The sequence below is a fragment of the Leucopleurus acutus genome (genome assembly GCF_964270905.1).
Source record: "Leucopleurus acutus genome assembly, chromosome: 11".
Taxonomy (NCBI): Eukaryota; Metazoa; Chordata; class Mammalia; order Artiodactyla; family Delphinidae; genus Leucopleurus; species Leucopleurus acutus.
Genome location: NC_139152.1, coordinates 4,570,939 through 4,714,215, shown reverse-complemented (window position 1 = coordinate 4,714,215; position 143,277 = coordinate 4,570,939). Strand labels below are relative to the sequence as shown.

The following is a 143,277-nucleotide window of genomic DNA, read 5'->3' as shown; positions in this document are numbered from 1 at the left end:
AAGAGAATTCGAAAATACTTTGAACTGAATGAAAATGAAAACACACATGCTAAAATTTGTGAGATGCAGCTAAAACAGTGCTTAGGGAAAGATTTATCACGTTGAATGATCACATTAGAGAATTTAAAAGGTCTTATATTAATAATCGTATCTTCTATCTTCAAAACTACAAAAAGAAGAGCAAGTTAAGCCTGAAGTAAGCAGAAGGAAGGAAATAATAAAAATAAAAGGATAAACTAATGATACAAAAAAGAAGGAAATAATAAAAATAGAAGGATAAACTAATGATACAAAAAAGAAGTAGAAAAATCAATGAAACCAAGACCAGGTTCATTTGAAGAAATCAATAAAACTGATAAACCTCTAGCCAACCTGATCAGTAAAAGGAGAGAACACACAAATTACCAGTATCAGCAATGAAAAAAGGATGTCACTACAGATTCTACAGACGTTAAAAGAATAACCAGGGAATATTATGAACATCTTTATGCCAATATATTCAACAACTTCAATGAAATGAAAAATTCCTTGAAAAACTCTAACAAAGCCCATTCAAGAAGAAAGCGATGGACTGGAAATTCACATATCTATTTATATTTTAAATCTGTAACTTAAAACTTGTCCACAAACTCCAGATCCAAATGGTTTCCCTGGTGAATTCTATCAAATATTTAAGGAAGAAATAATACCAATCCTACAAAAATGCTATTATAAAGCAAAAGAGAAAAGGTGTTCCCTAACTCGTTTGATGAGTTCAGCATCATTCTCATACCCAAACCAGACAAAGTTATTACAGGTGTCCTCTGTTTTTTGAAAGTTCGCTTTGTGCCACTTGACTTTTATGAAAGACCTATATTAGTACCTGTTTCTGCTAACCGAAAGAAATCCGAAGAGGATTTTTGCTGTTATGGAAAAAGGCAAACAGCTTTCAACACTTGTTTTGTAGTGAGCCATTAGAGAGGCAGTGTGCACCCCAGAGCAGCAGCAAGAGTGGCCCGGCCAAGCTCCTTCCCCAGGAGCAACACTCAGCATCTCCGCATCTCAGCCTCAAGCCTCCACCGCTTTGAACTGTGTCTGTGAGCATCCGTGCTTTATCTCGATTTATTTTGTGCATCCATTAGCAAGATGTGTCCTAAGGTCATTGCTTCTTTGCTTTATGCCATTTCGGCTTACAGAAGGTTTCACAGAATGCTCTACTTTCGGAGAGTGGAGAAAACCGGTACTAGAAAGCTACAGACCAGTACTCCTCAAGAACATAAATGCAAAAAACCCTTAACAAAATATTAGCAAATTAAATCCAGCAACATATAAAGAGAATAAACACCCTGGCAAAGTGGAGTTTGTCCCAGGAATGAAATATTCATTTAATCTTTAAAAATCAAGCAATGTATCAATAATTCATCACATCGGTAGACAAAAAGAAAAACCACATGATCGACTCAATAGATGCAGGAAAAGGATTTGAGAACATTCAAAACTCATTCATGATAAAAAACACACAGCAAACTGGAAATAGACTGAAACGTCCTCAGACTAATGAATGGAATCTAGGAGAAGCCAACAGCTAACATCATATTTATTGGCGAACAATTATAGGCTCCCTCCCTAAAATTAGAAAGAAGACAAGGATGTTTGCTTTCCTCACTTCTACTCAACGTTATACCAAAGCTCTTTGGAAATGAAGTCAAGTAGAAAAAGAATAAAGGAAGGAAAAGGAGGAAGTGAATTGGAAAGGAAGAGATAAAACAATATTTACAGTTGACATACTCTTAATATGTACAAAAAAGTAAATCTATGAAAAGTGAATAGAACTACAAAAATGAACCTACAAAAAAATGAATAGAACTAACTAGAGTTTAGCAAGATTGCACATACAAGGACAATACACAACATATCAATTGTGTTTCTATATACTAGCAACTAATAATTGGAAATTGGGATAAAGATAATACTGTTTACAATAGTGTCAAAGAACACGAAATACTTAAAGTTTACCAAGATGTATGCAAGAGCTTTACACTAAAAACTATATGCTTTGGGGCTTCCCTGGTGGCCCAGTGGTTGAGTCCGCCTGCCGATGCAGGGGACGTGGGTTCGTGGCCCGGTCCGGGGATATCCCACATGCCGCGGAGTGGCTGGGCCCATGAGCCGTGGCCGCTGGGTCTGCGCGTCTGGAGCCTGTGCTCCGCGGTGGGAGAGGCCACAGCAGCGAGAGGCCCGCGTACAGCAACAAAACAAAACAAAACAAAACAAAACTATATGCTTATGGATGAAAAGACTGAATATTGTTAAGATGTCAGTTGTCCTCAAGTTATTCTATAAATTAGACACACTATCGAGCTGATTCTTAAATTTATATGGAAACTCAAAGACCTTAGCGTAGTCAAGACAATTTTGAAAAAGGAGAAGATTTGCACCAGCTTGCATTACCCAATTTCCAGATATATTAGAAGCTACAGTAATCAAGACAGTATCATATTGGAATAAAGACGGACAAGAAAGTCCAGAAATAGACCCACACATATATCATCGATTGATTTTTGTTAAGGCCACCAATTCTATGGGAGAAAAGGTAAACTTTTTAACAAATAGCAGTGGAACAATTAGATAGCTATGTGGGAAAAAATAAACATTGACTCATGTCACACCATACATTAAAAAATAACTCACAATATTCTAAATTTAAACATAGAGCTAACATTTTTTAAACTTTAGAAGAAACTATAGGAGAAAAATTTTGTTACATTGGGTAGGCATAGGTAGGACACAAAAAGTACAAACCAAAAGCACTGATGAATTAAACTTCATCAAAATTTAAAAGTTTGCTCTTGAAAGACAATTTCAAGAAAATAAAAAGGCAAGTCACAGACTAGGTAAAAATATTTGCAAAACATGTATCTGATAAAGGACTTTTATCCAAAACAAGAACCCTTACAATTAAGTTGTAAAAAGAAAAATGATTCATTATTTTTTAAGTGTAAAAGATTTAAACAGACACTTCACCAGAGAAAATATATGATTGGCAAATAAGCTCATGAATAGATGCTTAACACTATTTAGTCATTGGAGAAATGCAAATTAAAGCCACATTGAGATAGCATTACACATCCACTGGAATGGCCAAAATTAAAGAGACTAGCAATAGGAAGTGGTGACAAGGTCCTTGAGCTATGGGACCTTTCATACATTGCTGATGGGAAAGCAAAAATGATACAGCCACTTTGGAAAAACAAAGTGGTAGCTTTGGTAGCTTCTTATAAAGTTACTAAATGCCTCAGCAATCCCACTTTTACGTAATTATCCAACAGAAACGAGAACATACATCTATACAAAGACTTACTGGTACACGGATTTTCCTAGCAGCTTTATTAATAATAGCCCCAAACTAGATACATCCAAAGTGTCCATCAGTTAGTTAAGGGATAAACAAATAGTGATACATTCATTCATTAGAAGACTACTGATCACATGCAACAATGTGGATAAATTCAGAAACAGCATGGTAAGTAAAAGCAGACACGCAAGTCTACACAGTGTATAAGTGCATTTATATGAAGTTCTAGAAAAGGCACAACTATAGTGATAAAAAGCAGAATAGTAGTGCCTGGGGCCATGGTGTGAGAAAGGTTGGGTGGTAAAAGGGGCACAAGGGAGCTTTTGGAGGTAATGGAAATGTTCTGTCTTGTCATGATGGTTACAGGGTATATACATTTGCCAAAGCGCATCCAATTGCACTCAAAATGGAGAATGGATAAATAATGGCATATTATTCAATAATAAATAGTTATAAACTACTGATGTATAACAATGTGGATAAATCTCACAGACATTATACTGGGGAAAAACGCCAGACACACAAGAATACATATTGTATTATTCTGTTAATCTGAAGTTCTAGAATAGACAAAAAAATATAAAATAAAAATTAAAAGAAAAAATATATATATTATCTACAGTGAAGAAAAAGAGAGATGTGTTTGGATCTGAAGCAGGGCCCAGGAATATTGGCTGGGAAGAGGTAACTTTCTGGGGTGGTAGTGATGTCTGCATTTTGATTGAAGTGTAGGTTACACAGGTGTGTACATGTGTTAAAAAAAACTCATTGAACTGTATACTTAAGCTCTATGAACTTCATTGCGTACAAATTATTCCTCAATAAAATTTTCTTAACAATTAAAAAATGTTTTCATACACATTATTTTGTTTGTTCTCCACAACAGACTGACAGAGGAATGCCGCGAAAATTCTCCCCATTTCACATTTCAGAAATCCAATGTTCAGGTAAAAAGTTCTATGAGTTTCCTGAGATCACATAACTGCGACAAGATTCAGCCTTTTACTCCTATTCCATTCTTCTTTCTATTACTTGTGGTATTTAGTGGGTTTAGCCGAACCATGAAACAGGGTGTAAGTTGGGTCTTTTATAAATACGTGAATGGGGTATAGCATTCCAGAGCCAAACCAGCCCTGCATATTTCCTGAAACAATTGACTCAGATAAAAACTAGAACATAAAAATATTCTCTACAGTGATATTTCACATAGGCATGCACAAGGTTAATTTTAAAAATTTAAAAATTGAAATATAGTTGATGTATAATATTATGTTATTTTCAGGTGTACTGGGTAGTGATTTAATATTTGCATACATTGTGAAATGATCACCATGATAAACCTAGTAACCATCCGTCCCCATACAAAATTATTACAATATTTTATTTATATTCCTTATGCTATATGTTACATCCCTGTGGCTTATTTATTTTATGACTGGAGATTTGTACCTCTTAATTCCCTTCACCTTATTCACCTGTCCCCCCATCTCCCTCCTCTCTGGCAGCCACTCATTTGTTCTCTGTTATCTATGAGTCTGTTTCCATTTTGTTTTCTTTGTTTGTTTTGTTTTTAAAATCCACACAAAGTGAGATCATACGGTATTTGTCTTTCTCTATCTGACTTATTTCACTTAGCATAATACCCTCTAGATCCATCCATGTTGTCACAAATAACAAGATCTCATTTTTTAATGGCTGAGTAATATTTCATCGGTAATATACATTGCATGTATATATATGTGAATATGTATGTGTATGTATGTATATGTATATATATATATATATGTGTGTGTGTGTGTGTGTGTGTGTTTGTGTGTTGTCTTTTTTGATAGTAACTGTTCTGACAGGTGTGAGATGATACCGCATTGTGGTTTTAATTTCCCTGATGATTAGTGTTGTTGAACATCTTTTCATGTGCCTGTTGGCCATCTGTATATCTTCTTTGGAAAAATGTCTATTCAGGTCCTCTGCCCACATCTTAATCGAGTTGTTTGTCTTTTTGATGTTGAGTTGCGTGAGTTCTCTGTAAATTTTGGATATTAGTCCCTTATCAGGTATATCATTTGCAAATATCCTTGCCCATTCAGTAGGCTGCCTTATGTTTTGTTGATAGTTTCCTTCACTGTGCAGAAGCCTTTTAGTTTGACATAGTCCTATTTATTTTTGCTTTTGTTTTCCTTGCCTGAGGAGACATATCCAAAAAATATTGCCAAGACCAATGTCCAAGGATGTACTGCCTATGTTTTTTTCTGGAAGTTTTATGGTTTCAGTTCTTACATTTAAATCTTTAATACATTTGAGCTTATTTTTGTATATAGTGTGAGAAAGTAGTCCAGTTTTATTCTTTTGCATGTAGCTGTCCAGTTTTCCCAGCACCATTTATTGAAGAGGCTGTCTTTTCCCCATTGTGTATTCTTCCCTTCTTTGTCTTAGATTAATTGACCATAAGTGTGTGGGTTTTTTTTCTGGGCTCTCTATCCTGTTCCACTGATCTGTATGTTTTTGTGCCAGTACCATGCTGTTTTGATTACTATAGCTTTGTAGTATAGTCTGAAGTCTGGGCTCCTGATTCCTCCAGCTCAAGATTGTTTTGGCTATTGGGGGTCTTTTGTGTTTCCATAAAAATTTTAGAATTATTTGTTCTAGTTCTGTGAAAAATGCCATTGGTATTTTAATAGGAATTGCACTGAATATGTAGATTGCCTTGGTAGTGTGGTCACTTAACAATATTAATTTGTCCCATCCAAGAACACAGCACATCTTTCCGTCTGTTTGTGTTGTCTTCAGTTTCTTTCATCAGTGTCTTAATAGCTTTCCAAGTACAGGTCTTTTACCTCCTTAGTTAGATTTATTCCTAGGTATTTTATTCTCATCGATGTGATTATAAATGGGATTGTTTTCTTAATTTCTCTTTCTGATAGTTTGTTATTAGCATATAGACATGCCACATATTTCTGTATATTAATTTTGTATGCTGCAACTCTACTGAATTCATTTACTAGTTCTAATAGTTTTGGGGTAGTGTCTCGAGGATTTTCTATATATAGTACCACGTCACTGCAAACATTGCTATTATTAATTGGCTTCTTACAAAGGTTACTTTGGTGTAAGTTCCAGCTTTGCCTGCTCAGTGGTTTACATTTCTGGGAAAACTTCAGAAAGGGTCCATTCCTGCATCTCTCTACCTCTGGATGGCAGTCTTCTCATCCCAACCCAGATTTCAAGGTTTCCAAAAACGCCAGGGAAGAAGATGGCACAGACGTTGCCATGTATTCTTCTTTGGTTCTCACACAAAGAATCTCCCTCCCTCCCTCCCTCCTTCCCTTCCTTCCTTCCTTCCTTCTTTCCCCTTGTTCAGCAAATGTCATTGAGCACCTACTATATGCCAGGCATTGCAAATGCAAATGACACAATCCTTTTCCTTAAACTACATCTAGTAACAGAGACAGATGTGTGCCCAGATAATCAACATGATTTTAAAGTGTGTGATAAAAGCAGGGAGGAAGAGGACCCCGGAAGGGAAGTTTAGGTCTAGATTGTGAAGGGACTTGCATACTATCTAAGGGGCTAGATTTACTCGGGGGAGGGGGGACATCAGAGAACTGGGGATAGCCTTAGCAGGCAGGAGTCAGGACCACATCTGAGTTTGGAGAGGTCACCCTGGCCTCAGCATGAAGGGTGGATTAAGCTCTGAGAAGATCAGAGCCTCCTTTGCTGGCTGTCCCTCCTTTTCCTGACCTCCAGATACTGGGGGGTCTCAAGGCTCCATCCTGGGCATTCTCATACCTCCCTTTCTCACGTCTTGTCTTCTCTAGCTGCACCCCCTCCACTGCTGCCAGGTGATCTCACCTCGTCCCTGATTTAAATAGGATCTATTGAGTGATGACTCCCAGTTTTATATCTCCAGCCTCTCTCCTGACCCACAGCATCCTGTATCTAAAAGCCTTCTTGGCCTCCACTTGACTGTCTAAAACCTGCTTTCCCCCTCATTTTCCCCAGCATAATAAATACCACCACCATCCACCAGTGAGTTCCCATCAGACATGCTCTTCCTCTTTCATGACCCCACACCAACACATCAAGACTGGTCCTTCCCCAGAACACATAGTGGATCCCTCCCCTTCTCCCCACTTTCTCTACTATCCGGCTCGGCGAAGCCACAGTGACCTCTCAGTAGTTTCCTAACTGCCCTCTCTTCAGTCATTTCACCCCTCCAGTCCACTGGCCAAATGCTAATCGAGTGATTTCCAAAAAACATAAGTCAGATTACATTACACCCCCCAACCCCTGATTAAAACCTATCATTAGTATCCACTGCACTTAGAAAAATATCCCAGCTCCAACCTGAGGACAGCAAGGCTTTCTATCCTTCGGTCTCCGAGCATCGCCCTGCACTAGCCTCTCCTGCTTGCTGCCTCCAGCCTCCTGTCTTTGGGTCCCCAGAACGCTCTACACCTCCTCCTCCTGGGAAGCTCTGGGTGAGGCCGGCCTCTCCTCCTCCAGGCCTCAGCTCCCCATGTCCTCCTAGAGCTGCACTGTCTGTGTAGCCTCTCGGCCCTCGGCTACCTCTCCCTCTGCTTTCTTCCTAGAGCTTACCCTGATTTCCAATGATCTTACTTAGAGGTTTCATTAATTAATAAAACTTAGAGGTTGTATTGTCCAGAAGCGTGTGAGTGAGGCTCTCTTACTCATCATGGTGTCCCGGGCCTAAGAGCCTGATGCAGGGTGCACACCCTGAATAAGGAGACATGGCTCGTTTCCAGGGCCATGGCAATAGTTCAGGTGAGCGATGATGAGGCCTTGACCTTGCCAGTCAGTGTCAGGATGGGAAGCAGGGGAGCTGTCAGTCAGCATACATGCAGAAGATTGAATCTGCAGGACTTGCTGACGGAGGGTGTCAGGGTGAGGAAAAGGAGTGAAAGACTTTTCTTGTCCGGGTGGATGTGATGCCATCGATTTGTGCTGCACAGTCCAGATCAAGGGGTAGGAATGAGCATGGAGACGTGTGGAAGCTCGAGGCTGGAGAGGAATGAGGAGAACTGATGCCTGATTTGTAAAATTGGCTTCCGTTCTAGAAAAATTTTACAAGTTTAATTAGACTTGAAGATATTTTCAATTAAAATCCAGGGTTTTGCAGGTTAGGCATGTACTAAAATATCGTATCTGAGTCTACTTCTTTCTCTACTTCTAATTCTTTGTCTTCTCTTCTGCCTTTAGAAATGGTGTTTTGTGTGTGTGTGTGTGATACACTCAAAGAAAATGCCAGAAAGTGAGTAGCCTGATTTAACTGTCCGATCAGGACTCTGCTATTTTTTCTTTAAATATAAAGTTTTTTGGCTTCAAAACATTTAAAATCTCCAGAACCGCGTGACTTTTTCAGATCCTTCGTATACTTTGAGCCCAGGTAGTGAAATTTACTGTGGTAAAGGAGTGGAGAGTTTTAGGGGTGGGTGGCACGTCGGAGGTCATCAGTCCAGCAGAGGAAAACATGCCCACGTTCAACAGAGCTTGCCAATGGCTGAAGTGGGAAGAGAGCCCAGGGGAGGTCCAGCTAACTCAACCCACTGAGCAGCCCGAATCTCGACCTGGCTTCTGACGGCAGCTTCTCTGGAATGCTGGTGGCCTGTGTTTTGCTGGCTTGTCGCGGTCTCTGTATTAACTCAGTTTAATTTTCCAGCTGTCACAGCCAGCGCCCACCCTCATCCTTTTCCATTTCAGGGCCGATCCACGGTATTTAAGCAGAAGCTACTGTCTTGTAAATGAACTTACTTACAAAACAGAAATAGAGTCACAGATGAAAAAAACAAACTTATGGTTACCAGGAAGGAAAGCGGGGGGGGGGGGGGTATAAATTGGGAGAGTGGGATTGACATATACGCACTGCTATATATAAAATAGATAACTAATAAGGATCTACTGTGTAGCACAGGGAACTCTACTCAATACTCTGTAATGACCTATATGGGAAAAGAATCTAAAAAAGAGTGGATATATGTATATGTATAACTCATTCACTTTGCTGTACACCTGAAAGTAACACAACATTGTAAATCAACTCTACTCCAATAAAATGTTTTTTTAAAGTCAGTCGTCTGACTTAGTACATCCCTGACCCCTCCATCCCTCTCTCTGAGATAGGAACGCTCGCTTGTGCCCTTCCCTTCTGCTTCCATTGCAGGGCTTTGGGCCCCAGCAGGTGTTTTGTATTCCTGGAACCAGCAGCCAAGTCGTCTAGGAAATGATCCCCGGAGGAGAGCTGGGAGAGATTCTGCATACTTGTCACCTTCTAAACTCTTCCGACAGCCTACCTGAGCCTGCCTGGTTCCTCCACTTAAGAACCTTTGTCTGTACAGTGGAATTAATACCAATTTATCTGACAGATCCTGAAACAGCATGGGCGCACGCGCCGTATTGGCTGACCATCGTGCTAGCGGTAGGGACCAGCCCACCTGGTCCCTGAAACACGAGAGACCATGCATGCAGGAAGGCCATCCTCGCTTTCTAAGCTTCAGAAGAGACTGACTTGTGAGCAGACCGCGCCCGGGGCACATCCCCCAGTGGCCAAGCTCTTATCCCCAAGATCCACACTTGGCCGTGGCCACACAGGGCCTCAGAAGATGAGAGTTCATTTTCCATTCATGGCCTCCCAGGGCCCCCCGAGCTTCAGTCTCGGGCTGGATGGGAATTAAAGGTCACCCAGGAGAACATCCACACTTTGTGACCATATGGGGACCTTCTCCAGGTGTGACTTACGGATCTGGTCAGGATGGAGCCCGAGTCTGCATCTCCATCATTTACGTGCCTTTTGAGTCAGAGGAGGTTCACGTTGCCTGCCCAGAAGTGAATCAACATCTGGCCTGGGAGTCGATGTCCCACGTGATTGGACTTCAACTGATATTTATAGACTCGTGCTACTGCTCCCTGGCACAATTCTGTATTTTAGCAAAACGATATGGTTTTTCTCCCAAATACATCATGTGCTTTCCCATTTCTAAAAGCCTCTACTTCCACGTACGTATCTTTGCTTCTGTCACTCACAGTTACATCCACCCTGAAGGTCTGATTTCAGCAATACTTTCTCCATAAAGACTTTCCTGACTCTTCCCCTCAAAGGCTTCTCGCCTCCTCAAAACTCCGACGGCTCAGTTTGTATCAGTGTTACCACGTTAGCTACCAGTTTAGGTATTTGTGTGCACCTTGTCTACCTCCTGCTGGGACTGGATTGTAAACTCTCCGAAGACGGGCCATTCTCTGCCATCTCTGTATGCCCCACAGCATCTAAGACAGCCTTTTGCACGAACTAGGAGCTCCATAAACATCTGTTGTGAAATGAATGAGAATCAAGAAATGAGTAGTTAAGGAATTTTGGAAAACTCAGCTGGCGACGGAGTCCAGAGTAAAAGAGAAAGTCAAGAGCAGGAAATGTGCTGGTTTGATCCCTCTTTGGAGGAAGCCAGCTGCAGCCCTAACAAAATTCTTTCCTTAAAAAAAAAGTCCCAAAGCAGCAAAGTTGGCAGAGGAAGTGATGACGTCAGCCTTTCATTCCTTCCCAGATGTGTCCCTCAAAGAACACTCAAGACACCAAATGACATCTCCAGGCCTCATCTACCACGTAGGTCTCCTGGAGCGTGCGCGCGTGCACACACACACACACACACACACACGCGCATACACTCATTCCTGGGGGACAAACAACAAGTATGTTTTAGATGCTTGATAAGTATTCTTGTTGGGGCAGAAAGTGTCACCCAGGTTATGCAAGTACAAAGCATTAAAGTACATTTAGTTCTTTTTGTGTGTGAAAGCCAAGATTGTAGGTGAGAATCTAGTTTTGTTAGATTTATAATAAATCCACATGGAGTATCACAGGTATCAGAATTATCTCTATATCGTGATGCTAAAAAGTATTGAGCAGGCGGCTGAAACCTGACACCATGTCCCAGAGCTCGTGACAGTGAAATCCAAGGGCCCACAGGGGCAATGGACCACTGGAAAGGTGTGACCTGACCAGGTCTGGCTTTGGCTGGGGCTACCGTTCAGTCAGCCCGGTGGGTCATGGGGAGGGAGAGGGAATTTATGTCACAGCAGGATGTCCTTGTCTGTACTTGTCTCTCTGGGCTTACGTCTTCCAGAGGGCACGTCTCCCTTGCTGAATCAGTCCTGGGCATCAGACTTTGTTTTTACAGATTTATTGAGGTATAATTGACATACCTTAAAATTCACCCCTTGCAAGTATATGATTTAATTATTTTTAATAAATGTATAGAGTTGTGCAACCATCACTACAAGCCAGTTTGAGGACATTGCTATCATCCTAAACATGTTATTAAGTTCATTTGCAGTCAACATTGACTCCCATCTCCCGACCCAGGTAGTCACAGATCTGCTTTCTGTCTCTGTAATTTGCCTTTTCTGGGCATTTAATATACATGAATCATATCATATATATAGGCTTTGCAACTGGCTTCTTGAAGCATGATTTGTTTAGGTTCATCCATGCACAGGTATTTCACTCCTTTCTAGCACCAAACAGCATTCCGTTGAGTGCATATACCCCATTGGGTTTATCCATTCAGCAGCTGGGAGACATTTGGGTTATTTCCAGCTTAGAGCTGTTATGAATAATACTGCCGTGAACATTCACTTACAAGTCTTTGTGTGAACACATCTTCATTTCTCTTGGATAGATTCCTTAGAGTGAATTTGCTGGGTTTGGGGTAGGTTTATATCCAAAGTAGATGTACCATTTTCATTCCTGCCAGGAATGTGTAAGTGTTCCCATTTCTCCAGATCTTCGTCAATACTGTCCTTCTAAATAGAGCACACTAGTGAGTGTGTGGTGGTATCCCACTGTGATTTTCATCTGCATTTTGTAATGACTAATGACGTTGAGCCCCTTTCCATGTGCTTATTAGCTGTTCATATGTCTTTCTTGGTGAAATGTTTATTCAAGTCTTTTATCCATTCTTCAGTGGGGTGGTTTGTCTTCTTATTGAGTTGTAAAAGTTCTTTTCATATTCTGGATACAAGTCCTTTATCAAATACATGTTTTGCAAATATTTTATCCCAGTCTGTGGCTGGATTTTTCCATTTGTTAAGGTTGTTTCTTGAAGCATGAAGGTTTTTTAGTTTTAATAAAGTGCAATTTATCCATTTTTTATGGCTCTTGTGTTGGAGCCATAAAGATTTTCACAAGGTTTCTCAAAGATTTTTCTCCTATGTTTTCTTCTAAAAGTTTTATAGTTTTAGCTCTTACACATAAGACTATGTTCCATTTTGAGTTAATTTTTATGTGTGATGTGAAAGAAGGATCTAGATTATGGATATCCCCCATCCCAGTCCCTCTTGCTGCAAAGATTATCATATCTCCATTGAATTGTCTTGTTACGTTAGTTGAAAATCAAATGACCATAAATGTACAGTTTTATTTCTAGACTTTCAATTCTGTTCCAATAATCTATATGCCCATCTTGATGCCAGTACCACATTGCCTTGATCACTGAAGGTTTTTAATAAGTTTTGTAATCACGTGGTGTAAATCCTCCAACTTTTTTTTCTTTTACAAAATTGTCTTGGCTACCCTAGGTCTTTCCATTTTTCATATAAAATTTTAGGATCAACTTGTCATTTCTACCAAAAATCAAATTAGGGAGAAATGACATCTTAACAACATTGAGTCTTCCCATCCATGACCATTTCACCTTTGTTTATTAAGATCTTACTTTAGATTTAATTTGTTCTTCTTTTTCTAGTTTCCTAAGATGGAAACTTAGGTTATTGATTTTAGATCTTTCTTCTTTTCTAATATATGCATTCAATCCTATAATTTCCCTTGAAGCACTGCTTTCACTGAATCCGACAAATTTTGATAAGTTGTATTCATTTTCATTTAGTTCAAAATATTTTAAAATTTCTCTTGAGACAGGAAAGTAGGTAATGGTTGGAGAGGTAGGTAGACTGGCTTGAGACTTCTTTCACCATGAGTTATTTAGAAACGTGTGATTCAATCTCCAAATATTTTGGGATTTCCCATCTATCTTTCTGTTATTGATTTCTACTTTAATTTTGTTGTGGTGAGAACACACTTTGTATTATTTTTATTCTTTTAAATTGTGTATAAATGTTGTTTAGTGGTCCAGAATGTGTCTATCTTGCTGCATATTCTATGTGAGTTTGAGAAGACTGTGTATTCTCCTTTGTTGAAGTGTTGATTAGATCCAGTTGATTAATTGTGCTATTCAGTTCAACTATATCCTTACTGATTTTCTGCCTACTGAATCCATCAGTTACTGAAAGAGGGGTCTGAAGTCTCCAACTATAATAGTGGATTTGTCTCTTTCTCCACGCTTTCTGTTTTGCCACTCTGCTGTCAGGTGCATGCATGTTAAAGATTGCGTCTTCCTGGGGAATTGACTCCTGTATCACTAGGTAATGTCCTTCTTTATCCATGATAACCTACCTTGTTCTGCAGTCTGATGTGCCAAATTAACGTAGCTCCTGCAGCTTTCCTTTAGTGTAGCGTGGTGCACTCCTTTCATTTAATCTATCTGTGTCTTTATATTTAAATTAGGTTTCTTATGGACAACATATAGTTGGGTCTTGTGTTTTTACTCATTGTGACAATCTCGGTCTTTTGATTTCTCTATTTGACATTCATATTTTAAGTGATATTTTATAACATTGGATTAGTATCTACTGCATTTATAACCATCTTATATTTGTTACACTTGTCCTTTGTTTCTTTTTTTATTTTCCCCTCTTTCTTTTCCTTCTCAATTTCTTCCTGCTGTCCCTTATAATATTGCTGTCACTCACTTATCTATATGGTATAATCACCCCAAATATTGTTATTACTATTACTCTAAACAAATATTTATCAATTAGATCAATTAAGAATAAGGTAAGTAAAAATGTTTATTTTACTTCACTTATTCCTTTCCTGATGTTCTCCCTTTGATTATACAGATCCAAGTTCCTGACCTATGTCATTTTCCTCCTGCCTTTTTCTTTGTCTTTGTTTCCGTTTATTTTTTAATTGAAGTATACGTGATTTACAATGTTGTTTTAGTTTCGGGTATATAGCAAAGTGATTCAGTTATACATACACACATTATATATATACATTTATATTCTTTTTCAGAGTCTTTTCCATTATAGCTTATTACAAGATATTGAGTAGAGTTCTCTGTAGTATACAGTAGTTGGTTATCTATTTTGGTTGGTTATCTATTTTATATATAATAGTGTGTAATACCTTCAGGTGAGACAGGAAGGCTCTAGGGAACTGGAGCTGGTTAATTGCCCTTCCGCCCCCCCCCCCCCCCCCCCCCCCCCGCCAGTGGATAAGGCTCTGGTAAAGTTGGTCCCTTGGAGAGCAGAACTTCATTATGGAGAATGTTCTGGGCATATATAAAAATGGTCACTTCCCCCAACCTCTGCCTGAAACATGAAGGAATTTGTGTCGGGTCCTGACCTTAAGAATCCAGTGGGTTCCTGAAAGTAGAACTAGTAAAAATGGGGGGGGGCTCCCTAAAACTGCACCTCCAGGAGATTCTCACTCCTAGCAAATCCACACTCAGCCTCCAGCAGTTCATCAAAATTATCATTTAAGTGTTCCTACCCTTTTATGGCCACAGCAACTTCTTCCCCAGATGAGCTGATCAAGGCTGAGGTTCTCCATATTCACCTGTTCCCCCAGGGTGGTGCCTTGCCTGTGACATCCATTTTCTTATATTCATTTTCTAAGATATTCATTTATTTTCAGTTGGTTCAGCTTTTATCTCATCACAAGTATAGAAGTGATGAGTTCCAAGCTCTTTACTGTTACAGCTGGAACTGGAATTCCTCCATTCTTTTACTTTTTTTTTTTTTTTTTCGCGGTACTCGGGCCTCTCACTGTTGTGGCCTCTGCCGTTGCGGAGCACAGGCTCCGGACGCGCAGGCTCAGCGGCCATGGCTCACGGGCCCAGCCGCTCCGCAGCATGTGGGATCTTCCCGGACCGGGGCACGAACCCGCGTCCCCTGCATCGGCAGGCGGACTCCCAACCACTGCGCCGCCAGGGAAGCCCCATTCTTTTACTTTTAATCTCCTTGTTTCTTTGACTCCAAGCCACTTCTCTTGTAGACAGGATATAGTTGGGTCTTGCTCTTTTTTATTCAGTCTGATAATCTGTGCTTTTTAAGTGGAGTGTTTAGTGACAATTCTGTACCCAGTTCCACGCATGGGTCTTTTTTCCCACACCACCAAGCAATTCTCCAACATCATCCGGGTTTTCAGTTCAATTTTGACACTACCTGGAAATAGCATCTGATTCCACAGGTTGAGTGTTCAGTCGCACAAGCCTGTTCCCCACTTCAGATGCCAATTGCAAGTCCAGGTTGTTACCTGTGCTTCTGACCAACCAGCTATAAACTGGAGGCTCCCACGACCCCCTCCTCTGGTTTGATTACTTTGCTAGAGTTGCTCACAGAACTCAGGAAACAAAGGATATCAAAAGATACAAATCAACAGCCAGATCAAGAGATACACAGCACAAGGTCCCAAACAAAAGCGCTTCTGTCCCGGTGGAGTTTGGCGCCCAGCATGGTGGCACATGGAAGTGTTCTGGTTCACCAACCTGGAAGGTCTCCAAACCCCATCCTTTGGGGGTTTTATGGAGGCCCCATTACATAGGCATGATTGTTTAAATCGTGGGCTATTGTAATTGACTCAACCTTCAGCCCCTCTCCCTTGCCCAGAAATCAGGGGGTGGGACTGAAAGTTCCAACTCTCAGTTCATGGTTGGTTCCCCTGCCAACTAGCTCCCCCATCTTTAGGGGATTTCCAAAAGTCATCTCATTAATATAAACTCAGTTGTGGTGGAAACGGGCTTGTTATAAATAACACGACACCCTTTTTACCTTTATTGACTCTGAAGCTATTTGGGGAACTGAGGACAGGAGACCAAATATTATAACAAAAGATGCCCCTATGGCTCTAATCACTTAGGAAGTCCCAAGGGTTTTGGGAGCTGTGAGTCAGAAACCATGGGCAAAGACCAAATATATATTTCTTATCATAAGTCACAATATCGCAGTAGCCCATTTACATTTAGTGTAATTACTGATATGGTTGGTATATGGTCTGCTATTTTGGTGTTTGTTTTCTATTTTTCTCATGTCTTTTTTAATTCCTCTCCTCCTCCCTTCCTTCCTTCTTTTGTGTTAAATAACTATTTTTAGTGTATCATTTTAATTCCTCCGTTGATTTTTTTGCTATATTTTTAGTACTTTCTTGATGGTTGCTCTAAGTATTATAATATGCATCTCAACTTGCTACAATCTAATTGAGAACAACACTAAATTAATTCTAGAAACTTTGTTTTGATATATTTTCCTCTCCTCTCCCTCCTTTGTTCCATTATTATCATATCTATTTCTACATAGCTGTTTCTACCCAATAATACAGTGTTATAATGTTTGCTTTATACAACTTCTTTTAAAGAAGTTAGGAGAAGAAATGAGAAAATATATTTATAGAGTCTTTTGTATTTACGCACATCTTTATCATTTCTGGAACTCTTCATTTCTTACTGTAGTTTTGAGTATTATCTGGTGTTACTTTCTTTCAGCCTAAAGGACTTCCTTTAGTATTTCTTGTAAGGTGTGTCTGCTAGTAAAACATTATACTGGTCTTTGGTTATCTGGGAATATCTCTATTTTGCTCTCATTTGTGAAGGATGGTTTTGCTGGATATAGATTTCTTGGTGGACAGATATTTTTCAGCACTGTAAATATGCCAGTCCATTCCTCTGTGGCCTCCATTGTTTCAGAATGGATTCATTTGTATAATTTCTACCTTTTTATTGAGGTTTTTAAAATTCATTGAATCATTGTTGTCATACTTTCCTTAAATTTTTAAACATAGTTTCTTTTACTTACTTAAACATATTTATAGTAGCTGCTGTAAAGATTTTGTCTGATAAACCCAACATCTTAGGGACACGCAGAGACAGTTTCTCCTGATTGCAATTTTTTTTCTGAATATGATCACACTTTCCTGTTACTTTGCCTGCCTTGTAATTTCTTTGGTGAAAACTGGGTATTTTACATAGTATATTTAGCGACGATGTCTTCTAATTTTCCGCTAATGGTGTTGGTTTTTGGTATGTGTGTGTTTGTTTAATAACTTGCCCACACTAAATCTGCTAAGTTTACCACCTCTGCAGGGTGCAGCCTTGAAGGCCTCTGCTGTTTTGTTTTTCTTGTGTTTTATCCTTGAGCCTAGCTTTCTGTAGTCATCCTTTGTCTTCTTAGATCAGTGTTCAACCAAAGATTGGTCACAGGTTGGGCCCAAGTACCGCGAGCCAGTAAGACCTCCACTCTCTGCTGATAAATCTGTGAGTGAGCTGGGCAGCACACTCCAATGTACAGTTTTTTTTTTTTTTTTCAAGTCTGCGCAGGCTTCTGTTTTCCATCAAGCCCTTGCATCGCCACCGTACATGTGGGCAGGTTCCACTGGCCAGCATTGTGTGGGTGACGTGGGCTGTTCCTGTCTGTGCAGTGTTTGCAACCTGGGTCAACCCGTGATACGTGGAGAGTTTATCCATCTCCCCATGGCTGCTTCACCTCCCTCAATTTCCTGTTAAATTTCCAGGTAATCACCAGTCCATTGCTCACCAGTTTCAAGCTAGCAGAGCTGCCGGCCCTCCCTGTCCGCTTGCTTCTGAGGTCACTGTTTAAACTGACACCTCTCCAAATACAAAGAGGCCAATCTGGCAATGAGAAAACGCTGCTCATTTTTCCAGTCTGCCCTGGTTGAACCGTCAAACAACAGAGCTTCTGGGGATGCGAACAGCTTCAGTCGTTTTCGTGGACAAACATTTCTCAGTTTGTGGCATGTTTTCGGTCAATTTCTGGAGGGCTGAAATGGTTGTTTGTGACAGTTTTGACCAAGCTTTATAGTTGCTTTTTGGAGAACTGGTTTATCCAACTCTTTACGTACTCATGCTGGAAGTTACCCTCTGAGCAGGAGATTTTTACTGTGTCTTTCCCAAGCCTGGAGAAGTGATGTACAAGGAAGGTAAGAGCTCTGGGCTGAAAGCTTTTCAGTCTAAACTCTGCCTCTTAACCAGCTCTTGCCCTTTGCCATTTCCTTAGCAGGAAAGCATGGGGGTGGATGGGTGATTGCCACCATTTTCCCCATTTTGAAAATGTTAAGTTTCTAATAGAATTCAGCTCATAAATGTGCACAGTGGACCTAAAAATATTACTTGATTTCACCCTTTCCCTGATCCTGATGTCATTTTTATGTCAAACTTTGTCTCCAAGGAAGGTGATGTGTGTGTGTTTCATCTAAGAAGAGGCAAGTCCTTTGACTCCGGTAGAAAAAGGAGGTAATTGATTTCTTTTTCTCCCTTCTTTTTCCTTCCATTCCCTCCTCTCTTCTGTCCCCCCGCCCTGCCTTCCCCCCACCCTGTCTCTCTCCTCGTTTCTTCCATTCTATCACTGTGAGCCCTGACATAGTCCCACGCTCTGGGCTAAGTGCTGCCTACGTGAGTTATCCCCTCTGCTCCCCACGACACCCTCATCGGGTCGGTCCTGCGTCAACGACATATGATACATGAGGATACTGAAGATGGGAGAAGCTTCCCGGTTTGCTCAAAGCCAGAGTTAGTTTGTGTCTCCCACTCTATCCCCTTCCCCTCAGGGACGCCAACTCCAGAAGTAAATTGGGTGCGAGGCGGCCGTGCGACGGTGTCTCTGGGAGACATGGTTGGGAGTTGGGGGTGGGGTGTAGGCTGCTCCTCCCGCTGTGAGCTGAGGGCAAAGGCTTCCTGCGCAGGGGCAGCGTGGGAGCTGGATCTGGCCCTGGACTTTGGATGGAGACAGCCGGGAAGGGCCCTTTGGGCAGGAGAACAAAGTTAGCACAACACTGATGCTGGAGTGCAAACGAGGGGCTCTTAAAGGCCTGTCGTCAGTGAGTCAGAAAGAGCAAACCCACAGGTGCCGAGGGCTTTGAGGCCAGCCTAAAGATTTTGGATATCATTCAGAAAACACAGAAAGGGTGTTCATGGAAAGTTTTTTTGTGCAGAGAGGGGACAGGTCTAGACCGTGCTTTGCATTTGTCATCATCTGGCCGTCCTGTGTAGGGAGCATTGGGTGCAGGAGAGAATAAAAGTATACAGTCAAGGGCTTCCCTGGTGGCGCAGTGGTTGAGAGCCCGCCTGCCGATGCAGGGGACACGGGTTCGTGCCCTGGTCCGGGAAGATCCCACATGCCGCGGAGCGGCTGGGCCCGTGAGCCATGGCCGCTGAGCCTGCGCGTCCGGAGCCTGTGCTCCGCAACGGGAGAGGCCGCAACAGTGAGAGGCCCGCTTACCGCAAAAAAAAAAAAAAAAAAAAAAAAAGTATACAGTCCAGGTCATTGTGCAGAAAGAGGCGAGGAAACCTGAGCCCAGGTGACAAACTGCGAAAGGAGACAGGGGCAGGCCAAAGGCGTCACCAAGGAGATTCCATGGGACTTAGGAGGACTTACAACCTCTTGAATCGGCAGCAAAATCCTACTACAAATCTCATCTTTTATTGCTGTCTAGTGAGCTGTTTTATACCCTCTGTATTGTTTTTCCTGAAATAACGTTAAGCAGTTGTAGTTTTGATTCTTTTTTCTTTCCCAATGGGTCAGGAGACAACTGTAGCTTTAAAAAAAAGGTCATTTACATTTTCTCTGGGAGGCAAGACAGATGCGGTCCTTCTGCGCGGTGCCCGGGAGAGTCAACATTGAAAGGTCTGTTTGTTCTTTTGCCTTCCACCTGTTGGAAATTCTGTCATCGTAGCCGCTCATAATAAGGAAGAAGGGCCAAGAGGAAATTCCTGCACTGGGACAGGGAATGTTTCCACGGTTCCCCTGGGGGACCACACACGAGCAACTGGCCTCCCATTATAGTTGAGAGCAGCACATTAGCAAGAAAACACAGAGACGCGGGGGGGGCGGGGGTGAGAGGAGAGCGCATCTCCCTGAAGCGTGCCCTGCAAGCCCACGGACTGCTCTACGTGCGCCCCCCGCCGGGGCGGGTGGGCAGCAGCTCCCTCACAAAGAATACGTGGAGTCTGGTGAGAAAAACAGCCCCTTGGAAGCAGCGATTCCTTAGCTGAGTCTCAGCCTTTCCAACCCTCAGTTACTCCACCTATAAAATAATACAATGAACAGTAGCAAAGAATCAGTAAGAGCCAACGCACGTGGCGTTTTTTATGTACCAGCTACTATTCTAAACCCTTTAAAGACACACTCTTATTTAGATCCTTAGAGCAACCCTGTGATACAGGAACTGTCACTGCCTACATGCTAGCAATGGAGGAAAGTTCAGGAACTCGTCAAGGTCACAGCAGACAGGTTGGAGCACCGAGGTCCAAACCCAGGTCTCTGGCTCTAGACGTGTACTTCACCGCTAATATCTTAAGACCTCGTGGGACCCAGAAGGGCAAACAAGCATCAGTACGTGGAATGGCTTTAGGACTCGAAAGGCAATCTCAACCCGCAACGTAACAGTATTAATACTACCTTTTAACAACAACGACAGCAGTGGTAGGTACCTCTGATGCCCCTGATCTCTCTGCCCTCGGGGATGGGTAGGCTTCACATCAGATGAGCTACACGAGCTCTTGCAATCCTCGGGTGCTCATAATAAAGGTCCTCCTTTCCCCTCAAGGGGCTGGGAGAAGGGCAGGCCATCTGTGCAGCTGGCTCTGCTACCTGGAAGGACAGCTCTCGCATGTGTATGACGGGACAGCACAAGACTCAGAGATGGACACAGTCATCTTTGACCTTGGGGCTGACGCAAGCAGGCATACCCCAGAGCAGGGACAGAGAAACCTAGTGCGTGGCGCAGGGGTGCGAGTAGAAGGGCGGGCGAGGCCTGACAGCCTTCTGAACCTCTGATGGGGACGGCTCTGGTGCATCCCTGCCGCTGGGGTATGGGGCGGGGCGGGGCGAGGGGAGGCTGTGAGCCTGTGGTACCTGGGCTTCATGGAGAGGCACGTCCACAGCATATAGCAATTTATAACAGCATACCGCGTGTTTCTATCCCTCCTGGAACGGGGCTTGGTGTGGAGGGGAGGGGAGCAGAACCGGGGAGAGAAAGGAGATGCTAGTCTATAAACCGGCAAGGGAACCGTGGGTTCACCAAAAAGGGGCTGAGAGTTCTTTTGGAGCCGGCGTCTGGGGAAGGATTCCCTGAGAAGCGGGCATTTCAGTGGGGCCTGGATGGATGAGTAGGATTTCGTGCGCAGGCAGAGAAGAATGGGAAAGCGCATTCCAGGCAAAGCAAGAGCCCCCGGCAGCTGGTGTGTGGCCGCCAGAGCGTGGCTGCATGTGTGTGTTTGGGGGAGAAGCTGTGAGTCTGGAAAGTTAGCTCGTGTCCAGAGAGTGTGCGTGGAGGGCCCTGTGTGCCAGGCTCAGGGTCATCCTTCAGCCTGACTGCCTCGGGAGGCCTTTAAAGATTTATTTAATGCTTTATTAATTGGATGCTTTTTATCACACAAGCCCTCGTGGCCGCGGTAGAATGTACAGAAGAGGCAGAAATGTACAAAGGACAAAACTCCAGAGATACCAGCTGGAGGGGGCCTGGGTGTTGCAGGTGTTCAGGGCGACTCACCTAGTCTGTAACTTTTTCTAGCGGGCGGCTAAGGCCGGGGACTGATGTCCACCTTTAGAGAAATGCCTGGAAACATCCTGGAATGGGGGCAAGAGGCCTCAGGGACTCCGGAACAGAGGGGCCCAGGAAGCCCGACCAGTCAGGCAGGCTGTCACCAGCAGCCCCGCCCTCGACACCCAGGCTCCCCCGCAGGGCAGTCAGAGGTCGCCGCCGGCCCGGTCCCCACGCGGCGGGCGCGCGCAGATCCCGGAGGGCGCCCGGGAGGCGGCGGCTCCCGGCGCCGCTTCCGCTGGGGGCCGGTTCATTAGCGCGGGGTCGCGCGGAGCGGCGGGAGGGCGGGCGGTGCCTGACAGCTGTGGGCCGGCGGCGCACGGTGGCTGCGGAGTCGAGGCGGCTGGTGCAAGGTGGGTCCGGAGGAGGGAGGGAGTGGGAGGGAGAGAGTGGGAGGTGCGGGTGGGCGCCCCCGCTTCCCTGCCGGGCTGCCGGCCTGGGTGGCGCTTCCTGCTCTCTGGCCCGCCGCGGGGGCCAGCGAGTGTGTGCAGCACATGGAGTTCCGAGGTGTGCGCCCCAGGGAGCAGCTGGACTCCCCACCCCTGTCCCCAGGCCCCGCCTGGCCCTGGCCCCCCGTTACGCTCTGAACCCTGTGCAGACTAGAGGAGGGCCAGAAGCCCCCGGTCTGAGATCAGAAGGGACCTCAGGGACCCTGTCGCCACACCCAGCCTCTTCATTTCACAGTAGAAGAAACCAAGGTTCAGAGTGGTGAAGTGACTTGTCCAGGATGGCAGGTCTGGAAGCCAGAAGTCCTCACCTGGAGGTCAGCGCTGCTGGGAGCCCTTGCGACGGGGCCAGGACAGCAGGCTGTGGCCCTGAGTAGAAACAAAGCGCTGGGAGAGACGGAGTCAGAAAGACAAAGAGACAGAAAGAGAACCTCCCAGAGCAAAGGAGGGTCAGGAAATGGGGCGGCACTTCCTCCCTGGCCCCGCTTGAGCTGTGGTCTGGCTGCGTGACTCAGCCAGCCTTGCTGACTCTGGCCTAGGTGTGTGTGTGCATGTATGTATACGTGGGTGCGTGCACGGGAAAGCCCTCTGACTACATACGTCTGTCCACATACACACAGTGACCTTGCTGGGAGTCTGCCCTGGGTTTGGTATCTGAAGAGGATACCAAGGACCCCAGATGACTTAGTTCTGAGTGGCTGCAGACAGCAGGAAAGGCCTGGAGGGCGGGGGTCCCCGGAAGGGGGAGCCGATCACAGTCCAGGAGAAGAGCCTGACTCCTGAGGCGGTGAGTTCCCTGTGTCTCTGGAAGAAACGAGCATGTACCAAAGAATCCTTTTATCAAGGCCGTGGGCCTAGGAACATGACACTTGCTAGGGCAGCATACTCCGTATAGAATTGGAATTATTTTATCTTGAGGGTCCAGGGTTCGTGTCCTTTTTTGGGTGACATTACCATGCACGGGCATGTTGGGTAGTGTTTGCCCATCAGAGCTGCTCTGTGCACAGTTTTGGGGGATAGGTGAGAGGCTGGTGTCTGCCCTCTGAGGTCCCCTCGCCTCTTAGTACTGACTGGAAAGGGTGATGAACAACGTGAGTCTAGGGTGAGTTTGCAGGAGGGGGTGGTCACCTCTGCAAGGAATGGGTCAGTGGCCCTCTGGAGGTGGCGCTTCGGCTGGGCCTTGAGGAGAAGGCTGGGTCAGGGCATTGGGGGGCAGGGACGTCTCAGCAGAGGCAGGGAGGTGGCGGTGTCTGGGGACCAGGGAAAACGCAGTGGACAGTGTGGTGCAGAACGTTGCTTGGGACGAGGTCGGGGAAGACCTGGTGTGTCAGGCCAGGAAACTTTCACTTCTTATTCGGCCTGGGCATTTTTGGATGGGTTCTGAGAAGGGCAGTGAGGTCACTGGGGTTCAGAAGAACTTATCATTTGGCAGCGATATTTGGGAAGCAAAGGATGCTGTGGGAGGAGAACCCGGGAAGGAGAGGCGGTGAGCAGGGCTGCAGGGCGTGCAGAGAAGGGCAGGACCAGGGCTGCTGCTAAAAGGGGCCAGGGTAGGAGGAGAAACCATCTGTTATAGGCCAGCACCTGTGGTAGGGCATTTCTACCCAGGATCCCATTTACTCCTCCCAACGTCCTTACGAAGAGATTGTTACTACTGTCTCCACTCTGTAAAGGAGGAAACTGAGACTCAGAGAGGTCAACAACTTGTCCAAGGTCACACAGCACATGAGTGGTGGGGCAGGGACTGAACCAGAGAAAGCTGGAATAGATCCAATCTGGCAGCTAAATAAAGGTTAGAGGCCTGAGCAGAGGAAGAGACCATGGTGATGGAGACTGGGGTTCCAGTGCTGCACAGAGAAGCCCGGGTTTGGAGCAGAGTCGGGTTCGATGGTGATTGGAGATGTGTGAGCCTGTGATGGTCCCAAGCGCCGGGATCGGGGCTGCAGTAGCTATGGCTCTGCACCCCTGCCTTGAGGCTCCCTGTCATGGGTTTGCTGAGCCCACAGGCAGCTGGGGGGTGGCCAGGCTGAGGGAGTCTGGTGAGGGATCCCCCAGGGATCTGGTAAGTCAGTCGCTGAGTTCATGCCCACACGGAACATGCGTGCGTGCTGTGCCCGTGCTCGGGGCCCTCAGGCATTTGCCATTAACTCCTTGGGCGAGAATTCGTTCAGGTTGTCACACTGTCCCAGGCCTTGGTTCCTTCCTGTGTTTCACCCATGAAAAGGGCTGGACAGACCCTGAAGATGTGTTTGCAGAATATTGTGGAATTCCACAAGTGCCTTTTCAGGATCCTAAGAACAGGGCCAGGCCTCTTACAGTGTCAGAGCATCTGGGTGACCTAGGGCCAAGTGTGCTCAGTTTTACAGATGGGGAAACTGAGGCTTCAGAAATCACGGTCCTTCACCAGTGGTGAGTGAGTGGCAGAGAGGGTGCCGACCCCTGAGCTCCTGGCCCTCTCCACTGCCATGCGGGGGGCAGCCTCCAGCCTCTCCCTTTATAAAATCGCCCTGGGGGGTTGTTTTCACAGACAGACCCCCGCATCGGATGGACCCTTTCCAACTGTTATTCTCTTTTTCCCCGTTAAACAATACACACTCACACCCATACACAAAATGGAAAATGATTTCCATTCACCCGTCTGGTGGTCAAGTCATGCTTGACGTCTCAGAGGGTTTCCATTTCTCTAAGGGAAATGTGGTGAGACCTACCTAGTCTAGTCAGTGAGCCAGAAAGCATCCCATCCCCGTGTGCAGAGCCAGGGCAGTCCCCACTAAAGTCGGCCTGTAAATAAGGGGGCACCCATAGGGAAGCAGCGGAGAGAACAGGCGGGAGACCGGGAGACAAAGGGAAGAGAAAAGGAGGAAGGAAAACTGAGCGAGTTGCCAGCACAGGGCGGAGCTACCTTTGGGGACACACCCTCTGGGGACCCGGTTGTCCGATGCTCAGACAGTGTGGAGCAGGGAGGTAACCAGGGGGACCTAAAAAAAGACAAGAGCTACTCAGCCTGACCATCCATCCTGCAACCCGTTCCCGTTCCCGTTTGAGGGTGAAAGGCAGAGTGTTGGCAGTGATGCTGGGACAACGGGCAGAAGCTAGGCTGTCCTGGACGAATTGTCCTGGTGGCAGCCAGCACACATCGAGCGCCAGACGTGGATCTGCTTGTTACAGCCTCACGAGAACCCAGTGGCGTAGGCGCTGCTATCAATCCCGCTTTATAGGAAGAGTACATGCGGAACAGAGAGGCAGAGCACCATGCCCAGGGTCACACAGCCAGTAACTGGCAGAGGCAGGATTTGCAGCAGGCTGCCCCCGAGCCGGGGCCCGCACCTCACTGGCCCTGGAGGCTCGGACGCACCAACAGCTTTGGCACAGACAAGACTCCCTGTCCCTTTCCACGACTCAGCTCGTGACCTTTTGGTTCTTGTCATCCCTTCCCCGCTGTTCTCAAAGGCCGATTTAGCCTGACTTCATCTGTGGTTGAGCCCGAGGTGATGGGGAGGAAGCGCCCTGCAGGTTCTGTCCTCTGTGGCCTCTGCACCTGCTTCAGGCTGGTCTCTCCCTTCTTTCTTGCCTTGTAACCGCTCTGCCCGTTCAGACAAGGTCACGGGGACGGATGGACTGGGTCAGACACGGGAAGACCCTCTTTTTTTTTTTTTTTTTTACATCTTCATTGGAGTATAATCGCTTTGTGATGGTGTGTTAGTTTCTGCTCCATAGCAAAGCGAATCAGCCATGCATACACACATGTTCCCATATCTGGGAAGACCCTCTTGAAGGCCAGCGTGGGGAGTGGGTTGTCTGCCTGAGGGGACTCTCAGGGGCCACCGTCTGGGGGACTAAGCGACATGCAGGGGCCTCTCCCAGCTTGAGGAATATGAGCTTTTCTTTTGCGACAGATTCTTCCCTTGTCAGTTTGTTTTGGCTCCCAGCCCTGGTTTCTCAGAACGTCAGCGGGTCAGCGGTACTTTCTCCCCTGCCCGTTTGTTGACACATCCTGGTCGGGCAGCAGAGCCTGACTCTGGTGACACTCCAGCAGTTCTGGAAGACGCAGGGAAGAGGGAGCAGACAGGTGTCCCAGGAGGCTCAGATTCCAAGGGCCTCCGAACCCACTGAGCCTGTGCTGAAGGCCCCTTATCTGCATAGTAGAGCAGCCCTGTGGCTGGCTGGCTTGGCCGGGCCCTCTGCTCCCGGGACCCCTGGGTCTGTGCAGCTCCCTGTCCTGCTGGGCCGAGAGGAAAGGTGAGAAGGGCAAGACATAGTGCACACACTGTGGGTGTGCTGAGACCTGCCGCATCCAGGATCCAGCGGTGTGGACGCCCGCCTCCCAGACCTGCATTGGCATCTCTGGCCAGGCAGCTTCCTGAACTCCCTTTTTAACTCAGGGGAATAGGAGGCTGGCTCCAATGGCTGAATTACCAGGGCAGACAAGAGGAAAATCTCTTATTACGGTCGATTGGCTTATTCTCACTTTATGTACTTTCGAGATCACTCTGTGTTGAGCTCCGGGATTCGGTGAATGGGTGGAGCTCTGCCATGTTGAAGCTGGGTAAACACAAACCCTTGCCCGCTGGTTTGGAAGATTACATTGGTGCCGAGGTGGGGGAATGAGACCAGCTTCCCGCAGCGCTACCCTGATCCAACACAGAATGTCAGGAACCCCCTTCCCACCTGTGCCTTGAGGCTGGATGCACAGAAATGCACCAGGCATGGCTAAGAGCTTGGCTCCAGTGGACTCGTTGGTCCTTACTACAGCCTTGCAAGATAAGTGACTGTTAGTATTATTCTCCCCATGTTATGGATGAGAAAACCAAGGCTGTGAGAGCTGGAGTAACTTGCTTGAGGTCATACGGCTCCTAAGAGGCTGAGCTGGGATTTGAACCCAGACAACCTGGCCCCAGGGTCACGGGCTCAACCCAGCCTGCCCCTCGGGATGCTGAGCGCCGGGAACAGTTCTGACGCGAACCAGCCATGCGTCCTCGGGATTCACTTTTCTGGCCGGCAGGGGCTGGGTCACCACACCAGCTCTTGTTCTTGATTGTGATCAGTTGTGCTTTTCTGTCCCCTCTTTGTGTCTTGCTGTCGCCTGATCCTGCGTCTGCCCAGGGCAAGGTACTTTATTTCTGGGGTGTGGCTGTCCTGCTACAAACGTGGCTAAGTGTGTTTCCTAGCTCTCCAGCAGGCATTCTTTCAGCATTTTTATCTTCTGTGCTGTGTCTCTCTGGCACATTTCTTTTTCTGTTCGGGGGAGGGGTTCAGCAAGGCATTTAATTAATTAATTAATGAACTTTTAATATTTTAATTTTATTGGAGTCTAGTTGATTTACAATGTTGTGTTAGTTTCAGGTGTACAGCAAAGTGATTCAGTTATACATATATATATATATTTATATATGTATATTCATTCTTTTTTAGATTCTTTTCTCATATAGGTTATCACAGAATATTGAGTAGAGTTCCCTGTGCTATGCACTAGGCTCTTCTATATAGTAGTGTGTATATGTTAATCCAAGCTCCTGATTCATCCATCCCACCATGTTTCCCCTTTGGTAACCATAAGTTTGGTTCCGATATCTGTAATTCTGTTTCTGTTTTGTAAATAAGTTCATTTCTATCTCTATTTTTTAATTAGATTCCACATATGAGTGATATCATATGATATCTGTCTCTGTCTGACTTACTTCACGTCGTGTGATGATCTCTAGGTCCAGCCATGTTGCTGCAAATGGCATTATTTCATCCTTTTCTATGGCTGAGTAGCATTCCACTGTATATATGCACCACATCTTCTTTATCCGTTCATCTGTCAGTGGACATTTACGTTGCTTCTATATCTTGCCTATTGTGAATAGTGCTGCTATGAATATTGGGGTGCACGTATCTTTTCAGATTATGGTTTTCTCCAGATATACGCCCAGCTGTCTGGCACGTTTCTTGTTGCTTGTCATTACCATCTCCGTGAACTATACTAGCCCCTGCTGTGTTGCCCTGTACTCAGATTTTGGGGGTTCATCTTTGCTCGGGGCTAGGGCTTCTGGCTCCAGTAGATGTGGTGTAATTCTGGGGGTGAAGGCAGCTGGAGAAGCAGCAAGGCCCCCAACAGACTCCCACAGGGACCCCTGCAAATAAGAGAACGTATTGAGTGCCTGCCATGTGCCAGGCACTTTTTCTCATCTAGGACTTAGCATCCCCATTTTACAGATGAGAAAACCGAGGCTCAGAGAGGTAAATAGGTCGTCTGAGTTCACACACCTAGCTCTGGTATAGACACCTCCCTCGGGGACACCCCACCGCTGGCTGCCTGCAGAGAGCTGCCCTGGTGAGTGGAGGGCTCTGCTTGATACCAGAGCTCTGTTAACACACCTGTAAGATCCCCTGACTCCACACCAGCTGAGCTGCCCCAGGCACAGGCCAGTCAGAAATACAGGGGTGGGGAGGACCAGTTAAAAAGTCTGCTCTGGAACTTCTTTTTAAGGAATGCAATTTTAATACATTGAACCACAGCTCAAATCAGAAACAAAGACACAGAAAGGAACTGCTAAGGGAGATGAATGTTAATGAAAAAAAAAAAAAGACTAGGCCTCCATTATGTAATCACACATTGCAAACTAAAAATATTTTTTTAAACGCACAAGCCCTATTTACTGGAATTAGAAATAGAATCAAAAGCTCTAATTTGTACTGAATAGTGATCATGTTACTCCACACACCACATCTGAATCTCCTGACACTGGAGGGACTAAATCAATGCGGTTTTATTGAATGTTAATGCATCCTCCCCCAATAAAAACCCTCCAGAACAAAAGCAAAATGGTTGAACACCTACTGTGTGCAGTGCATTGTACTGGGAGAAAGAACAAAGGCCACAGTACTTCTTCTGACAGCATAGGAGACCCCTGCCGAGGGAGCAGGACAGACTGTATGTTCTCTAGAAGGACATGGGCTTTGGAGAGGCTTAACTCGTTAGACGAGAACAGAGCAGGGCCTGCCAGGATGGTGGAATTCAGCAAATGGGAGTGGTGGGGTCCTGGAAGAATGTTCCATGGGGGCTCTTCAGTCCATCTTAGTAGACAGCGTCTGAGGACCAGTCTGCATGGAAATTAGACCGATGAAGTTCTGCCCAGGCCGTGAGATGTGCCTTGACCCTCCCCGTATTTCTAAGGGTCACCTCCTCCTCTGGCTGGCCTCCACTGACTCAGTTTACCATCTAAAAGCTGTGAGGACCCAGGATGCGGCCTGGACCCTCCGAACCTTCCTGTTTCCTGTGGATAGAGGTTGCGTATAGAATCAAGTACAGCTGGCCCTGCCTGGTACACGAGTGTCTGCTCTGGAGGGGGGAATCTCTAGAACCTGCATGGATGTGGGTGTGTGTTACATGGACCACGCTCCGTTAGGAAGGAGATGGTGATCGGAACCCCACGGAAGGTGCTGTGGGGCTGAGGGGGAAGCAGGTAGGCCCACCCTCAGAGACTGACTCCCTTCGTACACACTTATCCACCAGGAAAGCCAAACAAAACGGACGGCAAGGAGAAGCCAGATACCCTTCTAACAATAGGCCACTGTTGATTTCTTTCCTGTCTGCTGCCTTGTCAGCCGTGTTGGTTATAGGGCCAAAGGCAGCTTTTCACAGTTGGCCCCATCCGAGGTCTGGTCACAATGGTTGGGGGAGACCTCTCTGCCCCTGCCTGCCCGGGGCTGTGGTGTGCCCCTCACCGGGCAGGGGTGCCAACGCTCCCGTCTGTGGCCGGCGGAGTCTCTGGGCTGGGCTGTCCAGAGTCACTTTAGAAAGAGATGCTAACTAGCACAGTGGTGGTCCTGGCTGGCCATCTTGCTGTCACCCAGGGGACACGTGTGCCCACCCCACTGCCAACGGCACTTAGCTTGACCTCCAGGCCAACCGAGCGTGTGTTTTCTCTCCTGGGACTAAGACACAAGCTGAGTGCCCAGCTCCCGTCCTCTGGCCCTGCCCCATCTGCTGGGGTCCTGATGCGGCCCTCCTAGGATGCAGTTCTAGAACTCGGTGCTGGGGGCCAGAGCCGGCAGATGGGTGAGCAGCTGTGCTTGGTGGCAGGTTCGTGTCGGGAGGAGCTTTTCCGCGTGCCGCTTGTGGGCCCCGGCTGCCTCACTGATGAACTAGCTGTCCTTCCCATCTCGTAGGCCGGTCACGACAGTGGGATGAAGAGGTGAAAGTGCTTTGAAGTGGGGCTGCTCGTATTTTCTGCAGCCCAGTGGTTTCCATCCATTCATCAAGTTGGGCTTAATTAATCGTTTGCTTCGTAGGTCATCTAACAGGTCCACGTGGTGTCGGCTCAGGCCTGGGTGCCTTTTAACAGGGTGGCCGCACGGTCCAGTTAGGGGACTGAGGCTTAGCCGGCGACCTATATTCCGGAACTCTCTGGCCCGCCGAAGCAAGACCCTCAGCTGGCAGTGGGAAGAGTCGGGCTGCCTGGGACCTCAGGGAGCCTGGACTCTGCTTCCATGCAGAGCAGCCTGGAGACACCCACAAATCTAGCGAGAATCTGAAGGCTGGTCGTCTTCAGGAAGACGTCCACAGTGGGTCCTGTTGTTCAGAGCTTCTGCCCTCCCTTTGCAAATATTTGCCCAGGCGTGGGGAGAGTGGATGTAACCACGGATAGGAAAGGATGGAGGATGCTGGGAGTCAGGGAGTGCGGAGGTGTGTGGTCAGACACCCGTGGGCTTCAGCTGGTGTCGATACAGTCAGTTCTCATTCCCAGAGAGCCTCCCATGTACGGAGCCCTGAGCTGTGAGATGGGGCTAATGTCACCATCCTTCACTTAGAAGTGAGGAACTGAGAAGCTAAGCAACTCGCTCAAGGTCACACAGCCGGTCAGCGTAGAATCAATCCAAGCACGGGCGCTGGGACAGCAGAGCCCCCGCTCCTAAGAGGGTCAGCCATGTGGCACTGGTGATGGTCCTTCATACGGATGGAGCTCTTTGCCGTGTACACAGCCGTCCGCGCTCTGCTTTTCAATCTTTACGGCAGTGAGGTGAGCGTTATATACCTGACGGTGCACAGTAAATGAAATTACGACTGAGGAGACAGTTGGGAAGTTGTACAATGCTCTACAAATATGGAATAGTTGTCGACTCCAATTTACAGGTGAGGAAAATAAAGTCAGAGAGGTTCACTGGCTTGCCTGGGGACACATAGGTGACAAAGGGCAGAGTAGGGATGCCAGCGCGGGTCCTAGGACCTCCTAACTGGTGCTATTTGTTTCCTTGACATCATCAGGGAGACTGGTTCTGAGTTTATCTGTCCCTTCTCCGTCCCCGTCTCCCCTTCCTGCCCGCCACCACCAAATTGGCACCATATGAAAATTAGGCAGAGAATCTAAAGGAGACTAAGCTCGCTTTCCTTAGCTGGCTTCCTTGTCCTAAGTGAAAAGGAGAGTGAAGTTAGGGGTGGAGCTGGGGAGGGTATCTGTCAGCAGGGGGGCGGGGGGCGGGGTGCAGGAGCTGCACGGAGGGATCCTGTGTGTGCTGCTACCTCCTAGTTGGCGGAAGAGCCCTGGGAAGGGGTGGGCAGGACAGGCCATTTTGCCCCCGTGGATGGGCCAGCACGTATTTTATGATCTCATGAAACTGTGAACACAAATTTATTTTAAAATTGTGAGTTAAGCTGGAATCCAGGTTCTATCCCTGGGGCTTGTGTGTTCACATGCAGTATTTATAAAATAAAGAAATCATAAATATTTTGTCTGAAAGATCTTAGGCTTGCTACTGAAAAGATGAAAAGAAAATTTCTAAAGCATCAGCTCTCCAGTGCAGCCTTTTACGACGTGGAAAACTGCTAGAGTTCTATCTCACACTTGAAGCAGAGGGAGGGATTCCTTCTTGCTAACAACATCTTATTTACTTGCTGGTTTATTAATTTTTGAAAAGATAAGAAATGAACATTTATTTCACACCTTCTAAATGCAGAATCTATGTTCTGAGCATTTATATGTGGTGGCTCATTTATTCCTCACAAAGACCTTGCTTATGTTTTTTTGTTTGTTTGTTTGTTTTTTTGCGGTACGCAGACCTATCACTGTTGCGGCCTCTCCCGTTGCGGAGCACAGGCTCCGGACGCGCAGGCTCAGCGGCCATGGCTCACAGGCACAGCCACTCCGCAGCATGTGGGATCTTCCCGGACCGGGGCACGAACCCGTGTCCCCCGCATTGGCAGGCAGACTCTCAACCACTGCACCACCAGGGAAGCCCAACTTATGTATTTTTAAAATGAGGCTATCAAGATTCTGAGAGATTAACGTGATTCAAACTTCCCAGATAGTAAGAAATGACAGCAAGATGCGAGATAAATATGTCTGACTCCCAATTGATGTTATTTCCTCAACAACAGACTGAGAAAATCTATTTTCATTTTCTTTGTTTTTCATTCCTTCTTTAATCTCAGATCTTCCATCTAGAATCTTTCCTCCCATCTGGAATACCCCTTTAAAAAATGTCATTTAATGAGGGTCTGTTTGTGACAAACTAGACTTTTATTTGTTGGAGAATGTCTTCATTTCTCTTATTCTTAGAGGACATATTCTTTAAGGCTAGAATTCTCAGATGACAGTTATTTCGGCTTAGCGGGTGGAAGGTAATCTACGTTGTAACCATCGAAAGGGAACGCTTTCTCCTTGGCTGCTTTTAAGAATATGTTAGCCTCTGTCTTTCATGTCTCTTAAGCTCCCATATTTTTCTGAGTCTTTGTCTTTTTGGGCTGCCTTTGGTTAATTTACTTTGACGTAGCTTCTAGTTCACTGCTTCTTTCTCAAGCTGTATCTGCTATGCTATTAAGTCTGTCCGTGGTTTGTGATTTCAGTTATTTAATTTTTATTTCTAAAAATTCTCTTGGGTCCATTTTTCTTGAAATCTTCTTGATTATTTCTCATGTTTTTTTTGGTTGTTGTTCCCTGTTCACATTTACTAGCTCGTCTTTAATTTCTTTAATTACATTATAGTCATTATTATAGTCAGAACCTGAATATCCCATTATCTGAAGACATGCCTGGCCAGTGAGTTCCTTCCTTTCTTGCCAGCTCATCAATGCTTTCAGAAATATTGTTTTTCATCATTTATACAAGATTTTCAGTGGGAGGTTCAGTCTAAGTACTTAGCCTGCCGCAATGCGGGAAATAGAAGTCCAGCATATTTATTCAGTATTGACAAAATTAGGAGAGGGAAAAGCAATCCAATGGAGGTCAGCCCTCTGCACCTAGAAGCCCACGCTGTACCTAGAGGCTTCTGGGAGCGCCCCGAACAGCTCGTGAGATACCTCATTGAGGAGCAGTCCTGGCGCGGCTCACCCAGCGGAGACTTGTTCTGTCCAGCACCCACCCACCGAGGACGTGATGCCAGAAGGGGCATTGACCAAACAGGAGGAGGAGATTCTCAGGAGCCATTTTATCTCTGAGAGTTTCCAGGCCGGATGTAGAGAGGACCACTGAGCCCAAGGCAGCCTCCACCTCTCCTCCGCCTTTGCCGCCTCGAACCCCTCCATCCTCTTGATCCCACTTCTGAATAACTTAGCATCCACTCACCTGTCCCTGCTCACCTGCTCCGCCCTGGCCAGGACACACCAGCGTTCGTCTGGACTGTGACATTCCCCTAACGGGTCTCAGTGTGTCCACGCCCCCTCCTCCCCCTCCCAAGTTCATTCCCACAAGAAGCCCAAGTCGCCTTTTAAATGCACGTCAGATCCTGTCTCTTGCAGCCTTTAGGTGTAGCTTCAGTGATCTCTCACGGCTGTGTGGGTGGAGTCCCAGGTCAGCATTAAAGTCAGAGACCTCATCCCAGGGAACAAAGCTTAATCCTGCCGCTTCCCTGATACCAGAGGAAGGTGGGCCTGCATCTCCCTCAGGGGCCAGGAAAACATTTCCAGGGTCCCTCCCACGAAGCCCGTCTCCTATCTCAGTGGCCAGCGGGGGATCAGAAACCCACCCCCACCACCCTCTGGCAAGGGCCCGCACTTGCTTTGACTGGATGGGGCCCTGAGCTGAGCAGGTCGCTTATTACCCTGAGTGATGACCAAAATTGGAATCTTTTTGGAAAGGAGGAAGGGAAAAATGAGTGATATTAGGCAGGCAACCGGGGTCTGTTGCAAAACCTGACCCAGACCACAGCTGGTAGCTGATTTCAGAAGTGCCAGGAGGAAAGTTAAGAGGCTTCCAGGGCGTCCTCTGTCCTGAGATCTATAATGAGTTACTTGAAGCCAAACTGAGGACACCTTCCCTCTGTGTGTTCTGCCGGCAGGTCCCGCCCTGACCACAGCTGCCCTTCAGGAGACTGGCCTGGAGCCACGGTCGGGCCACTGGGCTGCTTGTCAAGGGTGGGGCAGTGGCGACCTGCCGCCTTGCCTCGTCAGCCCGGCCTGGGGCTCCACCTGGCACTCGGTGCGGCCACGGAGAGAGCTCCAGGAGGAGCCCCGGTGCAGCAGGACCCCGGAGACCGGGATCCAGAAGAAACCGCAGGAGAGACCAGTCAAGGTGAGCTGTCCCCACCCCTGCCCACCCCGGGCGTGTAGCTGGACACGAGGCTTCTTATGGTGAGAATCAGACGTTCCTGGAGGCAGGTATGGTGCGAGCAGCCACCTGCAGGGAGGCTGGGCCGAACGAGCAGAGGTTCTGAACGATGCCACAGGAAACAGTATCTCTCGTCTTCTGTAGCCCCTCTTCAAAACTGTTCGTCAGCTTACCAAAGTGGACTCCCAGACCATGTGGCCCTTGTGTTTGCTGCGCGCCGGGTTTGTGGAGGGCTGCAGAAGAGGCTCACTGTCCCTCCAGGGCCTGCCTCTCTGAACAGAAAAAGGAAGTGCGTGAGCAACCAGCGTGAGAGCCTTCGCTCAAGGGTGGCAGATGAGTGCCCCAGACAACAGTGGGCCTCCGCGGCGGGCTGGAAGTTTGAGTTCCAGGCCAGGAGCAGGGGTGACAGCTTCTAGAAGTTGTCTGCTAGCCTGACATTCTAGTTTCCCCAGTTCTTCGGCCAAAAGGAAATACAGTAGAACATGGAGTCCGGATGGCAGCACAGTGGGGCTGAGTTACGGGTGACCTATGTAGCGTCCGCTGGGGGCTGAAGTCATGCTTGTTTGGCCCCTGTGATGTGTGTTGTTACGTTCTATGTGTCTGTCTCAAATCTTCAGATTGTCGACTCCTTGAGGGCAGTCACAGAATACTCTACTTCTCTTATATTCTTCACGGGGTCGGCACTCAGTAATTGCGTACTGTTTGATTGTTCGCCGTATACCTGTGCGATAAAACGTGATCGGTCAGGGCGTAGAATTTTCATTCATTGGGCAGAGTCGCCATCAGCATCTCCTGAGCACCTCCTGAGGTGGGAGAACATCAGATGCCTTGGCCACTAGCGCTGGCCTGAGTGTATTTATTCCTTAGGGCTGCCCTAATGAGTGCCGCACACCGGGTGATTTAAAACAGCAGAAATGTGTCGTCTCACGGTTCTGGAGGATGGAAGTCCAAAGCCAAGGTGTCGGCAGGGCCCTGCTCCCTCTCCGACCTGCAGGGGAAGTCCTTCCTGGCTTCCTCCTTGTTCTGGCAGTCGGTCGGCAATCTTGAGTGTTTCTCGCGAGGCTTGCAGCCGCGTAATCCACGCCGTGCCAGCGTTGTCAAACGGGTCATCCCCGTGTGTCTCTGTCTTCACGTGACTGTCTTCTTCTGAGGACCCCGGTCACATCGGGCTACCTTCTGAGGTCCTGGGATTTAGGACTGCACTGTGCCTTTTCTTGGATCGTATTTCAACCTGGAACACTAAGCGAGCGATTTTCAGTGACAAGACTAGGACGTACCCGGGGCCGGGGTGAATAGTTACTGTGTCCCTTCGTGCAGGTGGGAGGAACAGGGAGATGAATCAGTGGGCCGTGTCCTCTGTTCTCTCGGCGTCCTTCAGGGAACGTGGCTGGGCCCAGTGGAACACACATGACGCTCTGGCCAGTGGAGGGACACCACGCTCCTATCGCTGCACCTTTTTTATAGGACAAGTCAGGGAGAGGCCTCAGCAGAAGGGAGCAAACAGACCGTCTGGGTTCCGGTCAGCCTTAACTTTGGAGGAAGGTGGAGAAACCCAAGCTCAGAAGGGGGTGGAGAGCGGCACAGCCTTCTCCTGGGAGAACAGGAGCTCCTGGGCCCAACCAGCTCATTGCCAGGCAACCCAGAGGGTGTTCCAGATGCCAGATTTGAACAACCTGCTGGTCTTCAAACCCAATACAACTTGGACCCCTTGCTGCCAACTTTCTGCCTCCCGGTCGGGACCCCTTAGTGCAGAGGTTGTAAAGCTGAGGCCAACAGGCCATGTGTAGCCTGTAGATGTGTGGTGTTCACAGTGGCTGGTGTTCACATTGTTTTTATATTATTTTTGGAGTGAGTGCTATATTCACATAGCTCAAAAATGAAATCATTATAGAAAGATATCTAGTGACCTCTTATACCAGCCTCCATATGCCCATCCTGCCCCCTCCCCAGTAACCATTTTTATTTGTTTCTTATACACCCTTCTAGACTTTCTTATTGCAAAGAAGAAGCAGTACAAACATACATTCTCCCTCCATCCCATTCTTTCGTACATAATTATAGTATACACACTCTACGCGCTGTTTCACCTCGCTTTTTTCGCTTCATTGATCTTGGCGACCTTTCCCTATCAGTGAACCAAGAGCTTTCTCCTTCTTCTTCACAGGGGTGTAGTATTCCGTTACATGTATCGCTATGAACTTCCCTCTAAAAGCTGCTGCATCCCATAGATGCAGCAGTTTTTTGTATGGTTGTGAGTGTTCTGTGGTAGGGATGCACCGTCATTGATTCAACCAATCCTTGCTGATGGACACAAGCTGTTTATAGCTGTCTGGTGTGTATTACAAGTAACGTTGCAGTGAATAAAACTGGATTTCGTCCTGTACCTGAACATGTACAACATTTTAAAATTCGGAAATACCTTTGAATGATCCAAAGGGCTGGAAACACTGGGTTCTAATGACTGTATGTTGACAGCTGGTTGGAGCGAGTGGCAGCTGTCTCTAAGGGTCCCTAACTGGGGACCAGCCTGCCCACATCCAGCGTTTTCTCCACCCCCTCTCTGTCTCTTCCACTAAGGCTAAGTGTTGACTTTCACGGAGCACATGAGGGTGCTGCTTTTCTCATAGTAGATTAAGAAGGCAGGGAAATGGCTCTCGTCCTAATGTCTCTTCAAAATGGAAAATGAAAGCCAGGGAGGCTGTCTTTTTCCAGAAGAAAGGGAAGGGCAGACGTCTGCGTGGATGTGATTCTGCTTCATTTGCACCTGATGGGTCGGCCCCTGTGTGTTATCGTCTGAGCGCTTGAGTGCACCCCTGCCTTGCCAGGCCCCGGCCTTCTTCTCATCTCAGAGTAGGAGGGAAGGAGCTCTGCTCACTGGTTGCTTTTGCTCTGCTTGGAGAACTTCAGCTGCTCAGAGACCAGCAGTAAAAACGAACACGACAGTCAAGAGTACTGTTCGATGACATATATCGTCTCACCAGAACCCCACGAGGACACGGTATTCCTACTCCTGTTTTATAGACAAGAAAACAGTAACGGAGTGAAGTCGCTCGGCCAAGGTTCATAACTTGTACACGGCAGACCTAGGACCTGACCCAAGAATTTTAGGCTCTAGAACCTGTTGTTTTAGCCGATATATTATGCTGCCTCCAAAGTCTTAAAAAAGAGGTGTGGTTTACGGTTACACCTCTCACCTCTGTGACTGTTGTCAGTGGTGGCATGGTGAGGACGGTCACGACGAAGAGAACATCTCTGAAAATGGGTGAGATGGCGACGTGCCCCAAAGAAGGCACATAAGGAGGACGCCATTTCGTTCTCCTGACAAAGGCGATGGCTCCTCCTTTGTGGTCTGTCCCATTGTGTAGAGAGGAATTGGCTTCGTTGCCCCCGAGGGTCTTTTATACCCAAACATCTGTGGAGCGCCTTGTGCGCAGGCCCTGTGCCTGGCGTGAGAGACGAGACGGAAGAGCCACGTCCTGCTCGGAGGGGCCGAGTGAGGACATGTGGACCGAAAGCTGCAGTGCCACCTGGTACACGGACGTGTCAGGCTGTGTCCTGAATTTCTTGACAAAAGAAACAAATTCAGTGTGGAGCAAGGAGGTGGGTGGTTTCCTGTCTTGGGTCCACCGTTGCCTGATGAAGGAAGGAAGCAGGGCCCGGAAGTGGAGGCTGTGAGTTCAGGTGTTGAGCCACCCTTCTACCCGCAGCCTTCGGGGAGGCTGTCGGTCCTCCTCTCCGGAGGCCGTGGGCTCCTTGAGATGGCCTCGGCCGGGGTTGAGAGGCGGCCGGAAGGAAGCCTCCTTTCCCCTCGCTGTCCCCCAGCTCAGCTTTTCTCCTTCCTGGTCATCTGTTGAGCAGCTGAGCTGGGCTTACCTCCCTGTGAGGCACTGACTCTCTTCCCCAGTGAAGGACCGGCCCGGCCAGCCTGGGGGCGGGGATGGGGCCGGGAGGGCACAGTTCGCAGGCGCCATCTGGGACTTGTGAAATCACACCCCAGCAGAAGGATCTGCAGGCCGGAGCTTCTTGTCGCTGGGACGCGCCTTCCTTGGTTTTTTATTGTCACTGTCTGTCTTTCATCTCCTGCAGGTTTGCAGCATCTGTCATCTCTGTGGTTATCTTAGAACAACGGGCTGGGGGTTGCTTTCTATTTATTCTTTCTCGAGTGTGACGCTAACCACAAGGGCCTACAGGCAGGGGGAGGGGGAGGGAGCCAGTGCCTCTTCAAACCCTGTGGTCCTCCGTGCAGCTGGGGCTGGTGGTGAAACTGACAAGACCGAGCTGGTAGATGTGCCCCAGTGACCGTGAGGGCGGGGGGGATGTGGCCTGTGTTTCTGTGGACGAGCAAAGGGCGCGAGTTGCTTTCTGGGTACAAAGGAGAATTTGGAGTCCAGAGGGAATACAGACAGCAGGCATTTCTAGGGCCACAGCTGTGTGGGCTTCTCCGTGCTGGCAGTCGGGTGGACATTCAAGAGAAGAGTCTTGTGTCCTTCTTGTCCTCAAGGAACTTAGTGACAAGGAGAGGAGATAAATAACAAGGATTTACCGTAGAGCCCAGGGAACTATATTCAATATCTTGTAATGGAAAAGAATCGAAGAAAAAAGAACATAGATATATACATATATACGTGTATATGTATAACTGAATCCCTTTGCTATACACCTGAAACTAACACAATACTGTAAATCAAGTAATACTTCAATTGGAAAAAAACAAAAAGAGGAGCAGGATGTACAGCTGACGTGCGCTCTTGGGCCCGTTTTCTCATTGGAGAAATGAATGAGGTTGACGTTGGTGAGGATCCCTAATGGGGTCGGTGGAGTAGTGCCTCGCTGGGTTCCGTGAGTGGATGAATCACCTGGGGGTCTCCTTATAAAAGGAACATTCTGATGCGGTAGGTCTAGTCCAAGGCTGAAGATCCTGCATGGCCAACAGACTCCCAGGTGCTACTGCTTGTCCCAGGACCACAGTGCTTTGAGTGTTGAAGCCCCGCAGGGCATTCTGGAAGTCTGTGGGGTGGCTTTGAACTGCCATGAGACTAAGAGATGCCCTTGGCATTGACTGGGTGCGGGTTAAGGTTAGGGTTAGGGTTAGGGTTAGGGTACAGGTTAGGGTTTAGGGTTAGGGTACAGGTTAGGGTTTGGGTTAGTGTACGGGTACGGGTTAGGGTACGGGTACGGGTTAGGGTGCAGGTTAGGGTTAGGGTACGGGTTAGGGTTAGATTTAGGGTTAGGGTTAGGGTACGAGTTAGGGTTAGGGTATGGTTTAGGGTACAGGTTAGGGTTAGGGTACGGGTTAGGGTACGGGTATGGGTTAGGGTTAGGGTACAGGTTAGGGTTTGGGTTAGGGTACGGGTACGAGTTAGGGTTAGGGTATGGGTTAGGGTGCACGTTAGGGTTAGGGTACAGGTTAGGATTAGGGTTAGGGTTAGATTTAGGGTTAGGGTACGGGTTAGGGTATGAGTTAGGGTTAGGGTACGGTTTAGGGTACAGGTTAGGGTTAGGGTACGGGTTAGGGTACGGGTACGGGTACGGGTTAGGGTATGGGTTAGGGTTAGGGTTAGGGTTAGGGATACTCCTTGTGGTTCCACGTGCAAATCGACCCCATCAGTGAAGAATTGTTACCTGCCCTGCCAAACTCAATCCAACACAAAGAGAAATCAGTTAGTACCTTTGACATAGTACTGTGAAACATTTTCAAAGAAGTTATGCCCAAAGCCCAGTGATTTAGGAGCTGGTTGTTTTGGGACGAGAAGCCTAAATGGAATAAAGGCAGAGTCCCGAGGTTATTGTATAATTTCCCCACTCCACGCGTTCTGTCTAGTTTAGAGCATTTCCAAACATACATTTAACTGAAAAGGGTTTCAGTGCAATGTGGAGTTACTGCAAAGGCAAGGAAGCCTTTGTAACAGGAGATTCGAGACTCCGTCTTACAGACACAGACATAGGGCAGCACATTATTAAATTAGCAGGCACCTGAGATGCCACCATCTCAGTGAACTTCTTTATAGAAGCTGTTTTTGAAATAGTTTATAGTCTACTGTATGTATATGTATAATCTATCTATCTGTATACATATATATAGGGAGTTCAATGATAAGAAACCTCTTGCAAAATTTATACATTACAGTGATTTTCTTTGGGGTTGCCTGTGTGTTTCACTCTGACTCTGATGTTCTCATTAGAGATCTACCAAACAACTTTTTCCAATCCATCTTCCTCTCCCCTCTCCCTAAAGGAAAAGGATAATGTTTCCAAGGCTTTTTTAATGCTAAAGACTGAACAATGGGATTGACATATATACAGTAATATGTATAAGATGGATAACTAATAAGAACCTGCTGTATAAAAAATAATAATAATAAAAAAAGACTGAATATGTGTGCCTATCCCCCTCCATGGGTGGAGTTCCCAGGTTAGAGACTTGCTCTCCATGATACTTTGTTCCATGTCTCAGCACGCTAAAGTATATTACATCATACTTGTATATAAGGCTTAGCTCAGTCACAAGAATGATTTACTTCTTTGTTTTCTCTATTTCCACACTTGTAATTTAATTTCACAGTGAGGTGCTTTCCTTCCTGTTATCAGATGCAGACAGGTAAACGGGTTTGTTACTTCTCATCCTGACCTGTCTTATGCTGTCGTCCTCTGCTCTTTTATTTCCTTGTGGTCCTTATATGGGTGGTTCAGCCTAACCTTGCCCGTCACGAGCAGGTATAAGCCTTGTCTGCCTCATTCTGGGCTCCAGGGCAGTCACGCACGAGTACTTCCTTACTGGAAAAGTTATCATTTTGTTACGAATGGCATTCCCTCTTCTCCTTCAGATTACAGTTAGAGCTCAGTGATGCATGTGGGTCAACTGATTATCTAGGAGTTTCATTTCCGGTGGCGAAGGGGGCGTTTCCAAATATTTGTTATAAAAATGGGGTGTAGATTGGAGGGGGCGGGGCACCATGGACGAAATGATCTCGGAGGTCTCTGACCTTCTTTGTGCAGCATTGAATAAACAATAGATGACAGGCAGTGTGACTTGTGAGTAAACTGAAAGCCATCCTCTCAGTGAAAGCTGGTGTCACCCATGATGTCTGCATGGATGAGAGGCTGTGAGTCCTCGAGCCTGGGACACTCTAAGGCCTTGTTCCCCTCCCCGACCCCGCTCACCACACTTTGACCCCACTCAGGACCATGTGAAACTGTCCCCAGATGATTCTAATGTACTGAGAGGTTCTGGTTGTCCCAACTGCCAGAACCTATGAATGTGAGCCTATCAGAAAAAGGTTTTTGCAGATGTCATTCAGCTACAGATCTCCAGGTGAGACCATCCCGATTATCCAGATGGGCCCTAAATTCAATGACAGGTGTCCTTAGAAGAGGCACACGGAGGAGAGACCCAGAGAGGACAAGGCCGTGTGAAGACAGAGGCAGAGCCTCTCGTGATGGAACCACAAGCCAAGGGACACCGGGAGGTGCCAGAAGCCAGAAGAAGTAAGGAAAGGACTCTCCCTAGAGCCTTCGGAGGGAGCATGGCCCTGCGGACACCTTGATTTAGGACTTCCGGCTTCTAGAACTATGAGAGAATACATTCCTGTTGTTTTAAGATACCTAGTTGTTTCTTTTTTAACATCTTTATTGGAGTATAATTGCTTTACAATGGTGTGTTAGTTTCTGCTTTATAACAAAGTGAATCAGCTATACATATACGTATATCCCTATATCTCTTCCCTCTTGCGTCTCCCTCCCACCCTCCCTTTCCCTCCCTCTAGGTGGTCACAAAGCACCGAGCTGATCTCCCTGTGCTATGCGGCTGCTTCCCACTAGCTATCTGTTTTACATTTGGTAGTGCATATATGATACCGAGTTTTTGATCATTTGTTTCGACAGCCCCAGCAAACGAATGCTCTGCCTACAGGGTGGATAAAATTTGGCGAGATGGGGACTTCCCTGGTGGCACAGTGGTTAAGAATCCTCCTGTCAATGCAGGGGACATGGGTTCAATCCCTGGTCCGGGAAGATCCCATATGCTGAGGAGCAACTAAGCCTATGCGCCACAACTACTGAGCCTGTGCTCTAGAGCCTGCGAGCCACAACTACTCAGCCCGCACGCTACAACTACTGAAGCCCGCATGCCTAGAGCCCATGCTCCACAACAAGAGAAGCCACCGCAATGAGAAGCCCGCGCATTGCAACAAAGACCCAACGCAGCCAAAATTAAAGTAAATTAAATAAATAATTTTTTTAAAAAAAGAACCATTTAAAAAAATTTTGGTGAGATGGAGGGAGTAAAGGAGTTTTTCAGAAATGGAAGCAAAATGAATGAAATTGAGAAGGCATGGCTAGAGGTAGAATAGAGGCAGAGTGGCTACCACAGAGGGCTGTTCGTAAGACGAGTGGGAACTCCTTCTGTACAGAGCCCCCCCCCCAGAGCACCCCAGAAGTTGACGATGCCTTTCCTCTCCACCTCTCCTGGCATATTTCAGGGAATTGGCTTTGCCACACCTCCTTGGAGCACAAAAGGCCCAGGAACCTGGGAAGTGAGTTTGAACTTCCTTCCACAAGCATGGGGGCTACCGAGGGAGGCTGAGGAGGGAGCAATGTGGTGATGTTTGGAGGCCTGCCTGCCTGGCCTGGGGTTGCACGTCTCAACACTGGGTCCCTTCTGCTCTCCGCCCCTCCCTGCTTTGGGGGTGGGGGGGACCTCTTTCCATGGCGGCTTCGTGAGTTTGAGTGAAGCATTTGTTTCCCAGCCCGGGAGGTCTGGGTGACTTCACCAACATCAGTGGGTGGATCTGCCGACGTCTTAGAAGTTGATCCCTTCTGCAGACCCCTAGATAAAGCTCCGTCCCTTCTGATGAGCCCCAGAGGGACCGTCCTCAGCCCACCGCATTGCAATGAGAGCAGCCGGCTTCCAAGCGCACACAGTGCCAGCTGTACTTTGTTAATAACCAGCCAGTTACCTTTTGGAGGCATCTCGTGGGCACTGCGTTGAAACCCAGACCCAAACCCTACTTTCTGCCAACACAAGCAAGGGAAACGTTCTTTACGGAGCCTGGGAAACCAGAGTCCTCCCTGACTCTTTGGCCAGCCCAGCGGGAGCTGACGGGTGAGAGTGTTTGTACTGGAACTCACTAATCATGTGACTGGATCGCGGGTGTGCATTTCCCAGGCATTGTTTTGAATAGCAGACTCAGAAAGGACCAGTAGCACGGGAGCAGAGAGGTCACCCTAAGAATGATTGCCTTAGGGGTGGAGAAGCGATTAAATGCTGCCTGGCAGGAGCTGTCTAGGGACTACAGTGCCCTGAACTGGGGGTGGGCAAGGGGGCCTGGATGGGATGCAGAGAGAAGCAGAAACAAGGGAGCAGCCATCCATCAGCCGTGTTGGGGATTTAACGTCACCTGGTGTCCCAGATATGAAGGAAGGACACAGGAACACCTTCATTTGATTTTGTGGGGATGAATGTCTTTAAAGAAAGCAGGTCGGGCTTCCCTGGTGACGCAGTGGTTGGGAGTCCGCCTGCCGATGCAGGGGGCGCGGGTTCGTGCCCTGGTCTGGGAAGATCCCACATGCCGCGGAGTGGCTGGGCCTGTGAGCCATGGCCGCTGAACCTGCGCGTCTGGAGCCTGTGCTCCGCAACGGGAGAGGCCACAACAGTGAGAGGCCCGCGTACCGCAAAAAAGAAAGCAGGTCACTTCCTCCATGGACACCCCCCTTTGACACTGTGAGGTCAGTGGCTTCTGTTTTAATGCCAAGGGCAAGGCTGCAGAATGCTGGGTGAAGGTCAGAAGGCAGCTGCTGACCCGAGGTGCAATGTTGGGGTCCCCTGGATAGGATGCCCTGGTAGAGGTCATTCTGGGCATCCTCCCGCTTCCAGGACCCCCTGCCCATTATGGGTTGTGAAAAAGAAGGGCATCTTCAAGGGAGCGTGATGCTGAAGCTGGGGACGGAGGACCACTGCTGCCGCTAAGCCTCCCGGGCGCTGAGCTGCCCCCTCTCAGCCTTCCTCTCACTCTGATCCTGAGAGAGGGCACCAGTGAAGATGCTTTCAGTCAAGCAGCAGAGTATTCTGAACGCAGACATACAGGCTGTTTCAAAACCTCCACCTCCGATGTCGTCCTATTGGCAAGAGAACTGGAGGGATTTTCCCGGGGTGGGTGGAGATCACCCACCGATCTGACGCTCACTGGCCCCCTGAGCTGTGGGGAGAAACTGGACCCCAGGGAGTCATGCCTCCCGGAGAATCCCTGCTGTGATGGGATGTCTAGGCCTGGCTGCCTTCCCACAGGGGGGGACAACCCAGAGAAGGGCGGCCCCAAGACCAGCCACAGGTCGGTTCAGTGGACAGACACGGGGTGCGGCCTCGTGCTCAGCACTCAGGACAGGGCCGAGGGTGCTGCTGGGAACAGGCCACACTGCCCTCGGGGAGCTTAGGTCCAGCAGGAGAGAGAGAGGTTAACTGACGCTACACATTGTTACGATGGGCATACACGCTAGAGAGGGGTCGAGGTCCCTGAGAACCTACAACAGTAAACCTAGTCTGAGGGTCTTAAAGGGCATCTGCCCCTTTAAGATCTGCCCTATTTACAAATGGACCCTCCCCATTACAGATGAGGAAACTGGCTCCCAATTCTGTGTCCACCTCGGCCGGGGGAGTTCATGTCTGCTGTGGTCGGGGCCAGTTTGACGGACATTGTCGGGACAGTGTCGAGGTCCAGGAAGTCGTAAAGCCCAGCGGTGGATGGGGGAGTGGCAGGGGTGCCTGAAGCCCGGGCTGGCGTGGGGCTCTTTCCACAGGCCCTATTTCTGAGAGGCGGGAGCTCTTCCAAGGGATGGGTGAGTCCCTGTGGAGCTGTTTGTCCCTGAGTTGACATCAGAAATAACAGCATGCTTGGGAGGCAGCCAAGACAGGGTCTGTGCTCAGGTGTCAGCACTGCCTCCAGGCTCCCTCCAGCCTCTCCCTCCCCTCCCCTCCCCTCCCCAACCCCTCTCCTCCCCACGCTGAGCCACTGGGCCGGCCCAGGTCACCACAGCCCCTCGCTGCTCTAGTCTCCTTGTTTCTACGAGGTTTCTGTCTACTCCATCCTCCACACTGTCTTCAAACTGTCCTGGTTCTCTTACCCTTGGCTGTATGACCTCAGACAGGTGACTTGACCTTTCTGAGCCTCGTGTGTAAACGAGGGCGGTCGACATCACACACGGTTGTAAGTGGGATCAGTTAGGACAATGTCCTTGCACCCAGCACAGCGCCTGGCATGTGCGTAAGTTTCTGCAACCCATGATAAGTCCTTACCACCGACGAAATAAAGAATGACCCCCTTAGCATTCAACTCATCCAAGAAGCTTCTGTGGACTCCTGTTCTGTGCTAGTAATTGTGCTAGTGGCTAGTGTGCTATGGCTACAGAATGAGTGAGCCAGGATCCCTGACCTCCAGGAGCTAAAAATGTAGTGGGGGGATAGATTTGAATAGAACCAAGCGTAACGCAGTGTGATGAGTGATGTACTAACAGCAAACACCAAGGGCGATAGGAGCACAGAATAAGCAACTGAGTCCGTTTGGCCTGGCCTCCCAGGCTCCCAGGCCCCAGTCCTACCTCTCTCGACGTGAGTGCCCAGGCATAGTCTCCTTGTGCTCATTACCCCAAATCGGCCTCCCCCTGCTGCAGCCTGGTGGGCCATTTCATGCTGGCCCCTTTGCCTGGAATCTCCTCCCCTCGTTTCCTCCCTGCCCAATTCTCCCTGTCCTGTAGGGCCCATGTAGGTACCCCATCCTCTGCAAAGTCTTCACTTCTCACCAGATCACACATATGTTTATCCTAAGAAGAAAGATCTGAGAATGTAGCAACCAGTAAAGAAGAGAAAAAAATCACCCATAAACCTAATAAACAGAGATAATCACTAGTAACATTGGGGTGTATTTCCTTCCCATCTTTCTTTTTTCAGTACACACTCACACACACACACGCACACACACTTATTACCTTGCCCCATTCTACCTCACGTTTTAGGTTGTCACATGCATCTGTCTGCATTTGACGGTGAGCTTTCTGCGGGCCCAGCTGACGTGTCACTCACTTTTTATCCCTGTTCCCTAACCCAGCATCTTGCACTAGGGGCCTCTGTAAATGTTAGCCCACGAGAACTGCCGGGTGAATTTATTTGGCCTTGGGATGCAGCACGTGATTATTCTGAGGAGGCAGATGTGCTGTCCTGGGCTCTGCTGGTTGGTTAACACTCACGTGCATTCCTCAAGCACCGGCCACTGCTGGCCCGTCAGGCGCTCTGCTGGGTGGCCGGGAAAGGGGGTGAGAATCCGTAACGATTCAGCGGCTGCAGCACGGGTGGGTGATTAAGTGCGGTCTGCGTCGCACATCGGGTTGAGTTGAGAGCAGCTCTGCCCCTGCTATTTGATGGAGGTCCTTTTCTTGCGTTAGAATGACACGGTTGATTCTGGCCAATCCTTTATTCTCTCTGATGAAAAATAGTGTCGGCGCGTCACCCGGGAAGGTGGGAGTGAGATTTTTCTTCTCTGAGATATCAGTTTTGGCTCTAAAATACCTTTGCTCAGATAAAACTCAAGAGACTCTTGACCTGGGGTTGGAAGTGGAAATGACAGATGCTTCTGAGAAGCTCGGTTTTGAGGGAGGTGGGTGGCGTCAAGCCAGGAGGAGACCAGAGGGGAAAGCGGAGCAGAGCAGAGCACGCCGGAGGGTTTCATGGGGACAGAGGCAGCAGAAAATGTTCACAGAACATCAGGACCCCTTCAAGGCGTACATGGAGACCATGGGCGGCTGGAGGCGTATTGGCTACCTTCCTTCTGGGGAATAAAATGTAGGCCCTTCATCGGTAAAAATGGCAACCGAACAGGAAGAACAGCTATAAGGGCGACAGACCCACTTGCCTTCTGAGACTTGTATGTGAATACGGCAGGATGCTTGTTATTTAGATGTCCTTTTTCTTTCAAGGAGATGTGGCAGAGCAGAGGCTATTTCTAGAGTCAAATACCTCTGAGGGAATTTCATGACAAGATGGAGGAAAAAGTCTACGAGGTTTTGGCTTCTGATGGAAAGTATTGAAACCCAAGTAAAATGAAAGGGAACCTTAAGCTAACACATTACGGATATGGGTGACGTGAAGGCATCTCAGCCAGAGAGGCTGTTTGGGAGCCAAAGCGTGGAGAGGAGAGCATGGAAATATTTAGGGCTCAGGCTAAACGCCAGGATGAGACGTGAAATTGAGGGGCCCTGGTGGCTGCAAAAGGGGCGCTCAGGAGCCCGAGGCCCAAAGCCAGGACACTGGTGGTGCTGGAAGGGAATGTGCTTTGTGAGGAAGTCCAAACTCTAGTTTTCTTTCTCTACTCTGCATTGCTATGGGTGGTAAAGGGATTTAGTAGAAAGGACGTAGGTTTGGGGTGCACTGGATTTTGCCGTTTGGGGATACGGATACGTTCTTAATATTTTCCTCAGACTCAGCGTACTCCTGTGTATGACTCCCAAACTGCCCCCGCCTCCTCCAGCTGACCTCCAGCTCTGAAAGCTCTCCTCCAGGCCTCACACCTCCCTGTGCTCATGCATTCAGGGCCTGTCCCGGGGGGCTGGGGACGCAGCAGTGGACCAGAGCGACAGAGCCTCGGCTTCATGGAGCTCGTGTTCCAGATCAGGACCGTGCAGCCGAAGTATATGTGAGCACACGAACTTTCTAATATTCTAGTTGCCACTGACGAAGCAGGAAAGGAAGCAGGCGAAATTAACTGTATTAACATTTTCTTTAACCTAATATACTCCAAGGTTATCACTGCAGCATGTAGTCAACCTAAAACTTTATTAATTAGACATCGCACATTCCTTTTTTGGGAACTAGTTATTCTTACAGCGCATCTCGTTTTGGACCGGCCACATTTCCAGTGCTGGACAGCCTGGTGTGCCTCGTGGTGACTGTGCCGAGCAGTGTGGCTCTGGGGCTCAGGGGTGACAGTCCACCATCCCCACCAGCCATGGAAACAGAGGGAAGCGTTTCACTGCAGGCCCCGCTGCTCGCAGGAGGACGCTGCCAGCCGGGAAAGGGGACCCCTTCCCTGGGTGCTCTGCCCCTCCCCCCCGCTGCTGATTTCATCCAGAGAGAGGAAGATGCCATGCCCCAGGGTGCTGCCCTAGTCTGTGGGTTCAGGTGAGGGAATGACACTGAGCTCTCCTCTCTATAATAATAATAATAGTAATAATATAACTAGTACTTAATGAGTACTAAGCATAGGCCAGGCCCTGGGCTAAGCACTGTATCTTTTTTTTTTTTTTTTTTTTTGCGGTACGCGGGCCTCTCACTGTTGTGGCCTCTCCCGTTGCGGAGCACAGGCTCCGGACGCGCAGGCTCAGCGGCCATGGCTCATGGACCCAGCCACTCCGCAGCATGTGGGATCTTCCCGGACCGGGGCACGAACCTGTGTCCCCTGCATCGGCAGGCGGACTCCCAACCGCTGCGCCACCAGGGAAGCCCTGTTATCCGCGTTTAACAGAGGAAAGTGGCTCAGAGAAGCTAGGAGCTTGCTGAGGGTCACACATGTTGCAAGTAACAGACCCGGGGCTTGAACCCAGGGCTTCCTAAAGCCAAAGCCTGATGCTCTTAACACAGAGAGAGCGCAGAATGAGACCCCGGATGAACCCAGCTTCTCCGGCCTCCGCTGAAGGCTCTCTTCCTCTGCTCGCAGGCCTTGGAGATGAAGGTTTCTCCACGGGTGACTCAGTGTCCCAAGGAGAGGTAGACGGGAGACGTCCAGCACCCCGGGCCTGGCCCTCCACCAGCTGTTGTCCAGAAGCCGTAACCGCTGGCATGTTCTTATGACAAATAAGACAGCACGAGCTTCAGGTGCTATACAGTCATGTCTGTGTTACAAATACGATGTTGGCCGTTAGGCTTAGATGACAGACATCTTTGTTGACTCTGAAGCGCCGTACGAAGCTTGCTGTCATGCTGTGTGGTTATCACCGTTGTTAGGGGTGAGTCTGTGTGGCTGGCTCACTTACCGTAGCCCCGATCACCGCAGCAGTGCCTGTAATGTCAAATGGCAACCAACACGCCTTGAGTTGTCTGCTCCGGTGGGTCCCAGCACCTGGCGGTCCGGTAGTTCGCTCATGCGTGTATTGCAGTAGAATCCGCTGTGCAGGTGACCTAGTTAGCCAGGTGTTCCCAGCATTTGCCAGCTCGCCCTGTGCTGAAATCTTCTTTACGTTCAGCCTGGGATGGCTAGCAGCATGTCTGGCTCTTCAGAGCAGAGCGGGAGAGACACTTAAAAACCCTCTGACGTGCTGGAGCGGCCGGGAAGCCAGCCATGAACGTCTGGAGGAGGAAGGGCCCACAGGCTGTGCTGTGGGATTTCCGGGCCTTGCTGAATGGGATGACCTTGAGGAACATCCAGATCCCATCCACTCTCTGAGGCCCACTTTAAATGTCCCCTCCTACCCTGAAGACTTTCTTCCTTGTCAGCCCCTCCCATCCTGTCCCATCTCTAGTGTCCTGTAGTGCTGAAGGCCTGGACCCTCACTTAGAACTTGCATTGTTAGCTACACGTTTTCTGTATGGCCGTGCCCCTTCTTTCTGTGGCTTCTCCCAGTGACAATCACGAATTGACTTGTGACATCCCTGGTGATCTGGTTGGTAAATTCTGCTTTGCTCCAGAGAGGGTTCCAGGGCCTGTCCCATCGCTGTGAGTGCCCGTGCTGGCCCCCCCCCTTTTTTTAACTTTTCGGCCGTGCCACACAGCACACGGGATTTTAGCTCCCTGACCAGGGGTCGAACCCACTCCACCTGCAGTGAAAGCGCGAAGTCTCAACCACTGGACCGCCAGGGAGGTTTCCCCACGCTGCCCGTCATTAAGTTTTCATCCGGCTTTGTGCGCTGCCTCTCCACCCAGAATACACATCCTTTGAGAACTGTGACCTTGGCCTCCAGTTAGGATGTCTGCCTGGCCTAGGCTCAGTGACAATGTATTGCTCCCTATGGAGGAAGGGCGAGTGCCCCGATCCAAACAGCTTCCTCTGATGCTGATCATTTGCGTAATACCCTTTACTTTTATTTCACTGCAATGACCATGATTTGTGGTATATATTCACTAATTTGGTAAAACCTCTCTCCTGCACTGGAGACCTTTTCGGCTCTGCACTGTATCCCAAGACCCAGTTCAATACCCCTAGAACCTGGCAGGAGCTTGGGGAAGACTATAGTTTAATAATGTGTGGATGAGTCAATCAGCTTGGTCACTGCAGGAGAGGCAAAGGCGGTGGCGGGGAGAGGGGCCGGAGCTGGGGTGCTCAGCGGCTTTTGGAGGGCTTCAACTGTAAAGAGAAGTGAGGTCAGTTACAGAAGGACAGGTGGAATAACAGAAAACACATTGGCCTTGAAGTCAGGGCCCTGAGGGTCAGGCATTTTCCTGTACTGAAGTTTATTTTCTATGTAACCTTGGGAAAGTCTTGTGAGGGTCGAAGGAGGTATTTATTGTGAAATTGCTTTGTAAACCGTAAAGTGGCCTGGAAGGATATTACTCATCACCCTAAGATCTGGTCCGTGCCTACCTGTCCAAACATATTTCTTATTCATTTGCTTTAGCTAGAATAATCTTCTCATTTAAAAAAAATATATGTTTTTTCCTTTATTGCAAAAATAACACATTGAAATTACAAAAATATTAGAAAATTCAGTGAGGTACCACCTCACACCGGTCAGAATGGCCATCATGAAAAAATCTACAAATAACAAATGCTGGAGAGGGTGTGGAAAAAAGGGAACCCTCCTGCACTGTTGGTGGGAATGTAAATCGGTGGAGCAACTATGGAAAACAGTATGGAGGTTCCTTAAAAAACTAAAAATAGAGTTGCCATGTGATCCAGCAATCCCACTCCTGGGCAGCATATATCTGGAGAAAACCATAATTCAAAAAGATACATGCACCCAAATGTTCATAGCAGCACTATTCACAATAGCCAAGACATGGAAGCAACCTAAATGTCCATCAACAGAGGAATGGATGAAGAAGATGTCGTATATATATATACAGTGGAATACTACTCAGCCATAAAAAAGAATGCCATTTGCAGCAATATGGATGGACCTAGAGATTATCATACTAAGTGAAGTAAGTCAGACAGAGAAAGACAAATACCATATATCACTTATATGTGGAATCTAACATATGACACAAATGAACTTACTTACAAACAGAAACAGACTCACAGGCATAGAAAACAAACTTATGATTACCGAAGGGGAAAGGGAAGGGGAGGGATAAATTAGGAGTTTGGGATTAGCAGATACAAACTACTATATATAACCTAGAAACTGTCATACAGTGAAGTAAGTCAGAAAGAGAAAAACAAATATCGTATAATATCACTTATATGTGGAATCTAGAAAAATGGTACAGATGAACTTATTTGCAAAGCAGAAAGAGAGACACAGATGTAAAGAACAAACTTATGGCTACCAAGGGGGGAACGGAGGGTGGGATGAATTGGGAGATTGGGATTGACAAGTATACGCTACTATGAATAAAATAGATAACTAATGAGAACCTACTGTATAGCACAGGGAACTCAACTCAGTGCTCTGTGGTGACCTAAATGGGAAGGAAATCCAAAAAAGAGGGGATATATGTATATGTACATAGCTGATTCACTTTACTGTACAGCAGAAACTAACACTGTAAAGCAACCATACTCCAATAAAAATGTTAAAAACAAAATAAAATAGGTAATCAACAAGGTCTTACTGTACGGCACAGGAAACTATATTCAGTATCCTGTGCTAAACCATAATGGAAAAGAATATGAAAAAGAATGTGTGTGTGTGTGTGTGTGTGTGTGTGTGTGTGTGTGTGTGTGTATATAAAATGGAATCACTTTGCTATACACCTGAAACTAATACAACATTGTAAGTCAACTACACTTCAATTTAAAAAAAAGAAAATTCAGAAGAAAATCAAACATCTCTTAAGGTTATCATCTAGATCTAACACTATTAACATCTTATATACAGCCTCAATGAGTCTTTTTCGGAATACATGTGACCGAAGTTTGCCAGGTGTCAGCAGCTGGGAGCAGACACGGCGACACTCCTGTGTCCTCCCAGTGCCCTGACTTTGCTGACGGCTCTGCCTGGGAAACCACTAGAAGGAGGAACCTCCCCAGTCTGCTTTCTTCCAGCATCCCGGGGGGCAGAGCTGGCAGCAGTGCCAGTGAGGGTTGTAGAGGGGTGCTCTAGGGATAGGCTTATCTTCCTCCAGCACTTTCTATCATCTGAAAATGCTGACTGGGTTTAGAGATTTACTGTTTGCCACTCTCCACTGGAATATAAGCTCCACGAGGTCCAGAGCTTGCTGGGTTTGCCTGTTGCTGCCTCTTTGGCACCTAAAACAGTGCCTGCCCAGAGTAAATATTCATTGAATGAATGAATGAGTGAGCACCCACATGCTGTACAGAATAAGAAGGATATGCTTCGGATGAATTGTGCATATTTTGAGCTGAGCAGAGGCCACAGTCACTGGGGACACCCATCTGGTCTGCAGTTGCGGCTGTGGCTGGAGCTTCGGCCGGGTGTCGCAGACCATCCTCGCCCCCTTGGCCATCACCACTGCCTAACACTGTAAGCAGCCATCCTCCAATAAAAATTGTAAAGTCAGTCACTCCAAGCATGCACACAGACCCTGTGACTTAGCACGTGGCCAAAGCATTCTGCCAAGTCCCTCTCCAGGTTCACGGTCTTAGCATCCCCAAGCTGCCCCAGGCCAGGAGCCCCATCCTCTCCCTGTCCCAAAGCCTGGTCCTCCCCCAGCATCCTCAGCTGGCTCTCCTCCTGGGGCCATTATGCTCCTCTGACAAATACTCTGCACGTCTCGCTTAGGTAGGGATGCCACAGTTCTGCATCTCAGTCTTCAAGGCTGAGCTTCGGTGATGCAGACGACATTTGTGGGTTGTATGCACAGAGCTTCACAGCTGAGAGCTGGGGCTTCTGGAGGGGATGTCTAGTTTGCCCTGAGGCCACCCCCTTCTCACGCACAAGGGTCTGCCCTCACTGGGCTGGGGACAGTCTCCAGACTCCCGTGGCTAAGCAGACAGCCCACTGCTACCCTCGTCCTCACCTCCTCGTCCCCCAAACCTGGAAGAGGATAGGACTGAGTCCGTTTTCTTCTGAGACATTGCAGCCCTATTAGGAGGGGCTTTTTCTGCCAGTTTTCTCTAAATCGTCATAAAATTGCGGCCTCAGTGGAAAGTAAGGCGTTCTCATCTCTGTGTGTTTCCTAGGTGGGATTTGAGTCACCGGTAGCAAAATTGTCCCCCAGATGTGAGGGTTTACCCATCCTCTGAAGAGCCAGGACCTTCATCCACATCCCACAGCCCTCAACACCAGGCCTGTGCTCGTGCCTCTGATGCTGTGTTTAATATTCATGAGGATCGTCTGTGGACGCTTAGACTGGAGAAACCAAGTTCATCAGAGTAGCCATTTCTTCCAAGCTTTCTTGAGCACAGCTTCTCTCTCTCTTTCCCCAGCTTTGTTAAGGTGTAATTGACACATATAACATTATAGAAGTGTAGGGCGTACAACATAATGGTTTGGTGTATGTTTGTGAATATATGTGAAATGAATCCCACACTTACTTAACATCCATCACCTCACGTAGTTATAATTTTTTCTTGTGATGAGAACTTTTAAGATCTGTTCTCTTAGCAACTTTTAAATATGCAATAGAGTGTGATTACCTAGTCACGCTGCTGTACATTACATCCTCAGGACTTATTTATCTTATGAGGGGAAGTCTGTACCATTTGACCCCCTGCACCCATCTCCCCACCTCCTACTGTTGGCAACCACCAATCTGTTCTCTATATCCACGAGTTAATTTTTTCTTAGATTCCACATATAAGTGAGATCATACAGTATTTCTTTCTCTGTCTGACTTATTTCACTAAGCACAATGCCCTCAAGGTTTATGTTGTCACAAATGGCAAGAATTCCTTCTTTTTTATGGCTGAATAATATGTGACTATCTAATTTCCCAGCACCATTTATTTAAAAGACTGTCTTTTCTCCATTGAATATTCTTGGCTCCCTTGTTGACTATATATGTGTGGATTTATTTCTGGACCTTCAATTCTGTTCCATTGGTCTATATGTCTGTTTTTTATGCTGGTACCATACTTGTTTGATTACTATAACTTTATAATATAGTTTGAAATCAGGAAGTTCAATGCTTCCAGCTTTGTTCTTATTCCTCAGGATCGCTTTGGCTATGAGGGGTCTTTGTGGTTCCAAACAAATTTTAGGATTTTTTTTTTTTAATTTCTGCAAGTAAATGTCATTGGAACCTTGATACGGATTGCATTAAATCTGCAGATGGCTTTGGGTAGCATGGACGTTTTAACAATACTAATTCTTCTGATCCATGAACATGAGCTATCTTTCCATTTATTTGTATCTTCTTAGCATCTTTCATCAGTGTCTTATAGTTTTCAGTGTACAGATGTTTCACCTCCTTGGTTGAATTTATTCCTTAGTTTATTGTTTTTAATGCTATTGTAATTGAGATTGTTTGTTTCTTTTTCAGATAATTCACTGTTAGTATATTGAAACGCCGCTGAGTTTTGTATGTTGATTTTGAATCCTACAACTTTGCTGAATTTATTGATTAGATCTAACAGGTTTTTGGTGAAATCTTTAGGATTTTCTATATATAAATTTATGCCATCAGCACATAGACAATTTTATGTCTTCCTTTCTGAGTTGCCTGCCTCTTATTTCTTTTTCTTGCGTGATTGCTCTGGCTAGGACTTCTAGTACTATGTTGAGTAGGAGTGGTGAGAGTGGGCACCCTTGTCTTGTTCCCGATCTTAGAAGAAATTCTTTCAACCTTTGACCATTGAGTATGATGTTAACTGTGAGCTTGTCACATATGGCTTTCCTTATGCTGAGGTATGTTCCTTCCATACCCAGTTTGTTGAGAGTTTTTGTCATGAATGGATGTTGAATTTTGTCAAGTGCTTTTTTGGCATCTCTTGAGTCGATTGTACGATTTTTGTCTTTCATTCTCTTAAGGTGGTGTATCACACTGATTGATTTGTATATGTTGAACTGTCTTTATAACCCAGGCATGAATCCCACTTGATCATGGTGCACGATCCATTCAATGGTGCTGTTGAATTTAGTTTGCTAGTATTTTGTTGAGAATTTTTGCATCTGTGTTCATCAGGGATATGAGGGCACAGTTGCTTAAGTATTAGACGACAGAGGTCTGTCCTTCCCCATTGGGGAAGTTGGTGAAACAAGTGGATATCACTTAAGTTTGTTTAAAGGAGGCCTCTGGAAGAGGAAGCTTGTCACTTTTCCTAGATCTTTTTGCCCTGCAGTTACAGGTGGGCAGAAGAGCCTGGAGCCTTTGCTGGCCCCTCTTCACGAGGATCTGGTGCCAGGCACTCGCTTCTCGTAGGAGTCGATTTCCCGTGGAGCATGCCCGTCTCTCTGCCCTTCTTCCTCTGCTCTCCGCCCTTCCCCATAGCAATGGTGAGGATGCGTCTGCGTTTGTGTACAATATCACTTTTTACTTTCATACTGTGTTCCATCTGACCCTTGTCCCATGGAACAGGTGGGAAACAGTTCTGTGTCCACCCTAATGCCCCTAGCTCTTAGCTCTTTACTCTCAAAGCCCCTGTTTTCCCTTCGATCATGACGTTCCATCTGCTTTGGAGACTTGGCAGGGGAGGATTGGAACTAAGGGGAACTGGGAGCACGTATTTAATAGAAAACACGCAAAACATTATCATTCATGCTGAGTCGAGAGAGCTGACTTAGGTTGGGTTCCCTGGAAGCAGACCCCAGAGAGGGCTGACCAGGCAAGTGGTTTATTAAGGAGGTGCTCCAGGAAGACCTAGTAAGGGAGTGGAACACAGGACAGGAGAGGGGAGGAAGCCAGAGTGTGATGTGGGGCAGAGTTCCAGCTTCAGCCTGGCCTGACAAAAGTGTAAATCCCAGCTGAGAGTCCTCCCCACTGAAGCAGGGAAGAACGGGCTTCCCTGCTTCTGCACCAGGCAGGTATTGGCCAAGGGCTGTTTAGGGGTGACTGGAAAACTTCAGACACTTCCGGCTCTGTCCATGAGACAGAGCAACTCCAGAAGCCCAAGGATGTGCCTTCTAAGAGTCACAGGCGCAGGGAGCTAGAACAAAGGCGGGGACGGTGGAGGGGGTGGGTAGTGCACAAATATTGGAGGGGATGTGGGTGGGGCATCCATAGTGTCGCCTTGGTAACTGCATCCATAACTGTGTCCAGCTGTACCACTTTGCAGCTTCCTCATCTGTCAAACAGGGATCGTGTTAATTTTACTTGCCCATATCATAGAATGATTGTGAAAACAAAGTAAAATGAGAACAGGGGGCCCAGAACCATGCTGACAATAATCAAGACATCTTACAAAGCCAGGTGCCATTATGGAATCATTCTCTTCCAGGCCCAGAGGATATATTAGCTCTTGGTCTTCGCTCGTCTGTCAGACATCAGCGCTGACAGTCTTGGGAAAGAGCTTGTTCTGTTGGGAAGAAAGGAGGCACTTTTTTAATGTTGATAAATTTTGCAGCAGTGTCTTTAATATATACCAGCCGCCTTGAAATACATCTGATTAACCACCAGATCTCACGCTGAGCCTGTGTTTGGCTTTGAGGTACTCATCCGCAAGGACATATTGGAAAGCTAATCATGATAGGACTTAGCGCTTATAAAACGCCTTTTATCTTCAAAGTGGTTTACAACCACTAATTAAGAGACGAATTGGTGTGAACAGCAGCCACGTCACGGAGACCTCCAAACCATTATCAAGGCCTTTAACGTATCTTATAATATAGCAAGAGAAGTGTGAATGGTGCCGCTGAATATTAGTGGAAGAGTTATTTTATAGCGGTAGAGACAGCTGTTCCCTGTCTCCCTTGAGGCCAGACAAGGAAATTGGACCTAATTCGAGGAAAAAGGAGGCAGAACATAGTGGTTGCGTAAGCCACAGCAGGCAGAGTGGTGAGCTGCCCTCTCAAAGGTGCTTCTGTACAGCTGCCCCTTTAAATGGGCTGGTGGGGCATGTGGCCCCACCATATATGTGGGGCCACATGTGTGTCCTAGGATACAATTCAATTCTAACACTAACACAGACCCCACAGGGTAAAGGCTGTCCCCAAGACAGGGTAAAGGCTGTCCCACAAGACTGTCCCCATTCAGATGCCAGCTGCACGTCCCAAGTTGTTACCCTGTTGTGCTCCACCCTGCAGACCTGCAAGCCCTGTACTCGCCCAGCCTCAAAACCGAAAAAAGAGCCTGGAGACAGCAACAAGACATCAGTGGTTTATTGAATAGCGGATTTTACATGTCGGAAGCAAAAGGGTCCTGGAGTAACACCCCGCCATGCACGGCAGACAGCAGGCAGGACCTGGCAGCGGTGTTGACTCCCAGGGCAAGAGGAAGGTTACCAGTTATAGAGGGGATTGCCATAGGTTGGCCCATCAGTTGGTTACCAGGAAAACCAGCAGAGGGACACACCCCTCACCACCCCTTTGATCAACTATCATAGTGGAGACGTTCTGATCTAAAGATGAGAACAGTCACTAGCTGGGGCTAGGGGCAAGTACTAGGCATTTATTGATTAGGCTGTATGATCAAGAGGGAAGGTCAGTCATGTGAGTAGGTGTGGGTGCAGCAGGGACTGGTCGAGCAGGGGATGTACAGAGAGCAAGAGAGCAGACACCTTGGGGGGGCCTCATCATACACCCCCATAAGTCTGACCGACTAGCTGTAAATTCTGAATTTCCCACCACCCCTCCTCAGGTTCAAAAACTCTCTAGCGCACGGAACTCAGGAAGGTGCCTTACTTATTATTACCATTTGTTATAAAGGATACAACTGGGGACCAGCCAGAAGGAAGAAATGCCCAAGGCAAGGGAAGATAGGGTATGGCATGGGTGTGGCAACCCCTAGATCTTCCACGGGTTACCAACCCGGAAGCTCCCCAAGCCGCATCCTTTGGGCTTCTTATGTAGGCAGAATCGATTAAATCATTGGCCATGGGTGATTAACTCAAGCTCCGGCCTCTCTCTCCTTCCTGGAGGTTGCCGGTGGGGCTGAAAGTTCCAACCTACTGTGGAAAAAAATGTCACCATTTCAGTAACCAACAATGTTGAGACCATCAAGCTATCGGCCACTGCAGCCACCCCCAGCCGTGCACCCTGAGGTGATGCAGCATGGTGAAAAACAAGATACTGGCCCTAGATATTTACGATGCATATGAAAGGAATAATTTCAATGAGCCCAGACTCTTGCATCTTCCCAAACATAGAAAAGTCCTAAAATCATTAACTTGAGATGTCTGTTGTTTGTGATTAGCAGTAATCTTTTGATCTTCGACTACAAGTTTTATTTTTCAGCAAAAACTCCTATGTGTCCTGGCTCCTTCCTTTCCTCTTTGGAACAGAGCGATCTGAGAGGCTGCCTTCCCATGCTAGGGTCCTCAACAGTGTCCTCAAACAAAACATAATTCTGAACTTTTAGGCCGTGCATTTTTTTCAGTCGCCACTTCTAATCACACGGTTGGTTCCTCTGGCCACCAGCCCCCATTCCTGAAACCCACCCAGAGTCACTCCTTAGCATGAACTCAGGTGTAGTTGAAAACGGGCTCATTGTAAATGACAAAAGGCCCTTCTTTCATTCAGGAAATTCTGAGGGTTTTAGGAGCTCTGCACCAGGAACAAAGACCAGATAGATATTTTTCCTTGTACCACCAATATGTTTCCTTCTCAGCCCTCACTCTCAGTGGCCAGTTAGGAAGCCAGCACACACTTACTGAGCACCTGCTCTATGCAAAGTACCAGGCTGGGAATTTGTTCATTTAAATGATCAAATATCAATTTCACACTTACTAAGATTTACTGATAGGACTTCTGCTTTTGCAGAAGAAATAAGACACATCATGTGCACTTGAAAATCTAGCCAACTGGATCAAGCCAGGTGTTCTAATGCATAAAGCATGAAAGAGTAAGTACTCAGAGGGACAGAGGCCAAAGCAGTCCAGACCAGGGAGTCAGGGAAGACTTCTTGGAGGAGGCGGACTTAGAGCTGGGCCCTGAAGGCACATACAAGGCTGAGAGTTGGCGCAGACTGTGGAGTGTTCTTACAGGGAGGGAGGACGAACTGAAAACTGCCCTTCATTGAGTCCTAGAAAACAAACGCAGCCCCAGTATGCCTCTGATCTTCTCATGTACTCTCAGGGGTGGTAAGTTCGAGTCCCAGCTCTTCTTGATGACCCTGGACAGGTCACGTAACCTCTCGGAGACTGAGATGTTCGTTACTAAAAGAGGGAAAAGACAGCCAGTCCTGACAGCTTCACAGGATCACTATGGAAATGGGATGATACAAGTGAAAGTTCTTTTTCAACTGTGAAATATAATTAGCATCATTATGAGTTTATATGTCTTTCATTATTTTATCACCTCCCAAGGAGTCATCCCACTATCAGAATTTCGAACTAAAAAGAATAATACTGAAAATGCCCTAGAAATTATTGTAAGAGCTCACACTTACCAACTGCTTTCTGTGTGCCAGGCATCGTTTCCAAGTGTTTTACCTGTTTATACGTTGCCCGGTCCTCACAGGAAGTAGGTACTATCACCTGCTTTTTTACAGATGGGGCGATTGAGGGTTAGGGCCTGTGTGGATGGCATGTGGGTGGCCCAGAGCCTCTCCTTCCCCCACGTCCTATGTACCAGATGCTTTTGGTGGCCTGCCCTCATCACGGTGGGAGGACTGACCATTTCCTTGTCCTGTGGCCACTTCCAGCTGCTGGCCTCTGTCCCTTTGCCTGGGGGCTTTCTCCAAAGCCATCACCCGTGGCCCACTGGAGCGCTGGGGTTTAACACCCTCAGGGGCAGCCTCCCCATGACTGAGGGGTTGACATACAAGTAGCCTGACCCTTTCCCCTGGGGTTGGATCCCTGAGACCTGTGATCTACCCTCGAGTTCCTGGGAGGCCCCAAGCCCCAGCAGCTGCTCGCCCGTTGTTGGCTGGAGAAGGTGCCTCTCACAGGCTGCTTCCCTTCCCACTCCCCGGACAGTGTTTCCCACATCCCTTCCAAACAAGCCACTTTCACCCAAATCCCTGTCTCAGTGTCTTCTAAGACACCACCGATTAGAAGCTGAATTGTGTCCCTGAAAGGTATGTTGAAGCCTTAACCCCCAGGACCTCGGAATGTGACCAGATTTGGAAGTAGGGTGATTATGAATGTAATTAGTCAAGTTGAGATGAGGTCATCGAGTGGGCCCTTAATCCATATGACTGGTGATAAGACAGGAGGAGGATGGGGGCAGACACGGGAGGGGAGAGGCCACGTGATGAAGGAGGCAGAGCTCACAGGAGAGATGCAGCCGAAAGCCAAGGACTCCAGGGTGGCCGCCACCTCCAGACGCTGGGAAGAGGCAGTCAGGATCCTCCCTGGAGTCTCAGGGAGCACAGCCTGCTCTGAGACACCTGGATTTGGGACTTGTAGCCCCAGAAGTGTGAGAGACTAAGTTTCTGTTGTTTAAGCCACCCAGCGTTTGGTTCTCTGTTGCAGCGGCCCTAGGAGACTAACACACCTCCTGTCTGAGACCTTGATTCTTCCTTAACTTGTCCCCTCCCAGGGCTCCGGTAAGACCTGTGAGCATCTCACATCCTTTGCTGGTGCAGCTCCCTTTCAGATCCTTTGCTCAGCAACCCTCCTGTGTCCTCACAGCTCGACATGACTGGCCCGTCCGCCTCTCTTTGACACGGCCAACGCGGAGTTAGTGGTGGACATGTGGGGCACTGCCACGTAGAGAATATTCCTCCATTGGAGCCTGGGTAATTCATGGGATTTGAATGGATCCTGAAGATGCTTTGGGGCTCTTGACTTCCTAACTGTCTGCTGCAGGAGAGATTCAAGGGAGATCAGGGTGACTTTCCAGTCGGTCTCGGGCGTGGTGTGCCGCAAGGTATCAGCCATTCTCCAGCTCCGTGGAGCCCAGAGTGACGGGGAAGGGAGCTTAGGGCCTTCAGAAGGGATATGGGCTTGGTCCGTGAACGTTCTGATTACAGCAGTTACTAAGCTGTGAATTACTTTGGAGGTCTGGGAAATGTTCCTGGAAATATCTGAGGGCTGGATAATTTCCATCTGTGTATAAAGACTTTCATGGAACCATTCTGGAGGGAGAGTGGCAGTTTCCCGGCTCTGATAGAGACGGGCAGATAAAAGTGGGCTCTTTTTTCCCTTTGTGATGGTGATGGCCTTTGCCCTTTGCCTCTGGAACGCATCACACCCTTTTCCCTTTTATGGGTGTACTGTCTGGTGGCCAAAAAATCTTGGAGACAGAAAGCTGTGTCCAGCCGGGGCCCAGGACATCACAGGGCTTCATCCAAGTGTGAGGCAGCCAAGCCCAGCACAGGGCTTCCATTTTATTTTGAAATGAAAGTAGAAGCACTTCTGCTGTTTTGTCTTCCCTTCTACTTGGAAACCCCACAGATGCTGTGGGAAGATTGCAGGTCAAAGCCAGAGGAGAGAGGAGGCGAACTCATAAAGGGAAATTGTCTGCAGGAGGGACTCTGCCCTGCTCCCTTACTTTCCAAGTTCATTTAGCTCCCTACACTAAGGGACTGAGCATTTTCACAGGGAAATTACTTAATTTTCAGCCATTTCCGGCTTGCCAGAGTTGACGGTAAGAGGAAGAAACAGGATCCTGGGAATAAACACAGTAGGCAGGCCTAGATTTGCAAGTCCCGGGGAATATGAGAAGGGTCTGGCTAACCTTTTTTTAAAAAAATAGATCTAGTCAACTATTGACATACAACAAACTACACATATTTAAAACGTATAATTTGATGTTTTGATATATATTTGTATCTACATGTATGTACGTTTGAGTATGTGTGTCTGTCTGTATGTATATGTATATCTCCATGAAACCATCACCACAATTAAGATTTCGAACATATCCACACTCCCAAAAGTTTGCTCTTGCCCATTTGTCATCCCTCCTTTTCCCCCTTCCCCACCTCCCTTATCTCTTTCCTGTCACTATAGGCGAGTCTTCATTGTTTATAGTTTTATAGAAGTAGAATCAAATAGGATGCACTCTTTTAGTCCAGCTTCTTTCACTCACAGGATTATTTTGAGATTCATATGGTTTGTTGCTTGGATCAACAGTCCCTTCCTTTCAAAGCTGAATAGCATCCCTTTGTGTGTTTATACCACAATCTTACCAGTTCACCTGCTGATGAATATTTGGGCTGGTTTTGGCTACTACAAATAAAGCTTCTGTGAACCTTCATGGACAAGTCTTTGTATGGACGTATGCTTTAATTCTCTTAGGTAAGTAATATTGAGGAGTGTCATGGCTGTATCAGATGGTAGAAGTTTGTCTGACTTTTCTAGGAGACCACAAAGTGTTTTCCGAAGGGATTGTACGTTTGTGTACATTCCCACCAGCGACATATGAGTGTTCCATCCTGTCACCCCACATCCTTGCCAAGACTCGGTCAATCTTTTTCATTTCAGACATTCTAACAAGTGTGTAGTGGCATTTCATTTTGGTTTTAAATGTCATTTCCCTGATGACTAATAATGATGAACATTTTCATGTGGTTATTTGATATCCACATGTCTTATTTGGTGAAGCGCCTGTTCAAATGTTTGTCCATTTAAAAACAACTGAGTTGTTGATTTTCTTTTAAAATTTTAAAAATAGACATAGTGTTGTTCAGGCTATCTATTTCTTCTTGAGTGAGCTTTGATATTTAGTGTGATATTTCAAGGAATTTGTCCATCTCATCTAAATTGTCAAATTTATTGGCATAAAGTAGTTCATAATATTCCCTTATTATCCTTTTAAATGTCTGTAGAATTTGTAATGATGTCATCTTAAATTCCTTATACTATAATATGTATCTTCTCTCTTTATTGATCTTCTTAAAGGCCTAGCTTTTAGTTTTGTTGGTTTTCTCCACTGTTTTTCTCTATGGTTTTCTATTTCATTGATTTCTGTTCTGATTGTTATTATTTCTTCTCCTTACTCTGGGTTTAATTTACTCTTCTTTTTCTAGTTTCTAGAGGTAGAAGATGAGGCCATTGGCCTGAGACCTTTCTTCCTTTCTAATATATTTGTTTAGGGCTATAAATTTTTTCCTGAGTACTGCTTTAGCAATATCCTACAAAATTTGAAATATTGTACTTCTATTTTCATTTAGTTCAAATTATTCTTAAATTCCATTTTCATTTCTCCTTTGAGCCGTGGGTTTCTAGAAGTATGTTACATAGTTTCCACATTTGGAGATTTTCCAGAGGTCTTTCTGTTATTGGTTCTAACATAATTCCATTGTGGTCAGAGGACATACTTTGTACGACTAAATCCTTTTAACTTTATTGGAACTTGTTTTGTGGACCAGAATATGGGCTGTCTTGGTAAATGTTCCATGTGCACTTGAAAGCGTGTTCAGGTTTTGTTGGGTGGATTGTTCTAGAAATGTCAAGTAGGTCAAAATAGTTGACAGTTTTGTTCAAGTCTTCTGTATCCTTACTGATTTCTGTCTTCTTGTTTTATTAATTATTGATAGAGGATAATGAAATCTGAATGTGACTGTGGATTTGTCTAGTTCTCCTTGAAGTTCTGTCAGCTTTTGTTTTATGCATTTGCTTTTTGCACCTGTTGTTAGGCGCATATGTGTTTAGATTGTTTTATCCTATTGATGAATCGCCCTCGTTATCATTATGAAATGACTTTATCTCCATTAATATTCTTTGTTCTATAGAATCTACTTTGCCTGATATTAATATGCAGCTTTCCCTTGACTAGTGTTAACATGCTATATACTTTTTCAGTCTTTTACTTTTAACCTATTTGTGTCTTTTTTTAAATTTAAATTTATTTATTTATTTACTTTTGGCTGCGCTGGGTCTTCATTGCTGTGCACAGGCTCTCTCTAGTTGCAGCGAGTGGGGGCCGCTCTTTGTTGTGGTTCACGGGCTTCTCATTGCGGTGGCTTCTCTTGTTGTAGCGCACGGGCTCTAGGTGCGCGGGCTTCAGTAGTTGTGGCGCGCGAGCTCTAGAGTGCAGGCTCAATAGTGTGGTGCACGGGCTTAGTTGCTCCTCAGCATGTGGGATCTTCCCAGACCAGGGCTCGAACCCGTGTCCCCTGCATAGGCAAGCGGATTCCTAACCACTGCGCCATCAGGGAAGTCCCCTATTTGGTCTTTATGCTAAAGTACATTTCTTTTAGGCAACATATAGCTGGGGTTCCTCAATTTAGGGTGTCTGTCAGGCTCCACCTGGGTTTCCCCTTCCTGTGCCATGAACTGAAAACTCTTTAGGCAATAATAGGGCATATTTCATTTGTTTCCCATCTCTCAGGAGCAAGGCTTAGACTAGAGGGAGGCAAGTGTGGGCCCTTTGGGAGCAAAATTTAAAAAGCTAGTCACTCTCAGATACACAGCTTCGAGAGTGGAATCCTCTACTTGAACCTTAAGAAGACGTTCTCAAGAGTGGGAGCACAGGGTCAGGACCTGAGACTCAACGCCTCTTAGTCTGGTACTTTAGGTGCCTCCCTCCACTCACCCTAGTCCCAGCCCTGCTAGTCACTATCCTTCATTGCCTGATATCCAGCGTCTGGAAAACCATTAAAATAATAATAATAAATAAATAAATAAATATATATATATATATAATCTGGATTTTGGGTTATTTCAACTGGGAGGATAAATCCAGTCCCTGTTATTCCATCTTTTCTGGAAATAGAAGTCTGGACTTACTCTTTATGAGATGAAAATCCCATATAAAGAGCTTCCTGACTGAAATACCAATGCTTTCAGGCATCCCTGCAAAGAATCTACGCGAGAGCTGTCTTCCTTCATTCAACAGGGAATCAATGAGCACTGACTTTATACCACCTTTGGGCTGATACCTGGGGTTAAAATCAAATAAGAGGAGGTGCCTCTCTCCTAGTGCTCATAGCCGACCTCTTTATAACTGTGAGATAGCCTCTTTCATGCCATGCATCGCCTGTGACATGGGCCAGGGAAGCTGGGAGCCAGAGAAAGTCAGACCTAGAACGGAGAGATCAGGTTTACTAATTCCCAGGCCCAGAATGGCTTTGGGGCTCGCTTAAGCTCACACGGCTGGTCAGTAGTAGTGGATTGCCATGCACTCTATTTTGAGGGCTATAGAGGAGGAACCCAACCCCAAAGACCTTCCTCCACTGCCGGTCACCATGACTGAAATCCACCATTAGAGGGCGAGGAAATGGGAAAATGTATATAGAGACCACGGTGTGGTGTCTGCCTCCAAGTAAACACTCCAGAAATGGAAGCTGATCTATCAGCATCTGTGTTCTTGCCGTTGATTTAGATTGGGAGAAATTCTCTGGCCACTGCCTTTCAAGCTGGAAATGTCTGTTTTCCTTTCCCCCTTCTTCTCTGCTCTCTTTGATGGGCTGGCTGATCTGTTAATGATCAGGGCACATTTCCCCTTGTTCCGAGCTTGTGCTGATGAAGAGAGAAACGGGCACTGGTGAGCAGTCCTCTGCTTCCCTCCCATCCCCTCTCATCCTTTTCCAGCCTTCCTCCATCCCTACCATGCCCACTCCTCTCTCTCATCTTCCACCTTCAGGTTCTGAAACAACTCGAAGAAATTGACAGATCTGGATGGCCACGCCCGACAGGAGAGTGGTCTCCAGACCCCGGGGACCTGGCTGGGGGCACCAGGGGAGCGGGGCCTGCCTGGGCTCCCTGGACGACCTGCCACGTGAGGGGACCCAGGAGCTGGCACCGGCACAGCGGACCATGCTGAGGAAGGCACAGGAGTTCTTCCAGACCTGTGATGCCGAGGGCAAGGGCTTCATCACCAGGAGGGATATGCAGGTAAGAGGGTCCCGGGTTGCACCTGCCCACCTGGAATGCCACCTGGAATGCCACCTGGAATGCATGGGTCTCCCTTTCTTGGGCTGGGGCCTGCCCCACGGGAGGTGACATCTTTATTTTTTTATAAATTTATTTATTTTTGGCTGTGTTGGATCTTCGTTTCTGTGTGAGGGCTTTCTCCAGTTGCGGAGAGCAGGGGCCACTCTTCATCGCGTTGCGTGGGCCTCTCACTGTCACAGCCTCTTCCGTTGCGGAGCACAGGCTCCAGACACACAGGCTCAGTAGTTGTGGCTCACAGGCTTAGTTGCTCCACGGCATGTGGGATCTTCCCAGATCAGGGCTTGAACCCGTGTCCCCTGCATTGGCAGGCAGATTCTCAACCACTGCACCACCCAGGAAGCCCCGAGGTGACGTCTTTAACAGAAAAGGTGCCGTCAACTCTGTCCTGGAAGGAGGCATCGGCCTAAACTCTCCTGGGAGCTAGATCTCCTGGGTTCATTCTTTTTCTGGCCTTCACTTGGTGTCAGGCTCGGGGGCTATTTTCTCTGAGTCAGTAACTCCCCAGAATTGTGGAAAATGGTGGCAGCAATATAAGAAACTTAAGTGAGACACAGAGAAGAACCTTCTGGAACAAAGGTGGAAAGGCACTGACTTGTCACTTTACAACACAGCTCTGAGCTGTGCCCAAGCCACTCCCACGAGGTGCCATGACTCTCAGTCAGCTCTGTCACGGTGTCACCGAATGAAACTTGGATCTGTTCGCCCATGCACAGTAAAGCCCATCTACTGACCCCAGATTGTGGTGAAAGAAAGGACAGTGTTTATTGCAGGCGCCAAACAAGGAGTCCGGGGCAGCTAGTGCTCAAAACACCCAAACTCCTTCAGACTTCCCTGGCGGTTCAGTGGTTAAGACTTCACCTTCCAATGCAGGGGGTGCAGGTTTGATCCCTGGTCAGGGAGCTAAGGTCCCACATGCCTCAGGGCCAAGGAACCAAAACATAAGGCAGAAGCAACATTGTGACAAACTCAATAAAGACTTCAAAAATGGTCCACAGTAAAAAAAAAAAAACAAAAACACCTGAACTCCTCAATGGTTTTCAGCAAGTCATTTTTAAAGGCCAGGTGAGAGAGGGGAGTCCCGGGGTCTGTGATCAGCTCGTGCACAGTTCTCTGGTTGGTGGTGGTACCAGGGCGGTGTCACAGGGGTTCACACGATCAATCCTTAGGCTCCAGGAGGCCTGGGGGCTGTGTGCTCGTGGTCATTGAGTAGTTAATGTCTTCCGTTTGGTGGTGGTTTTAGCATCTGGAAAACAACTCAGGAAATGTGCATCAGATACTATTATCCAGGCCCTCCAGAGAGGAGCTAAAGCAGAGGGTATGGGGAGGCGTCTGTCCCGCGAAGGCCCCGTAAGGTCCTGCTTGGTTACAGCAGCGCTAGCAGCCACAGGCAGTGTGGAAACAGCAGAGCGTGACCTGTTCCCAAACAGCTTTACTTACCTACACTGAAGTGTACATTGTATGTCATTTTCATGTGTCACCAAACATTATTCTCCTTTTGATACTGTTTTCAACCATTTAAAAATGGAAAAGCGATTCTTAGCTCTCTGGCTGTACAGAAACAGGCACTGGGTCCCATTTACAGGGCGGGGTGTGGTTTGCCCACCCCTGGTCTGGTGCCTTCCCAGTGTCTTCCTTAAGTCTCTCATGCTGCAGTCATGATTTCACCCCGAGAATAAAGGAAGCGCGGGCTGCAGTGGAGCTCTGACAGCCTCTCTCCACACCGCCCTCCCATCACTCGTACATCAGGGGCATTTTGGGGAGGGACACACAGCTGCACAAAGCGGGGGAAGACTCGTGATGGGCAGGTTTTCTTTTCTTTTTTTTTTTTTTTTTTGTGGTACGCAGGCCTCTCACTGCTGTGGCCTCTCCCATTGCGGAGCACAGGCTCCAGACGCGCAGGCTCAGCGGCCATGGCTCACGGGCCCAGCCGCTCCGCGGCATGTGGGATCTTCCCGGACCGGGGCACGAACCGGCGTCCCCTGCATCGGCAGGCGGACTCTCAACCACTGCGCCACCAGGGAAGCCCAGGTTTCCTTAAGGCTGGTTTTTCAGAGTACGCTGAAGTTGGGCCATGAAATGCAGACCCTCGTTGGTATCCGTCCCGCCTCCACTCGCTGTGTGAGCCTCGCAGCCCGAAGGCTTGTGACCTGGATGGAGCACCGCAGGCCTTTCTCCCACCAGCCCACGGGGTGGAATATTCTGGCTTCTCCCAGACTCTCCCCCGTCCAGTAGGTGCTTCAGGATTTGAGGGGAAAGACCTGGGAACAGTGGTACCTGAGCCCACAAGAGAGCCTGGGCCTCTCTGGTTTTCAGCAATTGACACCTGGTAAATTTCTGCCACTGATACTCATCCCCAAAGCCTCACCCCACCTAGAAGTCCAGCCTAGGTGTGTTTTGAGAAAACCTTGACAACCCCAGCCTGGGAATTCATAGTTGTCCTTCACAGGCCTGTGGCCATGGCACTTGTAGGAGTGGTTTTAATGACATGTTTCATTTGTGCTTCTCCTTCTAGAAGGAAAGAAAAGGGAATTCTCTTTTACTGAGGGTCAACCGTGGGTCACATGCACAGTGCAACTCAGCACTCTCACTGAATATAACCCCATTAACCTGCGCCGAAGCCCTCTCTTTAATGAAGGCCCGGAGAGGCACGGTGAGTTTAAACCGTAAAGTATCAATTGTTGAAGAAATCATTCGCGTTGGGCCCGGCATGAAGTCAGAAGCACCAGATCCCAGAGACGCCACAGCAGCCTTGCTCCCTCCGGCCTCACCCCTGGTCCAGACAGCAGGAGGAGGGCGGGGCCTCCCACCAGCCAGTCTGCTGGGTCCGTGGCATTCAGCTCTGCCGGCTGCGGTTTCCTGAACTTTCTGCGTGCCTGTGGACGGCGAAGCATTTGAAAAGTTCAGCTCTTCTGGCTGAGAGAATGATATCACGAGAGAACAAAACGCGTCATCGAAGGGCCGCCTCTCTGCCGCTTTCACGGTCACGTCTGGAGGAGGATGGGCTGGAAGGAGATTTGGGAAGAACGTCACCCTCTTGTCCACCCTGGGTTCCCTGTGAGGTCCACGCGCCCTTGGTTCTCCTGGCAGGACTGAGGACATCTGCCTGCTGCTGTCACCCCTGCACGTACCACGGCAGCTGGTGGCTGGCCCCTGGGTCCTGGTCACCACCCCCTTTCTCACCCTCGGCTCGCAGCACGGCCTCTCGGGACCTGGAGAAGAGCTCACAGCACGCACGCACACCCAGATCCAGATGCCGGGAAAGGCCTGTTAAGGCGGAGAGTGGCTGGGTCGGGGTGGGGAGCCTGGGCAGCAGGGGCCGGCGGGCGAGGGGAGCTGGCACAAAACCGCACACAGTTGCCATCCTTTGAGGGAGGGGGAGGGGCAAGGTTGCTCCCCTCGTGCCCCCATTCTTCTTTCTCCTGAGTAATGGAAGAACTCCACCTGCAGGGGGTGAGACAGGCTCCCAGCCATCCGAGAGGTGGGGAAACCCAGGCATTTGAGAGGTGATCGGACAGCAGCAGCCGTGAGCAAACAGACACCCTGACAGAGCAGGACCACAGACGGAAAGGAGCAGGTCCCCCAGCCGAGGCCAGGATGCAAGCCGCCCGGAGCTCGGGTTGCGCACGAGCAGGTCCTGCTACGGGACGTTGGATGGATGATACTGACCTGTGAGCGCAGAGTTTAGGCAGGAGTTGGAGGGTCTTCAACTCCACCCGTGGCCCCCCAGACCTCACTCCCTCCTCCACAATAAACCCCTCTGTGTGTCCCATGGAGATCATTCCAGGCAGAACTGGGGTGAAGATTGCTTTGCAGGGAGGGGTCCCCTAGAGAACCACAGTCGTGAGCTGGAGGGTCCCTAGTGAGAGGCAGAGGGACACGGAAGGACCAGGCTGGAGAGGGCATGAAGGGACCCCTCCAGTTGGGAGAGGGAGATGGGGACAGGTCGGGCAGGAGATCTCTGAAGACACCAGCAGCCTCCTAAACCCTGTTCCTCTGATTTCTTAGAGGAGTGTAATGGTTATTACCAACACCAAGTACCCACCCTGCAACACTGCCTGGAATTCCTGGATTAGCCAAACTGTGAAGAACCATCTAGGAGTTGGCCAGCCAGCCAAACCTGGCTCGCTCGCTGTTTCTGTGAGTGCCGTGTAATTGGAACGCAGCCGGGCTCTTTCCTTCTCATACCATCCACGGCGGATTCCAGTTACAGCACGGACTTGGGAAGCTGTGACAAAGGGCTGCAAAGCCTCAAATACGCACGGCCTGGCCTTTACAGGGGCTGCTAGCGGACGCCTGATTTAGGCGAACAAAGAGACTCTTAAGGAATTTTGTGGTGCATTGCCCTGAGTTTTAATCCTGAATCTGCCACTTACTAGCAGTGAGCATTTGTGTAAGTCTCTTAAGCGCTCTAAGCCGTAGCCCCTCATCTGTGAATTATTTATAACTAACTCCCAGCGTTAGAAGAGAATCAGGCGCGTGTGTACACGCAGAGCACTTAGCCCTGAGCTGGGACCTGGAAATCTCTCCATAAGCGCTCCCTGTGTGTGTGTGTGTGTGTGTGTGTGTGTGCCATTGGGGCGGGGGGACTTCTACCCCGAGTCTTATCACAATTCCTAGTGTCCTCCACTCTGTGATGTTTCCAAATCGTGGTAAAATACACGTCACAGAATTCCCTATCTGAAGCATTTTTAAGTGACTATTTCAGTGCCTTTCAATACCTTCACATTGTTGTGGAACCCTCACCAGAACTCTCCTTATTTTGCACAATAGAAGCTCTGTCCCCATTAAACACTGACCATCCCCCAGGACCACCTCCTACTTTCTGTCTCTATGGATATAGCTCCTCTGGGGACCCCGTCTAAGTAGAATCATATAGTATCCGTCCTTTGGTGACTGCCTTATTTCACTTAGCAAAGTGTCTTCAAGATTCCACATGGTGGCACATGTCAGAATTTCCTCTCTTTTTAGGGCTGGATAAGATTCCATTTTATCTATTTACCACATGTTGTTTATCCATTTGGCCGTCGATGGGCACTTGGGTTGGTTCACACCCTTGGGTGTGAATCACGTTGCTGTGGAGAGGGACGTACAAATGCTCTTGGAGTCCCTGCTTTCAGTTCTTTGGGGTATAGACCCCGAAGTGGGATTGCTGGGTCATACGGCAATTCTATTTTTAATATTTTGAGGGATCCCACGCTGTTTCCGCAGCGGCTGCACTGTCGTACTGGGAGGTCAAGTGCAAGTCATCTGTCTGCCTCAGAGATCAAGAAGGGGCATTTCTGCTGGAGAGGGTCCCTTCTGTTCGTCTCTAGTTGGTGCTGCTCTTGTTTGCGTCCAGTCTATGTGAGCGAGGGCAGTTTGGCTTCTTAGAGGACATTTGGCCATGTCTAGGGACATTCTTGGTTGGAATGACTGGAGAGGGAGATGCTACGGGCGTCTACTAAGTGGTGTCCGGAGATGCTGCTAAATGTCCCGTAAAGCACGGGACAGCTCCTCCCCCCCCTCCCTCTCCAACAAAGAATTCATCCCGAGATGTCAATAGCACGGAGGCTGAGACTCCCGTCTGCACCCAGCCGTCAGCCTGAACCAAGCACATCAAGGCACCAGGCAGAATCAAGGGAGATCCCGCCTCTGGACCTCACAGTCCCATCCTGAAGATGTCTGGTGCTTCTGGGCTCTACCACAGGGAAGAGAGTGGTTGGTGCTGGGAGAAGGGTCTGAACAGGAGGCTTTGGGAGCCTGGAAAGAGGGAGAGATTAATCTGGCTGTAAAGGTGGATCTCCTGGTTTTCTCTTTAATGAGCATTTCCCTTAGATGCATTTGAAGCTGTACAACCCTTGGCTTTAAGCTGCACGAGGCATGTTGCGGGCTGGTGACCAGGAAGGTAGAGGGTCCAGCTGGGCTGTAGCAGGAGACAGCGTTTTCCCCTGGCTCTGGGAGCCTGCGCCCTCAGCATGGCTCCTGCAGGACTGTTTCCTGTTCCACGCCCCAGTTTATAAGACCTCGCCGAGCATCCCTGGGTGGGGGACGGGGGCTGGTCAGGATCTAGAGTAGATGGGGTCTAGACCAGTGCTCCGTGGACAGGAGCTCAGGACCGCCTGCTATCACTCGTAGTCACTCGTTTATTGATTCACTTGTTCAACAAGTATCTAAATACCGCCTGGTTGTCAGCATTGGGCTAGATCCTGGGGCCATGACAGTGAACAAAAGTGAACGGGGTCCCTCTTCCCAGAGCTTCCAGGCCACTGAAGGAGCAGACATTCATCCACTAATCGCATCCATCAGTATGTAAAGTACAAAGGGAGGTACAAAGGGAGGTACATTTGTAAAGTACAAATGTGTTTGGGGGTGCGTCTGGATCGCTGGTCTAGGCCGGGGGCTGCAGAGCCTTCCTGAGGAAGTGATGCAGGACTTCAGAGTTCAGAGGAAGCAGGAATTTAGAGTGAACAGGAAGGCGGTGGAGGGAGGCCACGGTTGGAGGGAGCGTGGAATGGTAAAGAGCCTCTGGTTGGGCCGTGGACAGAGTGAGGAGGGCGAGCCTGCTTTCTCCCCGACTCACTCCCCACCACCTGCTCTTCCAGGTGGGAGTGGGAGACAGGATCCACCCGTGAAGCAGGATTCTGGAAGGCTGGCACGGGTGGTGCTGGCCGGGCAGACTTTTGGTGGCAGGGGTGGGATGGCAATGAGAGAAAGGAATTAAGGATGCATGGATGCACGGAGAACCCTTAGCTGACAGCGGAAGCCCCGAAGGGGAAACTGCTTCTTTATCCCAGCCTGGCCTCCACTGTGGCTTTAGGGAAATCTCAGAGCTTCGTGGGCTATCAGCACCATGGAATGAATTGTCGCGTCCCTCTCCACCCGGCTTGGCTCCTTTAGTTAAAAATGTAGACAGCGCTAGGTACCAGTGGACAAGAGCAGAATAAGTTGGTTTTACAGGGCTCTGCAGGCCCAGAGAAGAAAGATAAATAAGAGGTAATTATGGTTATTAAGACTAAAGGATTTTTCGGGTAGGGCCAATAAAGAGAGGTTGAGGCATCAGGCATGTGCAGTTTGCAGAGAAGGCTGGAGAAGCCCTCGGTACTACTTTGGCAGGACGTGAAGAGGGAGGATGACTTGGAGAATGTCATACTGCCCTCCCCAGCTTCAGTGACAGCAAGAGGAGGAAGCTAGTTTGAGACAGAGACAAGGAATGGGATTAGAGCATGGGAAGGACTTGGGGTCAGAAGTGTTGTTGGGTTCAGGGATGGCACCTGAGGCGGGGTGTGACCTAGCTTTTCCTGGGTGATGCTAACAAGAGTACGGGTGCCCACGTGTGGGTATTTTGGGCAAGAAGCAAGTTGAGGGTCCCACTGACTCTGCAATTCCTTTCAGCCCCTTTCTGGGTCCAGCACAGTGTGAGAGACCACATTTTAGAGATCACATTCAGGCAGAGGGTAGGGAGGGGGCAGGATTATCCCAAGGAAAGGACTGGAATCTTGGGTTTTCACCCTGCCTCCAATGTGATGCCTTTAGCGTCAGATGGAGCTAATGAACTTCCTGCTTGCGAACTTGACTCCATCCTCGCCCTGCATTCTCTGCCTTTGGCTTTGACACAGCTGGTTTATGGATTGTTGACAAGACAGAGATTCTGCTGTTTGCTCAGCAGATGCACTTCTGGAATCCTTGCACACCCTCTCACTTACCTTCCTTTTTAAAAACCTCATTCCTATGTAATTCAGTGACTCTAAAGGGCTCCCACATCATCCTGTCTCCCCACGTTGTAATGCATCATCGTCTCTCTTAATGCAAGTACCTGCCAAATTAATCGTTATGGCTTCTCAGCTAGAGGGGTGCCTGAGGGTCAAACCGAGTGTCTCGCAAGTTACGTTATGGGCTTTCACACCTGCCAGCTCTTTTTGACTGTTCAGATGGGCGTGTACCTTCCTTCCTGTGGCCCCGTGGTCCTTGTCTTCAGCTGTCAGTCACTGCCACAGCGGCAATTCTGTGCAGTCGTCCCTTGGGGAGCTGGGAGGATGGGGGAGGGTCAGCTGGGCTGTAGTGAACTCCCTTGGGGAGTCTTCATTGGGAGGTTTTGATTATTAGGGTAGAAGAGGGTACTTGCTTCAACGATGCAAATTAACGTTGGCCTGGGGCCGCCGGTGCATCAGGCAGAGGCCAGAGGGAAGCAGCCACAGCTCAGCCACTTTGCTCCTCAGCCATCAGTGTCTGCCCTTCTCTCCCTGCATGGTCTGGGGCAGCCCAGCACTCAGGTCCAGTGACCTCACACCCCATCTTGGCCAGCTCCCTTTTACAACACAAATACCCTTTTTTTTTTTAAGTTTTCTTTTTTTTTTTTTTGATGTGGACCATTTTTAAAGTCTTTATTGAATTTGTTACAATATTGCTTCTCTTTTACGTTTTGGTCTTTTTTGGCCGCGAGGCATGTGGGATCTTAGCTCCCCAACCAGGGATCGAACCCGCACCCTTCGCACGCCTTCGCTGGAAGGCGAAGGCTTAACCACTGAACCGCCCGGGAAGTCCCACACAAATACTGTCATCCATACCTTAAGGCAGTGGCAGTTCATGTCTTTTCAGGAAGGAGTTGACAGCCAGCAGGGAGTAGGAGTGGGGGGCAGGCTGGCATGATGGGTGCGTGTCACCCAGTGGCCTTGTCCAGCTCCCCTTCAGAGCTAAAGGACCATAGTGTGTGTCCACAGAAACTGCAGCCCTGGGACATGAGTGGCCTCCATCAGGGAAGGCTTCTGAGAGTGTGACCCACACCTGCATGGCAACAGGGGGACAGAGGGAGGGGCTTGGGCAGAGCAGGTGAAACCAGAGTGAAACCTGGTTGTGCCGTTCACTCACTGAGTGACCTTGGTGGGTCAGCGGCCTTGGTGGGGACCTTCTGCTCCCCCCTTTCTTTCTCTACCTCCCTCATACGTTTTACTGAGTGCCTTCCCTGTGCCGGGTACTGTGCAATATTCTTTACATTCATTATCCCATCATCCCACTGGACCGCATCGCGTCGTGCAGGTATTATCCTAAACGGGATTCAGTCCCATGCAGTTCTGGTCCTTCACAGCTGTGAGCAATGCCAGTTTTGAAGTCAGACCTGGATTTGATCCCGGCCATGTCACTTACGGGCATGGACAGGTCATTTAACATCATGCTTCATCTGTAAAAGGGGGATAGTAATGCCCACTTCAAAGAATTGTCGTGAGAATTAAATGCAAACATATATGTAATAAATTATATATAAATATAGTAATAAATGTACACATATTTACTTATCAATCATCCCGCAAGTTGCCTACCACATGAGTAGGCAACCAAGAGATGGTGGATGTCCTGATGTTCAGAGGAGGAGGAGGGTGGTGGGGCTTCAGAGTCTGGCTTCTGGCTTTTGTCGGCGGGACGGAAGGCGCTGCCCCCTCGGCAGCCGTCCGTGATGAGCAGTGTTAACCAGCCCGGTCTGGATCGTTTTCAGAGGCTGCATGAGGAGCTGCCCCTCAGCCTGGAGGACCTGGAGGATGTGTTTGATGCCCTGGATGCTGACGGCAATGGCTTTCTGACCCCAGCGGAGTTCACCACTGGATTTAGTAAGTTCTGGTGGACGCTGGGGCCCCAGGGTATGGGTTGGCCTAAAGCCATATAAGGGGCATCCCTGCCCCACCAGCTCCGAGGGTCCATGAAGCACAGGCTTTCCTGCCTCCTGAAGGTTCCAGGCTGCGGGTCACTTGCTCTCTTTTCACGTTTCCACCTCCGCTGCTCACACCACGGCCCCCTGAGTGCCCACCGCGCTGTCACTGCCAGGTCCTCTCCTACTGGAAAGTGGCAAGGAACGAGCGGAGAAGCTCTGGCAGGAAGGTCAGCTTAAGAGGGGGCTGAGACGGGATTTCCAGCCTGTCCGTTTCTGCCGAGGTACCAGTGGACAAGAGTGGGAGGCTTGTGCGGCTCGTTTCAACCTGAGTGTGGCTGAGTCCTCCAGGTTGAGGGGCAATAGCTTTCAGAGGAATCTGTAAAGGGTTGGAATGGACCAGTCGTTCTCAAGGTGACCAGGAGGAAAAACAACTGAGATGCGTGAACAAGATAAAAAAAAAAGAAAAACAGATACACCATCAGATCCAATACTGATCAGATATTGATTACAACAAGTATGGGTCAGATAAATCACCATGCATCTGCCTCCTTCAAGGTGCCAGGTATTTGCTTGGAAGTATCTGATGCCTTTCCTGACCTTCAGGAATTTATAATTGAATTCATACAATTGAATTCATTTACATTCGTGTAAATGTGAAGCACAGTGATGCTGGCGGCCAGGATGACTAGAGCAGTGATAACACAGAGTGTTAACACACAGTGATAACAGAGCGTAGGCAGGCGGGCTGCTCGAGGGCGATAGGGGAAAGGCCTTGTTTAGAGAAGAAATCAATGAAGAGACGATTCTAAGCCGGCCTTTCAAAGATTAAGAACCACGAAGGTGCCGTAGTACCCGCCATGCGCTCTGCCTTTCCCAGATTCTAGCATCTCTGGCAGAATCTCATCCAGGTAGCAGAGACATGAAATCCGGAGCACGGCCTCCAAGGATCTTGGCTACAGGGAGTCTGGCCTCCCCTTTTCTCCTCTCAGCTGAACCTCAGTCAATTCCTGGCAACTGAGGAAACACAGGTCTTCCTGGGCGAGTGTTGCCTAATCCAGATCTTGTGCCCGTGCGTCCCCCAGGTCACTTCTTCTTCAGCCAGAAGAAGCCGAGTGAGGAAGATGGAGCTGAGCACCTGGCCCAGCTCCAGGAAGAGAAGGTGTATCAGACCAGAGGGTGTGAGGATCTGGGTGACATGGACGAAGATGAGGAAGGCCAGTTCCAGATGCTGATGGACAGGCTTGGAGCCCAAAAGGTTTGGGAAGAGTAAGTGGCGACTGTGGTCTGGGGGATGGAGCCCAGCCTAGGGGCAGCCTCCCCATCTGTTCTGTCCAACCTTAACGCCTACTAAGCCCTCAGCCCAGCCCTGGGTCCCTGCTTCCAGCTGGGCCACTGGCCCCGTGCAGCCTGCCCTTGGCCATGACCCGTCTGCGTCAGGGTCTAGGGCTCTGCCTCTGCTTTTTGCATTATTTTCAGGGAAACGCTCTTATCCCCTGGTCTCCCACACTCCTTCCTCACCCCCTGCCGTCCACAGTCAGTACAGTCTTTGGCTTGGCCTTGCTCCCTGAGGGCTGCCCGCCCATCAGAGGGCTGTGCAAGGGTTGAAACCCTTGAGGGTTTCGGTGCGTCCCGCCTAAGGCTTCCTGTCACCATCCGCTCACCAGCATCTCCACCTCCGCTGGGTCTCTGGGGCCGCAGTGCGTCCCACGTGCTGTGCTCCTGCCAAAGCCACCTTACACGGAAACGTCTGCGCGTCAGATCCCTGAGCCGAACCAGCCCTGTTCTGGAAGCCGAGGTGGGAGGTGAACCTGTTTCTACCAGCTCATCACTTGGGTGATCAGTAACTCAGCTGAAAATTTTAGGTGGCTGCCACTTCAAACCAAACGTCATACCCCCATTTTTTTTTTTCTTTTTTGCAAAAAGTGTTTTGTAAGAAAGAGACGCATAGATGTAAACCCAGACCTTTGCCATTAATTGAAATGAAGTCAAGTGATGTTGTAGCTAGTGGAAACCAGAGAGTCGCCCGAAAAACATGGAATAACTTCCGCCCCTTGCCTTTTTGTGTTGGGGTCTCCAGGTCTTGGGTTGGGTGTGTGTTTCATGAGTGAGGGGGGAATGGCCTGATGGTTGGAGCTGATGTGTCTGGAGCTTGGGAAGAAGAAGACTGTGGAGGAGAATGATAAAGGGGAAGCAAGAGAGAGGGGCCTTCACACAGCATGCGGGCCAAGAAAATATGTGTAGCTCCCGGCGTCTTTTAGGTTGTGGCAGAGTTGAGACAGGCTGGCAGAAGCCTGGGCAAGCCAGAGGGGACACTAGCTCCACTGCTCCAAGGACAAGAGACCAGAGCCCAGTGACCATGCCCACGACCCCGTGAAGGCTCGTCCTGGAGGAGGGGGCAGGAGAGGGCAGTGTGGGCGAGCCAAGGGACTGTCATGAAAGACAGGCATCTCTCTGCCCACCCATCACTTCTGGACCGCCACCCTCCTGCAGGGCTCTCAAATCAGAGTTCACCAGAGGTTTCTCTGAGGACGTCAGACAAAGGCCCGCGCAGGGCCGAGCCAACACGAGAGCTCCTGGAGAAGAGAAGGCTCTGGGGAAGGTTCCAAGAGTGGTCGATAAAAACCCACAAACAGGAGATGGTGCCCAGCCACTGTCATCCTCCTTGAAGTTAAACAAGAAGGAAGTGGGCTTTTGCTGCAGTGTGAGGGAAAACGGTCCAGACTGTAGGACCCCAGATGAGGAAACAGAGGAGGCTGGAAAACTTCAGAGGTCTTTAAAGATCTCAGCGACCAAGATGGTTTGCGTACTGTTCTGGAAGCGGGGAGATGGACGGACTGACCACCCAGAACCCTGTCTCACCCTGCACCCCTGTATCCTTCCAAGAGAGCGGCCTTGGCTTTGTCCAGAAGTGGTGGACAGAGCGCCTGGGCTCCCGGCTCTTCCCGGTGCTTCGACTGGCTGAGTGATTAGGCAGCTCATCGGCCTTGGCCTAATTTTCATCCAGCGTTGAGAGACTTCTCCCTTCTCCAGAAATCTGGCGGGAGGTGGTGTGGCCATGACTAGGAGGTCCAGGTAGCTTTGGAAGAGCGTCAGGTAGGTCTGCAAATCTCGCTGGAGGCTCTCACCCTAATGGTTCTCTGCCAGGCTGCAGCAGGAACCCAGGGGATGGGAGCAGACAGACCTCGGCCAGCAAGGTGCATCTTGATTTCATAATGCATTTACCTTGTGAGGGGCAACCTGCCACAGTGATGGGAAGTCATCGAGGTATCTCCCAGAGACCCTTTATCTCGGAACCCTTTGTGCAATCCCCATTGTGTCTACAGCCCAGTAGAGCGACAGCCACAGCGTGTTCTGTATGGGGGAAAATGGAAATTATTCTGGGAAACAGGAGGCTCCTTACCTCCCCTTCTCTCGTTTTCTAGATCTCTCATGTCATCCAGATCAGTGCTAGGTTTTCAACAAATAATAAATACTTGTTGGGTGGATGGATGGGAGGATGGATGGGTGGGTGGGTGGGTGGGTGGATGGATGGATGGGAGGATAGATGGATGGATGGATGGTCTAGATGAGTTGGTGGATGTTTGGGTGGAATGGAGCAAGGGAAGGAAAGAGGGAAGGAGGGATGATTGGATAGATGATCAGGTAACTGACCAGAAGCAGATTCATTTCTCGGTGGGCCTCTTCTCTGCTGGGCGCAGAGAGTAACACTTACACCCCAGGCACATTACTAACATGGCACTATCAAGTAGCACTTTTGAGTAAAATTTCTCAGATAGAGTGCTTGTTACACAGCACAAGGGATTTTATTCTTTATCCTGAGGGTCGCTAGTTGTAGCTGCCTTCCGATCACAGTGGTTTTAGAATTTAATGAGTGAGATCAGACCCCCCTCTGGCTGTCTGTCTGATCACTGGCTGTACGCTGTTGAGTTTCTCCAGAGGCAGAGCAGGTCCAGGGGTGTGCCGCCTCCTGCCCCCACCCCCGTCACCGTGACCGTGGCCCGTGTGTCTCCTCTGCTGAGCGCCAGCGTGCCTGTTGGGGAGGGAGCGGTTCTCGGCACGCCACTCTGTGTCTGTGCCTCTCCGCCAGGCTCCGTCCTCCCGACTCTCCACCCGTCTCTCCGTGTGTGCACACACAGCTCTCAGGCTTGCTCCTTTCCTTGCTTTCTCCTGTCACGCCCGCTGCCTCCGGGCCCCAGTGGGCTGCTGCATCTTCCCTTCCACTCCCTGCGGTGACAACCGCTTCCTGCCATCCGTCAGATGCCACGTCCTTCGCTCTCAGCTGTGAGGCCCATCCCTCCTGGGGTGACAGGCTCGCTGCCCCAGCTCCACGGCGCCTGTCCTCACACGCGCGGGGCTCCTGTCCTCCCGCTGCCTCCTGGCGTTTGGAGATGCTCCTGGCCCGCAGCTCTTGTGCTCAGCACCACCAGCTCATCACGGGAGATAGAAGGCAGAGCTGTTGAGTGTGGCCATTAGGAGGCCGGCATGACTCCTGGCTTCATCACTTCCCGGCGGAGTGATCTGAGACCGCTCGCCTCACCCCTCTTCATCCGTCCCCTCCCCCGTAAACGGGGGTGTTAGCAGCACCTGCCTCACTGGAAGGTCAAATGAGCAACCGTGCATAAGGCAGCCAGCATGCGGCAAGCGCTCAATAAATGTCAGCCCCTGCTGTCACTGTACTGACAACGATAATGATGCTCTAGCCATCGGTGTCACACCTGGGACCTCCGTGTGTCCCACGAAGCCTCACGTCCACGCTCCCACCCTAATGCTCCTTTTTCCCTCACAGTGAAAATGACGTCAAGCAACTCTGGCTGCAGCTGAAGAAGGACGAGCCTCACTTACTGTCCAACTTTGAGGATTTCCTGACCAGAATCTTCTCGCAGCTCCTAGAAGCCCACGAGGAGAAGAATGAGCTGGAGTGCGCCCTGAAAAGGTGGGTGCCAGTCTCAGCCGCCCTCTGTACAGACGCGTGCAAACCAGACACACCTCTTCTGTCTTCTGTTCGGTGACGCCACCTTATGACCACCCTCCAGAGCGGGGGGGGCCTGTGGCTGTCCCCGGGTATCTATTTCTAAGCCCCCGCTCACATGTATTAGGCCCTCACCACGTGCTAGGCGCGATCCTAAATTCCTACACAGCCCATTGGGATATATATCATTATCCACAATTTACCAATGGGGAAGTCGAGGCACTGAAAGGGCAAGGAACACGCCCCCAGAACACACAGTGTGGAAGCGGCAGAGCCAGGACTCAGAGCAAGATGGTCTGGTGTCCGAGACCCATTAGAAACCACTGTGTCTGCCTCGGGGCGGTAAGGCCCCGGCCTACGGGACCTACCCCCGTCTCTGGACCAGCCCCCGGCCCTCCTGCTGTCTCACTCCCGCCATGGTCTTAAGTTTCTCCTGCTGCCCTCCTGGCCCCGGGCTCTCTCCAGATATTTAGTGCTTTCTAGAACTCCTCCTGTACTGGAGGACGATGCCCCAGGCAACGTGCTTGGGATCTGAAGAAGCTGCTTGGGAGGCGAGCCCGAGTTGGCCAGGCCCCGGGCGCCACAGGTGCGGGCTCGCCAGGTGGGTGTCCCTTGGCCTGCGGGGACGAGTGTGCCAGCGGGGCGCTGTGCTTGTCCACACTCATCAACGATCGTTACCGCGAGGAGCTCGATGTTGTGACCCACAGCGTGCGGACCGCTGTCCACGCACCGCCCTGAGCTCCCTTTCATCTCATGCCTCCCCCCATCAACTCTAAAGTAACTTGCTGAGGCCCACTGGCTATACACAGGTCTGGAAGAGGACCTTTCGGACCCTGAATTATGAGCAATCGTGGCCGTGTGGTGCTGGAGGGAACACGGTCGGGCTAGAGGAGTGTTCAGAGCATTCTGGGGTGAGGCTCCCAGGGCTGGGAGAGAGAGCGGTTGAGGGTATACGCTATAGAGCCTTTAGCTGAATAAGCTGTGAGTCAGAGCTGAGTCCGAATCTTGGTTCTGCTGCCTACTAGCTGTGTGACTTAGGCCAAGTTACTTAACCTCTCTGAGTTGCAGCTTCCTTATGTGTAAGATAGGGACGGTAATACCCGTGTCATAGACCTGTGAGGATTACATGTCAGCATTTAGAACAGTGTGGGCACTTAGTAAGTATTCGATGAACGTTAAAATAATAACATTTATTACTATTTTAAGTAAGTATGTCTGTGAGTCTTGGAGGATTTGCCTGGCTGAAGTGGAGAGCTGGAGGTGAAGTATAAGGATCCCTTTATCCTTCCAGACAACACAGTGTAGAGCTTTGCTGTCGAAGTCTAGTCTATGGAATCACCTGGAAGCTTCTCGGGAATGCAGAGCCTCAGGCCTCGCCCCAGGCCTACCGACTCCGCGTTTTAACAAGATGTCCAGGTGCCTCTTGCGTGGATGTGAGAAGCAGGCCCAGGGAATCAGGAGCTCTGGGTCAGAGTCGTGTGTGCTCTCCAACCAGCTAGCTCTGTGACCTTGCTCTGGTCTCTTGGCCTCTCTGAGCCTCGATTTTCTCACGTGTAAAATGAGGCTTATTTTCTGCCCCTCACCAACCCCCTCTCTGAGTCCAGCACTGCTCACCCCAAGGAGCCACAGTGAAAGTCAGGGGCACCCCCAGAGGGGACGGCTCCCTTGTTTCCTAAGGAGACGAGGGCCGGAATGGCTGCAGTGACCCAGCTCGGGGCCCAGAATCTTACCTGCAGGGGGCCCCTCTGCTGGCCTGCACCTCCGCAGGGAGAGACTTACTGCAGAGCCTCTTGGGCCATACATCCATCTCTAAGTGGCCTGCATTCGTGTTTTGGTTCCAATTCAATGATGGTTAAAAAGTTCTTGAGCTGAAAGTCAAGGTCACTCTCAGCTGCATGGTCGAAACTAGCTCAGCCAGGAGTTCCAGTCTTCTGTGCCCATCCTCCGTTCATATGCCTGCCAGCGACCCCTGCCCCAGGTCAGCTGATGGAGTCCACTCTGGCCGGGGGACTCGGGTGGGCTCAGGGCTCACTGAGCTCTCTGGCAGTCCTTTTCCCAGAGACCTGTAGCGAGCAGAGCACTGCAACAGGAGACAGGGGCAACCTGAGGTCCTGCCCAGGCACCGCCACTGACCAGCTGTGTGACCTCAGACAATGTGCTTTACCTCTCTGTGCATCTGTTTCCTTACCGGCAACGTTCGAGAACGGGATTGGTGTTGTTCAAACTTTCTGATTGTGACTGGCCAGAAGACACACGCTTGACTTTGCAGCTCCCACACATTTGTGTGTGTGAATAGCTGAGACAAAAGTTTCATGAAACGTGTTCACCCTCGTGACATGTGATGGGCTCTGAGGTTTTCTCTTAGAGTCTCTTGTGTTCTCTTCTCTTCTGTTAAAGAAAGAAAAAGGTTGTTCACATCTTGTTTCCAGGTTCCTCCTGGACCAGGGGATCCCTGAAGGTCCTTGCAGCGTAGAAGTCAAAGAAAAAACTGAAACCCCGATGGGATGCAGAGTAGTTAGATGGGAGGTTTTACAGATGGCTCAGCACGAGGCTGAGTGATTCCGGGACATCTAGGAGGCGAGTTCGGGGGTTTGGGCTTGTTTGCAGGAGGGGCACACTCTGGCTGGTGAAGGGAGAGAAGGGAAGGTCTGGGGCATCGTTTGACTCGGGCAGCAGTCTGGGGAGCCCTGACTGTCAACGCATCTCCCAGGCTCCGCCACGAGCCGGCTGTTCAGTCCAGGGGCTAACATGTCACTCCATCTGGGAAATGAGCGCTCGTCCCAGAGAGGGCGACGAGACTTGACTGCTGTGCACAGCCGAGGGCTGGGCACCGGGCTACAGTCGCGTGCGACTAGTAGCCGCCGTGTAACGGGCACTTACTCTGTGCCAGGCTGAGCTGAGCCAACGGAGCACAGAGTCCCCGTCTTTGAGGAGTTTACGATCACACCACTGAGGCAGAGCCGTAAAAATTCTGCCACACAGCCGACCAGGAAATCCCCGTGCTGTTGAAACACCTGACAGCGTGGCCATTGGCAGCAGTGGCCTCAGCTGCCTCCCCCTTTTCCTAACCACACCCCTCGTTTCTCCGTCTCAAGGGGCCCAGAGACTTGCGACCGACCTGGGGGGAGTCCTGGTCCCAGGTCCCCAGCCTAGCCGTGTCCCTCAGAGTTACAGTTTCACTGCAGTGAGTGAGAAAGGCCCCCCTGCGGCATCCTCCAGGGTCACCTCCAGCCTCTAGGAGGGAGGATGCAGCGGGGGCAGTGCTTGGGCTTGACATCTTGAAGCTGATGTCCGGAGGCGCAGGCTCTAGGGCAGTGTCAGAAGCAACTCCAGGCCTTTCCTCCCGGCCGTGTATTTTATATTCTGACCCTGCATGTCGGGAGCAGAGGAAAGAGGCAAGCCTGGGGGCCTTCAACCTCCCACCCTCTTGCCTTTGGGACAGAAGTTGAGAAAACCTCAGATCTGAGTTAGACTCTGGGTTCAGTGTTTGACACTGGCGCGTGTCCACCGAGAAGCAGCCACGGCCCGGCGGGGTGAGGTGGGGGCCAGGTGGAATGCAGGGCCCTGGGCTGGTGCCCAGCTCGTCTGCGGCACCTCCAGAGTGACTGCATTCCCTCCACTTCCCTCGGAGGAGGAGAGGGTCAGATTGCAAGCGAGCCGCTTTTCTCTGTGTGCACCACGCAGAGGCTTGGCGAACCTTACATGTTACCGTGGGAGACGTGGTTTGACGTGAGGAGGAACTTCTGGCCGTCAGAGCTACGAATTCCTTTGCCACTGAAAGCACCCTGCCCGATTATGTTGATGTGGAAAAAAAACCCCTGAGCTCTCCGGATGTAGAACAATGCTGCCTGGAGGCAGCAGGAACTTCAGACCTTTCACCAGTAGGGGATGCTGGGGCCCTACTCCAGGAGGGCCTCGTTGCCTTGGTCTGGGGTGAGGGCTCCGAGTCTGCGCGTATAAAATATCCTGGGGGATTCTGACTTTGGACCCGAGTTGGAATCTGCCAGAGGAGTTGCCCTGGTTGAGTTCCTTACCAAGATCTAACGTGGAGGATGGGGGTAAGAATGGATTAGGCTGTGTCTGGGGAGTGCTTTGAGCTCTTTGAAGAAAAGTGCTTTCGAGCTCAAAGGCAGCCGTCTCTCAGTCTTCTGCAGCTCAGTAGCCTGTTCTGCATCCTCGGTGGACCCCCCTTGGCCTTGACAAGTTTTGCGAAGCTCCCCACACCCTCACGGGCATCAGTCCCTCCTCTGCACAGTCTGTCCTCGTCCAAATGATTCAGGCCTCGGGCAGTTTCTCGGGAGCGTGGGGGGTGGGGCTCTGGGAGGGCTTCGCCTGCAGCTCCCACCCGGCCACTATCCTGCTGCTTTCTGTCTAGACCAATTTTCCTCGGCTCTGCAAGGGTGTCCAGACCAGGAGGGAATGTGTCTCACAACCTGACAGGCAGCCCAGCCGTGATCCCGGCACCTGACACAGCCCGGGAACTGGTGTTCTGTGGGGTGTGTGTGTGTGGGCGGGGAGGTCATCATTTCCTTGGCCTTGTTTCCAGGTAGGGCAGCAATTAAAGCATCGTACACATGGCAGGTGGCCCTTATGTACCACTTGCGAGCCTTAGCCGTGTGGTTCTTGAATGTTAGCTTGTTTCAGAATGACCAGGGACTCTTGATTAGAGAGTAAATTCCCAGGTCCCTCCTCCAGGGGGTCTAAATCAGTGTGTTTTGGGGGCAGGGGACCCAGCAATGTGCATCTTAGCACACGTTCCCCAGGGGTTCTGATGCAGGCAGACCCCAGACCCTGCTGAGAAATGCTGCTCTAGCCTGTTTCTCCAGAAGGTACCAGCCTGCAAAAGGCACGTCCAGGAGCCCTTCCAGTCTATAATTCCACTCCTGTTCTCAGCGTGGAGGGACGTTCTTGGGGAGGGCTCCAGGCCATGAGGCCACAGCTTACTCACGCACGTGTCCTTTTATTGGTATACTATTATCGGAGGCAGAAGCACATTGTTAACTTGGCCCCGAGAACGGATGGAAAGGGGAGGTCGATTCGTGCGCTGTGTGCGCCGCGGGCGTGATCTGTAAACCTGACTGATGAGAAATGGTTTGCTTTATCGGATGGACTAAAGCTGCAGAGCTGGTTTATACAAGGCAGCAGAATCTAATTAGGGAGAAACCATCCATCTTGAAAATCCAATTGGCGATTTTACAGCCTTTGCAGAATTTTCTACAAACTCTTATGTTTGCCTTTCATTCACCTCTACCCTAATCGTGTGGGGCAGTGTGCATGTGAGACAGAGAGGGACAGACAGAGACAGAGACAGAGAGGCATTAGAGAGACCGAGAGAGACTGATTTCACTGAGAGAGACTGATTTCAGGGGAACAAGGGAACCCTAACTGGGTTTTTCTAGTAAGAGCCTCCCTTTGCCGCCGGAGACCGCAGTTGCGTGGGGAAGGCGGCAGGGGGCAGTGGTGAGTCTGAGGCCCTCACGACTGTTCTCATCCCCACGGCAAAGCTGGCGGAGGCTGAACTTGCTTCCATTTTCTTCTCCGGCAAATAGCAGACTCGCTGAGATGTTTCTGGCCCAGGCTCTTCACTCCGTGATCAGAACGTGAGGGGCGGGGGCGGGGGGGGAGACCCGGGAAAGGGGGCAACCTCCAGACATTCGGCCCCATTCCTCACCCCAGGGCGTGCTCACTCCACAATTGACAGACCCCAGATGGAATTTAGATGCTGACAGTCCTATGCAGAGGTTTGGAGTTGTCGGTGTTTTTTTTTCTTTTCTCTTCTTTCCTTCTTTTTCTTTTTTTAAAATTTTTATTGGAGTATAGCTGATTTACAATGTTGTGTTAGTTTCAGGTGTACAGCAAAGTGAATCAGTTGTACATAGACATAGATCCCCTCTTTTTTAGATCCTTTTCCCATATAGGTCATTACACAGTATTGAGTAGAGCTCCCTGTGCTATCCAGTAGGTCCTTATTAGTTATCCATTTTATAGATCGTAGTGTGTATATGTCAATCCCAGTCTCCCAATTTATCCCCCACCCCTTTCTCCCCTGGAAACCAGATGTTTTCTACATCTGTGACTCTATTTCTGTTTCGTAAATAAGTTCTTTTGTATCTTTTTTTTTTAGATTCCACAAATAATATCGTATGATATTTGTCTTAAAACTGAGGGTGGTGGGAAGGCAGTGCGGTGCTGTAGATGCACATGGGGTGGGAGTCGAGGCCTGGATCCTTCCCCCGCTCGGGCCCAGGGAGCCAGGTGACCACACACAGGCCACTTGCACTGCCCCGATCCTCACTTCCTTCACATGGGGTACAGGACACTTGTCTGTGATGGGAGGGGAACTCTTCCTCCCTTTGCATCTGCCTTTCCCCAGGCTTTGCAAACCAGAGTCCCGTGGATCAGACCACTGTCGGTCCACACGGAACCACATGAGATCAGAGCGACTGCTCTCCAAGGCCAGTGGCCGTTTCTGAAGCTCTGCTTTGAGTTCAAGCTTCTGAAATTTATCTGAACTGTAGAAGAATGCCATTTGTTCTGTTCAGGGTTAAGACTATCCTTTCATTTAGGGAAGGAAGATGCTACTTTTCTTCCTTGAATGATTTCAGCACACCCCGCCTAGAGCCTAGAGGCGGGACCAGGTGACTTTCTGAGACCCTTTTGTTCCTAAGTGAAGGCAAAGGAGAGAGGGAACAGGAAAAAATATGTTGACCAAGTAATATTCTATAGCAGGAAGGCTCGGCCTGTGTGCCATTAGCTGGAACCCCGGTGGAACTGAGTATTAATGCTCTGTTCTAGCCTGGTGCCTTGAGTCTCTGTGTGCAGTGCCCTTTGTGAAGCTTAATTAATTCCCACAGTACCTGTGGGAGGCTGGCAGGGAAAGTTCTTGCTTGCTGCAAATTCTCTCTGAGGCCTCTTTGAACCTAAGCCTTGTATTGACATGAGCGTCACTATTCCCAGCCCATTTTGCTTCCCACATGTCCCATCCTTAGATCTCCAGTACCCCGATACCATGCACGTGCACACTACACACCCACAGTCATCTTTCTGAGAGGGGGCATCCACCACAGTCAGACGTCCTGGGTGGCATTGCATCCTCGAGGTCAGACCTGGGCCTCTCACCCTGGCTTCCAGTAGGTTCCATCCTTTTCAAATCCATCACTACCCTTGCAGCATCCTCAGTATATAATTGTTCTCCTTCCCCCCACTGTTGAAAATCTCCCTTTTCTGGACTCAGCCTTTCTTAACTTTTCCCCTGATAGCTCTACACCTGCCCCACTGCCGGAGCAGGTCGCTTCCTCCACTTAACTCGCCAAGGCTGTGTGGTCACAGAATTATGTCGGCTGGAGCTCAGGAAGGCACCATGGGGTGGGGTTGGCACCGTGGGGTGGGGTGTGGCCTCTTCTGCCTGTTCCTTTCCTCCACGCCACTTACGCATAGACTTGGAGTTCATAAATGCTGAATTCCTGGTGGGCAGAGACCATTCGGTAAGTCTAAATTATGTTGCCCAGAATGTTGTTTTATGAAGTAGTCAATCAGTACTTGTTAATGCTGGTGGTGACGTCATGGGCCTGCTAGACACTTCCACATGCATGATCTTACTAAGTCCACATGATTTCTTTCTTTTCAAAATATTTTTATTGGAGTCTAGTTGATTTACAATGTTGTGTTAGTTTCAGGTGTACAGCAAAGTGAATCAGTTATACATATACATAGATCCACTCTTTTCTTAGGTTCTTTCCCCATATAGGCCATTACAGAGTATTGAGTAGAGCTCCCTGTGCTATGCAGTAGGTCCTTATTCGTTACCTATTTTATATATGTGGTGTGTATATGTCAATCCCAATCTCCCAATTTATCCCTCCCCCCCTTACCCCCTGGTAACCATAAGTTTGTTGTCTCCATCTGTAACTCTATTTCTGTTTTGTAGATAAGTTCATGGGTACCCATTTTTTACACATGACTTCTTTCTAATACAGGTATTACCATCTGGTTTTCCAGATACAGAAAACCTCGAGCTCATTGAGGTAATGTGACTCGTCCAAGGCCAGAAAGCTTATAAATGTCAAAAGCAGGATTTGAACCGAGAACTTCTCACTCTGGCCCTAATGAACTCTGAGCCCACTGTAGGTGTCAGCAGGGGGTTAAGACCTACACGACCCTGGACTACACAAGAGAGGCTCCGCAGCTATCATAGTGAGACAGAAGGGAGAGGATAAATAATTAGTGCTCGTGCCTCTTACTCACTCTCCCTGGCTCCTTCATACATATGTCCCCCGCCCCCCTGAGAACTCTCATCTCTCTCCCTCCCTTCTCTTATCTATCTCTTCTCTGTCTCCTCCTCCCTGTGTTGTTCAAAATAACTAGGCATAGATATCATAGAATGAAATCATTAGACACTGCCCTGGGGGAAGGGAGTGTTTTCAGAGTGGTTAATAGAAGACAGGTTGCATATTTATGCTCACATGTAATTAATTGATAGCTCAGAGAGCTCTATTACACACTGTTCTTCTTGTGTTCAACATGTTTACCAATGGCATGAATTAAGGGAGATACGGAAGAATATTTTGTAGTAATAAAAAAAAAGGTCCATCCATAGAGAAGATACAACAAATATAAACCTGTATGTGCCAAACAACATAGCAAAACACAAAAGGCAGAAACTTAGGAAAACAAAGAAAATTTGATAAAAACAAGACTTTAAGAGCGTTTTAAAAGTTTAAAAGACATCAACAAACTTATCTCAAATTTGACATATCAGTCAAGCAAAAAGCACATCAGAGCTTCCCTGGTGGCGCGGTGGTTGAGAGTCCGCCTGCCGATGCAGGGGACACGGGTGCGTGCCCCGGTCCGGGAAGATCCCACATGCCGCGGAGCGGCTGGGCCCGTGAGCCATGGCCGCTGGGCCTGCGCGTCCGGAGCCTGTGCTCCGCAACGGGAGAGGCCACAGCAGTGAGAGACCCGCGCACCGCAAAAAAAAAAAAAAAAAGCACATCAAATATACAAAGTGTTTGAAGCCATCAACCAGCAAGCTTGATTTAAGAGATGAATGGGGAGCTGTGTGCCTTGCAGTAGAATACACATTCTTGTTATAGAACTTATGTAAAAATTGACAATATGGGGATACAAAGGAAAGGCTAATAGATTCCAAAAAGTAATCCCTTACCAATGAAGTTTCTTACTATAATACAATAAAACTAGAAACCAACAGTTTATATATTTTTTAAAATGCTCTTCCTTTTTTTCTTTTTAAAAATATATTTATTTATTTTATTTATTTGGCTTCACAGGATCTTTGTCATGGCACACGGGAGCTTTAGTTGTGGCATGTGGACTCCTTAGGTGCAGCATGGGGGCTCTTTAGTTGCAGCATGCAGGATCTAGTTCCCTGACAAGGGATCAAACCCAGGCCCCCTGCACTGGGAGCTCAGAGTCTTAACCACTAGACCACCAGAGTAGTCCCTAAAATGCCCTTCTAAGTAAATCTCAGATAAATTAAATAATCAAAACCAACATTATAGGTTATTTAGATTACATTATGATTGAAAACTTAAAGTATCAACAGAATTTGGAAGGTCATTGAATACACTGGGCCACCAGTTGGGATCCATTAAGATAGTGACAGTTGAGAAAGATGGACTGAATCTAACAGGCATAAAATCTAACAGAATTACCTTTGAGATCTTGCCCAAATCCAAAACACCAATGGCCAAAGCACAAGGTGGGAGAGATATGATTCAGTCACACCATCTTTTTCTTTGTTTTTTAAATTAATTAATTAATTTATTTTGGGCTGCTTTGGGTCTTCGTTGCTGTGCAGGGGCTTTCTCTAGTTGTAACAAGTGGGCTTCTCGTTGTGGTGGCTTGTCTTTGCTGTGGAGCACAAGCTCTAGGTGCATGGGCTCAGTAGTTGTGGCACATGGGCTCAGTAGTTGCGGCTCAAGGGCTTGGTTGCTCCGTGGCATATGGGACCAGGGCTTGAACCCATGTCCCCTGCATTAGCAGGCGGATTCTTAACCGCTGTGCCAGCAGGGAAGTTCCTCAGTCGCACCATCTTTAAAACAAAAACCATCACTCTGCCATCAAGTTTCGAGGTTTCAGTCGACAGATGGGTTCAGCGTTCATCGACTATGTGATGTGACTGCCCAGAAAAGTGAATGTGCTCTTAGGCTGCGTGAATAGGTAGGCAGCAACTAGAGCGAGAGAGATCTAATCTGCACCGACCAGCCCTCATACACTGGGCATTCAGCTTGCGACTCTATGGCTTGAGAGAGCTCAATTAGAGCCCATTCAGAGAAGAGTAAAGGGGATGGTGAAGGGACTTCCAAAAGAAAAATTCCATGTGAGACATGGCTGGAGGAAGTGGAGAGGCATGACCGCAACCCAAGGCTACTCCTTGACGTCTTAATGCTGTTTTAAAATATATGAAGGGTTATTACACAGAGGCACGGTAAGGTCATAGAAAGACACATGTCTATGAGCCAGAATAGTCCATAGATGAAAGAGCTGCTTAGAGATCCAGCATTCCCTCTCCCTGGAGGTGTTCTAACCCAGTCTGGGTAAATACTTGGTGGAGATATTGTGGCGAGGATTTTAACACTGGAAAAATAGGTGGTTGGATCAGACAAGCCTCCAACCCCGAAATTCTTCAATTCCCCTGGAAACTGGTATTTCCTGCCATGTGGTCCACCCATGGACTTCTGAGTCTGGTATCCAAAGTCTTAAATTTATTTCTTACAGATTTTCAGCATTAACATTTTGAGCACAGGCCCTGTGGGTGACATCAATGTCTGAGTGTTCGTAACCTAGTGAAGACAGCATAAACCGAAAAGAAAGAGTAGTTCAGGACTTTGAAATGTTCAAATAAAGACATACGGTGTCCTCCGAGGTCAGAGAAGGGCGTCAGTGCGTTGGAACGGACTCATGGAGAAGACTTCAAAGTCTGTGTTTGTGTGCGTCAGGCAATCTGAGTGGTTTTAGAAATAGTGGCAACAAAGGGGTGTATAATAAGCAAACATAATCCGTTGCCTCTTTCCTCTGATGGCAGAACGTAAGCCCGGCTGGAGCACCGTAAGCCATATGCCCAGATCTTTTTTTTTGCGGTACGCGGGCCTCTCACTGTTGTGGCCTCTCCCGTTGCGGAGCACAGGCTCCGGACGCGCAGGCTCAGCGGCCATGGCTCACGGGCCCAGCCGCTCCGCGGCATGTGGGATCCTCCCGGACCGGGGCACGAACCCGCGTCCCCTGCATCGGCAGGCGGACTCTCAACCACTGCGCCACCAGGGAAGCCCTGCCCAGGTGTTTTGAGAGTGTCTCTAGCCATTGTTTCTCCCAGAAAAATAATTTCTCTGCAGCCCCTGCTCACACACAGCCTGCATCTGGAATGGATCTCGCTCCGACAGGAGGTTTGATTGACTAAGCTTCCTGTTCTTCATCTTGCTGATTGCTTCTGACCCTTTCCAAACCTAGCAACCCTTTTATTCTTGAAACAAAGACCCTCCTCCCCTTGGGGAGTGTTAGCCGTTGCCCCCCGCAGCCCATGATAATAATTACGATAATAAATAATCCCTTACATCCATTTAGGACTTTGCAGTTCAAATACCTTGCACACCTGCTCTCTCGTTTGGTCATCGAGATGATGCTGGGAGGAACCGGGGGTACAGGTGCTACTTTGGGATCGGAGGAGGTCTTCTGCCCTCTGAGCTGGTTTGGTGATGGGAGTGGTGTGCACAGCGCCTTAATGATCTCATTGCCGGGGCTCGGGTGTCCGGCCCTGGGTCAGGGCTCATCCTCTTAAGACATTCAGGCCTTGGCAGCCTCCCAGGATGCTGGCCAGTTTTGTTCAAGAGCGTCTGCAAAGAAGGAGCTCCATGTCTGATCCAGTGTGGGCCCAGGATCGCGGATGCCCGCCTGCATCCCAGGACTTCTCTGTGGTGGGCGCATCCTTCGTGCTGAGGGCTGGGAGTACGTGCCATTCAGAGGCTACATCTCTCTTCCCCCCATTTGTTTGTTTGTAGCAATTTGCAAAATTACTTCACGACTAACAGACTGACATGTGAGCACGAGAAGCATAGAGTTCATTAATTTAATCCAATAAAACTTCAAGTTAATATAACACATTTAATGATAGTGTGGAATTAATGCTCTGCATGGTTATTAGGCCTAAACGGTACACAGCTTATATGCCTGACTGTAACTAGTATTGCTTTAGCAGCGTCAAATCCATTTTTAAGTTTTTCTTATATCACGTTATTAGTTCCCTGGTGCTTATATAGCTGGAATCACTGTCCCTAAAGTTTTCCTGGACACCGTTTACCACGTAGCATTGGAATTTCTTCCAGCACAGGAAGATCACTCCAGGCGCAAGGGGAAGACCATCTCTGTTTCTGAAATTTCCTTTCCACTGTATCATTTCTGTCCCTGAGGTGTCCCTATGCAACAGCAGGAGCCTCGGCTCCTTATTTCTTGCCAAGGTTTTCTTGTAATTGTCATGGGGTAGCTAAGAACCAAAGTAACAATCCAAACATTTGTCATTTACCAAGAAGAGAGCTCTCACTCTTCACCAGAAAGACGTTTGTTACTCCTGGGATGGGAAGCCCAGTGACGAACACGGAGCCTTGGCTTGGAGGAGTCTTGGAGAGCTGTGTCCTCTTGCTCAGCACACCCTGGGCCAGTGCCACACTCACTCAGAGTCGGGTTTGTGGTCTTGGGGATACAACCAGGAAAGGGAACTCAGACAGGTGAGTGACCTTGACCGTGCAGACCCACACCGGTTCCCTCGTCTGGGTCAGTTGTGTGGTTTCTGTGGAACTGGAAGGATGCCAGTCAAAATGGCAGCCTGTGCATGCACAGGTAGCGAGTGAGGAAGGGGCAGCCTATGGGCTGCGGTGCAGCCTCGGGCGGGGGGGGAGGCCTGGCGCTGGACTGGAGTCCCAGGGGGACTTGGGGATACAGAGAGGTGGGACTTTGAATGACGGAAGGCTCAGGGGAATGAATGCTTTCCTATCCTTGATGTTTTCTTCCGAAATCTCTCTGGTACCTCTCAGAACCGAGAACCAGGGCTGTTTGTTCAATTATAAAAGCCTCCTTCGTTGAATAAAGAACAAGGGCGCGCCAGCATTTGAGTTTAGAATGCCAGGTGCCAGAATTGGCAGTAGGTGTATATATTGCAGGTTCAAAACAGCCCTGGAGAGCTATGACGTAAGCCTGCTTGCTGGAGCCTAGAGTTTCCTTAACAGGACAGGGGGCAGGGAGCGAGGGGCAGAGAGGGCCTTCCATGCCCGGTCAGAGAAGAGGTGTAGAGGTGCAACCCCCTGGGAATGTCACATGTGATCGTCTCCAGTCTTGGTTTGAATGCTAATACCTGGTCCTTCCCGTTTGAACTTGGGGGAGTACTTGAAGGAGGATCTATCACTGGGAGAGAAAGAGGAGCCGTCCCGGGGTGGCCCACAAACCTTGTCCCCAGAGCCGCATCTGTCCTCATCTCCATGTAGGAGCAGAGAGGCCAGCTACGTACTTCCTGTCCTGCAGGGCTCGTCGGAGTAGGAGGGGATGCTGAGAACCCAGCGTGTCACTATTGCCATCAGCATTTACCCAGCCTCACCCTGCCCATGGCCCTGTGCCGAAATGGGTGAGCCCTTGGACAGGTGTGGCCCCCTTCCTTTCTAGGGGTGTCGTGATGGTGGCGGTGGTCGCCACCATGGAACCTTTTGAGATCCTATGAGAAATGAGGGTCACGCAAAGTTCAGCACATAGTTTCCAGGAGAGTACAATTCAGGTGGTGCTGATGGAACCAGGTAGAGAGAAAGCACCTAAAGTGGGAAACAGATGCACCAAGAAACCAAGCAGAAAAGAAGCCGCCACCGCACACCTTTATGCTGTCAACAAGCGTATAGGGGTCAGTGGGCAGTAGGACGGTGAGTGTCACAGAGGCTGGGTGGATTGGTGCTGAGATAAAGCAGAGGACAGGAAGGTGGAGCCGGGGATGCCTGGGAGGGACAGCTGGGAGACAGGAGGATGAGAGGGTCCTGCTGGGCCCCAGTGGTCAGCTGATCCCGGGGAGCTGACCCTGCAGCCTTGGCTGACCCGGCCGCCATGGTCGCCCACGCCACCCAGAGCTCCACTGGGGGATAAAGGCATCTCATTGCGCTCTCTTTTTGTCACCTGTGCAGGAAAAGTGCTGCCTATGATGAAGAGATCCAGCACCTCTATGAGGAGATGGAACGGCAAATCAAAAGCGAGGAAGAGCAGTTTCTCCTGAAGGCAAGAGTCCGTTCCCGGGGCTTGGCTCTGCGGGCCAGGCTGCAATACCCCCTGCTCTGAGCATGCCCTCTCCCCAGCCCCGGATCTCAGATTGCAGTGCCCCATGGCACTACTGATTTCCTGTTTCCCTGCTTTGTTTATTTTTTTCAAGGCCGTTGTCACCTTCAACTATGGCATATAATTTCCCGGTTTATTTTTATTGATTGTGGTCTGTCTCGTCCTACTAAGATGTAAGCCCCAAAGAGCAGGGATCTTTACCTGTTACGTGCTAATGTACCCTCAGCACTTCCATCGTGCTTGGAGCACAGCAGGCAGGCGTTCAACAAGGAGTTGTTGAATCAGTGAATGAATGAACGAGGAATCAGTGCAGAGAAGGATGCAGGGGCTTTACCAGCTGAAGCAGCCTGAAGCCTGGCTCGATGCTGGCTGCTCCCGAGACCTCCACGGCAAGCCTGCACGAACGCGACAGCCCGTGCCCCTCCACGCCCAGCAGCTCCCCTAAGGGGACCCTCGTTAGAGCCGATGCTTCCCATCCTTTCCCCTTGGAAACCTAGAAACTTTAATTCCCAAGACAACTCAAGTGCCACTCTTCTCGAATTCCACGGGGGAAAATGTAAAACTCACATTCCTGCTCTCAGTCAGGCACTCAGCCTTCCACCAAGCCCCGCCGTTTGTCTTGGGAGCTCAGAGCTGGTGAAATCCCTTCCTGTTCCAGGCGAAGCAGGATCCTTTCGGGGAACCTATTCGTCAGACGGAGCTTCAGGAAACGCCCTCTCATCCATTTTCGGATTATCCACTTGTCGGGTTCTCAGCGGAAACGTCTTGGATCTGAAAGGTGGCCCCCTGTCTTAGTTCGGGCCATTACAAAAATACCATAACCTGGGGGGCTCATAAGCAACAAACATTCATCTCTCACGGCTTTGGAGGCCGGAAGTCCAAGATCAGGGTGCCAGCGTGGCCGGGTTCAGGTAACAGCCCTGTCCCGGGTTGCAGGCTGCCAACTTCTCTGTGTCCTCACGTGGGCAAGCTGGCTCTCTGGGGTATCGGACAAGGGCACTAATCCCACTCTGGTGGGCTCTGCCCTCGTGACCTAATCGCCTCCCAAAGAGCCCACCTCCTTGGGGTTAAGTTTCAACGTATGAATTTTGAACATAGAGACCCCGTCACCGGCTTGCTGAGCTGCTGTCACATCGCTCCCCTGCTCCTTAAGGCAGGTGGGTCCAAACCAGCGTTTCACTTCATGCTGCCCATTATCCACACCACGCCCCGTTTCTTATCAGAGATGCCCTTCCAGCTGAGAGGGCGTCAGAATGCTTTCCAGAAAAAGCCGGTTGTGTTCTCCACCCAGAGCCCTCTGGAGGCTGGGCAGTATTTCCAGACCTCCCTCTTGCCTTCATTTTTAGAGCGCTAATGCGACCTGGCTGACCCCGCCCTCCCCCGACTTCCAGCCTTAGTGAAGGCGAACAGAACAGGCAGAGAGAACACGCATCTCCTCACCGAGCAGACCCTACGGGGGTGGGGGGGCTTCCGGGAGCCTCAGCCCTACCCACCCACCCCCCCCCCGCATCCCCTGCAATAGTAGACCCGCTCCCTTTACCCCAGTGGCTTTGTGCACAGAGGGGCCGAGTTCGGGGGGGGGGGGGCGGCATTCGGCCCCCTCCCCCCCACCATGACTACAAGTCAAAGGTCATAGCTAAGGAAAGATGCTGCTTCCAGAAGCAATAGGTGGGTCAACGCCTGGGGACTGGAACGGAAAGAGGTCGGGGCGGGGGTGGAAATTCCAGGGCAAATCTGCCCCAGTTGGGGGGTCTGACCCCGCTGCCGCACCCCACCCCCCAGCCCGGCTTCTCCCTTCTCAAGGCCTCTGAGCCCCAAACGCCTTTTAGGCTCAGCGCTGCGATGTATGCGTTTGCGTACGCGTGGGAGCCGTGAACACGTGTTCGGCCGTGCTGTGAAGCCTTGGGGCACGCAGGCGTGGCCTGGCCACCGTGTGAGGCTGGTGGTCCGCAGTTCATGACAGCGTGAGAGGCTGCACCCTCCGGCCAGGGCTTGGCGCTCGGCACCTCACTGGCCGTGACCCCCTCAGCACTCTGTGCCCGGCAGGGCCGCGAAGACGCTCCGTCTGGTCTTTGTGGGGCTGCCGGCATCAGCTGCTCGCCCCACCCCCAGCCAGTGGGGTGGACACGATTCCCTGCAGCAAACGTTGGGAGCAGAGGCTGCCTGGTCATACCCTGCCTCCACCGTCAGGTGTGGCTGACACGAGGACGGTCACGGGCTCCCCCCGAGCCCCGCTGACCTGTCCAAAATGGGCAGAGAGGGCTTCCCTGGTGGCGCAGTGGTTGGGAGTCCGCCTGCCGATGCAGGGGACACGGGTTCGTGCCCCGGCCCGGGAAGATCCCACATGACGCGGGGCGGCTGGGCCCGTGAGCCATGGCCGCTGAGCCTGCGCGTCCGGAGCCTGTGCTCCGCAACGGGAGAGGCCACAGCAGTGAGAGGCCCGCGTACCGCAAAAAATAACAAAAAACAAAAAAGTGGGCTGAGGAACGAGGTGGCGTCCCCAGATGAGGGGCTGAGGAAGAGCCCTGGGCTTTGACGGGGGCTGCTGCCCCCCTCACCTTGCTGCTTCCAGGCAGGGCTGCCCCCAGGGCTGCGTCTCACCACTGTCCTCCTTGGGGAGGTGTCGTTCCACGGCACGGAAAGCCCGTGGGGCTCCTGTGGTGAGTTCCATGGAGGCTGTGACGCTTTCTCCTCTTCCTACCTGGCCTGCGCCGCGGCCATGCCTCGGACAAGCAGAGAGCATGTTTCCCAAGAAACAGCGACATGGAAGGAAAAAGCAGGGAGGCTGGGCAAGGCAAGGGCTGGACCCCAAGTCTTCCACTGCCCACTCAGGGCCCTTACACCAGATCAGGCTCTGGTGAGTGTCAGGCATCCTGCCAGCCACACACTTTCCTCTTGTCCCACGACCAGGCCCCTTCCCGCTTGCATCACTGGGGTCTCCGCATCCCTGAGTGGGGAAGGCCGGTTCTAGGGCAGGAGGGAGGGGCTGTGGAGCTCACGGGAGAGACCCCCCCCCCCGGGGGCTTGGGAGCCCTCCGTCCCAGCGGGGACACAGCGAGGGCGTAGACCCGCCTGAAGGAGGAAGAAGTGGGGCCCCTGTGTTTTCAGGGGGAGGGCAGTTTAAAGGATTGAATGACTGCGCCCAACATGGACAGAATATCCCAGCCGGAAGGACATTCCATCTTCCAGTGGACAGACAGGAGCCTGAGGCCTGAGATTCCAGCTCAGCCCTTGTTCTGTTCCCCGTTCGGTACCGCCCACTAACCGACGCTGCCTCTCTTGTGAGAGGCGGTCATCCGACATGTCATACGTGGTGGGAGCTGGCGTCGTGCACACTCTCCATCCGCCAGGGCAGGCGGGTGACCAAAGCCCTGGGATGTTGTGGGAAGACCCCAAAGGATGGGCGGGCCCCTCCCTGCTGTTGAGCAGGTTCAAGGTGGGGGGAAAAAAGTCCCTCCCGGTGCATCTGGGCCTCACGTGTCCTTCTTCCTGGCTTGGCAGGACACGGAGAGGTTCCAGGCGTGCAGTCAGGAGCTGGAACGGAAGCTGTTCTCCAAGGAGCAGGAACTGGAACGGCTCATCCAGAAGCAGAAGCGGGTATGTCCGTGTCCGTGTCCTCAGAGCACCTGCCCTGCACTCCATCCCCTCCTCTGGCGCTTGCCCACTTTCCCTGCCATTCACTTAAGGAGTTTTTTTCTTAAATCTGAGAAGAACCATTTAGTTGTACAAAAGAGAGCATCTGAAATCACAGGTGATCCCAAGATAAAGCCTTTACTCTCCAATGCCTGGTGTTTAACTTGGAAAAAAATTGCCAAGAATTCTTCCAAGTATCCTCTGCAGGCGACGTGGTATAATTATGCCCAGGAGCCGCCAGAATGCCAAATCGTTACTTTGTTTCCTGCATCCTGTATGAGAGATAAGGGGGATGCTGCGGTACAGGGGTCACAGACACTGACATCTGGGGGGAGGCTGCAGACTGTGATGTCTTCCTGCCAGGAGGGCCAGGGATGCCTCCAGCTGTCTTCCTGTGTGCCCGTACAAGGTGCGTCAGCCTCCTTTGGGACAGTTGCCATCACCCTGCAGGGTGGATGCAGACACCAGATGCGCCCCTGATGCACCTGAGTCCCCAGAGACAGGCTGGGTGGTGTCCCAGGGTCCACCCACTGTGGCTGGGAGTGCATGGCTCAGGACCCCAGGGAGATGGGTTACCTAGGCAAACCTCGCGCCCGCAGCCTCGTCTCCAAAGCAAGGGGCTCGTAGGAGAGAGAGGCCCGGATGCCGCTTGGCCTCCTGTTTTGTTTTGTCTGGTGCTGGAAGGCATCCAGCCCTGGACAGACGCAGAGACATTGGTTCCATTTGAATAGAAAGGGATATTTTTAGCAGCACATTAAAATACACTTGAAGACACCCCCATGCTAAGGCTGGAGACGGTTCCAGTCCTCTGAGTACCCAACCTGTAGATTTCGGTTTCTCTCCTGCAGCAAGACGCTCTCGCTGCCAGCTGCCTCCCCTCCCCCACCCCCACCCCCGCCCTGCACAGTGTACCTGGCTTCTCCTCCTCTCTTTCCTCTTCACTATTATGCATTAAGTTCTTACCAATTAGATTTATCCCTCCAATGAATGATTGCCACTCGACTTAATTACTGCATGCTTGCCTGATTACTCAGGGGCCTCCTGAGAGTCACACACAATTCCTTGTTGTTGCTTCCTTCTTCGCTTACTGGCCACATTCATTAAACTGAATTTATCCTTCCTGCCTCCAGAAGTGTGTGCGTGTGCATTAAGGGGCAGGACAAAGCTGACTGAGGCTTGAGGGCAGTGAGGGGCAGTAGCATGGGTTCCCGCCCACCAGGTGGAGGAAGCAGGGCGCGGCTGGGAAAGGCCAGCCTGATGGGGGGGTGGAGCTCGCTCATCGCTCCCCTCTGCACAATGCCCCCGTTCCTTTCCAGCTGGAAGGCCAGTGCACCGCCCTGCACAACGACAAGCACGAAACCAAGGCTGAGAACACCAAGCTGAAACTCACCAACCAGGAGCTGGCCGGGGAGTTGGAGCGGACATCCTGGGAGCTGCAGGATGCCCAGCAGCAGCTGGAAAGCCTCCAGCAAGAGGCCCGAAAACTCCACCAGGAGAAGGAGATGTGAGTGTCACCCTTGTGCCCTCCAGATCCGTCCCCTGCTGTGAGCGCGTTAGCCCGCCCCCCAGACCCTTCTCCTTGCTCATAACATGGGGATGGGGCTCCTTGGTCCCTGGGACCTCTTCTAACCTTCTAGGATTCTGAGACTGTGAAGCAGACCAGTTCTGTGCCGAGCACTCCCTCGGATTGATGAGAAACGTACAGCTCATTCTCAGACAATGTATCATGTGATTAGAAAGACGTTATCCAGCCAACAAATAGGGGCAGTCTGGGGGAAAATTCTGAGTGAGTGGAACGACCAGACATTGACTGTCGTGGTTCGGAGACCTGGGAGAACAGGGTGGGCCGGGAAGACTTCCGAGGTCAGCACGTAGTTCGACAGGGCGTGTGACAGTGCCCTGGACACTTCACCCCAGCTCTGCCCATTGTTTTCCTTCCTCCTTTTCCTTCCTTTTTCAGCCTTCCTCTGTGTGGGCCCTGTGTGGGCAGCCCCACATCTCTGGGGACTGGTTTGCTGATAAACTAGGTGTCCAGCCATTGGGTTCGGCTTGCTGGATGGAGGTGCCCCTGGGAACAGTCCAAGGCTGCGTCTGCACCTGACCCAGAGAAGTCAGTGAGGAATCGGTCTCAGGAGTGTTAGGCTTTGAGAACAAGGGCTCTCTGAGGCCCCGGAATCTCACTTGCTTATCTGTTCACCCACGTACCAGTGCATTCACTGGCGGGTTCACATCAGCAACATTTGTTGAAAGCTACTCAGTGCTTTCAACACTGTCTTGGGCACTCAGCGTACCTCACTTACGTCGAAAATCTGACACTATCTCATTTGACCTTCTCAGCACCCTGATGTGCCAGGTACCATTGTTATCAACTCTAATTTATGGATGAGGAAACTGAGGTTCAGAGGTGTTAAGTACCTGTCCTGAGATGCTAAGTGCTGGACACACGCTGCTGACTCCCCACAGTGACAAATGAGTCAGCCGGGAAACTGTGCCCAGGGCTAGGACTGGCCACCCTTCACTCACTCGTTTGTTCGAGGACTCATGTAGTCATTCTGCAAAATCTGGGTGCCTGGTCCTGGGTGAGGGAAGGTATAAAGTCTGATTTCAAAGACAGGGCAGTCTTACCAATGCTTGACGTTTTACCTGTGTTGACTCTTTGTTCAAAAGCCCTGCCTCTGTCTGACGGCTGGCAAATCGTCGGTACCTCAACCTAAATCAAATTGTTCTGCTGGGGCTGCCCCGGTGGCGCAGTGGTTGAGAGTCCGCCTGCCGATGCAGGGGACGTGGGTTCGTGCCCCGGTCCGGGAGGGTTCCACATGCCGCGGGGCGGCTGGGCCCGTGAGCCATGGCCGCTGAGCCTGCGCGTCCGGAGCCTGTGCTCCGCAACGGGAGAGGCCACAGCAGTGAGCGGCCCGCGTACCGCAAAAAAAAAAAAAAAAATTGTTCTGCTGTCTGCCTCACGTGTGACGTCCTGTACTGTTTGGGAAGGATCTAGAGTGAGAGGGAGGGGATGTGTTTGGATTTGGAGTTTTACCCTAGGAAGACATCTCCAGTTGAAAAAGATATGTCTTCCCAAGCAGCTGGCTTAAAGTAACATCAACCCCTCCATTCAAGGCTTGGATGCCCGGTGGACGACAGTATATTTCATTGTAAACAAGCAAAATCGGTCCCTCCCCGTTGAGATCAGGTCAACTAGGTGCTTAACTTTATAAACAGAATTAAGGAGTCAGGCTCTTAAAATTCAATCAAGTCCTGAAAGCGACAAACATCTGAAAGGCACAGGCATGAGGCAAACGGAAATGAGCACCGGAGCCGGCCTAACGAATCACAGCGTGAGGATTAAAATCTTTCTGAAGTCTTATCTTAATTAAGCAAGCCCGACACACAATCTCTGGAGGCCGGGAATTGAAAAAGAGGGAAGGAGGGTTAGGAGGGAGAGATAAATGAGTCCAGAACCTTCGCGACTTTGTTTCAATAAGAAGCTTGCAGCAGCTGTGCAGCTGGGGAACCTGCTGGAGCCCAGGAGAACGTGTCTCGTCCAGAGCGGCCCGGAGAGAAGGGCAGGGAGAGGCTTAGCTTGTCCTCCATAGAGCAGGATCCCAGACCAGCAGAGCCGACAGGACCTTTGTGCTGGAAGCCACCCCTTCATTTCACAAATGGAAAACAAGCTCAGAGAGGGGTAGTGAGCAACTCGCAGCCACCCAGCTAGTGTCAGAAAACAAGGTCAGAGCCTCATCCTCCTGATACCCTGTGCTTCCCCGATGATGTCAGCTGCCGGATGCTGCTGGGAGGGGGGAGAGTGGGCCTCTAGATCAACAGACCCCGTCATGTATCAGCTGGAGTTCTGAATGGACAAAATGAATTTTCCTGTTCTCTGAAGATGCCCAAGGAAGGAGAACTAGATTTTAAAATCAGATAAAGAAGGAGCAGTCGAGCAGGGGAGACAATATAAAGATGAAGGTCGGCTGGAAGGCAACACCTCTATTTTGTTAATTAACTTGTATCTGGGGGAGAGGTGGTTTATGACAAGGCACGAAATATGGCAGAAAGAGGTTTGCCCCCCACCCCTGACTCCCAGCCTCCCGTCACCCAGAGGGCACCAGTCCTGGCTCCTTCCAGAGTGTTCTGTACATGTGCGCGCGCACACACACACACACACACAGGCGCACACACACAGACACACACCCACACACACACACATACAGACACACACCCACGCACACACACAGACCCCCCCACACACAAACACACACAGACACACACACAGACACACTCACACAGAGACACACACACAGATACACAGACACACGCACACACACAGACACACACCCATGCACACACACAGACCCCCACACACACAGACACACACACACAGACACAGAGACACAGACACAGATACACAGACACACACACACAGACACACACAGAGACATACACACTCAGACACACACGCACACACACAGAGACAGAGACACACACATGCACACACAGGCACAGACACACAGAGACACACACTCACACACACACACACACACACACACTCTTTACAAAGCGACAGCACACACAGTTCTACATTCGCCTGCATTTTCCACTTGACGGACCCTTTGGAGAACGCTCCATATTTCTTTCTTTCTCATAAAAACCCAGCCAACAGCCCTTCCCTCCCGCAGCCAGAAACCTCTCACCAGTTACCACCGCAAAATGGCAAGTTCTGTGCCTTTCGCTTCACTTGTTAGCCAGACACAAACTTGTAGAACATCTAGGTTAGAAGGACTTTCAAGGTCATTTTAGTCAAATATCCAAGTGTCTTTTTTTTTGCAGAAATGCTTTTCTATTTGTTAACACAAAAAATCTACCTGAATATACATACGTGTGCATGTTTAGACAGATGTGTGGCTACTAGACAAACAGACGTAGGTTTGCACCAATACATACCACATATGTGTGTGTAGTTGTGTGTGTGCACGGTGCCAAGGTCCCTGGTGCCTTGTAAGCAGGGCCAGAGGAAGCTTGGACTGAGGTCCTCTTGGTTGTGGAGGAACTGGCCACTCGGTCAGACACTGTGAGGACCCATTAGGTTAGGTCTCCGGTGTGAGTGTCTGTCCTCAGCGGGGAAGGCCCTCTGCTTTCGGCTGCCCCAGGAAGAAGCAGGACCCGGGATGGGGGTGGCGGAGCCCCAAAGCCCGACGCAGGTAACCTGAGCTCCCAGGGCGCCAGGCTGCGACCAGACAGCTGTGCTCACCTGGTGCCCTTCGGAGCAGAGTCCCAGACGGCGTTTAGGGACCCAGGTTGGATAATAGGGAAGACATTGTTTTCCCTCCAGTTGACATTAAATATAATTGGTAATAAAATGTTGGGAGTTTGCAGCTCTGCAGGAGCCAGAGAAGTTCTGTTACTGAATAAGCATTGTCTGAGGTGAACTTGGTATTTGAGACAGTCTGTTACTGTCGCAAAGTGACTTTATAATTCTGCTATAAAGGGGGAAACCCCACAGATACCGCTCAAGGAATAAGGCGATTGCGAGTCCTGTGGCCCCAGCAAGCTCGTGGTGACGTGGATGGGCTTTGCCAGGGGACCGTCCTTACGCAGCTCAGCCTGCGCACAGTCAAGGCAGCCCTGACGGCCCGTGGCAGTGACGCATTTCCTAGGCTGTGGCTTGGAAATACGGGACCCTTTGCCGTAAGTTTGGGGGAGATTTAAAATCTCTGAACTGTGGTGCAGAGCACAGAGGGAAGGATGGAAGCAGAACTGTGCAGTTAAGCAAGGTTTATTTTCCAACATCACCCCATTCTGCTTTTTTTTTTTTTTTCTTTTTTCGGTACGCGGGCCTCTCACTGTTGTGGCCTCTCCCGTTGCGGAGCACAGGCTCCGGACGCGCAGGCTCAGCGGCCATGGCTCACGGGCCCAGCCGCTCCGTGGCATGTGGGATCTTCCCGGACCGGGGCACGAACCCGGGTCCCCTGCATCGGCAGGCGGACTCTCAACCACTGCGCCACCAGGGAAGGCCTGCTTTATTCTTTTCCTTTCTTCTCTGAGTGGTGCTGGCTTCCTCCTAAACGTCCCTCCCCCTCCAGCTCTCTTCCTCCCTCCATCCCTGCCATCTGCCCTCCCCGCCCCTCCGTTAGCCCTGTCTCTTTTTTCTCTTCCCACTGCTGTTTGTTGACTGCACCTCCAAGCCAGCCACTGTGTCGAGGATACAGATGTAAACAAGGCACACACAGCCCCTGCCTCGCAGCCTGCGTTGCCCTCCAGCCACGCTGTGTACGTCTCAGCTTCTCTCTCCCCTTCCTCAAAACTCCTATGGTTGACACGCTCACACTGTGATGTAAATGACGGATTATGATTGATACACTAAATCTCTGCTTTGTAGCTAGAGATAAGAAATTTTAGTCAAAGAAATGAATGTGCAACAGTGGAAATTCCAGATCTCCGGGAACAGATTGGAGACTGTTGGGGGAAAGTGGGGAAAGAAAGATGGGTCTTCAATAGCTACTGCATACAAACTAAACCAGCGTGGGGGGGGACGGGGGGAGGGAGAAACACCAGCTCTGCTCTCACCCTCCGAGGCTGGGCTGGAGAAGAGTATTGATTCTGATTCCCTGACCTCTGGTGGGGGCGGGGCAGGACCACCGGGAGCCTGAGAAAACAGTGCAGTCATCATCAAGCTGTATCCTTGGGACAGGGAGTCGGGGGTCTAGATTAGGACCCTGGCTCAGGCCTGGGTTGCCAGGGAGAATTATCAAACCTACTTGACTATCTGTGTCTATAAAACAGGGATCGGGCTTCCCTGGTGGCGCAGTGGTTGAGAGTCCACCTGCCGATGCAGGGGACCCGGGTTCGTGCCCCAGTCCGGGAAGATCCCACATGCCGCGGAGCGGCTGTGTCCGTGAGCCATGGCCGCTGAGCCTGCGCGTCCGGAGCCTATGCTCCACAACGGGAGAGGCCGCGACAGTGAGAGGCCCACGTACCGCAAAAAAAAAAAAACCCCAAAAAACAGGGATCATTTCACCTTCCAAATAGGATGTCTGAGACGACTTGGTGAGACCTGGCTATAAGGCCTGCACGAGGCCATGCTCTCCAGAGGAAGGCCAGCCCGGGCACCACCTTCCGGGTCCAACTTCATCACTGCCTCGTGCCCTGGTAGCACCCCCTCCCCCCACATGTCACTCATCACTGCCATCTTGCATCCCCTGCAGGGAAGTGTACCGTGTCACGGAGAGTCTGCAGCGGGAGAAGTCAGGGCTCCTGAAACAGCTGGATTTCCTAAGGTGCGTCCGCATCCCAGAGCCTTGGGTGGGAAGGGGCACCCCCAGAGTCTCCCCTGCCTGCTGAGGGAGCACCCACATTTCCCTGGTCCCCAACATACTGTTGGACAACTGAGCACCACCTCTCCATTACGTTTGGTCCATTTACACAGTGTCCCAGCCCCCTCTCCAGTTGGTACCTCTGCAGGCAGGCGCTGCCTCCTCCTGCTTGGTACCTGGCATGGTACTTGTTCAGGTAGGAGGAGAACTGAGTTTATGGAGCGGCTAGTCCATGCCAGAGGTAGTATCTCCTTCATCTTCAACAAAACCTGGGAAGTAGGGCAGCTGTTAATACAGGGGTTAGCCATCAAGGAAGCTGATATCAGAGAGATGGAGTAATTTACCAGAGTGACCCGGACGCTCACGGCCAGAGCCGGAACTGAGTCCCCAGCTGGCTGGCGCTCTTTACTCTGCCGTGTTCTGTTCATGTTTGTTGAATGAGTAAGTGAATCACAAACAGAGCAGCAAGAAGGGCGTCCGGAGTGTCCTCAGCCTGTTACACTACCTGTAGATTCAAAGCTCACTGGTTTGGTTTGGATTATCCCCCCCCAAAACAACCAAACGCAAACGGGTGTGGGGAGAATGGAATGTCCAATTTTGCCTCTGAGCTTTCTAAGTTACTATACTTGCTGCCTGTCAAACACCTCTTGGGGAATAGTGATGAAATTTGGGTCCTGATTTTTAAAGTGCAGGTGGGTTTGAATTGGGTACCTTTTGAAGGTTTTTAGGTTGTTTTTTTTTTAATTTGAAAGCAAGGTAAGATCACTGCATCTGGCATCTTTGATGCCACCAAATAGAAAAGTTCTTCAAACCGAATGCATTTCAGATTTGTTTCCCTCAAGATGTGATTCCAAAGGCCAGGGAGATGGAAGTGGTTCTTAGGGGCCAAGTTTTAATCCCTGTGAGAGAAGGTGTGGATTCTCAGGAAGGCTTTAGAGAAGGCAGAGAATAAGATGTACAAGAACGAGTTTGGTTGGGTTTTTTCCCTTTTTTCTATTGTACTTAGAAAAAAATACAGAGGCAGATTCAGTGTGAAGGCGCAGGGGAGGATGACGAGGCAGCACTCTGCCAACACTTGGGGGTCTTTTTCATGGAGACCAGCATCTGTGCAGAATCCCAGCCTGAACCTTGCTGTGCTGTCGCCTGGTCCCCGAGCCAGCTGGGGAGAGCCCGGATGTGGCGGGAGAGCCCACGGCAGACTCTTCCTCCACAGTGAGATCTCCGGGTAGAGACAGAGAGCCGGGGGAAATGGGCATCAGGGAGAGACAGAGAGAGCTGGGAGCAGGTGGGGTGGGAGGACAGCGGGAATTGTTGGGGGGGGGGGGATCGGGACCATGGCCGGGGTGTGACCCAGTGGCGAGGGGCTGCCGTCCTAAGGGAAATGGGGGCACATGGAAGCAGTTTCAGGGCGCTTGGTAGGAACGTGCACTTTGGAGCTGGATCTGGTTCCAGAATCAGCCCAGCCCCTCATCACCTGTGCAACCTTGAGCAGTTGTCAGCAACCTGGACATGCCTGTGTCACAGGCTTCCTGGGAGAATTGGGTGACTGGTGCGCGGCCGTCGCTACAGAGCCGTGACATGAAGGACAGAGGACACATGTGCAGAGCAGAACATTCCCTTGCCTATCGGAGCCTCTGCATGGAGATGCTCCAGGAGACAAGAGACGAAGGCGTGGCTCCCCAACTTCCCAAAGAGTTGTTTCCATTTACACTCGGCCGTCTCCCTTTCCCAGCCTCGCATTCTCAACCCTCCACCAGGCTTTTTCTCCCCCTATTCCACCGAACGTGGAACCAATGACCTCCACGTTGCTTAAAATATGGGCCAGTTCTCAGGGCCCCATCCTGTCCCCAGCACATCACTCTTAGCCCAGCGTTTCTAGGGCTCCTTTTAAAACTCGAGTCGGGTCAGGACACTCCTCGGCCAAAGCCCGCCCCCCCATGGCTTCATATCTCATTGGGATAAATTCAGAGTTCTGACAGTGGCCCACAGGCAGGGGATGGCAGGTCCCCACCTCCCCCATCTTTCCTCTGACCTCGCTCTGAGCATCCGCTCCCTCGTTTCCGTTCCACTGGTTGCACACCACGTGTCTCCCAACCCCAGTCCCTGCCCTTGCCGTTCCCTCTGCCTGTGGTGCTCTCCCCCATCCCTGCTGGGCTCTCTCCTCCGCTCCCTTTAAGCCCCTGCTCCGATGCCACCTCCTCAGTGAGGTCTTCCCTGACCACCCTCCATCTCTGGCCCTCTTTATACCCCTTCTTCCCCACTTTATTTTTCTCAACAGCAATGAAATACAAATGCCCTGGGGGCAGGAACTTTTTCTTCCATTCCTTGGTGTAGCCCTGACAGCTGGAGCAGTGCCCGGCACACAGTGTGGGCTCAGGGAGAACGTGTGGCACGCAGCCACACATGCACTCATGAATGAAAGGTTTAGAGGAGGGGGGGGCCACAGCAAGTTCAAGGCGGAGCTGGAACACCTGGTCAGCTCTGTGGAAGGCTCCGTTCGTGATCAGATGGACCAATGCAGGATCCTGAAGGGCCCTGGGTGTCACAAGGCCATTCTGTGTATCCCCCTGCCTCTGACCTGACTTATACACAATTACCCTTAGCCACAATCACTAAGGAAAGCGGTTCCGCGCCCTCCCCGGGCCTTCCATGCCCGGCCTTCCTCTGTACCCATCTGACCGTCAAACAATGCTATTGGATCTGTTGACTGCAAGCCCCATGTTTGAATAGATTCCCCTTTTCCATCCACAGGGAAAGGAACAAGCATCTTCGGGATGAACGGGACATATGTTTTCAGGTAATTGGCCAGTGCCCCCTCCCCTGGGGGAAGACGAAGACTGGGGTCCAGTGGCAGCCAGACCTGCACTGGGACTGGCCCAAGAAGATCCTGAGGCTAGGAATCTGGTCACTCCTTTGTGTGGGCAGGACGGTGGCATAAGATTTTTTGAAAATAGTAAAAATTCAGGTTGACCTATAGGGTCATAGTGTGTTAATTTCCCGTGAAGTGACACACTTTCCTCTTGGCATCACGAGACCAGGATACTTGGGAGGGTCCCACATTTCTTGGATGTAGAAATGATCGTACCATCCATGAGACGGTGCAGTTGAAATGGCACCATGACTTTTAAACCAAAATGCTCAGTTTTTTTCTTCATTAACATTTTGATCGCTTGATGAAAATTTTTCATTTTTACACACTGTCATAGAAAGAATTAAAAATGTATATTTCGGGCTTCCCTGGTGGCGCAGTGGTTGAGAGTCCGCCTGCCGATGCAGGGGACCCGGGTTCGTGCCCCGGTCCGGGAAGATCCCACATGCCGCGGAGCGGCTGGGCCCGTGAGCCATGGCCGCTGAGCCTGCGCGTCCGGAGCCTGTGCTCCGCAACGGGAGAGGCCACGGCAGTGAGAGACCTGTGTACCGCAAAAAAAAAAAAAAAAGTATATTTCACCATTTACATAGTTGATTTTATGTACAATTTTTTTACCCTATGGGGACCGATGCTTCTCTGACCCTGAGTGCCACAGTTACATACTTTCCCAAATAGCACGAAAATCCTGTATTTATTTAAAGAATTTCACTTCCGGCTGCGTTAAACAGAATCTAGGATTTCTCATTCCCCTAACATCCTCCCCTTTAGACCGTAGCTGTGGAAGCCGTGAAGGGAAGAAAAAGGCAGGCAGGATGGATTGATGTGACATTCTGATTTTCAGGATTATCGCACGGTGAATTTCACGTGTGTCCTCGGGCAAATCGTTAGCCTCCTTGGGCCATGACCCCCATCATCACATGAGGAAAGAGAATCTCTATCCTTTTTTCCATACTGTAGGGATTTTTGTGCGTGTGAAAAACTCTTGGAAAGGAAGGTCTTGCGCTGGACTCTCAGCTGTTCAGTGCCCTAAATGTGGTCAGTACACGGCAGCTAGCTTGCCCCGGATTCAGTGCAACCTAGTTTATAAGTGCAGATCCTTTAGGGACCTTGTACATCACAATGTCTTCTACCACTGGCTGTCAGCAACATGTCTCTGCCGCCCACCTATGTGTACTATCAGAGCAAGGCTTAAGCCTACACATGTTTGTTTGATGGTGGTAATGGTTATAATTGTTTAAGAAGTAACACCGAATTTATTTTAAAACTTCCTAACAAATGTCACCTTAATCCCTTGACCTGGCTTCCCTTCACCTGCCAAGCTCATTCTGCTTTGAGAAGGGAATGGAATTAAGGGAGTAAGAACCCTTGTGGGGAATGGAAGAAAGAGGGATAAAATCATGTTCATGCCGAATCACAATTAAAGATTAATTTGGGATCACAGCCATACCTGCGGGGGCCCTGGGGCACTGCAGCCCCTCCTTCTTTCAGGAAGGATCTCTAGGAACCACGGGGCTGGCTGGTTAATGAGAGATTCTTCCTGTGATCTAACCCCCCCTTATCTGGAAGACCTCTGTCAGGGGAGCCCTGGCGAGGCAGGTGTAAGCCCCCCACTCCACCCAGTCTGTCCATTGCAGATACGTGAGCAATTTACCTACAGCCAGCCTACTTCCCCAAAAGATCTGAATACCCTGTCCTAGCTTCGTAGCTGTGGACAAGGCTCTGGGTTCATTGCCCCTCCTATCTGGGGGTTTGGAAATAAAGAGGGATTGAAACCCCACTGCAGAAGGTGTGTGAGTTAAAGATGCACAGGGTTTTTTCTGCCCATACATGTTTTTCCTGTGCACCCCACATTTAGCTTGTCCTCTTGCAAATTAGCACTACTCCTGGGGAGGGTAACCTGGCAGACCCCAGGCTCGAAACTTTGATTAGCTTATTAGATGGGAGATGGAGGGATTGTGGTGAGAGATGGCAGCAGAAGGGAAGAGTGGGTGAAGGCTAGCTCGCAGGGAGCCCAGGCCATCGCTTGCTTCCCTTAGAGTTTTATTTGAAGCCTGTCCTATGAGGTGGGGGAATTGAGTCCTTTTCTGCTCCAACGTTGGGACAAATCAGTAGGCGTGGATCTGAGGGCATTTTGTGTTTCTACAGAAAGACAAGGCAGCCAAGGCAAACACAGCTGCTTCGAAGGCAAGCCAGAAGCAGCGATCTGGCTCTGTGATCGGCAAATACGTGGATGGCGGAGGGACGCTCAGAAGGTAAGGCGTCCCTGCTGTGCTCATTCATCACCTGTTCCTTGGTCTTGCCAGGTTGCGAGCAGGCTCTGAGCCCAAGCTGAGTGCAGATTGGCCCTGGCGGGAAGCCTGGGGTCAGCCACTGTCGCTCCCCTTGAGTCTTGGAGGACGCGTGCCTTCCTGTTCTGACACCTAGGTGCAGGGCAAGCACTTAGGACAGGCCGTTCCTGCCAGGGGGCGCTGAAGAGGGGCTGCAGATCAGGGGAGGGACAGAGGGGTCAGAGAGAGGGAGGGAGTGGCTGCTGGGCGGGCTCTGCTGTCTGTTGAGCAGAACGGATGCTCTTGGTTTTCCAGGGACAGGACTGCGTGAGTCTGAAGGGTAATTAGAGTGTAGTATGGAATCTCCAATCGTTGAAGTCCTTTACAGATGAGAACGGGGCCTGTACTTGACGAGACTCCTTTCAATAATTCATATTTAATTAACTCAGGGATAACATGCTTGGTTGTTGTTGGACAGCACACGATTGCATTTAAGTCCCCAGAGGGGTGGCCTGTTGCTCCCCGAAGGAGGCACGCCAGCCTCCCTCCCCTCCCCCTGCCCTGTCTTCTCTGGGGCACGTGCTTCTTCCCATGGATGTGGCCACAGAGAGCTGGAGGCTGCCAGATCCCCACGTATCAAACCCGGGGCGAAGTGTGTGAACCTGCTCATCCGGGAGACCCTGGGGACAGCAAGCGTGAAATAGACATGCCAAGCGGAGGTGCCCTGGGGATGTCAATCCGCTGACGGCTCAAGACCTTGAACCTGACCATCGTGACCTCCTCTTCTAAATCGCTGAACCAGGAGACACAACATGGGAGCGAGATTCCTGCATCAACAGTTCACCTGTTGGTTCCTCGGAATGGAATATGTGCTTCCAACAAGCAGAGACCGATTGCCTACTCTGTACCTGACATTCTCTGAGTTCTGGGAAGTCTCCAAAGATCAATTAGACACGAGGCCTGCCCTTAATATCCATTACTGAGTGCCTGCCCTGTGCAAGACTCAGTGCCGTGTGCTGGGGATACGGAGTGAACAAAATAGACCCCATCTCTGCTTTCATGGAGCTTATAATTGAGTGGAGGACACAGACAATAATTGATGAGTAATCGATAAATTGCAAACCCCGAATTCCCATGCAGACTTTGTCAGAGGTGACTGCTGTCTGCCGCTGGTGCATAGCAAAAAGGAGCTTAGTCATGCTAAGCTGAAGGTATTCTGGAACGCAATAGTGCTTGAGAATTTCCCAAGTAAGAAGCTTTTGCCAAGAAACGCTTCATTTAGGGTCATTTCAGTGTCCATTTCTTTTCTAGTTGCAAGGCCTTTGAAAAGCCATGCTCTGCATCTGTGCGCGTGCATACATGCCCACAACACGTGTTCACACATGTGCACTCGTGTGTGTGAGCAGAGTGAAAGCAGATGGGAACACTAATTGTGTGCCGAAGTGGCTAGGCACTTAGTAGGCTCGTCAGAATGTAGAAGAAATTTGTTAGAAAGGTGGCAGTCAGTTTCTGTAAAAAGCTGATTTTATAAATAAGTGTAAGGGTCCTTGAATTGCTACAGACCCTTTATTTTATATCAGGGCATCCAAGCTAAGTCAGCACTTCTGTGAGCAAGTGCTATGCCTTCATTTATCGTAGAGTGTCCGGAGTTCAGAACAGTGATACACGCATTTTTCCCTCCTTTTTTCTGTTTTTGGTCCTTAGGGGCCAGAAATGCTAGGAGCGGGGGGGCGGGAGTTGGGGCAAAGTGAAGGGGCTTTCCCTGTGCTGCATATTCTGTGTCCGTCGCCCACTTCCGCCTCACCACCGCATCCTGCTCGATTTTCTAGTTCTCGAGTGTGTGTGTGTGTGTGTGTGTGTGTGTGTGTGTGTGTGTTTCGATTCTGGACTCAAGTTCCTCCCCGTAAAACAGTCCTCAGCTTGACTTGTTCATAAAGGCCTGAGAGGGGGCTGCACCAGGAGGGCCCGTGGGGCCTCTGCTCACAAACCTTGGGGACACAGCCCGTGCCCTGGACCCACGTCTGGTGCCCGAGTGCTGCACACCCCCCTGCTGCTTCTCCTTGTTCTGGTTGCTCAGGTGTTTCTGGAAGCAAACGTGCACTCAGGCCTCTGAGGCCACTCGCTCCTGATCCTAAGGAGAAAGGAAGGAGAAGCAGGTGGAGGGCTTCCTTCCCACCCTGAGCTGGTGGTGGACGCTGGCCGTGCCGGGGTCCCTCCCAGAGCAGTGGTCCCCCTTGCCTGCATCCCCGAGGGCTGCTTCCCTAACGGGTCTGGCTTCTGCACTGGCTTACTGGGGAGGTGGGCAGGGCGGAAGGGTGAGGAAACAGGCCCGGAGAGTTGGTGTCTTACCTGGGGACACACAGCTGGTAAGGGCTGGCATGGGACCAGGGCAGAGGCCACCGCCCTTTAACCCAGGAGGCTTTGTGTCCACATCTGTTGTGCTTCTTTCTTCACACTTTGCTTCTCCTTTGTGGCCTCCCACAGTCTGGGACAGCGCAGTGAGTGTGTCATGACTGCTCTGGCCCTGCTAAGCTAAGCGCTCCACGAGGGCGGGGCTGGTGCACCTTCACCTTCACCACCTTCACCTTCACCACCTTCACCTTCACCACCTTCACCTTCATCATCACCTTCACCACCTTCACCTTCATCACCTTCATCACATTCACCTTCACCTTCATCACCTTCGCCTTCACCTTCATCACCTTCACCTTCACCACCTTCACCTTCATCATCACCTTCACCTTCATCACCTTCATCACCTTCACCTTCACCACCTTCACCTTCACCTTCACCACCTTCACCTTCATCATCATCTCTTTCACCTTCATCATCACCTTCATCACCTTCACCTTCACCTTCATCACCTTCGCCTTCATCACCTTCACCTTCACCTTCACCACCTTCACCTTCATCACCACCTTCACCTTCATCACCTTCATCACCTTCACCTTCACCTTCACCACCTTCACCTTCATCTCTTTCACCTTCATCATCACCTTCATCACCTTCACCTTCACCACCTTCACCTTCATCATCACCTTCGCCTTCATCTCACCCTCATCATAAGGACATTGAATGAATGAGCTAAACAATGCTGGTCTGGTTTTCCCTTTCTTGGTTCCTCTCTGCCCCCAAAAGGTGTGCTCCTCAGCTCTCTGTCACAGACCCCCAGCTTCCATTCTGATACATTTTACAATATTCTACCCACTCTTCATTCTTCTCCAAAACAGCCAGTCAGAGGAGGAGGAAGATGTGTTTGGCATCCTGCGGAGGAGAAGCTCCCTGGGCCTGAGTGGGCACCCCCTTACAGAAGAGGGGCCGGGGACCGGGGGTCTGCTCTCCCGGCCGCTCCACAGAATCATCTCCATTGAAGAGGACCCGCTGCCCCAGCTGCTGGGGGGCGGCTCTGAGCAGCCACTGGGCCAATGCCTGGAAGAAGGGGAGGCCTCCGACCAGGGGGCGGAGGGACAAATCGGGCCGTCCCGACCTCTGGAACTCATGCCTGCGTCTCCCCGAGGGCAGCCCGTCGGAAAAGAGATCCCGTCTAAGGTAAGGGTGCATCCCTCACTGGCTTGCAGGTCACCCTGTGCCTTGTCCCTCGAGTGTGAGCCCAAGAGCCCCAAGGCCACTCAGGAAGCCAGGCTCAGCAGGCCTGGTGACGCAGCAAGTTTGTGTCCCTCGGGTACCACCCTTCTCTGCTCTGCCGAGTGTCATGATGGAGACCCGGGGGTCTGGGGACACTCTCCTAACAACTTCTGTTGTTGGCCCCTATGTGTTTTGTTCTGATTCAGATTCTGCATTTATAGAGTAGGACCGAGCCTCTGCTGGGCAATTAGCGTCAGCTATCCCACGCTTTAAAATGGTCCGTTCTGTAACCGCCCCCTGCAGGCCAGTCCCTGCGGGGGAAGTCTGCGCACCATCGCTTTTCTCTCGGTTCCCGGCAGTGTGACGCTGCACTCCCACCCTCCATCCCCGCGCCCCCTACCAGCTCTCCCCGCTGAGTTCCCCGGGAGAAGGGGGCCGCGCGGACCGTCCTCCTCTGGATCACAGGTGATACTCCTTACCTTGTTTGTGACCCAGGCCTTGGAACTGGCCCCTCAGCCCTCCCCCTGCCCGCCGCCGGACCCTCTAGAACAGTTCCCTCACCCTGTGGCGGCCTTCAGAGCTGAGCGGTCCGAGTGAGGCGTTGGCGTGCGTGCCAGTGGGCCCTCTCCAGCCCCTGCACGGGGACTTCTTGGCCTCGGTTATCATTCTTGGGCCTGGATTAAGATTCATGCCTACAAACCACTCCTCTGCAGGGCCCTTGGTGGGTGGGGCAGCCCCCCTACACCCCCTTCTACATCCCCAAAGTGGACAGACTACACTTGCTGGCAGTGGGCACAAATGGGGCTTTAAATACCCCACGATAGCCCCCCAAATGTGAAAGAGGTGTTAAGAGGGCCACGGGAGATGGGGTGAAGGAAGAGGCTGAGCGTCCGTGTCTGCCGTGGCACCTGATCCTTGCGGTTGTTGGATGACGGGCATCAGAGATCTGTTCTCCCCTCAGGCGGGTGGGGAAGTAGAGCACAGAGCGAGGAGGCCCACCCAGCCCGCAGTGAGGGGAGCCCAGCCTTCGCACCCACCGCTCTGCAGCCCCACCGGCTGCACCGGGATGCGGTGCTGTTTAGCTGGGACAGAAGCTGCAGCAGAGAGGAAGTGCGTCTGCTGGAAGCCAGTCACACAGCAGCCTCCACACAGGGCCCCTTGCAAGGCCGCTGAGCCATCAACTGGTACCAGCTTTCGGGGAAGTAGTTTGATAATAGGAATCAAGAACTTTAGAAGCCCGCCTCCTTTGAACCAGCCGTCCTACCTCTAGCAACCTTTCCTAAGGAAATAACCAAAACCAGACAAAAATTAATCCAAGAAGGTAAGTGCATAAGAGCAAATAATTGAAAAAACAATAGGGACATAAATTAGACTATAGTAATTTAATAGAATGTTATAGTGCTATTAAAAATCACATTTTTGGAAAACTTCAGTGACTCAGAAATATTTATATATAATTCAATAACATAGGAACAAATAGAAAATTATACATAAATTTATATTATATATAATAATATAAATAAAGTATACATAGTATCTCAAATTTCTCTCAAAAAAACATATATTGATTCATCTATATAAAAAAAGCCTGGAAGAAATGTATCCAAATAGGAATAGTGACCATTTCAGGGTTGGGGGGTAAATTATGAATAGTCATTAATTTCCTCTCTGCTAAGTTTCCTAATTTTAGAAATTAGTATGTATTACTTTCATTTTTTAAAGCTTTAAAAAAATAAAAACAGTGGTGGGAAGGAGAATGAGAACAGATCCCCTGACTCGCCAGTGGAGGGAGCCTTTCTCCAGCCCCTCCCCACAATGTTGTTGTCTCACTGTCGTTCCCGGGCAGGTGGATTGTCCCCCAGGTTAAGGGCAAGAACTGGAATAGCTTCGCTGCTCCTGTGAGGTGGGTCCTTCCCCAAACTGAACCATCACCAGGTTGATCATATCCTGTCTGCGAATAAGTGTCCTGCCACAGGCGGGGGCCAGGGTGAGGGGAGCACAGAGAAGGTCCGCCACTGTGTCTGCAGCCAAGACCATCTCCTCCCACCGGCCCCGGGCCTGGGGTGGGCCAGTGGCTGCACTGAGCTTCGGTCTCAAACAAAGGACAAACGGAGCATGAGCCTGGCGAGAGTGGTGCTTGTGCATGCAGGAATAAAGAAACTGGGGCCAGGGCAGCGTTTCTGAGTGTGGGTTTCTCTTTTTTTTTTTTTTTTAAGTTGGGTTTAAGTTTCTGTAATTGACCTTGAATTCCCTCCTAAGTACAGCATGGAATTGATTTCTCCCCAAAAGGCTGTTAATGGCTTTTCTCTGAAATTCAAGTACTGCTAATATCTGCTGCTACTCCGCTATAGTATTTGCTCGGTGAGAGGAGCTAATTCCCCCCAAATCCACTTCCAAATAGACTCTAAAAAGCCTCCTCATCTGGCCTGGCAGTGCTGGGGGAGCACGCGGCTCTCTGGACTTAATGACCCTTCGGAGGAAGGGCCCTGTGCCGGTCCTCACTCTGCCTCTCACTCACCCAGCATCCTGGAGCAAGTCCACCTCCCGCTGGGCCGTACACGCCAGAGTAACAGGCGGGCCAGTTCCCAGTCTGTCCCGCTGCCGGGTGGAGAAGGACCACCATGACTGTGTTCTGGAACGTTCTTCCCGTAGCCTGGCATCTTGGAATTTCCCAAGTTACAGAGTGGAGACTGCCTTGCCTTATTTCCAGGGCAGACAGGGACCCTAGATGGAAGGTGAGCTGGGACAGAAGGGCAGCATGCAGGGAGGCGAGCGTGTCCTCCATCCGGTCCAGGCTTTCAGTGACGGGGCAGAAACGAGAGGCCCGACCCCAGCCTGGGATGCCTCTGCCCCCGAGTTATAGATAAGCCTTCTGTATCTTCTATATCTCCCCTTCCCCTTCAAACACTCCACCTTGTCCTCCCCACCCAGCCCCTGCAGAGAATCTCTGCTTCCTCCTTAAGCCCCAGCCCAGAGCCCCCCCCCCGCACCCCGAGCCCCTTGATTCCTGGTCCGTGCTCTGGGCACTCGGAACGTCGTGCCGTGACTATGTGTACACGTGGCTGCCTTCCCTGCACCACGTGCCCGGCCCAGCGCAGGGCCTGCGGCGCAGCACGTGGGCAGCAGTGGTGGTGGAATGAAAGTCTCTCTTCCCGCTGCTGAAGCTGGAAGGAGCCTTGGTGCGCCGAGCCCGAAGCTTCCTGCATCTGAGGCCCGAGCAGCCTCCCCGGTGCTGGTGCAGGTCCCTCCCTGGACACCGCAGGGACAGGTCAGGGGCAGGGGTGGCCGGCGGCCGTCCCAGCATTTGACCCTGCTGTCTGTCTTCCACAGGAGGAAGGCTCTGTGTCCACCCCAGACCGGCTCTTCAAGGTCGTGTTTGTGGGCAATTCCTCCGTGGGGAAGACGTCCTTCCTGAGCCGGTTCTGCGATGGCAAGTTCTCCCCGGGCTCAGCAGCCACCATGGGTGAGTTCTCGGCCCTGGGCTGGACCCCAGCCCACCTCTGGGAAGGGGCGGCTGTGAGAAGGGTGCCCAGGGAGGCACTTGGAGCCCCGTAGGAGGGGCTGAGGGCTGGGCTGGTAGGCGAGGCCCCCCTCTGCCTGGTGCTCGACGGCTGTGGGACCACGAACGGTTCCTATGCCCACGATGAGGGGCTCTGAAGTTAGCAGAGATGGACTTCCGGCCCTTTGTCCCCTCTCTGAGCCCGTCTGTCTTCAATCATCCCATCCCCACTTTCTCTGTGTATGTGTGTGTGTGTGTGTGTGTGTGTGTGTGTGTGTGCGTGCGCGTGCATGCACACTTGTATAGACGGGCAGGACGGAGGACAGTGCTCTGGGGGCTCCTTTTACCCATCAAATCTCCTCATCTTGCATCCCGGGCCTGCTGGGTAACAGCTGGAGTCCACTGTAGACACTCGTTAAGCTCAGCTACTGATCAGGGTTTCATGCGCCTCCATTATTATCTCGGTAATTCTGTATTTAGACAGGAGCCTTTGCCCCTTCACCCAGAGGTGCTCCTTGCATTGGAGTGTGTGGGAAGACGCAAGGGCACATTGACCTTTTAGCTTCTCCCCAGGTGAATCACTCGAGCAAAAAAGAATGAATCCTCTGGGTGCCTCCTATGTGCCATTTAACCACGCTAAGTCAGCTGTATTAAAAATACAGTGCGGGCTTCCCTGGTGGCGCAGTGGCTGAGAGTCCGCCTGCCGATGCAGGGGACGCGGGTTCGTGCCCCGGTCCGGGAAGATCCCACGTGCCGCGGAGCGGCTGGGCCCGTGAGCCGTGGCCGCTGAGCCTGCGCGTCCGGAGCCTGTGCTCCGCAACGGGAGAGGCCACAGCAGTGAGAGGCCCGCGTACCGCAAAAAAACAAAAACCAAACGAACTAACAAAAGTACATTGATATGATCTGAATATTTACCGTGGGTTTTGATATTTATCATTTCCATCTGTCTTCCCAACAACCCTGAAAGGCAAGCACTGCTATCAGCCCAATGGACAGACCAAGACGCTGAGGCCCGGAGACAGGTCCTCATTCCCACCAGCTGGCCGTGCTGATACTGGTCCCCCCGCAACCCCACATGCACCTCTGCTGTCCCAGCCCACTGCCTCCCTAACAATATTGCGCTGTGCGTGCTCAGAGCCCAGCTTCTGCCACAGGAGGCGGGCAGAGGCTAGCACAGGCAGGGGAGGCCGCTAAGGTCCAATGGGGCATCGGAGGCCCCGGGCCTTCATCTCAGCGCTGCCACCGACCGGCTGTGTGACCTCGGGAGGAGGTGTTTCCTTGTCGGCTTCAGTCTTTCCTCACCTGAAAAAAATGAGAGATTTGAACCGGGCCAGCCAAGACTGCTTCCAAGCCCAGGGCTCTGTCCAGACCACCTCTGACCCCTGGAGGCCTCACAAGCTGGCCCTCCAAGACAATCCGAGACAAACTCTCCTGCCCCAGAGCCTGCCTGGGGAGAGTCTGGTCTCTTCCTCCAGGATAACCTGAACGGGCCGTTCCTTCCAACTTTCTTCCTACAGATGGGTCTCTTCCCACGACTGTAGGCGCCCTGTTCTTACTGCTGAGCCTCTGCAGTTTCCAAATCCGGAGCCCCCTCCTGCCCCACCCCCCGCCCCATTCCACCCAGAGACTGGGTGCATCCCACGGTGAGAATCGGGACTCTGACGGGAAGACGGCTCAGAAGAGCCTGGCCTCGTGCGGCTGGAAGGGATGGCTAGGAGTGACCCCCGTGTGCCGAGTGTGGTGACACAGGAAACAGCGGCTGCAGAGCTGGACTGGCCCTCCCTGGAGCGTTCCATGGGGAGGCCCCAGAACCTGAGGTCACAGCTCGGGCGTAGGCTGTGGGGGCAGGGGAGGGATGCTGTACCCCCAGGGCGGCCCTCCGGCAGTGCACCTGATGCCTCTCCTGTTGGTAAAATCAGGGAATCGGGGTCTGCTTACACCTCCAACTGATGCCCCCGAGATGGAAAGCTCTGAAAAAGAGAAAATCAGACTGATTCGCACTCCCCAGGAGGCCAATTATGGAAACACCTACAATTTAGGAAGGGAAAAATATCGAAGTCCCCAAATCGGGGCGCCCTCCATCGAGCTGCGCAAAACGGGCCAGAGCAGCAGCTGGAATTAGCCTCCCCGGCACACGCGCCGGGCGCTGATGCCACACCAGCCGCCCGGAAGATGCTCCCTTTAAAGACACAGGTGAGCCACCGAGTCCTGGGCTCCCGGGGCCCCAGCAGGCCAACCCCTGTGGAGCACAGCAGCCCTGGACCCTCAGCACAGCACCAACAGGGGCGCGGTGGTGCCTTAACGCTCTCCTCCATCACCGAAGGGACTTCCCGACCGCCCAGCCCCTCAGGAGCACGTAACCCGTCCTTGACCTCCGGCTTGTGCGTGAAGTGGCTTCCATCATGCAACAGTCTGTCTTGGGGCGCCCCTGCCTTCCCCACCTTAGCACCAGCGGATCCCTTGTAAAGCAGGTGGGTGGGCCCTGCGGGTGTCCTGGAGACGTCAAGTGTTCTTGCAGAACATTGGAGCTCATTTTGTCAATGAGAAGACTGACTGTTAGAGGCTAAGGCTCTAGGACCCAGGACTCTGAGTCCAGAGCTCTTCCCGAGGCCCCGCCTTGGTTCATGGCCCTGCTTTAAACCAGGGCCCATGGCCCAAGGTGTTTCTTCTGCCCTCTCCTGGGCATCAGTCCGTTGCCATCCCTCTCCTCCACTCCACAGAGAAATCCCGAGAGCTTCCCCTCTGGGACAGCTCACTGGCACTCCCCGCTCCCAAGCCCTCTTGCTTGGAATGACCTGTCCTGTCCAGAAAGGACACCCTTCCTGGGGTCCATCACCCACAGCTCTGACCCACACATCCCACACACAGCACACTCCATGGTGACGGGGCCCCCGAGGTCCAGTCCTCATTCAGGAACCACTGAGGTTGCAAGTCGGGGGTCACCTCCACGTGTTTGCCGAACGCTACAGCTGGACGTAAAACCATGGACACCCGACTCCCCTCCAGCACCCCCGTCACACCTCAGTTTACAGATGGGGAAAGCGAAGCCTCCCAGATGGGGGGAAGTCACGTCGTCCAGGTCACACAGCTGGTCAGAGGCAGGACTGAGGCAGGAACATGAGGTCTGGGCTCCCGGACCATTGGAACGGGTGCGGGGTGGGGGTGGTCTCAGAAATCTCTCTGGTCCCTCGTCACTCTGTGCAGCCTGCTGGACGCTGACTCCCCGTGTCCTCCCAAACCCCACGCATCCCTTGGGCTTGTTGGTCTACTTCCCGGCCTGCGGGTCTGAGGCTGCAGGGAGGGGTACCTCGTGGACCAGCGGACACTCGCCAAGCTCCCCGTCCACCAGCAGAGCGATTACCAGTGAGGTCGAGTGACCCAGCCGTCCCTCCACCACCTGCCTTTCCATCAGAGAGAGGGCTCATCCTCGGGGGCTTCAGATCAGGCCCCGAAGGTGTGATGACTGAGGCTGGCTTTCCCCTGGGTTGTTATCAGGCTGTGGGCAGCCCCCCGGCCTCCCAGAGCACAGATGGGGGAAGCCCTACCGCTTTAGCTAAGAAAACACCCTTGGGTTTGGTTTCCATCTGTTCTGACGGGAGCATTTAGCCTTGGACTTTCTAGGTGAAACGGAGCTGCCAGGGACCCCGTGCCCAGGGTTCTGCTATGAAAAGAGGAATGAGCCTCAGAGCTGGGTTTGCAACTCACTGAGGCTGCTGACCCGCTTGGGCGAGGCTGGGCTCCTGCTTCTTTATCCTTCTGTGGTTTAGGAAGAGAAGGGGGGTGCACGTGTGTGCACGTGTGAGGATGGGTATGTGTGTGTGTGTGCGTGTGTGTGCAGATAGCAACCCGCACACGGATGTCCCAGGGGAGCGCGGTGAAGAGGGAGAGGTGGCACATGGAAACCGGGGATGCCAAGCATTCTACCAATGGGGCACGTCCCTCTTTTCCTCACCCAGACACGCGCATCCTCTCTCCGACTCTCTTCTGTGAGCCCAGGGCCTCTGCAGTCCTGCTAACATTCTAGGAGCGGATGACCCTCCCATCTCTCCTCCCCTGCCCGGCCCCTCACACACTCGCCTTTGCCTGAAGACCGTGGCAGGGATGCCCTTTTCCATCAACTGCCTCTTGGTTGTCTGTCTGTCAGTCTGTCTGTCTCTGTCTGGCCAGGCTGCTGTTGCTGTCCCTACCTGAGCCCTACAGAGTAAGGACCCCAGAGGCTGGGCCTTTTAGAGGTTGGGAGGGGATGCCCTCTGGTTCCAAGATCTGATGCCTTAAGGGGGAAGAACGTTTTAAACCTGGTTGAGCATCTGTGAACATTCTCACAGGGTGTAGGAGGGAGGAATGTTTGTTATCAAAGCACCTGCCTTTAGGTCCTCTGTCTGAGGGCTGCTGTGGGACCTGCCTGCCCTGCATCCTCTCTCTGGGACCCATGACTCCAGGTAGGGTCACAGCCTCAGAGGGAGGATTGCGAGTGGCTTGATGGCTGGGATTAGGAGCTCTGATTCCATCTCTAAGGGGGCTTTGCCTCTGATTCCCGCCCCCACCGCTTTCCTTCTCTCCTGTCCCTCCCTCCACCTGCCAAGCCCTCCCCTCCCGCCCCTCCTCCCCCAGCTACCTTTGCATCACCACAGTGGGAGTCTGGCAGTGCGATCCACCCCCCAGGGATACTCGGATTGTACTGTGGGAACTTTGAAAAGCATTTCAGGGAGAAAGAAGAACAGGGAGGGAGAGAGGGAGGAATCTGAGGACAGTCTTTCCGTCGCTTCATCTTCCCAAGGAGGGAGCGAGTGATAATTCTTCGCGTTGGTAGATTGCTTTCCCATATGTGATCTCATTCGATCCCTAAGAGGGTCTGGATTACACTGCAGGGAGCAGCCTGCGGTTCAGAGAGCTTCCGTGACTGGATCAAGGTCCCACAGCCGGTCAGTGGCAGAGACAGGACCAGAAGCCAGGTCCAGGGCCTCCCGGTCCAATGCTCTGTCCCGGCGCACACCACCTGTCAGGAGCTGCAGGGCGAGGGCCGCGCCCTCGGGCTGATGGGATTCCAGGCTGGGGCGTGGGTTCCGGACTTGGACATGATGCTGGGCTCCCCCCACAGGCATCGATTACCGCATGAAGACCGTGCGTGTGGACGACTCGCGGGTGGCCCTGCAGCTGTGGGACACGGCGGGGCAGGAGAGGTGAGGATCCCCACCCCCACCCCGGGTAACCCCGCCTCTCCTCTCCCCGCGGGGCGGGCTGTGGCGGCAGAGGAGGCCGCACACCTGACCCGGCCCTTTGCGCAGGTATCGCTGCATCACCCAGCAGTTCTTCCGCAAGGCCGACGGCGTCGTGGTCATGTACGATCTCACAGCCAGGCAGTCCTTCCTGGCCGTGCGGCCGTGGCTGAGCAGCGTGGAGGTGAGCTGGGGGCCTACGGGCGGCCCCTCTTCCTGGGCCTGCTGCCCTCTCTGGACACCTGACTCACACCCCACCTTCTCCGGGAAAAAACCGGTTCAGGCATCCATGCGTCAGTCCACCCAAGTGCCCGGCACCAGGCTGGTTACTGGGGACCCAAAGGTGAACACGAGAGGTGCGGTCCCTGCCCTCATGGGGGGAGGGGGCTGGGGGAAGGACACAGGACAAATACCAATTAAACCAATAATGGTGTCATTAAGATTGTGAAAAGTGGGGTAGGATTAAGGGAGGGAGTGTCAAGTGTCAAGGATGGGTGGGTTCCCAAGGTATTTAAACTGAGTCACCACCGCCTCTCCTGCATTTTTCTAGCTTCAGGGGGTCCCCCATGACCAGCCCAGGACCATTGTGCTCACGGTTTGGGGGCCTGGGTCACAGCCCTTCGCACGAGGGGAGGCTGATCTGCAATGTGTGGGACCCAGGCCCCCCCCAGAGTCACCTCAGGCCGGGCACTCGAGACATGGGGCTCTTCCTTGAATTCTGGATTCTCTGTAAGACTCTGCCTTCTCGCTGTTATCCCTGCAACATGCTGCTTTGTAAGCGCTTTCTACTTCCCGACCACCTGCACGTCCTCCTCTGCCACTGAACGCAGATGTCTCAAGGCCAAGGGCAGTGTGCCAAGCCCCCTCCCACCCGATTCTTTCACAGACAGTCAAATGGTCCCAGCTCCTTCCATCAGCAGGACCCATGCTTTGTTCGTTTATTTGTTCTAAACACTGCCAGGCATTGTTCTGGGGTCTGGGCATTCCAGCACCAGATAAAAGAGACAGTGTTCCTCTCCCCATGGAGCTTATGTTCAACCCTCTGCTCAAGCCCATAGGCCTTGGCCAGCCCCTTACCTACTCATCAGTCAGGCTGCCACACTGCTATCCAGGACGCAGCTGCCAGCCCGGGCCCCTGCTGCCCTCTGCACATCTTTGTCATCGTGACCGGTATTTGGGTCCCACAGTGCTGGGCAAATGTTGGACGTGTGCGTGGATGCCGTGTCACCGTGCAGGCGGGATACGGGGGCTGTTCATTTCATTTGTTTCAACCCTAAGATTTATGCTTCCTCGCACCAAAATCTGTTCCTCTTGAAGTTTGGATTGGATGGGCCGCTCCTTTCTCTCCCGTTAATCTACATCCTTGTCGTTACCAAGAAAAATGAGGAGCAGGAATGGAAGCCAGATGCAGGAGTTTCTCAGAAATGTGCTCGATACAAGTTACTTTTCAAAATTATTGCGTCTAAAACACAATAGAGAAAGTGTACGTTTTGAAATGTAGTGAATGGCTCTATACCGAGCTAAGAGTGGAGACAGATGGTGGGGTGATCCGGAAGTGAACCCTCTTTAAACTTTGTAATTTATGACATGATTTTTTTGTTTTTTTTGTGGTACGCGGGCCTCTCACTGTTGTGGCCTCTCCCGTTGCGGAGCACAGGCTCCGGATGCGCAGGCCCAGCGGCCACAGCTCACGGGCCCAGCCGCTCCGCGGCATGTGGGATCTTCCCGGACCGGGGCACGAACCCGCGTCCCCTGCATCGGCAGGCGGACTCTCAACCACTGCGCCACCAGGGAAGCCCTATGACATGAGTTTTGATAGCACCAGCAGATTTCTCTTCCTCGCGGAAGTTGAGCACCAGGAGAGACTTCAGGGATGACCTAACCCGGTGGTTTTGAAACTTTCCTCCTTGGAGCCCTGGAACCAGGCTGACCTTTCCCACAGCCAGAGACAGGCAGGGAAGGGTGGTGGTCACAGGTCTGGGCCTTCTCCCCCCACCTCAGAACCCCTCTATGACTTTCAGTTTTGCTTATTGGAAGTTCAGCCACAATTTTGTTAGACAAGAGGGTTTCCCTCTGAAAATCACTGACATAATACAGCCGTCTCATTCCAGATGAAGAAATTTAGGCCATGACCTGGTCAAGGTCTCCTGTTCTTTTCCCAGCCACAGACATTTAATCGTTCCCCGTATCTAAATTTTGATAAATGCACAGTGGGGCTTCCACGTGCACTGAGCCCGAGGACGCGGGACCTGCAGATTCCGGGCTGGGGCTGACTGGGCCACGCCATTTTATATAAGGGCTTGAGCGTCCGTGGAGTTTGCTGCCCGCGGGGGGTCCTGGAACCAATCCCTCGCAGGTAGGGAGGGACAACTGTATACTAGAGCTGGGAAGAGGCAATGCAGATAGTCTGGGATTAGAAGGGATGGATGGAGAGAAACTTACAGAACTACACCTTCTGCCATTAGTAGGGGGCTGTAGTTTCTAAGGCCCCTGTTTTGCAGAGAGCCCGGGATCTAGCCAGGAAGTGGAACGTCTGGTTGAATTGGAAGGTGGTGGTGGAGGTGAAGAAATGTCAGAGGGTCGTCGTTGCAGCTTGAAGCATGAGCTCGGCCATTCTGCAGAACGCTGGGTCGAGCACTGCATGGCTGGCCTGTTCCTGCCCGGGGTAGGGCTGAGAAGCGTCTCCGGCACGCACCCCACCAGAGCCACTCCCCAGTGGAAGCTGAGCTGAGACGGCAGATCCACCTGTGGTTAACTCAGAGTTATCCCCACGTGGATGGGGCTTCTCTGTACGCTTTGTAGTTTGCGTTTTCCTGCTTTAAAATCTTAGCAGAAGGTACCGGTAAATTTTAAATGATGATTCCAAACTTAGATGGACATCAGGATCACTTGTGAAGCTTTCAAACAAAACACACACCAGGGCCCAAAGAGAACGATTCAGGTCCCGGAAATGCAAAACACCCCAAAACAGCAAAAGTCCCCCAGGTGGTTCTGTTTCTCAGCCACCACGGATTCCAGCCTAAACAAGTGCTTCTCAAACTCTAATATACATGAAGCATCTCCTGGAGACCTGGTTAAAATACAGACCCTGGGTCAGCAGGTGCGGGCTGGGGCCTGAGATGCTGCATTTCTAGCAAGTTCTAACAAGCCAGCGCTGCTGGTCCAGGGACCACACCTTGAGAAGCAAGATTCTAAATCCTTTTCAAAGATGTTTGTAATTTGCGGGGCACGACCCACGTGCCCAGCCCGCGCCACGCGCTCTGGAGGACTCAGTGTGATGCACCGGTGCAGCGGCCCCAGGGTTCTGCGAGCACGTGCTGGAGGCTGTGTCAGGTGGGGTTGTGTGTTGAGGATATGGACCCGTGGTGTCATAAATGCAGTTGTTCTCAAGATTCTTGAAAAGCTAAGTCGTTCCGCCTTGGCAACCAGCCATCAGAGACGTCAGGTGATAGATTAAAACTTCACACCTAATTGGATCGGAGGGGAACTGAACCCTTGATGTTTGTGGCGCACCTTGAATTTCCGTAGCACCCCCAGCGCTTCACCAGCCCCTTGCCAGGCGAAGGGAGGGTGGAGGGGAGCCTGTTTAATAACAGGCTTTGGGTTCAGAAGCCTTATTATTAAGTGAATGGTGGCCAGCTCTTCCCAGCGCCCCTTCCCCCATCAACCTGAAAAGCTGTACCCAAGGAAAGGGCTGACATTGCCACGGATTATACACGGCAAAGACTGACTCCCAGGTTGCGACGGGCAGGAACAGCGGCTGGGGAGGCGTGGAGTTCCCTGCAAAGGATATTCTCATCGTCCCAGCCCAGCCACCGCCTGGCCGTGAAACGTGGGCCAGTCACTCCACGAAGGGGTGGACCAGAGGGTCTGGAAGTTTCCTCCTGGCCCCCACGCTCTATAGGGTCTGGCACCTGACTCTCTGGGGGGCCGGGATGGAGCAGGTGTGTGTGTGGATGGGAGAACCCTGCCAGCCCAGAGGGAACCGAATGCCTTGGGCACAAGAGAAGGGGCGACTGCTCTGCCTTATGAGGTGTCCTGCCCCACAGCCCCTCCTCTCCCACCTCAGCACCTTTACCTGGCCCGCAGGTCTCCTGCAGGAAAGACTCAAGTGGGGCCCACACACGCTCTGTGCTGATTCTCCCACCATTTAGCTTTCCTGTGCACGTCCAGGGAATCAAAGCAGTTAGACCTTCCTACCGACTCAGCACCCCCCACTCTCCTGACCACCGCATCTCGGCTGCGTGGTGCTGGTTTAACCAGTCCAATCTAGAGGAGAAACTGGTCAGGCTCTAAGGGCCCCATGTTGAGACCGTGAGGCACCCTGGACATCTGAAGACTTTGGGGCCTGCATCAGGTAGAGAAGATAGGATATGGTACAAGCCCGATGGGTTGGTGTTCCTCCCGAATCCAGATGTTTGGTCCACGCTGTCTGCAGTCCTGGCGTGTTAACTTCTCGTCTGGATCTTTCTGTCATCCCCAGGAGCACTGTCCTGTTAGGCCAGTACATCAAGGAAGTGGCATCTGACCCAAGTCATCAACCAGCAGGACCAGTGCCTCTGAGCCAGAAAAAAGCCATGGAGATTAATCTCGCGTAGCCTCTGTTTTATAGCTCTGCAGCTTTCCTCTCCCTTCCTGGACGGCTGACTGGCTCTCACTCTGTGATCTTTGCCACCAGTGACAATGTACAGCACACGGCAAAAAACAGCGGTTTGATTTTCCTTTTCCCCACGTTCCGAGCTGAGCTCAAAGTGCTGGCGGTTGAGAACGAGCTACGCAAATAAACCTTGTTTTGACTCACCGTCCGGGGGGGCGGATAAATATGGAAACCCCCAATATATAATTTTGCAGTCATTTTCTTCTGAGCATAAATGCATGCTTTAATGTGCCGAGAAATTTTTTTGTTCTGCCTCTGGAGAAACAGCAGCACTAAGTGCTTTTTCTTGCCTCCTAGCAAACAGATATTAACACGCATGCACATGCACGCACACGCACGCATACGCACGCACGCGCACACGTGCACACGCACACACACGCACACACACACACGCACGCACACGCACACGCACACACAGCAACCAACCGAATGCAACAGCTGCACGTCCTGAGCTGAAAGCCAGCCCTTGCTCTGAGTTGACAGCTTCTGTAAGCGAAAGTCAGAGACGGGGAATCTTTTGAATTTCAGCAAGTCTGTCTTCCACGAAGTTCAAGTTTAGAGAAAGGTAACTGAAGTGGTGGAAGGTGGAGAGACTTGCTTGTGTGTCAGACCAGCTCTGGAGCCCACCTCACAGCTCAGGGAAGAGGGAGGGAAGAGAGGAGGGATCCGGGTGAGTCCCACGGAGAGACGTGGCAGAGCCAGACAGAGCCTGGGCCTCCTGCACAGAGCCTGTGCCCAGCCCGGGAGCTGCCCTCAGACCTGTCCCTCTGACCTCGTGTGCCCATGGGACTTTAGCAACATCTATAAAAATGTCTACAGGGCTTCCCTGGTGGTGCAGTGGTTGAGAGTCCACCTGCCGATGCAGGGGACACGGGTTCGTGCCCCGGTCCAGGAGGATCCCACATGCCACGGAGCGGCTGGGCCCGTGAGCCATGGCCGCTGAGCCTGCGCATCCGGAGCCTGTGCTCCGCAACAGGAGAGGCCACAACAGTGAGAGGCCCGCATACCGCAAAAAAAAAATGTCTACAGACATTGGGTGGCCTTAGACTTAGTCACCAAAGGAGGTGCCCTTTGGACTTTTAAAAGTAAGTGTGGCTTCATCTGGTGGATAATTATGAGCCCCTTTGTCCAAGCAGCGGACAGGCCAACACCCTCGTTAAGTAGGTGAATGATGTAAAGTGTAGGCAAAAAGCTCACGTCTCGAGGTTCAAGTCGGAGAGGACCATGAAGCCCCCAGCCCAGCCCCAGTGCCTCCTGTGTCGAAGGGCGACCTGGGGCCGGGGTGAGGGTGCCTGGCTGCCTGCAACGGGTAGCACACGCCCTGGCCTTGTATGTGTTCTCACTTATTTTTGCCACGTCTTTGGAGATAGGCCTGATTCTCCTACATCAGCACAGGCCAGGGCCCTGGGAGGGGAAACGAGGGGTCCAGAGAGTCTGTATAAGAGAGGAACACTGCAAAGGGCAGAAAACCACCGCTCCAGCTGGGGCCTGGGCTTTTTTTTCCTGCTCCTTCTAAGCTCTTTTATTTTTATTTTCTTAGCCAGGAAGCACTTTAGGAAGGAAGTCTGCCTCTCCTTTTCCAAGAGGCAGCCCGGCTGCTCATGGTGCGGGGCCCAGATGCTGGGCTGACTGTTCCTACCTCATCCTATTTGGTCGTTCAGGACCTGGCATCCCCTTTACAAGGGAGGAACAAGCCATCGCCCGTAACAAGTAATACCGGGTTCCAGGCTAGAATCCCACCCTGGGATTTCAAGTCTGATGCTCTTATTTTCAGAGCATTTCCATGTCAAGAAATCCCACCAGCCTTAGTCATTCCTCACACATCAATCTACAAATATCTCTCGCGCGCGTGTGCTGCAAATAGCAAGTCTTCTGGCCCACATTCCTGATTCTTCCCCTTTTCTTCCTTTTCTGTGAAAAACTCTTCACGCAAGTTTCTGCGGCACAGCACAGGTGGGGAGCAGGGTATTCCCAGTACCCGCAGTCCGGTTAAGAGGGAGCTTTATGGTCCACGCACATAGCCATCAGTGGGTTTCTTACTTGTGGATAACTGGAATATGGCCAAGTCTACCCAACACATCCACCACCATGTGCGTAAGTCAATCTACTGCTGAGGGCACTGTAAGATCTTGGGCCTCTGAGTCATCGTCACAAATGTTCATTACCATCTCAACACGAATATGTGGAAGTACTGCCTTTAGAGAGTTCCGGTTAATGAGACACTAAATAGCAGAGAGGTCATTGGAAATAGTAATTCAGAGCGAAGGGTTAGAGAAAGGTGGCCCCGTGCACTAAAGGGTGGGTGCTCAGAGCGCTGACTTCACTGGGTGCTCTCGGATTCTCTGAGCTTTAACATTCTCATTTAATACGTGAGAGGCTTTTCACTACTGAGCTACAATAAAAATGAAGGTGTAGGGCTTCCCTGGTGGCGCAGGGGTTGAGAGTCCGCCTGCCGATGCGGGGGACGCGGGTTCGTGCCCCGGTCCGGGAGGATCCCACGTGCCGCGGAGCGGCTGGGCCCGTGAGCCATGGCCGCTGAGCCTGCGCGTCCGGAACCTGTGCTCCGCGACGGGAGAGGCCACAACAGTGAGAGGCCCGCGTACCGGAAAAAAAAAAAAAAAAAAGAATGTGTAGATTGAGGAACCAAGGAGGCTTCATTTCAAATGTGATGCTATTTAAACCCAAAACAGGTGACCTGTCAGATGGACCATGGACATTTATTTGACGGGGTCTAGGGTAAAGCAGACGAACTGTTGGCAAAAGTAGCCACCGGCCGGCTTCTGGTGTCCCACGGCCTTCTCTACTTAGTGAAACAGAGCTGCACTGAATAACTGTTTATTACCAAATTATGATTAAAAGCCCCTAATTAAATATCTCACAAAGCAAAAATAGCAACCTGCGTAAATGTGAACGTTACCATATTGACTCACTCAGTAGCTATGCGTCCTGGGCCCTTGGGGTGCAAAGACCCTGGGGTGCAGGGACCCTGGGGTGCAGGGACCCTGGGATGTAGGGACTCTGGGGTGTAGGGACCCTGGTGTGTAGGGACCCTGGGATGTAGGGACCCTGGTGTGTAGGGACCCTGGGATGCAGGGACCCTGGGATGTAGGGACTCTGGGGTGTAGGGACCCTGGGATGCAGGGACCCTGGGGTGCAAAACCCTAGGGTTCAGGGACCCTGGGTGCAGACACCCTGGGGTGCAGGCCCCTGGCTGATATGACACAGCCCCTGGAGGAGTAAGTAGGGTCAAGCCCTGGAATAAACCTGTTCTTCTGGCCCATGAAGTGCGACGGCTGTGGCTCCCGTTCTTCCCGATCAGGGCTCCTTCAGAGCCAGGGCACCCGGGACAGGGGTCCCCATGGGGTGACCTCCAGGGAGGCACATGACAGTCACGGATCACGTGCTGTGGACCCAAGACCGTGACTCGGATGTGGACCCAGCCCTCGGGGAGCTACGTGCCCAGTTCAAGGCCGCCAGAGGTACACTGCTGACCGTGCAGCCCCTGGGCCTCCTCAGAAGCCCCTTGAGCAACTCCTTGTTCACTCTGGTCACATCGGTCAAGTCTGATCACCTGGGGACGCCCTCGGGGGCTCCGTACGGACACCTATTGTACCAGCGCCAGCTGTGTCCTAGCCTGCTCCCAGTGCCAGGTCACGGGGAGCGGGGGAAAGGGGGGGTCCCTGCACTGAGAGGGCTGGGCGGCACCCAGAGGCAGCCTTGAGCACCTCGCAGAAGCCCGGCAAACTGGGGCTCTGGGAGATGGTGGTCCCCTCTGTGCTTTGGGGTGACTCTGCTACCACCAGCCTTTGTGGCAGCAGTGGGTTCGCAAGCTAGTTTGTGTCTTTGCAGCCACTGTTTCCACCTGCCCTTCCCGGTTCTCCTTAAGGACGCTTCTCTCAGTTGGGGGATTATCTGTTCCGCAGGAAGCTGTGGGAGACCGCATTCCCGTTCTTCTGCTGGGCAACAAAGTCGACAACGAGAAGGAGCGGGAAGTGCCGCGGGGCCTGGGAGAGCAGCTGGCCCAGGTGAGGGACACGCATCCCCGTCTCTCTGGACAGGGAGGGACCCCAAGGGGAGTCGGGCATGCACCCCAGAGGAGAGCAGCTGGCCCAGGTGAGGGACACGCATCCCCGTCTCTCTGGACAGGGAGGGACCCCAAGGGGAGTCGGGCATGCACCCCAGAGGAGAGCAGCTGGCCCAGGTGAGGGACACGCATCCCCGTCTCTCTGGACAGGGAGGGACCCCAAGGGGAGTCGGGCATGCACCCCAGAGGAGAGCAGCTGGCCCAGGTGAGGGACACGCATCCCCGTCTCTCTGGACAGGGAGGGACCCCAAGGGGAGTCAGGCATGCACCCCAGAGCCGGGGTGGGAACCTTCTCTGGGAGCCCCCTGTGAAGTCAGCAGGCGGGCTGGGTGGTGTCCCGGCATCGTGGGGCTGGTCCAGCTGCCGCACGTGGAAGTTTCCACAGAGAACTTGACTCAGGTGTGGGGAATTTCCCAGATTCTCTTCCTTGGAACTCAGAACTATGAATCCTCAGATAGTAGGAGGTTACTTATTTCAGTCCCCCAGCTGATCCTTGAATCCCATCATCTGTGTTTCCCTACTTGGTTGCCTTCAGGGATGAAACAATCACTGCCTGTCGGGCAGCGTGTTCTTCCTTGGGCAGCTCTGTTAGAGCATCCATCCTTCCTACCGAGACTGAGCGTCCAAGCTGCAAACTCCAGATAAATTCAGGGCGGGCACTGCAAAGCCAGCCATTAAAATGAGCATCGGCCCTCTTGCCCAAGCAGGGAACTGTCGCGGCGTGATGGCAATCAGGCAGCAACAAAAGCCATGCTCGCTCCTTGCTTCCTCTACTGCTTCAGAGTGGTTTTCGGGGAACTGTGTGTCTGGGGAGATAGGGCTTCCCAGCCCCAGGATTCCGTAATGCTCCGTGTGCTTTGCTCCAGACAGGGACTCAGGACCTCAGGGGCTAGGAAGGCAGGCACAGGTGGTGAAACTCAAGGGAAAAAGGAAGAAGAGAGTCCCACAGCTGCACCCGCAATCCCCAGCCCAAGGAGCTCTGAGCGCAGAGGCTCTGCATTGCGTTTGGCAGAAGAATCCTGGCCGGGGCCGACGTGAGGCTATTTATGGGTTTTGTTTTACCTCCCTTGGGATAAATATTCAAATATTTCACTGAAGAATTATTAATATATTTGATTATAGCTGCTATCCCAGATCCACAGAGGCTATTATATAATATGTATTATAGACAAGTATTCACTTTCTAAAACTCAAAAATTCTGGATTCCAAAATGCATCTGGATCCAAGGTTTTTGATTAAGGAACTGCAGACCTGTGTTTTTAGTTTATCATCCCATTTTCTTTTCTTTTCTTTCTTTCTTTCTTTTTCTGTCTTTCTGTCTTTCTCTCTTCCTTTCTAGTGGAAAAAAACCCTGTGGCTCCGAGAAGTTAAGTGATTTATTCAAATTCTCACCCGGCCCCAGGGGTGGGGTCAGGACTCGAAGCTGGAAGGCAAATCACATCTCCCAGTTCTAGGTCCTGCGCGCTGCCCGCACCCACACAGAGCCTTAAACCTTCCACAGATGGAAGGGGAGTCAGGGCCCAACAGAGGCGTGCAGGGACCAGACCAGGTGAAGGCAGAGGATGGAGCTGGGCCAGCGTTCGCGGGGCCTCCTGATCTGCAACCACAGAAGTGTCTGCACTCGGCTACCCGTCCCCCCAGGGCGTCAGCCTCCAGGGCTCATGCCAGATGCCATTAGCATTGTCATTAAGGAAGCAGGAAACCTATTAATGGGAGTGACAAGTGGAATAAGATGGGCCTTGGCCACGACACCCCTACCTCCACTCTCACAGTCCAGCTTCTGCCTAGCAAAGCGATGGACAATTGTCCTGTGGAGCCAGTGCGGACGGCGCGGGCAGCAGCGTATTAATTAACTGGTGTATGAATTACCTGTGCCCGTGTCCTGGGGAAAGCAGGCTGCTGGGAGCCCTGCTGTGACCCAGACAGGCCCACCCGCCATTCGTACCCTCCTGAGCCTCAGTTTCCCTGCCTGTAAAGTGGGACGGATGTTGCCCACCCTGGCCTGTGTGTCTCGGCCTGCATCACAGGCTGGTGTGAAAAGAAAGGAGCCCGTACATCCCGGACAGCAATTCCAGAAAGTGTAAAACACGAAGGCAGCAGTGTAGGTCCTATTGTTTTATAGTTGTTACGGCTCCCCTGAGAGATAGTTCCAGAGCCTGCATCAGTCAGGGAGCAGGAGGGACAGAAATCAACCTGGTACAGAGTGGGAGGGGACGACACAAGGAAGTGAGGGTGTGGTAAGTGCAGAGGGGCATTCTCCCACGCCCCCCATGGCTCCCTCCAGCCCCCCCCCCCCATATTCTCCTTCATGCCCTCTGTTCTCTGATTCCAGGAGCACAACCTGATCTTCTACGAATGCAGTGCCTATTCCGGTCACAACACCCAAGAGTCCGTGCTCCATCTGGCCAGGTAAAGAGACACCTCTCAGCCGGTCCCTCTGTCCATCTGAGCCATCTGGGTAGAGCGGCTGGAGGCCTAGGCCTTTGTGTGGGACCCCAGGGGTGAGGGACAGCCCCCCGAAACACAGTGACAAAGAGAAAGCCTCGTTGCCTGTCACCCCGCCCGCCCCCCAACTGCAGTCTTCTTCTGAGCCGTAAAGCCTGCCTTTTTCCCAGAGATCCTCTATTGAAATGCAAATCCTCCTGGGAAGGGTCAGATCAGAGGCCCCTCAGTGCTGGCTAATATTTTAGCAGGGATTAGTTGGCAGCCAGCTGGGTTATACCGTGGGCTCCGGGGGAGGGGGAGGGGAGCCCAAGGAGAGGGGCTGCGGTGGGGGACACAGAGGCACCCGAGAGGACAGCACTCAAAAGATCGGTCCCCAAAGCCTCTGCCTACACTGAGAGTAAAGAAACAGAACCACACAAGCCCCATGTCAATCCTTGGGCAATTCACTCGTTCATCCATCTATCCATCCATCCCCCCATCCATCTGTCCCTCCATCCATCCCTCCCTCCATCTATCCATCCACCCCTCCATCTGTCCCTCCCTCCATCCCTCCCTCCATCCACCCCTCCATCCCTCCCTCCATCCATCCCTCCCTCCATCTATCCATCCATCCCTCCATCCATCTATCCATCTGTCCCTCCATCCACCCCTCCCTCCATCCACCCCTCCATCCCTCCCTCCATCCACCCCTCCATCCATCTATCCATCCACCCCTCCATCTGTCCCTCCGTCCATCCCTCCCTCCATCCACCTCTCCCTCCATCTATCCATCCATCCCTCCATCCATCTATCCATCCGTCCCTCCATCCACCCCTCCCTCCATCCACCCCTCCATCCCTCCCTCCATCCACCCCTCCATCCATCTATCCATCCATCCCTCCATCTGTCCCTCCATCCATCCCTCCCTCCATCCACCCCTCCCTCCATCTATCCATCCATCCAGCCGGCAAATACTGACTAGCGCTCATTTTGCGCTCAGCCTTCATCTTGGGGCATCTCAAAAATATTTTTATTTGAGTAACTAAGAGCTCAGGACAACTTCTTCAATGCACTGGAGAGGCGCTGGAGTTATGGAAGACGGAGGGAGCTATGGGGAAAATTCTAGGGTTTTCTCTGCCACTGATTCCCGGGGCAAGTCACCCTGCCTCTCTGAGCTTTGCCCCCAGCACAGGAACATCCATCGTATTTTCCCTGCCCACTCAAGGGTTGTTGTGAAAATCAGAAGACATGCTTCAGGTGAAAGCTCTTGGAAGGTATAAAGCAGGGATAAGACACTTAATGCTATTTTTAGTCCTTCACCTCTTATAGTTAATCTGGAGCTGTGCTCATGCGGGAAGCCCCACCATAAAGTTAATAACCAATAAATATAATTTCTGAGCCTCTGCTGTGTGCTGGGTACTGTGATAGGCTGCAGAGACAAAAGATACAGTCTCTACCGTCAGCACCTCACCCTCTGCTGAGGGAGCCAGCACAGAAGCAGGGCATTACACCCAGTGATGGGGCTATGATGGAGAAAGGATCCACATGCTATCAGGAGAGACTTCCTGGAGGAGGTGTTATGAAGGATGCATATTGACTACACTCTGGCTTTACAAATTATAGTCGTGCACCTGTGCTCGCCAGGGGAGACTTGGAGGACTCTCTGATGCTCTGGGGAGGGTGGGTCCCTCCTCATGACCCAGATGGCCTGTAACCTGAGGTGCCTAGCAGCTTCTCTGCTGCTGACACTCTACCTTCCCCTGTCCCAGGATCCTCAAGGAACAAGAAGACACAGTGAGGGAGGACACCGTTCAGATTGACCGCCCCGCCAAGAAGAAAGCCTGCTGCGGCTGATACAGGTCCCCTAGGACTCCCACCCAGGCCTGAGGCCACAGGGTCTACCCTGCCTCCTGCACAGATGCCCTCACCAGGGCCCACCCAGACCTTTATCCTTGTCAGCGATGTCCCGCACCCCAAAGGAAGGAAAACACATCCCGTCAGGAAAGCTGCTCTTGGAGCCTCTTGGGGTCTTTCTCCCCCTTCTCTGTCTAGACCCAGTTGCCTATTCCTTTCTTGTTTCTCCCCCCAGCTTGGTTTCCTGGGGAGACAACAGATGGGCTTTTCCAGAGAAGCCACCACGTGCTTTCCCACCTCCCTTCTCGCCCCCTGCCCTTAGGAGCCTCGGCACTGGGGTTGCCATGGCAACTAAGCAAGGCAGACTTGCTGCTTCCTGTAGGCCAAAGCCACAGCACTGGGGCAGCTGGTCTGGCCTCAGAGCCTGTCCTCTGGATGGCAGTGGGATACCCTTGGCAGGTGCTTCGTGGACGTCGAGATGCCCGCGAGTGTTGACAAGAGCACACTGGGGCACCTGCACCCTGTCCCAGCCTCTCCCCGCGCTGGTCCTGCTCCTTCCCAAGCTTCCGGGCCCCTCCTCTCTCAGCAGCCACCATGCCTCCAGTGTTTGTCCCCTGGGTTCTCTGGAGCCACGCCTTCCAAAAACCACAGCCTTTGCTCCCCGCCGCCCACCCAGACCCCCGACGCCAAGCTGGAGCGTGGGTGATAAATGTACGCCTTGGGTCAGGGAGTGGGCTTGCTAACTGCTTGACTTTGACTAGGAGATGAAAAGAAAACCAGGGCAACAAAAACATCTGTTGCTGAACAGAGAGGCCATGTCTGAGGGTATGAATAAGGATATGTAGCTATGTAAGAGCCATTTTCTAAATGTTTCTCAAGATAGCTCTTCAAAATTTGTACCTGATTAACAGGGTAGATTGACAGGCGGGCAGGGAGGCCCAACACCAGGTCCGCAGTTACTGATTTCACTTTATGTTACTTTTTTCTAGAAGGCTCTATTTTCTTTTTAAAGTGTGGCTGTGATGTTGACATTTTGCTGGGGTCTGAGCGTGAACAGAGGGTAGCTGTCGGCCTTGGCACCCCTGTGAGGGCCCCGGCACAGGGCACTTGGATGGAGGGGACTGATGTGGGCCCGTCCGCTAGGTGGTGAGGTCCCAACCCCTGGCAGCGCTCCAGCGTCACTGGCTGGTGTCCAGCGGGTTGGCAAGGGCACTCTTTCCCTGGCTGGCAGTTTGAATGCAATGATCATAAATATCACTGCCTATGACCATTCTAGGGCTAGACCCAGGCCCCCCGTAGGAAACTGGGTGATGTCCATGTGCGGTGGGGCATGCAGGAAGGAAGGGAGCAGAGAGTATCCACGGGCCTCCAAGAAGGTGATTCAAGACACCTGCACACAGCCAGCCCGACCGCGGGGCGGGAGGGAAAGCCACTGGCCAGAGCTCCCAAGGGTATTCCTGTGGCCTCTTTCCCAAAGCAGCCTCAGGGTCAGAGCCCATGGGCCACAAGCAAGCGGCAGCCGCCGCGTGCAGACTTTCTCTCTCGTCCAGCCTTCGCAGGCCCCTGGGAGCCCACAGAGGTGGGGGACAAAAGCCAGCACTGGGCACCAGGAGGTGCCCAGGACCCTGGGCAAGCCTGCTCCCTCCCGGGCCCCCGTCGCATCAGTAAAATAAGGGTTGGGCTGTTTCACGCTTCAGGTTCTTCCTGTTCAGAGGGCTTATGTCTAACTTATGCTGGCCCCCAGTCCAGGTGTGCAGGGACCCACAGGCAGCTCCTTTCCCTAAGAGAGGGCACTGCTGATGGTCTCACTAGTGGGATGGGTCACCCAGAAGAGGCTCTCGATGTGTGTGTGTGTGCATGTGGAGGGCAGGTAGAAGAGGGGACAGCGTGGAGAAAGTGAACAAGCTCTCCCGCTTCTGACAAAAAACAGAGATGTCAACGGGACTCATGGGGCCAGCAGGCTGTAGCCGGGGCTCCCTGAGCCCACAGGTGCCTGTGTTCCCAGACAGTAGTCCCTGGCTTGGGTTTCGAGCAGGGTGGGCTGGCCCTAGTGCCTGGCCTTCCGGCATGTTGGGTAAATCCCCACGAACCCGCAAAGATCCAGGCAGAAAGAGGGGCAGGAAGGGTCGTTAGGCCTCTGCTGCTTCCTTCTCCAACCCCACCTGAAAAAAAAATGGCAGAGAGGGACCTCAGAGAGACTCTCAGACGTTCTGTGTCCCTGGGTCTCAGCTGCCCCTTCCCTCCCTATTCCTTTGAAGCAACCCCAGTGGCCGCCAGCCCGGCCCAGAGCCTAGCACCGTGTGTCAGAAAAGCCTCCTAGCTCCACCCCCTTGCTGCTGGCATGACCCTGGGCAAGTCCCTTAAGCAGGTTTCCTGTCTGTCTGTAGACGGGAGGTTTCCACGTCTACCTCACAGGGATGTTTAGGGCTCACGGGAGGCAGTGCGTGTGACGTGCCCAGGACACATAGGTGCTGACAAGGAGGGGCTGTGGTCATGCTCAAGGTCGAGTTTCTGCCCAGACCCCTTGCCTTGCCTCAGTTTCAGATTGAGCAGCAGCTAACACTAAGCGTCCTCCCGTAACTGGGAACTGCACGGACACCTTTGTGCGCCTGCTTGCCCAGCCCATTCCCCCGGCTTCTGAGCCTGTGTCCAGCGCTGCCTCTTGGCCCTACCCGTCTTTGTCCTGCGGGTTTCCTGGTTCTCCAGTCGGGCCCACGTCCCACCACTCTCCCTCCCTGCCGTGGTTCTCCCGGACTCAGCCCGTTCCCGGTGCTTACCCAGGGATGCCCCGTGCTCGTCCCCGATTCTGATTCCTTGGGCTTCTCCCTGGTCTGCTGCTGCCTTCACCCTGAGTGGCCACCACGAGCTCCATCACCACACCGACAGCCCTGTCACTTTGCTCCTTGTCCCGCACTTATTTCCCCTCACAGCCCCTCTGGGGTCTTTTCTGTTCCTCTGTGATACCCCGACTTTCTCCCACTCTCCCCGCCCTGTACTCTTTCCCCAGTGTTCATACCTCTGCCCAACCTTGGAGTCCCCTCCCCGCTTCTCTCCCCCAGGCCCACAGGCGGCGTCTGCATCCTCCATCATAAATGGCTCAACCCTTTGTCTCTGTCATGAGTGGTCACTGCTCCAAAGGGTCTTAAACCAATTTCAGCTAAGGTGTTAATGCCAGTGGTGTTCAGGGCCATATTGATACGTTAACAAAGAACTCTGAAGGAGAGAAAACTTTAACTCAAAGGAATAAATCCTTAGTGCTAGACTATTAAGCACCCTAACGAGTCATGGGGGTCAAGTATTTAGGACAGAGCTGCTCCTCCTGTATCCTCTTGAAGATCTCAGTTTGCTTCATGTACTTTGGGGCTCTATTTCTAAGTTCTTATATATTTAAAAAAAATGTTTATTGGAGTATATAGTTGATTTAAAGTGTTGTGTTAGTTTCTGTTATACAGTAAAGTGAATCAGTTATACCTATACATATATCCACTGTTTTTTAGGTTATTTTCCCATATAGGTCTTTACAGAGTATTGAGTGAGTTCCTTGTGCTCTACAGTAGGTCCTTAGTAGTTATCTATTTTATATATAGTAGTGTGTATATGTCAATCCCAGTCTCCTGATTTATCCCTCCCTTGGTAACCATAAGTTTGTGTTCTACATCTGTGACTCTACTTCTGTTTTGTAAGTAAGTTCATTGGTACTCTTTTTTTCGGAATCCACATGTAAGCAATATCATATGATATTTGTCTTTCTCTGTCTGGCTTGCTTCACTCACTTGTGTGTTTATAATTGCGTCTCTTCTTGAGGAATTGGCCCTTTATCATCATAAAATTGCTTCTTTGTCTTTAGTCACAATTTTTGCCTTAAAGTCTGTTTTGTCTGATGTTAGTACAGCCACTCCAGCTCTTTTGGTTGATACATCTTCCGCATGGTATATCTTCTCTACCCTTTTACCCTCAACCTATTTGTGCCTTTGAATCTAAAGTGGTTCTCTTGTAGACAGCATGTAGCTGGATCACGTTTTTAAATCTTTTCTTCCAGTCTCTGCTTTTTAATTGGAAAGTTTAATCTGTTTATATTTAATGTGATGGGTAAAGTATGATTTGTGTCAGCCACTTTGCTATTTCTTTTCTGTATTTCATATGTCCTTTTTGTTCCTCTATTCCTCCACTACTGCCTTCTTTTGTTGTTTGTATTAGTTATTTTCTACTGTACAACTGTAATTGTCTTGTCATTTTATTTACTATGTATAATTTATTTGTTTTCTTGGTGGTTGCCCTGGGAATCACCATTAATATCTCAATTTACAACAGTTTGGATTAATAATGACTTAATTCCAATAGTATAAAAAATTTGTTCCTGTATAGTTTCCATTCCCCCCTCCCTGTTATTATTATAAATTACATCTTTATACATTTTATGTCCATCAACATAGATTTGTATTTATTGCTTTATGCAGTTATCTTTTAAGTCAGTAGAAAGGAGTTACAAATAAAATGTACATTTATAGCATCTTAATTTATTTATGTAATTTTACCAGTGCTCTTTATTTTTTCATGTTGACTGAAGTTGCTATTTAGTGTCCTTTTATTTCAGTAGTATTTCTTGCAGGGCAGGTCTGCTAGAGACAAACTCTCTCAATTTTGTTTATCTGGAAATGTCTTAATTTATCCTTTAGTTTTGAAAGATAGTTTTACCAGATATAGAACTTTTGACTGACAGGGTTTCTTCCCCGCCCCGGTCAGTACTTTGACTTTACCATCCCACTGTTTCTGGCCTCCATGGTTTCTAATGAGAAATCATCTGTTCATCTTATTGAGGATCCTCTGTATGCGATGAGTTGCTTCTTTCTTGCTGCTTTCAAAGTTCTTTGTCTTTGTCATCCAGTGGTTTGATTTTTATGTGTCTAACAATAGATCCCTTTGAGTTTATCCTACTTGCAGTTCACTGAGCTTCTTGGGTGCATAAATTAATGGCTTTCATCAAATTTGGGGGAGGGTTGGTTATTATTTCTTTAAAGATTATTTTTGTTTCTCTCTCCTTTTCCCTTCCTTATAGAACCTGATTGTGCATATGTTGGCGTGCCTGATGGTGTCCCACAGGTTTCTGAGGCTCTGTTCGTTTTTCTTTCTTTCTTTTTTATTTGTGTTCCTCAGACTGGATAATCTCAATTGCCTTATCTTCAAGCTCACTAATTCTTTCTTCTGCCTGCTCAGATATGCTGTTGGGACCCTCTAGTGAATTTTTCATTGTACTTCTAGTGAATTTTATTATTGTACTTATCAACTCCACAATTTCTGTTTGATTCTTTGTGATAATTTCTGTCTCTTTATTGATATGCTCTATTTGGTGAGACATTGTTCTCACACTTTCCTTTAGTTATTTAGACATGGTTTCCTTTAGGTCTTTGAACATATTTTAAATAGCTGGATTTAAAATTTCAAAGACCTCACACTGGTAGCCCTCTGCCCTGTGCACAAATGAAGCTCTGCTTGCCATCCCTGCTTTCTTTCTCCCACTTCACACAATGTAGCCAGGACTCTGGTCTCATTCCTTAGCCCCATCCCAAACCTCCCCCCCAAAGTCTTTCTTCTCTTCTAGATTGGAGGAGGGACCTTAAAATCGGAAGTTGTTTAGATCTGGGAAACCCTCTGCTCCACCTTGAGCCTTTGGCTGCCCTGCTGGAGATGAGCTGCTCAAGGAGGTGTCCAGTTCCCTGGGGAAGTGAAGGGAGGCCAGAAATCCTCACGCAGTGTTCCCCCTCCTGCCAGGAATCCAGACATTCCACAAAGCTTCACTCACAAGGGATAGGTGTGGGAAGACTGCAAATCAGAAGCTTATTTAAAAAGCAGTTTAATTACTTCAAAATAATGAAATCACAGTATACAAGCATACAAAAACCATGACTCAGCTGTCCTGTTGCTGACTGGCCCTAGGTTTCCTGCTATTTCTCCTCCTATCATTCTGGGGAACAGAAAGTGGCTCTACAAATTCCAACCAGTTCAGTCAAAAT

At 50.7% G+C, this 143,277-nt stretch overlaps 1 protein-coding gene across 1 annotated transcript; it reads left to right on the top strand.

Annotated features, from left to right (window-relative positions):
* Window positions 1-66,693: 66,693 nt before the first annotated feature.
* On the top strand, window positions 66,694-137,266 carry CRACR2A (calcium release activated channel regulator 2A; the record flags this gene model as incomplete). Its single annotated transcript, XM_082850860.1, has 17 exons — window positions 66,694-66,909; window positions 76,436-76,547; window positions 77,671-77,854; window positions 81,375-81,521; window positions 95,726-95,816; window positions 99,375-99,470; window positions 100,823-101,010; window positions 106,703-106,774; window positions 109,562-109,607; window positions 111,825-111,931; window positions 115,177-115,495; window positions 118,862-118,994; window positions 124,129-124,210; window positions 124,316-124,430; window positions 132,827-132,928; window positions 135,321-135,397; window positions 137,182-137,266. The coding sequence occupies 17 exons, from the start codon at window positions 66,694-66,696 to the stop codon at window positions 137,264-137,266; spliced, it is 2,172 nt and encodes a 723-aa protein (XP_082706986.1).
* Between the last annotated feature and the right edge of the window lie 6,011 nt (window positions 137,267-143,277).